Here is a 144,179-nt window from a genome sequence, read left to right as displayed (position 1 = left end):
TATTAAAATCACAAGAATGAGTAAACCGTGTCTGCTTAAACTAATACCACCCAAACAATTACATGCCTAGTTATTGCTGCCAAAGGAGGGTCAACCAGCTATTGAATCTAAGGGTGTACTCACTTATTCCTTCCACTGTATTGTGCATCACAGCATGCGTTTTACAATTACACATTTATTTCTTATAGTATGTGTACAAATACAAAACACCTTTATCATTTCAACTTTCTCGCTACTTATTGCAAATGCATTATACTGTCGATTGTTGGTTTCAGTTAGTTTTTTTTTTCATCTACACATTAATCACAGTCATAAAGTTGCCCTGCCCGGATTTGAAACAACATTGAAGCAGACGTTTTGCAGAATTACCAGTGAGTCTTTCTGTGTCATGTCTGGGCTGACATTGGACCACTCGATATCCAGATCCCCTGTGTCCCCCGAGCCGGGCGTGTAGGTGCATCCCAGGGTGACGGTCTCCCCCATTCCTTTCTGAATTGTTTGAGGTCCAGTCGAAGTCACCTGCATGGCATCTGTGACACCTGCACAAAATAACAAAGTCAGATCATTACTCATCATACTATATTGTTTTTTGTACTCTTAAGCAAATTTGGCCAAAACAAGTCCTAAAACGATTGAATCAGAACCAAAATGAGGCTGCAATTGAACTAAATTAGGATAAATATGGCTAAAAAAAAATACCACATAAAAGCAGTTAGACTGAACACTTTTCCAATAAATTGTGGCTTTAGTGATATAGATATTGCACCACCTAGTAGGTGTATCACACATGCGTATTATCAATATTACAGCCTCTTGCACAAAGTTTTTTGACTACTTTCTCCCAGAGCCAACATAATCCTTTTCAACAATTTGAACTACAGACAATGACTGACCACCACACCACAATTCCAAAAGCTGCTTTTTTGGAGATGCGCTTTGTCTGTCGTCAAGGCATCACAATCCGCCCCTTTTCAAACTCGCACTATTCTTTACACTTGCACAGTTTCACAGCTTCTACGTGATCATTAGGTGATGTATTTGTGATTGTATAGCTCCCGTAAACAGTTGCACTAGGGCTACTAATTCGTATGGTTGAAAATAGTGCTGTTGCTAGAGTGTGGAGAGGCATTGGTTTAGATTTTTCAGTTCTCATATGAAGATACTTTTATGGAACCTAACCTAGGTACATAATGTTGTTGTTTTGCTGTATTTTGTAATAACATGGCATCATGTAATAACTAATGTAATCAAATTTTAAATTCATTGTGTAATAAAAGCGCTAATAATGCGTAATAATGTGCCACATTTTGTAGTACACTCTCCCAACACATTTTGCTTAAAAATCGGTCACTACACACTATCAAGCAGTTAGCAACTTCATTAATAATTTATAGGACATGTAAGCATAAGGCCCATTTCGACAGCACTAGACCAGTTCGGTTCACTTGAGACCGGTTCATTTATAGAGGGGCATTTATAGAGAAAGAAACTTTGAATATGCAAGCTGACTATTGGCCTGACCAATCACAGTGGTGACAAGCCCCCCTCACCTCTCCCCCCAAACTGGTCTACTTTGCAAACCGCTCCAGACCCCATGGCTGAAGTGATCTGGGACTGGAGCAGTTTGGACTCTTCTTTGGGAGCGGAGCACTTCTGGCTGTGGAAACACCTTTAAACTGCTCCGGTCTGTTCCGGTCTGGTCCTGTCTAGTCCTGTTGAAATGGGGCTATAGTGACAATGTGCACCAATGTGTCTGGTTAAGATTCGGAACAAGTCAGAAATGGTTACGTTTAGTGTCATTTGGGCATGTTGTATAATTATAATTCATTGTTCATTAGCTGAACTATAAAGGTAATCACTGTTTAGTTGCTTATAAATAACAAATGCTAAGCAAAGCCTAGTAAATGTTGTAGAAATGATTCAGTATTTATGCTTTGATAGTGTGCAGTCGTCATGAAGTGTTACCGCACATTTTATCGTATTATTTAAGTTATTACAAAATGCGGCACATTATCATGAAATGTGGTTTTATTACACAAAGAAGTGAAAGTGCCGCTCTACCACAGACTGTAAAAAAAAATTGCTGAAGTCTAATAGGAAATGGGGGCAGGCTCCAGAGGTTCCTGGCTTCTATGGACTTTACATTTTTAAGTCATTATTGAACACACTCGTCATTCTAACCTCCAGGGGTTTTCTTAAATACATTGTTCATTTCATTCTGCAGTCTATGGGCTCTACATACCTCCGAGCCCAACTCCCAAGCCTAACCCTATTATTAACCCTAGGGATGATTGCTGACCACAACAAATAGGAGAAGAAATAACGAGCAGCATTGTGTAAACTAAAGTCCACACATTATAAGGCATTCAGTATCAACTGTGGCCAATGAACACTCTTTAATACATCTAACTCAATATCCTAAACCACTGCCAAATACTATGCGTTTCCAATGAAATCACGCATAGTTCCGGCCACCATTTTGAATACCGAAGTAGAATTATGCAGTACCACAACTTGTAACAATATCTCTACGAAGGATGAAAATGAAACTGATTGACAGTGGCATTTTTATGTACTCGTAATCTTAGCTCAAGAAAATAACAGTAAAAACACAACACCAGAGAGTGCATGTTAATGTGATATAACACAACAGAGTCAACAGAGTCTCAGTCTGAGTCAGTGTTTAAGCTGCTCAAGACGTTAGCATGCTACTTGTTAGCAACTGCCAACCAACTGTCAATGGCTTCAAGACGATAAACACATGTGTGGCTCACATCTATGAACACTGAGGACCTCTGTCACATGTTGTATCCAAGGCTAGATGTTTGTGGTTCAGGGCTTTCTCTTGGAGAGGTCGGAGTTGAGCTGTTGAAGCTAAATGCTAACCGGTAGCATGCTAACGTTTTGCGCAGCTTAAACACTGACGTACTGGTCTCTTCACATAAACGTATGCTCTCTGGGATCATATTTTTACTGTTATCTTCTTGAGCAAAGATTACGAATAAATAAAAATATTACTGTCAATCAGTTGTCTTTAATTTATATCCTGAGTAGAGATATTGTTACATGTTGTAGTACTGCATAATTCTACTTCGGTATTCAAAATGGCCACCATAACAACATAAGTCACATGACTGAAAGGCATGTATACTTTGTAAGTGTTGAATCCTTCAGTGAGTGAAAGCAGTTAGTTCTGAACTGGTGTGGCAAATATTCCCTATATATTATTGTTGATTTAAGCATTTGATAAGCCCTTAAAGCTGAAATCCCAACGTCAACAACTGTTTTGGAGAGCTCACTGATGGTTTCTTTATATGCAGCAGCAGGTGAAAGGGCTATACTGCTTAATGGTGCTGAGAGGAGTTGCTTTGTGCTGTTATAAAAGATGGAGGATTCACAGAAGTCAGTGTGATGATGCAAAAGTCTACGCATTAGCCAAATGAAAACATAGAACTGAATTAATTTCTCTTTTTCTGTAATGTCATTCAGGCTCTGGGCCCTGCGCACTCGGGTGCCGAGTTGGAGCGGTGATCTGAGACTAATTAGCCTCTTAACTCAATCTGAGGATTTAAGGGTTTGCATTTGGAACTGCAGTAAAAGTGGTGATTGGGAAAAAAAAAAAAAAAGAGATACATATTAATCTAAAACTCACAAGGCTCATTAATTGTTTGAAATATTGGTAAATGATCAAAGCTAAGGATGTGTGTGTTGGAGCGGAAAATATGCCCCAGACAGTTTGTGGCAGTAACTAAATGTATGTTGCGACACGCCCATCATGAGTTTCGGTCTAATTCGGTGTTTGATGTCTTCAGCAGTAATTTGGGTTTTGATAAGTGCCGTATCGCAGCTCACGGACTGCAAGGACGGCCATCGAAACTGGAGAAAGAACTCAAGCCTCACAAAAACATTCAAGGGCTGATGTGCTAAATTTATTCAAGTTGAACAAATGTAAATACCACCACTGTTAGTAGAATCAATCATCATCAGCCTTCGAAATTCCTGCCGTCCATCAATTATATTTTTAAATCAAATCAATCGTAATTATATTCATTATTAAAAAACTAGGTCAACATTAAACACTCTAATGTGAAGCATTTGCTCACATGATATTAACAAACTAATAACTATTTCATTAATCTGTGTGATAACCCCACATGCTTACAATTTGTCATTTGTAATGCAAGTGTCTTTGAGGTAACGTGCGCCTGAGAAACAGGAGTGTGTACGGTCAAAACATAATTAGTTTATCCACTTTTGATTAATCATGAGTTAATGCATTAACTGACTGCCTTCATCTGAAAACCACGACCCTGATGCGCATTTGAAAGTCTCTGGTGACTTTCTCAAGGTAAAAGTGTGTTTTATTGATAAAGAACCTTCAACACTTTCAGATTTCAGAAGGATTTCACCTGCAAAAGATTCTTAATTACGTATCTTAGGTAAGAAAGTTTGCTCGGTGGGAGGACAACTTTTTTTGTGAAATGTCAAATGAACCGGAGCTGGTCATTGGGAACATGTTTTGTACTGATGATAACAGTATAGTCCAAAGTGGTAGGTGGCCTTTAAACATATGATATACATAGCTTGTGCCTCCCTCTATTGGTTGTTGTACACTATGTAATTCTGTTGTCATGTTGTGTGATCGCCTGTTTATTTTTGAATCACAGAACCACATTTATACGAATTTTTCAGAACAATATGTTCTCTTTACTCAACCATTGTGACACAGAACTTCCCTCATCCATTGTACCACATGTTCCTCTTCTGTTAAAGCAGAAATGTTGCTGCACCACTTTTCATGTAAACCTCTTTGTTCCTCTGTGTCAAAGTTTAAAAATGTATGCGTGAGGCACACAAATATTTACTCAGAGGAGTCCCCACTGGGCAAAAATAATCTAAACACTCATTTTGCCCAGGAGCTAACTGGCCAGTCGGGTCAGTTTTAAACGGGTATTCAAATCATACTTGGTACACATTGTTTGCGCCTTCTGCTATAAATATTTTAATCAACTGAATTAATGAAGCCTGTGCCACAGATTTACCACATCAGACTGCTCATGCTTAAACCCACACTTCTCTTAGTGATAAACAACTGTCAGTACTCCACAATTTGTAACTCTGTAGCTCAGGGGATGTCACGAAACAAACGTCAAGCTTTGTCGATGCCAGAATGCAGTTAAATTGCAAGGCTGCGAATGAAAAAAATCTGTAATTAGCAAAATAAAATACTGTAGGATTCATCTTTTAATGACTGGCTTCTGTGATTGTTCCCTTTCAAAGTGCATATGATTATTAGACACAATTTTTGCTAAAACATAGTTAACACGATTATATTTTAGATTTTGCTAAAGATTGTATCCAGTTTTCTTTAGTTTTGTTTATAGTTGCATTTCCTTATAGCACACCGACAGGAAGTGACATAGATGAAGGCAAACAATTTTAAACTGTTGCCGTGCCGACCATGTTAAGTCAATGGGAAATGAGTGAGTCAAACTTCTGTGGAATGTTGCCTTCTTCCATGTCACTTCCTGTCAGCAGCTTAAAAATTTAAATCTAAATAACTTTTCTGCCCAATATTTCTTCATTGAAAACGCTGCTTCACTGAAATAAAATTATACTTATGCAACTGATGAACTTGCAACTGATGTTATGCATTAAAACCTGTCATATGCACTTTAAAGCAGAACTAAGTTACTCATGTCCCTACAGGCCATAGAGGCGTTTTTTTATTCATTAATTGTCCGTGAGAGTAAATACTACGCTGACAGAAAAGACAAAGGGAGAGAGGGATATTATACATTTTTGCCACAATGACACAATGGAGAGACATTTTTTCACTCAAACTTGGCTGTAAATACTGTTTAAGTGGCGCTAGCCCACAGTTAGCTTTGGCCGTTAGCCTGTAAGCTTCTTGATTCCATTAGTGTGTATTGCGCTTCCGGGTTGGAGCAGGGTAAGTTGCAAGGGTGGTTTTCGGGACCCCCCAATCATCCCATTAACACTTGTATTACCCCCAGATGGACAACGAAAAGGATGTATTAAGGTAAACAAGTTACTTAGTTCTTCATTAAATGTCTCTTGCTAAATAAGGATTTCACAAGCCATAATGAAGTTTTGGAAATGTAGCCTACCCAACTGACCATCTTCCTCACTGTATTATTAATGCTGATTCTGACCAAAACGCTGGTGCACTTTTTAAAGATCTACATTTGCGAGGAGATTGAAATACGAACTGCTTTGCTAAAATGCAAAAAAATTGTGTATTTCAAAACATGTCTGTTTATAGAGTAGGCTATAATATTTCATAGAGGCAGAGGTGGTTTGTTGTTTACACAGGATATTGCACTGCCCTGAATGATTGCAGCATTACTGATTTTTGTTACCGTTTCATTGCAATTTCAAATTCTCATTCTCTGGTCATGATGAATAACTACTGGCCAACAAAGTCTATGGCTAGTGAGAGAAATCTTTCGGCCTGTGCATATGTCAAGCCCTGCTAACTGGGTTTGCAGCTGTAGCAGATGGAGTATTACTCATCCTGACACACAGTAGTACTAGATGTAGTTGTATGGAAGTATTAATAATAGTCACAACAGCCAGAGAAGGATGCAGTGACAGTGAGAAGAATGACATTACTTTCACTCAATGTTCAACAGTTGCACTTTTTAAACTACCAAAAGGATAAAGATAAAACTTAGTGGCTACAGATGATAAGCGTGTCTTCAGACAACAAAGATAATCTCCCACAGCACCTAATCAGTCTTTAAAGCTCCGTGCCTGTCCCCACTGCGGACATTTGATTTAATTTTCAGAGCGTTTTATGTTTTTCTTATATAAACTCGAGCTGCTTTGGCGGGAAGCCCGAGACTAATTCCTCTACTGGGGACAATAAAGTCTCTCAGGGTCTTTTGCTTTTGAAACGCTCCAAGCATTTGACCCTCAGCCGTAGCCATAGATGCAGAAAAATAAGTTAAAAAAAGAAAAGAAAATGGATGTATAATGCAGTGAACTAGTCAGGTACATTAAGTACATGGTTGGATGACCCCGAGCGATGTAATTTAGAGAGCTTTAGAGGCAGGTCTTCAGAGAGGAGCGAGTCCGACTGGCTCCATTTCATCAGGCGGAGAGAATGCAATGTGGGGAAGACGGTGAAATCACTGTAAAACCTGACGCGTTCATTCAGATCAAATCAGCTGGGGGTGACCCTGTTTACATTGTAGAAGTCAAGTTTACTTTCTTTCTAAAGTCTAAACACTCCATCCGAAATGTTTCAATGATATAACAGTAATTTGGTTTTATACACTATAGTTTGTTGGACTTTTGAGAGTTGAAAGATAAGATACTTTTGCTTTAAATCCCTAATTGCTTTGGTGACAGGTGTGGATAGTGAATGCATAGAGGAAGGTCCAATCAAAATGTTATAGCACAGTGGTTCTCCATCTTTCCACGCCAAGTACCACATCAGACTTGACCTTAAAATTCTCCCCATATGATAGTTTATCAAATACCACAAGTCTGGATTTCGGAGTAACCTGGTTCTCAAAAGGGTCGAAAAAAAGATGAGTATAAATCATGTCTAACAAAAAAAAAGAATCTAATAGTACCTAAAATTGCACCTGACTGGAATATACACCACAGTTTAAGAGCAAGAGCACATTCTTCGTTGAGTTAACGGCTTAGTCCAGATGGATTATTTGCCTGTCAGATGATGAAGTTATAACAAACCAAAACTCACCTGTGTGTAGTAGAAGCAAAAACGTCACAGCAACTTCTAGCTTCACATTTGAATACGCCATTGAGAATCTAAACAAAACAAGAGGTGACCGTTTAGACTGAGAAATTAAAAATACTTTCCATGATTTCATGCATGAAGTGGGTTGCCATAAAATTAATGTCAGAAGATCAAGGGCAGCAGAATCTTGTCATTCGTGACAATGTTTTCTCTTATCTTCTCTCTTAACCAATATTCTTTTCAACACTATGGAAACGCTGCACTTTCAGGGAATAAAAGAAGCACTTTTGGTAATAACACTTTAAATGTGCTCTTAACAAAATAAAGGATCCTAATGCGAGGAACTGCTGCTCGTATGAAACAAGTTGCGTGAACAAAACCTACCTTAGAGTTAATAAATAATCCCACGACTGAGAAATAGTCCCGGCTGTCAGTGTGTCAGTGCTGGTTATGTATGAGACTCAGGTGAAACTCTTGAGAGGCGACTTGGGCCCCACCCTTTCTGTCAGTACATAGTTCATCAAGAGGCCACTCCCAGTCTCTCACACTCCAATGAAACTTAGGCGCTCCTCCTCATAGTTATATATCTGCTAGAGTTGTTATGCTGTTTACTCTATTGTGCTTGTTACCGTACTGCACAGACAAAGGGGCAAGAATGTTTGGTTACTTTTTGAATAAATCGTACTTCTGGACTTATAGTTTCATTACATTACATGCTATTTACTCATAAAAAACTTACCCAGTTTCACCAAATACTTTTGCTTGAATGATAATACAAAGCATCACATGATTTGAAATAAAGACCTTTACTGTTTTGCTCAGTTATGTCCCAGCAGTTGTGTGCGTTTCTCATAAATCAATACAGTGTTATTTCCCCCTCACACTCACAGCTCACTTTACCGGAGCTGTCAGGTCACTCTGTCACATAAACAACCTTGTAATTAAGTCCTGCGACGTCCCTCCCCATTCACTGCACATCAGGTAACCGCAGTTCAAATTCAAACCTGGGAAACCTTCGGCCCACACCTTTTCTCACACGACTCGCTCAGCACGGCGTCACACCTCCTTCGACACACCTTAGAAAGCACCTTCATTGTGGCCGTGCACGCACAAAGAGCAGATATGTGCTTTTGCTGCTCCTGCCAAGTCTTTGACGGCGGCTGGAGACTGCAGTGTGCGCCGTCTGCCGCAATGCACGCAGTAAATAATGCTTTTATTAGATGATTAAACGTATTGAGAGGGCTGAACTCGGCAACAAGTTTTATCAGCTATGAATGATTTGCAGCGGGAGTCAACAGTCAGGCTTCCTTCTCTTTGTCAGCACTAGCAGATTCAGGCGGGTTCTGGTTTCTTTTTGCAGGACTGAAAGTTTAAATTTCTTCATGCAATAATGGACGAACATGATTCTAAACATTGTACACAGTCAGTCTAAATCAGACATAAACTGGGACAACATGTCTATGAGTGTATAGTATTAATGTGGTGGAGTAATTCCCAACCTTTTTTGTTTTTCGTGTGCCCCTTGAGCCGTTCATTTGCACTCCGGGTACCCCCTTAAATCGAGGATCTTTCCAATATTATAACAAAGTGACCAACTAAACTAAGATTATTCAGTATTTAATAGTGTGTTTTGTTCAAACTGAAGAAATAGTCTCAAAATGAAACCGTTTACTGAAAAACCTAATTAAAACTAGCTCTCCTTTGAAGTCACTGTTGAAATTCTTCTCAGTTTCACTTTCTTCTTTAATCTAAAATAATTCCAAGTACCCCCTGCCAAGTGGCACTGCTAAGGTCCCCGTACCCCTGGTTTAGCAACACTGTAGTAATTGACCAATATATGTCTAGAAGTACTAGTAGTCATAGCTGGAATAAAAGCTAAAAATTACTTATATGTCATATATGTGTAGCCTTTATTCATCCAGGAAAGGTTAAAGAAACCGCTTTTATAAGAATGTGACCAATTTCAAATTATATTTATTATAAATACAATGTATCAACAGCAGCAGCAGAAATTCTATTGAATAATATTGACAAGATTGAGACAGAGCTGACAAAGAGCTATGTGAGCTTTTGCCTTAAAGGGACTATAGGGAGTTTAAAAATGTTAAAATTATGTATTTTCCTCCCCCTACATGTTCCAGCCATGTCCTAATGTGTAGAATGAGCTCAGACCTGTTCACCACAGCTGCCTCTAAAATCCTGTACGGTCACTCAAAAATGTGTCACTTCGGCCCGAATTGCCGTCATGCACAAGCTTAATATAGAAGGTGCAGTTACACATATGGCCTGAGGTGGCAGTAGTGAGAATAAAATGGCGAACTTGCATCCAGCCCCTTTAAGCAATATGAACTGTTTGAGTCTGTCTGTTTGAGTCTACATTTACTATTTGAAGGCTGTTTAAACTGGATCAAGTGCGTGGCACAGTTGGTAGAGTGGGTCGTCTCATGATCGGAAGGTCGGGGGTTAGAATCCCAGCTTCTGAAGGTGCACACTGTCGTTGTGCACCTGGGGCAAGTCACTTCACCCACCTTGCCTCAAGTGTCTGCATACATTGATGTATGAATGAGTGTGTGAATGGGTGACAGGTTGTTTATTAATTTTAGTTTTAGGTGTGATGTCACTCATTTGTGATGTCACTTCCTCTAATCACCAAGTGTCCCCCAGGATGCGAAAGCCTACATTTGCATATCGACTTCCTGATTGGTCCGATTCCTGAAGACATCTTTTGTAAACACCAGGCTAAGGTAAGTTTAGGGTTAGTTTGGAAAACTTTACTATCCTTAAGGTTGGGATTAGGGTCAGGCATATATGGTAGTTCAGATTAGTTTAAGATAACGTTGTGTTGTGGATGTGACGCCATGGTTGGAGGTCTACCTATCAGTGACTGCTAATGTTGGAGACTGACCAATCAGGGAGCGGCTGGCCTTTCCTATCCAGGGAAAAAACATATCATAAAAAGTGGAAAGCAAGAGCTGGAGATCACTTCCTGAATAAGGCCCGTTAGTTGGCCGGTACATGTTGGATGAATTAAAGCAAGTTGGATTGAATTTACAAATTATTCAGTATTGATTGTTGGAGAGAGTGCAGTACAGGTTATAAGCACCCACGGGTGTTCGCCATGGAGATGCTAAGTGCTGGGCTAATGCTATACGCTGCCAATATTGTTCATTAAGCAGATGAACAAGTGCGGTAGGAAAGCTAAATGAATTTACAAGCACTTCGATGTTTTCTCTCCTGTCTGTGCATTTGCTTCACACCACTAAATCCATGTACTCTGAATGGTCTTGCAAATGTCAGTGAACATGAACGAGGAGCGGCGGCAGCTTGGCCAGCAGGTGGTAAATTGCCCCTCCTATGGTGTACAAGAGTTACTGTGGTTGAGAGAACACCATGTGGCCCATATAGATGGACAGTTGGACAAACCAAATGTTAACCAAACAACACAACTTGCACTCATTGACCCAGGAGGCGGGGTAGGGAATGTTGTCGTTTAGATGGAAAATGACCTTAATCAAAAGGCTACTATTGGCCTGGGTATAAACCATTCTGATGGTCTCATAGACTGCAAGTTTTGAATATGATTGTAAGAGATAAGCAGGCTTTTTGAAGGGCCCACCCTGCCCTGGGCTCTGGATAAACAGTACCTCCAGTATCACTAGTAATAGTAGTGGGGAAATTCAAACGTCTAAAGGCCCTGTACCTGACTTTTTTGGTAGTGTTGGTGTGGTCTCTGGTTTTGATGCCAGTCGCAATCATGACAGTAAAAGAAGCAGAAGTTTTGAAGTTCTAAATTAAAGTTTTTTTTTTTACTCAAAGTGGTTTAGAAAGCCGACTGAGATGGCTGCCAATTTATGCCTAATGCTTTTCAAGGAGCAACAGTGTAGGTTAGAAGTAGAAAGTACAAAGTTATATTCCACGTACAAGACTTTGGAGGACTTTAAGAACACTGTTTTGCATTAAAAGTACAAACAGCCAAGAGGTCTGTACCCACTGACCTGCATGTGCTCTCTCTTTTACCTCGTCTAATTGAGCCATAATTATCCTCCTGAACTGTGCTGTTGAAGACAAGCACCTTGCTTTTTTGCATTTACAGCCAAGCCTTGTCATAACCTCATTTGTCTTCAGCACATTTGGCAAAGGTGGCCTAATCACACCACGGGGGGAACAAAACAAACATCCTTGACAGATGTCCAAATTACAAGTAAACAGGCGAGCAGAGGAGGCAAACAAATGACCAAAAAGAGCAGGGCGGGAGGGGGAGGGTTTGCCAGCAGCCAAACTGAAATAGCTCCTGACTCACCGTGTGTCAATGTCAGCGAGCCAGTTAGGCACATATATTCATCTTTTTAAGGTGGTGCCACTGGGCTGAGGATGGCACTTTTAGCAAAGTGAGGAGCTCTTTCAGGCCTCCATTTGTCACAAGGTCAAAAGTTCGATACAGCAGTTGTAGTTCTTAAAGTAGTCATAATTATGTATATTTAGTAGGATAAATAGTAAGTAAGAGTAAATAGTAATTTGCAGATTTATAATGAAACACTGGATAGATGACAGTGAATGACAGTGTTTGATCATACAAATGTGAAAATATGTTTTAAATATATATTTTTCCCCCCTCATACAAGTCAGGATTAAATGTAGTGTGTTATCTTAAGTTCAGGAGCAGGACCACACCTCACCTACGCCCTTTCTGCTCTCTGTCCTATAAATACCTTCTGGTGCCTCTCCTCTACGTTCCCGTTTACGTGCCCCTCCCTCCTTTCTTTCACTTTTTATTCACTCATCCTTTTAGGTCAGTGGGGATGAAAGCCCAAGAGCTTGCCGTTGTCTCCTACGAAGCCCCCCCCCCCCCCAAAAGGGTGAGTATCTGTGCTTCCATAAACAATTCAACAACATTTTTGACACATATATTAATAATTTCCAATTGCAGGTGGCACAAGCTAAATTAAATGTCGACTTTTTTGGATGGGGGGCATAATTCTTTTCTGAAAATTACACACTATATATAAATTATAATATAGAAAAGAAGTAAGACATTTTTAAAGTTTTGTCATCTCTATTTTTACACTACATATGATTTGGCCTATTCTATATATTGAATAAAGTCATGCAGCACATGAAACGATAAATATACCCTGCAAAACATGTGCAGTAGCACCTTCTAAACGTCCTGTTCAATGATCACACACTTGATATGTTATTTGTTGGATCCAGTGCTTTAAGTGGTACGCTCATTTGCGCATCTGTTTTAATCCTTTGGCTGCCCCGCCGCTTTTCAGAGTGTCCTTCACAATGCACGCTTCCTATTTCATCCCACTGTGAGCAGAGACTACGTTGCCCATACACCCTTGAGTTGTATGAGTGAAAAGTGCAATGCGTGTGTCCCATTTGGCCTCGTAGATGCGATAAAAACACAACAAAGGGGTAAATATGGATTGAAACAAACTTCTGCGGACTGACATGAGGCGGACGGCAGACAGAATGGAGCCTGACAAGCTGCAATGAAAGCACAAGCTCCAGAACATGGACGTGTTTGTTAGACACTTTGAAAAGCACAGACATTAGCCTGTAAGAATCATATCTGTAACAGAGCTTCAGACACATCCATCTGAAAGAGTTCAGCTAAAACACTCTTTCTTCTAAAGGTAAGACTGGGCTTTCATCACTGCTATTTATTATGCAGATGGACGTTCACAAAGCTTGTTTATCTGAGCAGATCTGTGTCATTATTGTGAATACACGATATAAATGATGCAGTCCAGCGTTATTACAATATCATTTATACTGTAATAACACTGTTAAAAAAAAAAAGAAAAGAAGGGAAAATAAAACAGAATGTATAAAGGCCTTTATTTATTTATTTTTTGGGGGGGGGCACTTCGTACAACGCTCTGAAGTAAACATTTCCCTCACTGATCGCAGTGACTGATTTTTGTAATCCGATTCCGACAGAATCAGAATTGGTTTTATTGCCATTGTCAGGGAATAGGTTCACAAACTAGGAATTTTCTTCGGAGGGCATGCATGAAGTAGATTAAGAATGAAATATATAAACAACGACAACAACAAGCCGTCTCCCCAAGTCCCTGTCGTGGACGTGATGCAATATTCACCGATATTTACCGATATTCACCGATATTCACCGATGGCACAAGCACATCGTAGGTAACTCCATCTATCTCACCAAGGCATTTTACTGAAGTCATTTCAAGGGATCTGCAAGAGTTTCTCCATCTTGTGTCTGCCACCAACAAGTCCTCTTTGTTTCTGCTCAGGGGTTGCCTGCGTTTCCTCAAAAATAACTTCAAATTAATAATTGTCCATCATCTAAAAGCAGCGAGACCCATCGCTGCATCCTCCACCTGAGCCTCTCACTCAGTTTAGTAAGTTTAGAATATCATACAAACATATAACAAATCATTTCTCATTTCTCTGCACTCTTTTCTTCTTCACTGTCAAAGCACACCAACTGAGATTGCAATTACGCTTATATGCCATTAAAGTAAGTGGTTTTATCTGTGAAAAGTGCTTTCAAAAGAAACTTCATTACAAAAAAAGTATATACATAATCCATCCATCCATTTTTCTTTCCGCGGTATATACATAATGTAAAATTAAAGTGACAGTAGAGTCGGCCAGATGCAGAAACAGGGGCAGGGCGTTCCACAGTCTGGGGGCAACAGACTGAAAAGACAGGTCCCCTCAGGTCTACAGTACAATGTAGTGCAATGCAATGCAATCCTGAAGTAATGGCAAATTAATGGCATCATATTGTTTGGCCCAACACACTCCCTTATCTCCAGCGCATGATACCTGAAAGGCAGAGCAGGTCACTGCCGCCCAGTTCAATTGGTCTAAGGAAGTGGTTCCCAAAGTGGGGGAAACGGGACACTGAAGTAGAATTCGCAAGATGATTTTGAAACGCTATTTTTTCACATTTCTGACATTAAATTTGATGTACTTTTGATTGATAACAGCATATTTTAGTGAAATTAAGCCAAATATCAAAATACAATATCCAATCTGATATCATTAAACCTAAATGTTTTGCACCTTCAATGATTGTGAATGCTAATTCTACAGAAGTTGTTTGTTGAGTGATTTTGGGGTCGCGGTCTCAAAAAGTTTAGGAACCCCTGGTCTAAGGAGCCACACTAATATCACGGCATCAACTTTGAGCAAAAAATCCTCCAGTCCTCTCATGGGTAATGGACACTGAGCGAGCGGAAACAGCGAATCAAGGATGTAGTGTTTTTGTCCTCACTGCTTAAACGTGCGAAACATTAGGGCCAGTTACAATCACAATCAACACACTCTAAAAGGCCATGCTCCAAACAAAGTGGTGTTTGGTCATGTTCATTTACCTGAGGCATTTGTAATCACGGATTTCGAATATATACTACTTTTATATTTCTTTTCACTAAAGAGGCAAAAAGATTGAAGGGAGCAGTAGAACGTTCTCATTGGCAGAAAGTAGTCAGTTTAGGGTTGAGTTCCACGTTAAAATAGTTGTAAGTCCTGGTGGTATTGTACCGGCGTCCTCCCAGCAGCATTTGGTCTGTGCCCGCAGTTTGATGTAAGCGCTCCAGGTAGACACATATATCGGTCTTTACGGCGGACTGCCACTGGGCGAGGATGGTGCAATTGGCAGCAGAAGGCAGTCAGTCAGACCCTCGTCGAGTCGACAGGAGAGGGATAGATCCAGTTAATTCATGACCCCTGCTGCTGCAATTAAACGTCCGCCCTGACACAACATTGATTTCTTCTCTACCGAAGGCAACACATCAAAAACATACCGGTGCGAGTGGCTCAAAAACAAACACTTTGTTCTACCGCTGGCCTCAAACAAATACTAGAAAATCATTTCATACGACTATCGAGACTCTGGATGATGTGGGCTTGAGACTAACTGAAAAGCATCTGCACCTCAAGTCTTTTTTTCGCTGCATATTTCATAAAAAAGCCAATTAAGCTGATGGTGGGACATCTCTGAAATGTTGGGGACAGGGGTGATAAATTCTCAAGGGGAAAAAAAAGAAGTTGACAATATTTCAATGTGATTACTTTAAAAATGATTTGAAAGCACACTTAGTCGGCATTTCCACTTTTTTTTCTCATTGTCAAACAATTTTCTATTATACGTCTGTTTATTTTTAATTAGCACTTATTTGTGCTGCACTGCTTGTCCAAATCTTTCTTTTCTCGTTGAGGAAGCGCTCTAACTCCCCCCCCCATCAGATTTCTAAATGAGTGCGCCTCCTTAATTTTGGGCTGCATTGTCTCTGAGCACAGACAGGAGAGATTACGCCGCTCTCTCCCGGGCTCTGAGCACTGTGTTACTGCCTCTTCGCTGCATGCCTTCCTCGCGCTGGCTGCACATAAATAATAAAAAGCCAAATGCAAAGATTCGTCCCCCAGCATCTGCGATTCTTTATCTCAGTACGGGATCCACTAAGGAAAGGGCACACCGACAATCAAAGCATGCTTGAATGACGCTGGACGCAGCAGGACAAAATCTCATTGCTTAGAGAGCTTGTTCCTCACTAGTTTTTCATTGAAATGGAGGAAGCTGCAGATACACAACGGTGAATGTTTTGTTTTCGCGTTTCAAAGATTGGGAATTGTTGCTTGGTGCCTTGAGATAGTTTTTCATTTTGCCTGGGAAAATGCAAATAATTGCCAGTAGCAATGCTTACACATTTTGCAGGTGAATTGAAAACATCGCAGCAGAAAATGAAAATGACGCTTCAGCTGACACTAAAGCTTCAGGAAAAATTAGGAGGTAGGGTTATTTGGAGCTACAGCAGAATTGGCCTATTGTGCACTTTTTGGGTTGAACCGGGGCACGTAGAGGAAACCTATCAAGACATGAAAGCTAGACAAAGTTTGGATCTTCTCGTTGGGCGCTAACAACCTAGATGAGTATTTTGACATTGGCCATAGAGCTGTTGGGTTGTCGGTGTCGCGGTCTGCAATAGGGATGTGAACTGATGACTGTTTGACCGGTGGTTGACCGATCAAAGCTGTTGGTGTAAAAAAAGAGTGATCTCTAAATTACGCTTACAACAGTAAGATCTTTTTGTGTGAAGTGAACAAATTATCCAGAGGAACTGAAGCTCCAACAAGGACTGGACATTCTGCGATCTTGTCCGTCTGCTGAGGACTCCCATCGGCCCTGGGTCTCTATAGCCAGTCCGTCCATGGGAGTGGATCTCTCCTTCTCCCGAGGTTTCTCTTTTCTCCCCCTGGGTTTTTCCTTGCTGTGCTGGAGAGTCTAAGAACAAGGGACACCCGCGCCGATTGTCGCCATCTGCTGCCGACGCTTGTTTGGACATTATGTTTGCCTGGATACTTAATTCGCCCGAACTTTACATTGTTTTATTTACTACTCTGTTTTGCGGCCTTATTACTTGGTGCAGCCCTGTGAGGCAACTCCTGTTCTGATATTGGCTTTACAAAACCATTGATTGTTTGATTGATTGATTGATTGATTGATTGATTGATTGATTGATTGATTGATTGATTGATTGATTGATTGATTGATTGATTGATTGATTGATTGATTGATTGATTGATTTGATTGATTGATCCCTCAGACCCTCCATCACAATACATTTTTCATAACTCGCCTGTTTGTGGTTTGAGGTTTACGAACAGTAAAGAGGCTACAGGCTAGACACTCAAGGTTAGAGAGCCAGGGCACATGACAGGAGGATGAAGCTTGCAAAGAAAAGTAGTGTGTGGGACCATTTCACCAAAAACAGTGACACGGATGTAATTTGCAACTTGTGTGATACAGTGCTTACAGGCACGGCTTGAAATGGCTATTATTTCAAATAGCGTAGCATATTTTAAACTATGCGGTTAACCGGTATTGAGGCTAGGTGGTCGGTCAAGAACGATTTTAGGTTTCGCCATCCCAGGTCTTCAACTCTGTCCACGGAGGAACGGAGGAATCCCCGCATAACAGGAACTGGACTGAAGCTCCAACAAAGACTGGAAATTCTTCCGCAGTCTTGGCCCGTCTGTTGAGGGACTCCCATTGGCCCTGGGTCTCTATAGCCTGTCCGTACATGGGAGTGGAGGCTACTAGGTTTTGGAGGTTTTCCACGCCGCGTCGGAGAGTCTAAGGATTGGAGACTCCCACACGGCTCGTCACCACCTGCTGCCAACGCTTATTTGGACATTATGTTGGTAATTGATTGACTGATTCAGCATCGTACCCCGCACCTTCAGTAGATCCACCAACATTGCACTGTTACATTTACTCCTCTTCCCGTCAGGACTTACAGTAAGTGCCAAAGTTTATCCATTCAAGATATAATCCATTGCACCTTACTCGTTTTTTAAGTCCTTTCGGGTTAAATATGACTTCAAAAGAACATCCTGTGTGATTCTTCTTCCCTCTGTCAGTAAATCATTCAACAATTGAAGTGTGAAAAAAAAGGCCCTTGGGTGCAATCAACTGTCTGAAGTGCTCTCCAAATCATGCTGGGAAATATCAACACGGGGACTGGCTGTGTACTTGGCTGTTCCAGGTAAAATCCACAGGAAACAAACCTTCGCGGCCAGGCTGTTTTTTTTTTTTCTTCCCCCACCGCGCTCACCAGGCCTGCGTAAACTCATCGCCCGTGAACATGAAAAGAAGCGCCACTGTGAGCACATTTTGCATATGAAATGGGGAAAGTAAATGGGAATTTACTGTGTATTTACTGCCTCCATCCCTCCCTCTGCTCACCCACCCACACGCACCCTCCCTCTTCCGTGCAAACACGCTCACACGCCTGGAGTTATATGAGCATAGACGGAGGACCCCCTAATCCAATAAGTTGTGCCTCTTGTGCTAAAACCCAGTGAAGTCTGGCACACACACACGCGGTCCCCTAAGCCTGGCTGCAGGAGTGGGATGGAAAGCATATTCACAGATAAAAAAAAGAAAAAAAAAAGAAAAACGTCAGATCTCACCCCCCTCCACGAGCTTATTACTGCGCCGGGAATATTTACCACTGACGACCGAGAATTACCACTTAATGATGTAATACGTATTTTATTTATGTTTGCTCAAATAACATATTTACTTTTTCCCCAGCGAAGAGGTTTCAAAAGTATGTAAAAAGTAAAATTACAATATTGAGCAGGGGATACTTCGACAAAATCAAAACGATGGAGAGCTTATAGCTTTGAGGATAGATACAGACAAATGCAAATGCAGAAGTAGATTGAAATAGTTTTCTACCCAATAAAGATATAAAGCCATGGAGAGGAGCAAAGCCCATAATCACATAAATAACGGAGAATAGTAACATGATGCTTTATGTTAGCATCATACTACATGCTAATGCTAGCTAGCACTAACTACAACTGCCGTTTTTCAATCTGCTGTGAACAAATATCCATATGGACTTGATTCAGACTTTATGTGTGATAAATAAGTTCATGTTCCACCAGAAAATGGCTTAAAAGAGTGGAAAATTGTGTTTCCCAAAAGATTCTGTTTTCCCCCTCGGCTAAGCCACGCCCCCTTCTATGACGAGATGCCGTCTGTATCTATACTTGAGTGTCTGCATGGGACTTACACCCTGAACGGTTGGTAGTTCAGGGTGTAATATTATCCAACACAAAAACATAAAACATATTTAGTTTCCTCTTGATACAATTATATCTACCCAGATTGCGTTCATCATGTTTATGACCTCATCATTTCATGCACAAAGAGAAAATGCATCCATAAATGTAACACATTAGGCTTGCGCAGCAATTATAGTAAGAAAGCCTTTGAGGAGGTAGTAGTGGTGGCATAATATTAGTACACTGTGGACTCCAACAAACGGATGTCTCTTGCTGCCCCCTCCCATCGGTCTGCTCCTCAGCTGTGACCTTAAAGCCACATTGCGTAACGATTATGATTAAATACAAGCATTTATTTTTGTTGCAGATACTTGAAAAATGCCGTCTTTGCTGTGAGCGGCACCTCTCCTATGACCTGACCTGTAACTTTACGGGGAGTGGCACGTCTTCAGCTCGTCTCCATGGAGATGTTGACTATTGTTTATTGTTTTACCATTAGCTGCCCATTTAATGACAGCTAGTCTTCTTTTAAGCTCTTAACCCACACCTGAACCGAGCACATTTTCTCCTGTTTGGCTTTACCCAAATTTTAAAGCTTTTTGAAAAAAGTGTCAAAATGAGGCGAAAACTAGGAGGAAAATACAACAAAAGAGCGACGAAAAAGTGACAAAAAAACAATAAAAAAGTGACAACACGGCAACAATGCGAGGAAAAAGGTCTTAGCTTTCAAATGACACTGGCCTAGAGGCTGCAACATTTTAGATTTGGGTAACACTGGTGACTGGTGAAAATGCATTTGGTTAATTTAAAGTGTCTACAGAAATAAAGTGGAAAACAGTGTCAGTCTGCAAATAACATGGCAGGAAATGTCTACTTTTCACACAAACTGAGAGTTGATTCCAGGTAAATAGTTCTCTGTAAAGCACTGTGGACTAAAGAGAATTTGATGACTAAAAGCAGCCAAAAAAGGAATAGATTTGGTCCTCATCCACAGGTCGTTAGGAGCATGTTTTGTATTGGCAACAGTAAAGTGAAACGCAGTGCGCCTTCAAAACATCACATCAAATAATCAAGGAATTACTGGACTTTTAATCAAAACGCTATTTGCTTTTCTGAAGCATTTAGGTATCCCCCAGTGTAATGTTTCTCAAATTGTGGTGTTTAGATTGTTTCTTAGAAGGTTTTTGTAATGCATTTACAGTAAGTGGGTGTTTTTGTGGGTTGGACATGGTTTACACCTCCTGATCCGAGGCCTGGTGGTACTTTGAAGTTCAAATATTTTCCAAGGTGAGGGGTTTGAGAACCCCTGCTCCAGTCCACATTAGCACTAGCAGTGGTGGAAGTAGTAGTAATAGCCTTGTGAAAAATGAATATCCATAAAGCCATTGCCTGGCTTTATCCCCTGTGAAAGAAAACACACAGTAATTTGGAGAAACCCTATCTGTGCAGAACAACAGCTCAGTGAAATGGATTGGCATGCAAGTCCGAGCATGGCTTTATGGAAAATTATAATAATTCTTATGGCAATTTTCATCAAAACAAAAACAATGGCTTGTGTAGCAGAATTTGCATCCTTTTGATGCTGTGTGTCCTTTTTCTTGGTTCACGCTCCATATAATGGTGAAGTTGACTTTGTTGTCAGATAGCTGCCCCTGTACTGGATATTAAAAGCTTCAAGAAAAAGCTTTCCCCTCACCCCCCCACCCCCCTTATTCACTGTTTGTTTGGGCATTTGAGAATGTGCTCATTTCTTCGTAAAAGCTCAGATAAGATGTGGGTTCAAAATTCCCACCCGAGGCTATGGTGTACACTCAAGATCTGCCTTACATGACGGTGTTTATTCATTATTTTCTCGTTGTAGCATTTGTTGTGGGACCTAGTGCTGGCTACAGTGTTAAAAATGCTAACGGGATGACACAGCATAACATTGCAAAGTGAAGATATATTGTTTATGTCCACGGGGTAAACTTACTCTCAGCCCAGAGATGTTTTGAACCTAAGTCTGAACTTTATGAGCAGGCATTTGTGCTAAACTAAGTCTTAATATTTGGACAAAAAACACTCAACACATTCTGGTTCGTCTTTCCTCCCAGAGAGTATTAAAAATTGCAGTTGCAAAATGGTGCGTTTAATTGAATCAAACTGTCTTTTGTTCAAACCTTGAGCCAGTTTGTGACAGATGGATGATAAAAAAAAAGGGAGATGGATTAGCGCAGATGGGTGCAATTGCGTCTGAATTTTACAGTGTCTAATATACTGCCTGAGTCATGGAGTCAGACACCAACCCATTATTAAAACTTTGATGGGCACTTCCCTTGTGCCATCTTCTGTAACTGCTCACATAATTCTGTTTTACAACTGATTAGTAGAGCCTTTTTAGTAATATACACAAATGCTGTACTATAATCAGACCACACAACATTTAAATGCTCTGGCCTCAAAAGAAGACATTCTCCTGGACCTGGTGGGGTCACTGGTTGAAGGATGGGTTGACAAATTTCCCTACGGGGACATTCAGGTCTTACAAATACCAAACACAAAACGGATTCAAAATATATTCCAACAGCAACCACTGATTTTGCCACTCCGACACATCCAAAACGCCACACTCGCTAATTGTGTGCACTTCTTGCGTCACTTTGTAGCAGACAACTTAAGTGATTAAATATTTTCTCACCATGGGCACTTTAGTTTCTGCACTGCTTTCGTGAATTGCAGCTTACAAGGCGCACGAACAAAGATTACATCATAATTCTGTTCTTACACTCTGGCTCCCATGTTGCTGCACAGATGCGGACATAATACAGCATATCCGCTTCGATGACTGGAGTAGGTGGAAGAGAATTGAGCCATGTGTCTCCTCCATTGGAGAAAGCTATGTCACACAAGTCGAGTTATGAAAACAAAATAAGTAAATAATAATAGTTGCATAGTTTTGCTGTCATAGTGAAAGTAGAGGAAGTATCATGGCATTAATAGTGCGTAACAATAGTGTGTCGTATGTAATAGAGTATAGTTGTGTGCTACTTGTTTACTGAACTTTGAGGTCAACATGGTTTTAGAGAACAGCGCCGTCCAATCTGCTGTTTTTGTTTTTTATTGACAGTGTAGGTATGTGAATAATATTGATTCTAGACATTTGAAAAAGTTCTCTGAATGTTTTCTATCTTTGCACAGCATTTATTAGTGCACTTTGCTTTTGCTGCAACCTTCATTTCTAAACCTTGGCTACTGGTTGATGTGAGCGCACTGCCGGGAGAAATGTGCTTCTGTGAGAGCAGTAACAAAACGAACTTTGTGAAAAACATCTCTGTCATAATAAACGCTGGGTTAATTGTCACACAGCATTGTGTTTCTTGTTGATTGTTGACATTCTTGTGCGGTTGAATAAAGAGCATTCATTCCTGTGCAATGCATTGTGCATTGAAAGCTGTATGTATGTGTCTGTATGCATTTTGGAGGGCACTGTGGCACAGCGGTTATGGCTCGTGCCTCAGAAGGTCCCGGGTCCGGCCCATGTCTATGTAGACTTCCTCCTCCAGTTTCCACTAAAAATATGTGCATTAGGATCAGCTCTGAGGCCAAACCTCCCCTGAAAGAGAGATTCTTAACCTCAGTGTCTTTCAGTTAAAGGTCAAATCAAAATAAACTCTTTCATGAATAGATCTTTACAGCATCCTTCTTACTTATCATTGTTTTTTTTATATCATTTTATCATTATCCTGAATAAGCACAAGATGAATATGCAAACTCCAAATCTAATATGACTACACAATGAAATATTCCTTTCTCTGTGGCATGAACACACATTTAGTGAAATGCTCCTTTGCTCCATGTGCTACTGGCTTTTTGTTGCCTCTAAATATTCTCCCTATTTTAATGAATGAGTCAAACAATTAAAGTCTGTCAGTATTCAATTTGTCTGGCCTGTGGCCATCGTAGCTCTTTGGCCAATAGTGATGAGACAAACAATCCCTAATTGGAATTAGGTTGAGAATAATACCGTCCATAATTTACAGAACACCTAATACAATAACTGAGCTCAGAAAGAAATAACTTTTAATGAAATGTAAAAATGTCCGCCCTGACATTATAGTGCTTAATGTATGAATCCTGCTGCTGCAGATGAGCTGAGACACTAATGCACTCTCAAGTGTTTTATGTATTTGTGACCAGCCTTTTGTCAGATAAATACATGGCCCAGACAGAAATGTACAACATGTTCTAGTAAAAGAAGAGAGAGCGCTTGTGAGAGCACTTGTAATACGTGACTTCACTTTATTATGCTAGCGGTTGAATCTAAAGGTAAGTGTTTCTGCTGTTTCTACAAATACCAAACGGATGAGAAAAGAAACGTTAGTCTGTTCAAAATAACTACTTCTACTTCTGGCGCAACCTAAATTACACAGTGGCATTTTTGCTTTCAGGTATTATTGAAGGGGAGGTGTTATGCTTTTCTCAGATATTTGGTACATTTTTAAGCATTTTGTTATAAAATGCTATGTGATCAAAGTTTCCATTATCTACCTGTAATCCACACTTTGCAAATGTCCTCCCTCCCCCTCCCCACAGAAAAAGCCCCGGTGGCCTCTGCGGCTCTGTGGATGTAGCTGCTGTTGCCGCACATTGGCGGAATCAGAAGAGTCTGCAGCATGTGGTTTTGTTGGAGCAAACCTCTGGTGGATATGTTTTGCCTTTTGCTCATGCTTCTGCTGAGAGATGAGAGCTGTGATTGGTAACGTAGGACTGTGGGAGGAGCACTTGACAAAATGAGGAGGATATGTGTTAATAAACCTAGACAGGAGCCACGGCACTTCAAGTAGCTGCCACGAGAAATTCAAAGATTACTCAAATTACTTTAAACAACGCTGCAGGAATGCTTTGATGAGGGAATGTATTATTGATTATGTTGTAGTTAAAAATAGCAGTTTTCTTTTTTACTAAATTGGGCGCTCAAAGTCACTGTAAGCTCAGGCAGCCAAACCCATGACATGCAGAAATCATGCTGTGCTACAGACAGCCTCCTCCAAACTGAATGGTCAACCACTTTCTTCCTAAATGTCATGCGCTATTAGTTTGTGAGCGCCGTATTGAACTTCAAATAAAATATCAGAGAATGGAAGTAGGGAGAGAAGGATATTTTATTGATATCACAAGAGGCACAGGCAGACGTCGATGTTTGGAAACATGCAGAGAGCGAAGCAGGCAAAAAAAAATGAAATTACTGTTATCAAACTTCAAACCAGTGCTCCACAGGTCTCCCCATGATTCAAGTATGTTGTTTCTCCCTTGACAAACTGCACAAGCCCAACAGCATTTACTGATTGTTTTGAAATAGGTGAATAATAGCTTCTTCACATATTCTCATATTTAAGCCACTGCAATGTTTTGGGGGTTTCGTTTTAAGGCAGAAGAAAAATATCAAAACAAGTCATTCCTGTAGAGCCGCAAATAATCCCAAATGTGCTCCAATAAGAGTAGGAAGAAGCATATTTGATTTTTCAAGCTGTTGAACCAAAATGAGCTCTTATTGTCTGTTCAAACTGTTATTTTGACGTTTGTTTTTATTGATTAGATAGAGGGATTTATTCAATTTTGTAGTGTCAGTGCTTTTTAAAACACTTTACACCAGCAAATTATGGACAAAAGTTGTTTGTTACAGTTGCTTCAAAGGTTACTATTATTGAGTTTTATTTTCATAATTGAATCAAACTGTAAGAAACATGTGTGAAACATCTGTGCTAAAAAGGGTAAGCAACTCTGCCTTAGATTGTGCCTTCACCTATGCAGCACTTAATCCTGTATATACCGTATGTAGGGGAGACCGGGGTCAGTTGCAACACTTTTTGCATTTACTTCAGTTTCTCAGGGACTGTGTGTGGTACAAACATAAAATGTTAACACTACACACCCATATCTGTCACCTACACACGTGCATTGTTGAAATATGTGTGGAGATTGTGAAATTTTAAAAAATTATATTTGAACACACATTGGCACATGTTACAACTGCCCCCATGTCTGGGGACAGTTGTAACAATCATATGGGACAGTTGCAACACATTTATTTGTCATAAAATGCATTGTAAAATACCATAAGCAGACAAGAGAGTGAGTGAGTGAGTGAGTGAGTGAGTGAGTGAGTGAGTGAGTGAGTGAGTGAGTGAGTGAGTGAGTGAGTGAGTGAGTGAGTGGCACGTATGTGGCGCACAACACATACAAAGTCCACAAGTACGACACACGGAAAAAGTATGAAAGACATACGCTGGCCGTACAGACGACATAAGACGACGTACAGTGTTCTTGCAACGTGACAAAACGCAAGTGTCTGCGGCCGGTCTGCGGCCGGTCTGCGGCCGGTCTGCGGCCGGTCTACGGCTCGAAAATAGCGACGTCACACATGCAATCTGTGCATTTCTTGCGTTTTTTGCATGTAGACTGGCCGTAGGAGCCTGTACGGCCGGTTGTGACCTAGGCTTAAAGGAGATAAACTAAATATGCAGGTATTTTCAAACAGGCACGAATTAAACAAAACACCACTTGAAGTAGTTTCCCATAAAGTCAATGTTGCGTAGTATAGGCCAGGTTTTGATGTAAAATAAACAAAGTATGATGTGCTTTGATGCAAAGAAAGGTTCCCTGCTGATTTCTTACAGGGTTTGAAGCTAGTTTATTACAGTCACTAATGTTGTTGCTGGTCACATGTCAAATTACAGAAGAGTTTCTACAAATTTGAACACTACCTGCTGAAGGAGTGATTTCTGATCTATTATCTATAGTGTTATTGGATGATTGGACGACAGTGGCCAGACCCTTGTCATCAGTGCCACACAGCTCCTAAATGACAGCATTATTATCCACAGAACATTGTTCATCAGTGGTAGATATCGGCCACAGGGGCCTTTTATCTGCTCTATAGCCACTGCTTCCATCACTGTGTAATTTCATCTCTTCAACAAGCGCCTGGAGAGATGGACCAAAGCCTTTTCTCTCTTGAGCCAGAAAAGTGTCCAGCCACAAAGGGAGGACTAGCATGGCACTTTGTCCCTTTGTGATATACACACTGTCCTGCCAATAGATCCTTGTTCTAATTAGAAAAAGAGCTTCACTCATATTAGACCTCAAAACATGTACAGTAAAGGAGAGGAGAAAATCATCGACCATGTATCAAAAAATACTGAAGTTGTAACAAAACAAATTAGTCCGGTTCACTATGTTTAGATTTCCACAGTTCGGGAAATTTCATGTTGTATGAAACTATATATTTTTGTAAACCTTATGGTATAAGCAATGAGAAAAGCAATGTTTCCATTTGCCCTTGTCATTTGGTAAAATTGTGCAATTACCATTTTTCCATAAGTGTAAATGGGGAGTTCTGGTCATCGCTATGGTAACCTTGAAGCATATGACAAGGGTTTCGCAACCATTAAAAATGACGCTTTACAAATATGATCCGTATGAACAGTACCGGCGTGTCAGCCCCTCGCGCTCTCTCTCTCTCTCTCTCTCTCTCTCTCTCTCTCTCTCTCTCTCCCTCCGAAGAGTGCTGGGCAAGAGGGAGAGAGTAAGAGAGCACAGGTAGGCCTAACGCAAAGTCACACACAGTCGCACATACGGTGGAAAATAGGAGACATGAGGTCCACAAGAGAGTTCTCTGGATCACAAGCTGCAAAATGCTGCTTGTTTTATGAAAATCCGACGTATATTTACACCAAAAACCTGCTGGAAAGATGATGGAATAAGTTGTGACTGAATTCAATGAATTCGCGTACGGAGGCATAGTGTGACCGCGACCGGCATTTTTTGACCCGCGTTCAAAGGAGAATTTCACGACCCGACCTGTCCCGAACCGCGGCAGACTGCGGGGTCCGCGGTGGAACCCGCAACCCGCGCATCACTAGTGCACACACGTCGGATTGGGTCCGTTCCCATTCGACAAAGTCTGTGAAAGATATGAGGCTTTGAAATTTGCTGAAAATGACCTCCGAGTTGCGGGCTTGTCATGATCACGCCCAATAATATGTCAAAAATGTAAATGATGATTTTGAAAGCCACATGGGTTTGGGACATGTTGGCCAAAATTAGAGGCTTTCCATTAAAGCCTTTAATTCAGTTCAAGAGGTATGATTTTGAAGGTTTGAGGTTCGGGCCAAGATGGACGACTTCCTGTAGTGTTTAGGGCGGGGCCATAGTATAGTTTTTTACATGGTCTATGTCCCTGGCCAGTCTCACCTTTGTACAATGACATTTTTTTGCGACAGTGCTCTCATTGACTCAATGTAAACTGCCTGTTTGAGGCAGCGCCACTGAGCCATATCTTAATATTTTCTCTCGCGGACCCCACCCAAAATTAGAGCTTGCAGAGCACTATTTCCTGATCCCTTACTTGCGCTTCAGTTCACGTTTGCTACGTGAATTCTTGTGTTTTCGTCCCCCGTTATCAATATTAATTAGTCCCTCGCAGGACACTGCGTGTCCATTGCTTGGGCCTAATAATAATAATAATAATAATAATAATAATAATAATAATAATAATAATAATAGTAATAATGCATCGGATTTATACAGCGCTTTTCTGGACACTCAAAGATGCTTTACATTGCATTATTCATTCACTCCATACTTGGTGGTGGTAAGCTACTATTGTAGCCACAGCTGCCCTGGGGTAGACTGACGTAAGCGAGACAACCAGTCTGCACCATCGGCTCCTCCAACCACCACCAACAACTCACTCACTCACTACATTCGCCAGGCTTCCTGGTGTTCCCAAACATTCTCTCATCCAAGTAGCGACCAGGCCCTTCCTGTTTAGCTTAAGTCTTATATTAAAATATATATATATAATTTACATGTCAGAGCAAATGGAAACATTGTTTTTCTTTTTGCTCATTTGATAAAGTTTTCAAAAATGTATACTTTTGATACTCTCCACAAAAATCCGGCGAAATTACATAGTGAGCCGGACTAAATGTTCAATTTGTAATAAATAAATAATAGGCTCCAACTGGTTCACTGACTCTTTATGATAATAATTTGGCCTAAATCACTTAACATCTTCAGAAACCAGCCTTTTTCTTTTTTAAATCTTACTTTTTACATATATTTTGAGACAATATACTTGCAGCACTACGGATGTAATTAACATAAATTATGCACAATGCATTTTTTCAGTCATACATTTCAACTTCACCAGATGATAGTCAGGAACATTGACATTTGTACTGTATTGAGTGATCAATCACGCTTTGCTCATTTCATTAACATTTATAGCAGGTGAGGTAATTTCAAAGTAATGGAGCTTCTAATGAGACTGTTTCCCCTACAGATTTACATTTTAAACTCATTTTATGTGTAGCTCTTTAGAAGGTTGTCTGATTACAAACTCGCCTATGGCAAAAATAAAAATCACCAAAAGACACTTACCACATTGAACACCTTTTGTCCATTGTCTGACAAACATCCAAGGAAAAGAAAACTGTTCTACTGTATATTTTTAGCAGGACCTGCCACTTCCCCATGACATCAGGGACTGCAGGTCACCGCTCCCATTCCACCAAGGCTGCTTTTTCTCAAAGATGGCCTCCATACTCACTCCCAAATTGTTTAATTAAGTTTAAAGATATCCGAGTTTAATTTAATAGAATCAAGTGAAGTGGTCTTTGACTTTTCCCCAGAGCAAAGTGAAAATAGAAAATGTCCTGGCTTTGTGTAGTTGGGGCGCACACATCAGCATAATGGGAAACTTTGATTAGCTACAACAGCAGTGGTGCATTTAGACATAAGGAGGAGGTGGGAAATCTGTAAATCCTTTTCAAACTGGGCTGTGCAAACTATAATGAACTGGCCATTTGTAGTGTGAATCATCATCAAAATATACTTTGTTGAGCCTCGAACCAGGCTTTAATTGTGTTTTCTAAAGTGATGTTTTGTTTTGTTTCATTTACATCTCAGAACAATAGGCCTCATTCACGACACGTTCTTCTGCACAAATTTGTTCTGAAGGCCTTCTTAGGAAGGTTTTTGGCATTCACAAAAGACGATCCTGCTCCTGATGGAACACAACATTGTGAGTCATATATATTTGGACATTGAATTATGTATTAATTGATTCCAAAATGTATATATAATTATCATAAATTACAGATGCCTATATACAGACCCATGGGAAGAGAAGGAAAACCATTTTGTGATGTACAGGTTATATGTATTTGGGGCGACAGTGGCGCAGATGATAGAGCGGGTCGTCTCATGGGTCGTCTCATGGGTCGTCTCATGATCGGAAGGTCAGGGGTTCGAATCCCACCTCCTGGAAGTGTACACTGTCGTTGTGTCCTTGGGCAAGACACTTCACCCACATTGCCCCCAGTGTCTGCGTACATTGGTGTATGAATGGGTGAGTGGATCCTTGCTGTAAAGCGCTTTGAGTGCCTAATGTAGGTGGAAAAGCGCTATATAAGTTGAGACCATTTACCATTTAAAGTTTATAGTTTATTGGTTTATTTGGTAGGGACAGTGCAAGTTAATGAACAAGCCATACCGGATTGTAGCCTTGGGCTAATTTCCATCCATCGTCCCCCATGCGCACTCTAAACACACTCATTCATCCTGGCCTATTGTACATGTTTTTAGTGGTAGGGGAAACCGAATGTCTATCATATGTGTCTGCATGTAGCCATAGCTAATCGTATCAATTCTACCCGATGACGTCTGACTTACCTGCTGTAAACTCTAAAGCTTGATCGAAAGATGGAGTGGCTGCTGCCATGTTGGATCTGTAAATAAACTTAAAAAAAAAAAAAACCTAAACAAACTGCAAGCTCCGTTTGTCGAATAGCGAGTCATCTTCTTGCCATCCCTCCTCGTTCTGTGATTGGTTCCCTTATCCATGCGAAGATTTCGGCCATGGTCCCCAGACGGCTGTGAAGTTCGAAATGACTCGAGCGCACACAGCAGCATGGGTATTCCCAGGCTAGCTATCTGTTGTGCATGGCACACTTTTTTGTCTTGTATGGTGAATGATAGGCGGTGACATGCTAATTAGTCCTCACAAGCACACGCTTCCAAGTTGGCATTCACCAAACTCAGAACACACGTGCAGAATATTTTCCTACTTCAGAGTGTGTCGTGAATCTGCCCCAGTTTCCTGACACTGCCTTCGTAAATACAGATTTTAAGAAGTTTCTTAAAGGGGGGGTATTATGCAAAATCAACCTTTTCAAGCTTTACATCATGTTATTATGTCATTCCCTCATTAAAAGCATGCCTGAAGTGTTGCCATGGCACATTCACGTATTTTTGAGTAATCTGTAAAAACTCTGATGGCAGCCATCTTAGGGATAGGTTGGCCTGAGTCCTCCTAGGAACGCCCCCACCTCCTGGAGACGCCTCCGAGCTTTCGTCACCAGCCGACTAACCAACCACTGCTCCTCAGCAGAACCCCCTCCCCACTGATGCCACAGACAGTGTGTGGAGGGGGGCGTGTCGGAAAGGGTCAGAGGTTCTTAAAGAGACAGAGGCCTATTTCAAGCCATTCGCTACAGCCATTTTGAGAGAGCAATTTTATACAAGGCAGTTATTCTAATTTACTGCATTTACAGACCAACAGAAGGTTTCGTCATCATTGTAGTGTGCTATAGACTGGTGCTATGTGATTTAAAAAAGCATAATACCCCCTCTTTAAGAAGATGCTCATGATTGAGGCACACTGTTTTCCATGAAGCCTGTCTATTTTAAGTCTTAAGACCTTCACCTAACTTATTCTGATCATGTCCCGCAAACGTCTTCTCAGTTTGGCCTGTTTGATGGTAGCGATCATCCTTTTTAGCTTAATTTGTTTCTTTTTCACACTTTACAGCAGATTCCAGTCTTGCACCCTCTGCTGGCAAAAATCCATGCAAACTTAGTCCTGCCGGTAGGTGCACGCATTATTATATTATTTATTTACACTACAGAAAACACTAAGGCGGAAATTTGACATCGATGGCATAGCAAGTATCAATCATAATTTAATTTCAACTTGAAAATACAATGGGGGAATCCTCTAGCCTCCAGCTGTGGCTTTACTTGCCCTACTGCATTCCCTTTTCGCTCAACCAGTTTCTTACCCTGCCCTTAACAAGCTCCAGCGCTGTCTCTGAAGTAATAAAACAAGGCTTGGCACTTTTTTTAAATCTTTATTAGGATGTTTCTGAGTGCGCCGTCTGCCTCCTCTGCCGCTAATGCTGCCATCATTCACGGAGCAGCAGAAAAGCCCATAGCAAAGTGCCTGCGGGACCTCTGTCAAGCGCAGTGTCCCAAAGTAGGAAAAAAGATGTAATAGAAGAGATATTTTACTGTCATTTGTAATGGCCATGTTTCCCGACGCTTGTTGTTGTAAATGGCACCCAGGCATCAAAACCGATCAGAGATTTGACTAAAGCTGAAAGTTCATGTTGTATGTAAAATGAAACTTCACAACTGCTGCTGAAATAAGAATGGTGAGAGTGTATTATTCATAAAAACATAGTCTTATTTAATTATTTTTTGGATTCCCTTTAGGTTACAATAGCCTAGCAAGCGACATGGAAATGATTCATTTATGGCTGTCATTCTCAGTTTGTTTCTGACATAAAGCTGTCAAATACCTACAACTCAACTTTTTCTTCTTTTTAAATTTAAGGGCACCCCCAGAGGACATGTGTGGCTTTTGTTATGGGAACCACAGTGACACAGTGCGCAGAGAGCGGCTTGTAAATCTTATACATTTATAATTGTGGTTGCCCTTTGCTTGATTTCCCTGGTGCGGGAGGAGCGGAGCTGCTACAGAAACAGGAGGAATAAATCATATAAACAATGAAACGATGATTGCAAATGGAAAAGAGCTGTGTAACGCTTAATTTCTGAATGTGAGCGGCAGTGACAGGAGATACAGAGTCATTCAAGAGGATGTAACAGCATTAATCTATTTTCTGTAAGTGGTTGTGGGCGGCTGGAGCTGGGTGAGGGAGGGGGGCTGTTCGTATCATTTAATTTCATGTAATTTCCTAGTTTACCCCTTCATTCCTCACTGAGATCCTGGCCCAAGACCTGGATGTGGGTCCCCGGCCCGGCAGCAGCCGGTCAGGGCAGTAGGTGCTCCGTGCAGGTTGCTTTGAGGCGCTGACACGAACAGTTAAGTCTGCAAACTGTGAACTCTTGATTGTGATTGCTCAAATCTACCTGTCACTCAGTGACAGAGGCAAACTAATTGGAGAAGTGAATGTGTAAAAGCAGATGGTGGCAATGCTGCATTAAACAAAAAATGACAATATGATGATTTCTCCAAACTAGGAAAGTGATTTGATTCTATACCGTGATGTTTCTCAGCCCCAGCTGGAGCCCATCCAAGCAACAATGGCTCACTGAGAAAAAAGCACTCTCTGCATACACACCGTGGATCCTGTGGCAGGTGTTTACTGTTTATTGTCAGCGTTAGGATTAAGTGGAGTCCAGGAGTCCAACATTTGGGGGGGGAAAAAGAACAGAGATCATCGTCTGAATTTGGAAAAACATAACCACCTCTATTACTTCATAAAGACACAAGTGAAACGAGGAAAAACTTCATGACGACGCAGCAGCTGTGGTTTGAAATGCCTTTCCCGAGCCCAGGCATTTGGATGAGAGGAACTATACGCTTCAATAAAACACGGACATAAACAAAGAATGCGCTGGATTACAAACATGTTGTAAACTGGATTTTATCATGACATGAGGCTGGAGAGACAGGTACTGCACACTCCAAACCCACACATACTGAAATAATATCCCTGAGAGGCAGGAGAGAGGGATGCGGCGAGGTTTGTGTTAAGTGTCAGTAAGTACTAAAATTATTACACTGTCACCAAAGCACAAGCAAAGAATCGGGAAAAATTTTCATTCACAACTTTAGATCTTAAATGGCTCCTCCTAAAGAGCGACTGACTACAACTGTTTCTCACAATCACATAGAAGCGATAACACGATTCGTCCGGTTAGGTGTCTACGTACCTTAAGTTTCATTCATTTTGCATGCTTGTCTCTGGCCAGTGGGTGCTCAGGCTGGACTCATGATTCCAAGGTGCCACTTAAACCACTGCTGTTCTGCCCTGAACCACCTTCCACCAAAAATATAACATTTTAGCTAAAGAGACCCTGCAAAAACAACATTCAACATTTTATCGACTCCTGCTGGCAGCATCCTGGACAGATGGTTTTCTCTTCATGTTTGATGCTCTTAAGGAAAAAATAATTCTGCATCTTTGAAGTTGACTCTACATCTATACTCTCTGGGGCTCCTCTGTGGGCACTGGGCAGGACCAGGGCATGAGGCAGGGACATAGAGAATGCAGATGACAGCTTTTCATGACTGTGGAGCTTAAAAACAGATGCTAACTTTGCAACATAAAGGTCATCCATTTGAACCCTCTAAAGCTGATTGTGTTTTTAAGGTTGGTAGTTCAATTATTATGGCACCAGCAAAAAACAAAAAGACAACATAGAAACAAATAACAAAAATGGTTAACTTTTAGTACTGAAAACCGAAGGAAAAAAAGGTCTTGTGGGTGAAGAGACCCTTCAAGTTTCTTCATTGTCACAGCTGAAATAAAAGAAGAAGCTGCTGGTTTTCCCTGACTCAATGAATTTCTCTATATAGAGTTCATGAACTGTGCTGTTATATTTTATTATTCTCTAGATCAGGGGTCACCAACGTGGTGCCCGCGGGCACCCAGGGGCCCTTTGGGGCATGTCCAGTAGCCCTTGTGACTTTTTCCAAAGTGTAAAACACTTCATTTTCTTGAATCTAATTCTTAAAATTACAGTTATTTCGGTTCTTGTGACTCGGTATGAGTTTAAAATAAAGCTATTTTAATATAGTATGGGGTCAATATCCTATAAGTGAACAGTGTACGTTTAAGTCTTTAGGATTTGTTTTTAACTGGTAGCCCTCGAACAACTTAATGCTCTTAAAGTAGCCCTCAGCTGAAATAAGGTTGGTGACCCCTGCTCTAGATAGTGGATAATGTAGCATATTGAGAGAAAAACCTTTGTGCAAGTATTGAGAAACCATTTATGTAAAAATATATATATCTGAAGATGAGCAATACCCTGTCCATTGCCTGCTATTGTGAGTAATTGTTTGTGAAAAGGTAAAGAGGTCTTTGATGTAATGCTGCTTGGAGTGCCTGTGGTAGATGATTGCAGTAACAGCTGCCATTTTGAGGGATAAATTGTGCACACCAGCAATGAATGTATGTTATTTCTAACCTCTACCAACATAGGTGTTTGTGGCAGCATTTGTCTTCTTTATTCCCTCATGGTTTGCACATTCCCAAAAGTCATCGTGCCGCTTTAAATTTTAATGGCGACATTCTGACACAGGGAGCTAAAAATGCTGCTGTAAAGGTCAAGCTGTTCATGCTACAAATAGTTTCCTAATTACTGAGGTTGTTTGGGGATGTTCTCTGAATTGTAAGCTTGCTTTGTTACAATATCTCGCAAGTGTTTGCATTTTTATTATAAATTTATTGTTAATTGTATAATAAAAAAAACAGCAATGAGCAGATACTGTTTTCAAGGACAAAAAACACGTCATTTACCGTCTACTTCCTACATAGGAAAAATAGGAATGATTTCTGGCGTCATAAATTTCCATTTGTGATCAGCAAATGGTTTCATTCTGTTGTGTGGTTTGAGCCGATGGTTAATTAATGCAAGCCTATTACAGACAAATGTAAAACATGACCAGTCTCTATAGGTTTAATGTCCGCATCTACAGGTCATAAACAGGATTAATACGTGTTCATTTCAGAGCATGATTATTGACTTTGGACAATTTTACCTACAAACTATCTTAGTGAATGCGTCAGGCTTTGCAGATTTAATAGAGAGTGCTAATGGACATAAAGTGTATTTATGTGTATCTATTTTCACTAAATTGCAAGACATTTGTTCTGAGCTGTGCACCCCTCTGAGAGTTAGACAAGGAACTGTCAGTAGACATTTTTTAGTACAATATAATAATAGATGACTACAATTTTATCTGTATAATATTTGCTTGAGAACAGTGTTTTTTGCAGTCGCTTCAATTCCAACACGGTGTTAGGCCTTCCTGTGTGGTGTTTTCTTTTGTTCAAGTGAGCTTTATCAATCTCACCACAATAGGCTACATGCAGTAGATTGAAATAACTTCATTCTTGACGTAAAAAGTATTAAGGTACAAAAGCTAATATTCAAAGATGCGTACACATTATATACACTTTTTTTTTTGCAGATTGAGGCATAGTTTTATGTCCTTGAGAGGGTGGAATGATGGAGGGCGGGCAGGAAAAGGAGAAAGTTCAGCTTTCTGCCTGCCTGATGGATGAAGCTGTCATCTGAGTTGGCTGGACCAGGTCCATACGCAAAGACTCCACAGTCCTCGCTGCACGGTGCATGGGCAAGAAAGGGGCACTGATGATCTTCTCAGCTTCTCTCATTGAAGCTACGACAGGATGCAGTGCAGGCACCACACCACACAGCGGTGCAGCTTGTCAGGGAGTCCGGCTCTTCTCAGTTTGTACAGAGAGAAGTGAAGTTGCTTTGTTGATAGTCAGAGAAGCAGGATGTGCACTCTATGAAAGTCCACAGCAATCTCTTTACTGCACATTTAGTGAGGGATGTGCAGGTCCAGGCTGCTCACCTCACTAGCTGGGGTTCTCCTCTCTGTTCCTGATGAGATCCACCACAGTTACATGCACATTAGGCAACATCTTCAGCTAGGATGATGAACCCCATTTCCACTAGCACTTGTTGCCCAGCGCGGTGCCAGGTTTACCCGTGTCTTGTCGTTTCGGTCATTGCCCAGATCTCATGACCATAGGTGAGGGTAGGAACGTAAATCGACCAGTAAACTGAGCAGGACACCCTCTGGCCCCTGGCTGCACCTAGAAATTCTGTCCATAAAGGTAATGAACTGAACCGGTGACAAAGCGCAGCCCTGGCGGAGACCAGCACTCACAGTCTTACAGGGAACGGACAGCCCTCAGCAGATGGCCCTGTACCCCATACTCCCAGAGCCGCCCCCATAGGGCACCGTTACGGACACCAGATCCACAAAACCCATGGAGGGTTTAGAGTGTATAGAGCTGGACCAGTGTGCTGCGACCAGGACGAACCGCATTGTTCTTCCTGAATCCAAGGTTCGACCCTGGAGCAGTACCTCACTGGGGAGGCTGAGGAATGTGATCCCTCTGCAGTTGGAACACACCCTATAGAATATCCTCCAAAACCTTTTTTTCTTCAGTAAAATTTACAACAAACACCTCAAGATCTGTATGCTTCTGCCAGTCTACTCTTCTCTCTCTCTTTTTTTACTCTTCTTACTTACAGCAAACACTTGAGAATGCACTCTGTTCAGTACTTGAAACTTATGGAGGCCTGCTCTTAGAGACTTCATTTGGCTCAGTTGCTGGAAGGTCTGTAGTAGCATTTATTGCAAACCGATTTTGTTAAAGGCTCTAGCAAACCTATTGGGCTCCTTCTGCTCTCTGATTGTATAATTGTCTTAAGAAACAAAACAAAGTAAATGTGATTGTGGAATTAATCAACATCATTATCAGTAAACACATCTTCTCTGGGGACACAGATTGTCCTATGAAATATTTAGATGAAAAAGAATCCTACCCCACAATGTATTGATTTGTGAACATCAATTTGCAGGATTCTTATTACCCTATGCTTCAGTGGATATTCATTTAAAATTTCAATTATTAACCGCAATGAAATGGAAAATCTCAAGGGTGCAGGTAAAGGGAAAAGCTTTTTGTTTTAGGAATCTACAGAGGCGAGCAATGCGATGGAAACACAATTCAAGGGGAAAAAAAGCTGTAAAAGAGGATGGATGCGCCATAAACAAAAAAGGCTAAAATACAGCTACAAGATGTTATTCTGCCATAGAGATCTGGCCCTCTGACTGGAGATGGGTATAAGTGGACAGATTTTCTGTTTGTAAGTGGCACAGCAGGGAGCGGACAGGAGAATGACAGATGTGTATTTTCTGAGACCACAGATCATTTTTATTTGTCAAACAGTCAAAGGTACCCGAGCGAAAGTGGCCATTTCCCACTAAAGATTTGCTTTGATGACAGTGAGAGGTCTTCATTGCCTGCGCTTTGAAATGAACACAAAGAAGGTGAGGCCAATTGTCCCGTGTCCTCTGGGATCTCTGACAAAGGCTGTACAGCATTAATATTCAAATGGGTTTTTTACAGGTGACATGCGGCGCACAAAAGATGGACTCAGGAAGTTATCCTCCTGGAAAACTTTTTGTCGCCACACAGCCGCTTACTGTCATACCTCACTGAGCCGCTTCTGTGGCCTGGAGCAATTTATTTGAATTTATTGACTTGGTACAGAGTTTTGACCAGGCTGTAGAAAAGTAAGGTGCATTGTAAATATTATATCAGTAAAAGCTGAACATGTACTGAGCCTTTTATTGTAGAGTTTGGGTTTTTTGAGGGAAAAAGTTAACTTTTTGCGTTCAATTGTATTAGATTGAAAGGCTGAAGTTTAAAGTGAAATCCATGAACCATAATAGTCAAAGCAATATTTTGAAATCAATAGTAAAAATCCATCAAAAAACAGGATATTTCAATATAGGGGTAACATTTTTGATTTGTCTACTGTCTTTTAATGCATCTTTATAAGAAAAGGGATTTTATAGAACACTTTTTTTTTTTTCTATTTTCGACTGGCTTTTTAATTAGCTATTTTCTGTTTAAGAAGGGGGACCGGAGGCATCACACTCCTCAGCCTCCCCAGTAAGGTCTACTCCAGGGTGCTGGAGTGGAAGATCCAGCCGATAGTCAAACCTTGGATTCAGGAGAAAGTGCCGTTGGATGTTGTTCTGTTGGCTTCATCAAATCAGGACCTTCAACGTGCACTGGGGCAGTTTGCAACCGAGTGTGAAGCGGCTGGGATGAGGTTTAGTTTAGTTTAGTTTAGTTTAGTTTAGTTTAGTTTAGTTTAGTTTAGTTTAGTTTAGTTTAGTTTAGTTTAGTTTAGTTTAGTTTAGTTTAGTTTAGTTTAGTTTAGGATCCCCATTAGCTGTGCTTCACAGCCAGCTAGTCTTCCTGGGGTCCTTGTTAAAAGCATACATGTACAAAATATAGTCAATATGACAGATAACAGACAAATAAGTACATTAGAAATACAGTTCAGTTATTTGAACAAAGGAAAATACAACAAATACAACAAGTACAATGTAAAGTTGACATCACTATGCTTCCTCAAAGATAATCAACACCGCCTCACCAATTGTTCTTTAAAAACAGATTTGAACCAGGTTTAGTGGCATGGTGTTCCATTCCCTCATAGCTCTCAGGGCAAAAGTGCTTTTGAGCAAATTTGCATTTGCTTTGGGAATTAAAGACCGTTCTGATGCATGTCTAGTGTTGTAGCCATGTGACTCTGTTGTTATTAAACTGACTTAATAAAAACATGGGGTATTGAGTTTTAATATTTTCCAAGTAGAGAATCACAGTGAAGCTAAAGCTTGATCTTTCACCTTAAGCCAGCCCAGATCGGAGTGCATAGTTTTTACACTGGTTCTGTAAGAGCAGTTCAGTACCATACTGGCAGCTTTATTCTGCATCAGTTGCAGTCTTTCTAGATCTTTACTTTTAGCGTTGGCCTATATAAGCTTGCAATAGTTGAGAGATGATTAAAGTTCTTACAACAATCTTGGCCATATGCACTGGCAGAAACTGACAGCATCTTCTTCTGCAGCTAAAGATGTTCCCATATTTTTGTCATAAATTCAACATCTTGACCAAGACAACTTATTGTCCGGACAGATACCTAAGCTTTGCCTCTGTATCCTGCTCTATAGACGTGTTTTTTATTGACAAATTTAGCTTAGTTGAGCCAAGCAGTATACTTTTTGTTTTTGAAATGTTTATGTATTTGAAGCTGCTGGTGCCTCTGGAGTCTCTCGAACATCAAGGTGTAGGAGTGGCTTGCAGTTGTCCATAAACCTTGTCTATCTGGTGTCCCCTAAACTGATGAATGCTTATGAACAGAAACGGCTGCAGTGGGCCCAGAAATACATGAAGACTACATTTCAAACAGTCTTGTTCGCTGCCCTGACCTCAACCCAATTGAGACCCTTTGGAGCCTCCTTAAATAAAACATCTATGAGGATGGGAGGCACTTCACATCCAAACAGCAGCTCTGGGAGGCTATTCTGACATCCTGCAAAGAAATCCAAGCAGAAACTGATATTATATTCATTTGTTGAAAAAAAAAAAAAAAGTTATCATCGGGAGGTTTTTTCAATCATATTCAAATGATCCCCGAAACAGTTAAAGACTTGAAAATGATGCTGACTGTCATTTGAGATGACAATTTAGAAAATCTGAGAAAAATATCATTTGCCTAATAATTTGGAACACAGTGTGAGAACGGGGGACGCTCACCACCTGCTGCCGATGCTTTTTTGGACATTATGTTTGCCTGGATACTCAATTCACCTGAACTTTACATTGTCTTATTGACTGTTCTGTTTTATTGCCTTAATGTTTAGTGCAGCCCTATGAGGCAACTCCTGTTGTGATATTGGGCTGTACAAAACCATTGATTGATTGATTGATTGATTGATTGATTGATTGATTGATTGATTGATTGATTGATTGATTGATTGATTGATTGATTGATTGATTGATTGATTGATTGATTGAATGCAGTACAAGTAGAGTATCCTTTTCTATAAGCATGTTGGAAGCTTGATTATACTGTAAGTCATGTTTTGAAAAGTAGGACTGTATTTGATCAAATATGACTTTAAAAAAAATCTTGCTGAAAACAGGTAACAAACAAATAGGCCGACTATTAGTGCCAGAAAAAAGGTTTCTCTTATCTTTAGTCAAGGCCTGCTTCCACGCTTTTGGAGTCTGTTTTCAGACTATAATTAAGTATGTGACAAATTGGATGAGTGATACAGTCAGCTGCAAGGTAAACTAGAAATGGTTTGCATAAACGGTTTAAAATGTATAAAGTGGTTAATTTGCATAAATTGTTAATATTGCATAAACTTTTATATTCCATAAACTGGTCAAACTGTTGAAATGGCCTCAGTGCTTGATTGGCAGAAGCTGCACAAATGGCTGAAAGGCTTGGAGTCTCCCGATTGGCTGGATTCCCCCATACACACCAATGCAAAAATGTCAAACTCTCATATAAAAAACTGGAAATCTGCAGAAGGCCAATTTTTTCTCAAAACCCACAAGTTGCAGAAGCTGAACATGCACAAAGTGCAGAAATTGCATAAAATGCAGAAAAAAGTGCAGAAAAGCATGGATTTGCGGCAGCCCCATTATAAGTCAATGGGAAAAATCTCCGACATTTTGGCCGATTGCGGAAAAAACGTAAGTTGCAGAAGTCCCAAAAGTAATAGCACCCTTCTCCTCAACATGCGGAACATTTTGATGCAAAACTTGCATAAATTGCACAAAGCATGAAGGTGCTGAAAGCTGGAGAAAATCGGGAAAAAGATGGAAGAGGAATAATAATAAAGAACATGAAAACCAATAATTGACTGCGGAAGAATTCCGCAGTCAATCAATAAAGAACATGAAAACCAATAATTGACTGCGGAAGAATTCCATGCAACTGCATGCAGTTTAAAGTTTTCTAACAGTTGTTCTCAAGTAGGTTCTCCAGCATGAAAAGGTGGCATCCCCTCTCTAGGTCAGTGGGGGGTCCTTGCCTCAAGTGGAGTTTAAGTATCAAGTATCTCAAGTCTTGTTCACATGGGAGGGACGGATGGAGCGTGCGATTGATAGACAGATCGGTGCAGCGTCGGCAGTGATGTGTTTGCTTTATCAGACTGTTATGGTGAAGAGATCGATTTACCGATCGATTTACGTTCCTACCCTCACCTATAGTCATGAGATCTGGGTAATGACCGAAAGGACAAGATCATAGATACAGGCGGCTCAAATGGCTTTCCTTCACTGGGTGAGTGGGCGCACCCTTCGAGATAGGGTGAGGAGCTCGGAAACTCTAAATGGCTTAATTTTCAAATGCTTAATCTGATGCTTAAATTGAAATACACATTTTGAAAGCACAGGCTCAGGGCGTGATTATATAATCAATTATGATTTATTCGTTTGCAACAGTTGGAGATTCTCTCTCTTTCTGCCTCATGGAGAATTACAAGCGCTGCTTTAGTAATAACCCTAGGGTTGTGTCACTGGTACATTGGTCACCGGTCTAACGCCAATAACATGATAAATGTTTTATTAAGTTTAATATAAATGGTCAAACGAATGTCTGGTTGAGCGTACGCACGGGCCTACTTTGGTGCAGTAAATCAGTGTGCACACCCATAAAACGAAAACAGCTACTTAACTGTTTTCTATAAACAAACCACACATGCCTTCAAGTGCCACAACACCAAACCTAATCTGCGTGTTATGGTGACATGCACCAGGGAGCTCACCCATGTGCCAGATGTTGTCAGATCATATGATTCCACTTTGACGAAGTTCTGAAGAAAAATCCCATTTTCCACGTGTTTCCTGGTAAAGTCCAGAGGAAACGCTGGCGATCCTCGTTTCCCAAAGTCCATCTAGTTCTAATCGTATCCAAAACTGGTACCTACACCGCGCCACACATTAGCCACTGCTCCAAAACGCAAATGCGTCAAACGACACGGCACGATGCCGTATCTACAAACTTGTGAAGACTCAACAACGTGACGTAAATCAGACCTTGGCAAACCCTGGCCCGGGGTTGGTGCCGTGACCACCAGCACTGACAGGCTCAACATGGCTCTGTCTTTGTCAAACGGAGTATAAGGCTAAACTAAGAAAACAGGAGGCGCATCGTTAAATGAATGATGGCTGTCCACAAAAGGACCATGTGCATCCTTTTTTAACGTCTATGTGGTGGATTCGCTCTCGCTGGTGGGCCACGGTGGTGGGCAGTGGGTCTCACGTCAAAGTTGATGCCATTCTGCACTTAGCCATAATTGCGTTAACGCGACCCAGACAAAAGCACGTGTTCACCCCCACCACCCTTCCCTTGCCCTCGGAGTCTGGTTGGAGGATAAGGATTGTTTTACACAACATCGCCATTGGCCATGGGTGTCTGTCCTGCACACTTATTGCACTAGGACTGGCTCTGCAAGATCTGAAAGTCTGCCCCTAAGAGCAAAAAGTTACGTTAAAGTCTGCTTTTAGAAACACAAGATGGGGCCCTCTGAGCTGGCCTGGTGCCGCCTCGGGATCCCTCTAGAACAGCTGGAGGAAATGTTCCTGGATAGGGAAGTCTGGACATATCTGTTGAGACTGCTGCTGCCGCAACCCGACCACGAAATAAATGGATGGATGGGCATAGCTATTTTGTAAAAAAAATAAAATTGGGTGATTCATCAGACATACACAGAAAAAATGTGTCCTTAAAGGAATAGGCCACCGTTTTTATATACTAAGATATGTTCTTACCTAACCTTAGCCAAGTTAATATATCCCCGTCTGGTCTTTGTCCGTGCGCTCTGTCACGCAAACGGAGCACATACGCAGCCTCTCCCACATGTCATATAGCTCCAAAAAAGCTCACGATAGAAGCTACCAAGCTCCTCCACGAGTTCCCTATTTAAATAAAGTTACGTGAAGTGTTTTCATGCAAAGTATATTTACACAGAAATGTAACATGTCGATTTTATAAGCAGATAAAAAGGGGTACTATATTGTGAGGCGTAATGATACGAGGAGCAAAACGTCCGCGCAGTAACTCCTAAAGACTTCCCCCGCTCACTTCCATCAATAGAAGCTGCGTGACTTGTAGAGAGCTAGCAGAGAACAGTTGAAGAAGCGTCAAGTTTTAGCACGATAACTTGTGAACAATGCCTTTTACGTGCATCGTGCCGGGCTGTGATAACAAGCAGAAAGTACTGTATAGTGTAGTAATGTTTCACAGATTTCCAACTCACCCCGGACGACACAGGACTCAGGACCTCGACCATGAGGTAGGAATGCGCAAGCACTTTCCGAAAATATATTTTCTGCTTGTTTTAAAAGGCTCTCTACAAGTCATGCAGCTTCTATTGACGGAAGTGAGCGGGGAAGTCTTTAGGAGTTACTGCGCGGACGTTGTGCTCCTGTATCATTACGCCTCACAATATAGTGCCCCTTTTTATCTGCTTATAAAATCGACATGCTACATTTCTGTGTAAATATACTTCGCATGGAAACACATCACGTAACTTTATTTAAATAGGGAACACGTGGAAGAGCTTGGTAGCTTCTATCGTGAGCTTTTTTGGAGCTATATGACATGTGGGAGAGGCTGCGTATGTGCTCCGTTTGCGTGACAGAGCGCACGGACAAAAACTAGACGGGTATATATTAACTTGGCTAAGGTTAGGTAAGAACATATCTCAGTATGTAAAAACGGTGGCCTATTCCTTTAAAAGAGTGAAGTGCTGAAAAGGTATATATTTTTCTTTTCATAGAGCTCAATCTCTCACATTCAAACCTCCACAGGCTCAATCACCCTTGAAAAATCTCATCCAGTCAGTGGTTAATGGCTGAGTGAGACCGCGGGCAGAACAATAATGAAGTGGACAAACCCCCATGCATTAGCATTAACTGTATAGTATTATGCATTTAAGCTGGAGAGATTTATAGTCTCTATATAGTAAGAAATGGAAGCACCCCTTGGAATTTGCAGTGTTTTCAGGTTGAACTGTACATAGTGTGTTCTCATGGGACTGTGCTTATCTGCTCCAGGAAACTTATGGCACCATACAATAGACCTCGATTAACTGGAGGCATTTTTCATCTCTGAGTCGCACGCAACGTTTTCTCAGCCTCCAACACGGCATTGTGTGTAGTATTATTTTCTTTTGTAGAGTCAATAGCGTATGCTTAACTTATATCTCCAATAATGCTGACCCCAGCTGTTCTTTCTGCCATTAGCCCTTTACACTGCACAAGCCTGAACTGTGGCTGCTGTTATTTTCAGTACTATTCTATTAGCCTATAGTGTCAAAAAGTCTGCAATACTTCAATATTGGGCCTATGAGCAAATGAGGAGAGAACAAATGCTCTTGCTGCAGGGAGAGTGAGAGGAGTGGGGGATGACAACTTACAACTCAAAGCTGACTAGAGAAATTAGCAAAAGGGCTTGTGTACAAATAAGCATCTCTTCTCACTTGAGCCGCCTGGAATCTGTCTGAATGAGAATGTTTGAAAAAAGGCTATTCATTTGAAACTTCTGCATGATATAGCCAACTGTTATTTCTAATATAATCAACCTTTTGCAAATGACCTGTTTTCTAAATTACTTATTCCTAACTAACTGTGTACCAACAGCTCACAACACTCACTTCATTTTGGATGTGGTCACTCGGGTTATTCATGTATGGGTGCACCTAATCAAAGTGCATTACTTTAGAAATGCTCCAACGTGAAGTATTTTACTATTACCTAACAATATACAGCTCTGTACACATGCAACACATGCACTACTGATATATTTATTCAAAGATAAAGTTAAAGTTATGTAACAGCTGCCAGAAAGTACTGTTTAAAAAATAATAAACATAATAAACATTTCAATAAACACACATCACTCATCTTTTTGATTATGTTTTAAACATATTTAAAAAATCCCCACAAATCAGAGATCAGCAACATTGACCACAGCTCTCTATCAGCATCAATTTCTGACCAGTGCACAGAAAATCTGAAGAATTGCTTTTGCTCACTCACAATATGACGAATCAAACACTAATTACACCATATGCCAGAACTTGAAACAACAAATCATTCGTCCTCTCTGTGTTCGTTTTCTCTATGCCCTTGTTAATATTCCCTTTGGCTTGTGGGGAGGAATTAATCACATACTATGCATGCAGGCAGGGAGGTATAAATATATGGATATGAATTCATTGGCTGCGTGCCGTACTCATGCCCTGAGGGTGTGAGAAAAAACTTGAAGCATGTTTGGACGATGAATGACTGAGATCATGCATATCCACATGACCTTTGACCTATCTTTATGCACTGCAGACTGGAGAGATGAAAATGCGCTCATAGCACCAGGCCGGGACATCGCACCACGGGCCAAACACAGTAATGAACACGCATGACATCACACACACATTGCAACGGCTATTTTGACGAGGCCGAAGGGTTATGTTGAAGCGCTCAGGCCCTGAAGCACATTGTACAATTTGCTGACATTTTCCTGCTGCCTCTTTCACAATAATCTGTCCTGTGGAAATCCTTAGCTTACATTCATACACCAGTATAGTGCCTTGCCCAAGGACACCACGACTTACACTGGAGCTTCTGGATAGGCCTTTGGATAGATGGGTGAAGCTTTGCCACTAAGCTGCTCACTATGTGCACTGCCACAAAGTGCATTCGAGTGCCAAGTGGTGATGGAAAATCACGTGAATTGTGTTGAGCATTTATGCTGCTGATCAGTTTCATTATGGCTCAAAGCTAAACAAAGCAGAGAGCATTCTGTATCTCCAGCATATCAATGTAGGTATCTGCGTCTGGACTATGGAGGTGCACCCTGAGTTAGGGCTGAACGATTTGGACACAATTTCATATCTCGATATTTAAGCCAGATCTCGATATTAATACCATACGATATAAATATGGGTTCACTGAAAACCAAGCATTTTTCAGAAAAACAAAAACATCATAATACAATTGAGCGCAGTTTTGTTGATAAAAAAAATAAAATATCTTGAATATCTCGATATACATATATACATATATGTTTCAGCCCTACTCCTGAGTTATAGTCATGTAATTGTGCTCCCGTACAGTGAACATTGTATTTCAATCAAGTCGTCCTATAATAATCTCCTTTTCCTTTCCACTTTTTATATCTATAGGGTTACCACTAAGGCTGCATGATATTGAAGTAACTTCGATATGTGACACCACTGTGCAATATCGTGAAAACTAGATTATTGCGATATTTCACTAAACCATTTCAACACAATATGGTCCATTCTAATTAAACACAAATTGTAAGTAACTTGTTTTTCAGCAAATTGTGTCAAAACAAGACTTATTTCAAATTGAAATAAAACAGGAATTATTTAACTAAAACTAGAACTTTTAGTGATGCTGCATATATTGTGTCTTACCCCCAATACGGATATTGCATCACCTAATATCACGATATGATACGCAATATATTGTGCAGCCCTAGTAACCACAGTCAGTCGTCTTGCCTTTTCAGAACTACTTAATACAGGCTTTGGACTGGCATCAAGTTTATTGATTTGGCAACATCAAAACCTGCACGCATCGGCCCCTCTGACCAACAACCACTCATTCACACATCACTTTCACAGTGGGTGAAGTGTCCTGCCCAAGGACACATTAAAAGTCTGCACTGGCAGGAGCTGCAATTTTAATGTCAGAAGCGAGTGACACTCTCATTTTGCTTTTCAGATTAATAAACTTTCCATTATGGAGTCCCAAAGTGCACAAATTGACTTTGTACTCTTGAGTACCTCTTCATAATATATGAGAAGCACAAGAGCCTTGTAAAACGTGTTGAAAGCAGCACGGTGCAGAGTAAATGTAATTAGAAAATCCCAGACTGCCTTTGAATTGGAACAAAAACGTTCTCTTTTTTTCTTGTCCAGAAAAAGACGCTGTCGTGGTCTGCCTGGCTTAGCACGGGCACGTATGTCCCCTGGCGCAATTTCATTTACTCTCATAGCAGTCAACAAGCCGTGAGAATGAAAAAGGAAAGAAAGAATGAAAAAAGGGAGAAAGAATATGGAAAACTGCTTGCTGTAGGAAGAGCGGTGAAAGGGAGAGAGGAGCGAATGGGACAGACCAAGGTAGTGAAGTATTCCTAATAGAACATCTGCCTTGACCCGTAACACCCACAGCTCCTCTCAGTAGCTGCTCCCGTTTCCTCTGTGGCTAAAATGAATTATTTCCAAGCTTGTGATTGTATAAAAAGCAAACTCGCCTAATCTGCCCTTTGTTTCAGTGAACAGCAAAGAACATGCCTTGGCTCCATTTTCGATTCAAAGCTAGTTTACAACCAGCGTGGCAAGATAGTACGAAGCCGCTCATTTATTAAAATGTTTTTGTACAAAAGAAGACGGTTTGTCAGTGGCTAAGCCAGGGCTGCTAAATTCTGAGCTGAAGGAGCCTAGATGGAATAAATAATGTCCATACTTCGCCAACAGAGGATAGAGAGAGGAAGCCAGGAAACACTACATAAACAGCACGTGACGAGAAATCTGTCTACTATAGCCCAAAACAGCAGCGCATCCAATAAAACATTTGAGCACAGCTTGAGTATATGGGTTGTCTCTGTATTCAACATATTCTGACCAGCACACAGGTTCACCAAAGTTTTGTTCTTTAATCATACAGTCATTACATTGAATGCCTCACATTATCTTTTCACAAATGATACATATCTAAAATAATACAAAATCCTTTATGGATAATCGACATCGTTATTGAGCTCATTTGGACTCTTCAAAAAACTGGCTATTAAAAATGTACAGCGTCAAGAAAGCCACTAGGAAAAAATATGTAAAGCAAAAATGGGAGTGCAGACATGGATCTCTGCAAGATGTGAGTTTTTATCCTCACTATAATTCTTTTTTTTTTCAAACTAAATATTGAATTGCTTTATCCTTGAACAGTTCTGTTTTTTTGGCTACGTTCTGAGACTGTGATTGACCAAACTAGGTGCGCTTGATCCAGTCAGCTGCAAAACTGTTATTTGAATGAAATTATAAATTGAGCCATTCTAGATTGATATTACTGTGCTAATGTTATTTGTTCCGGCTCAATCTGGCGTTTGCTGAGTTATTTTAGATATGGTACCGGTGTCACAATGGTAAAAATGAACTGGTCCTTGCCCTTTAATGAGACTTCTATTTAAGAGGTAATAGCTTTTTTCCACTAAGCCACAAAACGGTTTCATCTCATAATGGAGGGGGGCCCATGACCGAGCTTCACAATACTGACAACAAACAGACATCATGTACTTTCCCACCAAGCCAGAAGTCTTTGCACATGATTGATTGATTTGCATTTAAAAAATAAATTAAAAAATCCTAAGGTCCTTTAAATAACATTCCATAGCGCTTGTCTGTAATGACTTTTGCATTTTTTTGTCATGCACAACTGTAGGATATCAGGAACAGATGCTCCAAGGCTTTATTCCACAGACTTTTCAATAGAAATGAAATGTCTGTGTTCTGGCACCACTTTGAATAGAGCAGTCCGTTCAAAACACAGTCAACCTTGTTCAATATTGGAGATGTAGCCTGATGCCCTTTAATTTATAGCAGTGGTTTTCAGCTGGTGGGTTGGGACCGAGCGGTTTTCAGTGGGTCACACACCTGTCACTCTGAACATTTCTTTCAATATTTATCTACTAGAAAGGTATGAAGACACAACCTCAGTCAGTTGAACTGTTTCAGAGTCACTTTGATCAGGATTTCAGCTTCATAGGCTTTGTTAATGTTTGCTCCACAGTAATGTTTGGGTGATTCTGGTATTTTACATAAATTACATAATTGGATTCTTGTTTGGGCCGGGACTTGTCCTTGGGTGATGGCTTTTTCCCAATGCCATGCTAGTTGAGAACTACTGCTTCACAGGGTTTGGCAGTTTACTTTAGAGTCCTTTTAAAACAGAAATGTGTTTGTTAAAACCTTAAGTCAAAGGCTTTGTTCCTAATGTACAGCAAAAATGTGTATAAGCTCTGACACATTTTTCTTTTCTAAAAGTGTTTCAAAGGGTGCTTTATGGTTTGGCTTTGGGTATTTGCATGCTGTTCCTTTTATCTAATCCTCCACATAAAACAATTGGTTGCCTGTTGCAGTGTATCAACAATGTAGCAATGTGACACATAACAAACTGAGAGAAGAGTTTCAATTGCCATTCTGAAAAAGTAAGTTCATTGTTCATGTTCTACAAAGTAAAACAATGTAGCACATGACATACCCATTCAATGTAATGTCATAATAATCCTTGAAAACAATTAATTTATACAACAGTAATAAAAATGTGCCACTACTCTAAAGTGCACATCACAGTCGCTCAAAGATTTCTTAATGGAAAATAATCGTATTATGGTTTAGCGATATTGAAGCAAACTCCACATCTTTTTCATTTTTATAATTTTTTTCACCTTCATTTAACCGGGAAATTCTCACTGAAAATCAGATTATCTTTTTTCAGGGGCGGTCTAGCCCTAGAGGGGAAACTACTGTACATGTTTTAGTGGTACAGAGATTGGAACACCCAGGGGAAACCTGCGCAGGTTGTGTTACATTGTGGATACACTTGATTGAAAGGAAACAGTGGTATAACCAAAGAATAGTTCAAGCTTCAACGTGAAAATGAACACAACCAGCACAGACCTAATGCCACAGACAGATGCACACATGTACCCCAAAATGCGCCCATACTGCCCCAAAGCGTTACAATAGAAATCAAATTCAGTCGGTATAAATTGGCTTTCCTGGATCCAAAAGTCTATGGCAATATCAGGTGACAATGTTAGGGTCAGTCCCGCTGCTACTGAGTGGTTTCCACAGTCGCACGTACAGGTCCAGTCATTACCTCTCCTCTTCCACGGCCAACCTGCATGACCCCATCGCTGCACTGTGTCAATCCGCTCAGCAATTAGCCTTGCTCCAAATATATCCCCCAGTTTCTCTCTCCGCGCCCCTTTTCTTTTCCTTGCACATAATTATATCACACGATGCCCCTGAAGTACTTCCTTCAATGCTGTAAAAATCCATCACCGTGTATTAAGAGATAAAAAGTATTCCATCTCTGCCGGGCAACTTCTCTTTAAGGCTGACTGAACTGGCTCTCAGACCTCACACTCAATGGATCCCGATATGGTGCAAGTGCAAGGCCGCCCCTCATTCCCCACGGAGTCCATTGTCTCAGAATTGGAATGGTAGCTTAGATAATATTCCTGTAGTTGGGAGTTTAGGTCCTGCTCCTGCTTGAGGGACTTTTTCCTCCGCTTGTGGTTGACGGAGTGCTGCTGCAGCTGCCTCATGGTGTTGGGATAGCGCCTCCACGAGACATAAATAACCAAGAGAATCAATGACAGGGACAGGAACAGGGCAACGCTCCCCGCAATGATTTTGTGGAAAGACATGTGTTCGAACTGTAACTCGGGGATGAATGTAGTGGGGGTTAGGGTGTTGAAAGGGAAAATGGTCCTTGTGAAAGCGGTGGGCTCTTTAGTGGTCTTTCGATCCGTGCTGATGTGATAGACAGGGGGAGGGGTCAGAATCTGCACCGTAGCTTCAGGGGCACCCAACTCTGGGGGCTCCGTGGGGAAAAACAGCCCTGTGGTGTTGGTAGCCGCTGTTGACGTGAGAAGCAAAAGTAGAGCAGTGGTGGAGAGCACATTGTCAGGGCACATTGAGTGGTTCCTTATGGCGTCCACCACTCGTTCGCCCTGCGCTCTCTTGGGACCGCTGCAGATCATGCTGATGTCTTTGGCGTCCCGGATTGTTAGCAGCCAGCCCATTAGCGGACAGATGCTCGGGCTACAGTCCCAAGAGTTTCCCGCCAAACTGATAGTGGTGAGAGAGGTCCAAGCTGCCACTGCCTCCACGGGGACACTGCTGAGTTTGTTGGACTCGAGATTCAGGAACTGCAAGTTCGGCATGCACTGAAATACCACCGGGTCCAGCGTTTGGATATCATTCCCCGAAAGGTCTAGCTTTAGCAGCTTTTGCCAAATCCAGCGCTCGCCCTGGCTGATCGATCGGATGCGGTTCCACTGGAGGTAAAGGGCCTGCAAGTTGGTGAGGCGCGGGAAAAGAAAGAAATTAATCCGGGAAAATTGATTGTGCTCCAAATGAAGCTCTTTCAGTTTAAACAATCCCAAGAAAGTCGTTCGCGTAAGACTCCGCAAGCGATTGTAACCCAAATCCAGAAACTCCAAGCTCCGGCACTCCAAAAATGTACGGACAAAGATTTGCTTGAGACCATTTGAGCGAAGGTGAAGGTTCTGCAGTTTCCTGAGGCCATAGAAGTGCCCTGGGTGGATGAACTGGAGCTGATTGTAGGATAGGTCCAGATTCCGAAGATTGGGTATCGCACTGAACGTATTGTTATGAAGATGGCTTATTTTATTGGAACTTAGTATGAGTTCCTTCAGCCTACGCACGCCATGAAAAGCCAAAGCATCCACAGTGTTGATGGAGTTGTGGTCCAGGTAGAGCCAGATGAGTTGGTTAAGGTGGGCGAACTGGTACGGCAGCAGTCCGAGGAGGTTGTTGTAGCGCAGAGACAGTCCCTGGCAGCTCACCGTGATGTTCTCCGGCACGTCCAGGAAGATGCCCGACTCGCAGTAGACTATCTTGCCTTCGCAGCGGCAACTGGCTGGGCACATCTTCTCCCCCTCGCTGAGCAGGAGCAAAACGGCTGCCTGCACCAGGAGACAAGAGAACCTCCAGTCCGGCATCACAGAACCTATAGGGAAGAGGGGATGGTGGTGGTGGGGCACAGAGACGAAAATCAAAACTCCAACGACCATTTAAAAGGAAGCAACCACCCAGACATCTTACAGTCTTTCAAGCATCGTGTGCAAAGCAGAAAGCTGGAAGTCCGTGTCTCACACATAAAAAAAAAAAACTGCTCATGAAGAATTAATGAAAGACATGAAATCACTTTTTTAGGTTGCATTCTAAAAGATTTATATCCGGACAGGCGAAAATAATGGTTAAAGACGTGTTTACAAATGCAGTCTGACATTATGGCATGACTAACAGCGTCTTTATCCTGAATTAGCCTGAAGAGGTTGAAACTGTGTCACAATATTTCTAAAGGAGCCGATGACTTACCCATGCCTCACACACACAAGAAGTAATCCTCTGAAATAGCCGGATAAGGAGCGCATTAAACTGCTGTCACCGGAGGAGCTCGCCAGTTCACACGCACATCGCCTCCCAAAGCGTGCGGATCTAGCATCACTTTTCCTCTCTTTTCAATTAGAGCGAGAGAATTATACACAAGTTCTCCCGTAGATGGTCCATAAGGGTCCTCGCCATGGTTACGCGCAGAAATGGGATGCGCTTCATAGTTGGAGCTGACTACAGTGTGTGTATGTGTGTGCGCAATAGCAGCTTCTGTGGAGTCTGAGCGCGAGCGGACCCCCCCTTCCTCCCCGCTGCACTCCTCTCGACGTGCAGTCTGCCTCTCTCCTCCTCTCTCTCTCTCTCTCTCTCTCCCTCTCTCTCTCTTTCTCGCTCCCTCGTTCGCATCCCTTCCTCTCTCCGCCTGTCCCCTTCCTCCCCTCACGTGTGGGCGCTTTTAAGGGCACACATTTGTTTGGCAATCAAGCTCATTTGCGCTGCGTAATAATCGCCAATTATTTGATCAAGTAGCTGATGATGATGATGCTGTCAACGTGTCGTCGTTTTGCTAATTATCCTGTTGCTTGTGTTTGCCTCTGGGAGATGCAGCAAAAAAAAATTAACATGCAAAGCTATGGTCGTTAGGCGAAAACATAGGCTACTGAATTTTCTACGGGGAAGAAAATGAGGCTTGTTGTTGCCTTGAGGGACATATTGCAAATCTTTATTCAGCAAATTCTTACACAAGTTTTCCCAATTCATTTGTGGCACTTTATTGATTGAAGACCCGGCTTCCCATTGATAATTTGTAGTCCAAGAAAATGTATGCGCAGTTCAAGTTAAGCAAAGACACCACGGGGAGTTTTCCACCCTAATTGCCTTTTGATTCCCGATTTTAATTTTGCAATTCGTGCTGCTTTTCATCAGATAGAAATTTCCCTGCCCATGGAGCGAGTCCTCTCAGATGAGTTTCAGCGTGAGTTAACAGCAACCCCTTGTGTTCACCAAGGGGAAAGCACAATATATCTTGAGCCTTTGACATTGATGTAGCCTGCTCACCTTAAAATGATAAGAAAGCCGTGTGTAAAATTACCCTTTTACTCACAATGGCTCGCTGCCAATATTAAGTGGGTTCGGAGATAATTCCCGGCATCGAGGCGAGAGGTGCGATTGTTAATACCGCAGCGGGATATCAGATAATACCGTATGCGCATTCGCTGGCACGCTTTTTTTTTGCTTATTGAATGTCAAACCAAATCTGCTCCTCAAAGGACTTTTCCTCCTCGTGCACATGTCTCCTGAGATCATGTCATTCAAGGAAAAGTGAGGTAAAAATGTGCCGCGGCGTGCAGAAAATAGCAACCTGACGCACGAAATTTAGGCCAAAGAACACTATTTCAAGGGAAAGATTGGTTGTTCTTTCTATCTATCTGACACCTGCTATCAAAAGCATCTTATCTGCTGCGGGGGGATCAAGGTTCAGGTAATGCCAAAATCAGATCATCTACAGAGCAAAGTGACATGACACAATGGAGGTGTTCAAGGCGGCGATGGGAGTTGATAGCAACTCATAATTTATCAAAAAAACTGCACTTTTTGAAAAGCTTTTTTTACGCCAGCTGTGATAATAGGCCTATAAACTCAAATGCAGTGAGTTGCAAGTGCACATTAGTAGTACTTGCCTTGATCATTTACTGCTGCACATAATGTGGTAAATCCATTTGTAGATCTTGAGTTATGTTCGGTCAGGACTGCTGCGGGAAATCTGCCCTTTTGAGCATGTTTTGAGTTGGACAGAAAGGTCCACACAGTCCGTAAATCAAACCCGGGATCCTGTTGTTGTGAGGCAAGAGCTCCGACCACTGTAGCACCTGTAACTGAATTTCCACCTCTGCCTCCTTCGCCATGTGCCGGAGCAGCTGCAGTTTCCTGCCCGCTGTGTAAAGGTGAATTTAAAATGAGCATGAACTCTAATCTGAGGCTTTACTGTCACTAATGCAGACATGATGGATGGGCCGGAGACGTGTACGCAGCTTCTCGGGGATCTCGCCCTGACCTTTAGCTTTCCTCTGTGAGCAATCCTGGGTTTTATCGAGTTAAAAAATACTTCTGTTGCAGGAAATGTAATCCTATAAACAGGGATTAGTCATTTTTTATTTTGTCTTAAAGTGACATGTGACTGCTCGGCTCAAATCGATGCTGCACCATCACTGCGTTATCACATTTTGTGGGTGTATAGAGTCTTATATGAGGGTTAACCCCAGGCCTTCATAAAAGAGAGGTGTTCATCTTAAAATTCAATTCAGAAGTCAAGTCAAAAGTCAAATATCTGCATGCAGTGTGGCTGTCAGAGGTCAGAGAATGAAATTAAATCGCTATTTATCATACTGGGTAAAGTCGTACTATCCCTGTGGGTCAGGCTGTACAGTCGTACTATCTCTGTCGTAGCCTTGGCTGTGGTGCTCAGGTGCCCACTCTCAGCCACTGAATGTTTTGCTTGTGTATCAGTATGACGCTAGATAAGGGTATTTATCCCTTCTGTGGAAGCATAGAGAGACTTGAATGGTAGGACTAGCACCGTGTCTCGAGTTCATGTCTCCGGGTCCCAGACCGATGGTAAATAAACATCTCCTGTATAAGACATTCAGACTCCTGCCTATTTTTCATGTATTCTCTCGAACACCATTGTCTAGCCTCTAACAGTGGCTTCGGTTTACTTTCATTTACAGCCCAGTATGTGTTAGGGTAATAGGAAGGAAATAGTATGGTAGCTAAACATGCAATAACAGACAACTAATAATAACACAGAAAGAGGACACACGCCTTTATGTAATCACAACCCAAACCCTTACTCTATGTGTGTGTAAAATTGCTGCAAAATGCATTGCCCTCTTATTGTCCTTATGGTTATCATGCTATTCCCACCCCATTCCCTTGCTGTTTCTCTGCTGTAAAGTAAAATGCGACCAAAGGATGCAATTAACCCTGAAAGCGCTTTAGGTACGCTGCCTCTTTGCCCCACCAGTAATTGCTCTCACTCTTATAATTCACATCCGTAGAGTCATTTTGAGGAATCTTGGCGAAAATCACTGAGTGAAAGAAAACAGTGTCCAGTGCTTTATTGATCATTCCCCGCAAAAACACACACAATTTACAACATTTTCCAGATGTTTTAGCAATCTGCACATCCTACACAACTATACTCGCAGGTCACTCTACCGTTTGATAACACTTTGATGCCATGGTTTCTTAGAAATGATGGATTTAATTAGTTTGTCGAACAATGCAACAAGATTAAAGTGGACGTGTTATGCATTATTGCGGCTTATCCTGTGTTCGGCGTTGATTCACATGGTTAGTTGTGCATGCTTGGAGCGACCTTGACTGACTGCAGAAGAAATTATGCTTAAAGCAGACACAAGCCACCATGTTCAGCTATTGATGGCACCATGATCAATGCAGTTTGGTTTTGTGGGATTTACAAATGTGGAGGGCACTTTGTATTACAACGACAAAATACAGATTGGGGCGCTTCAGCGGTGCAAGAGGAATTTGTTTTTAAAAAAATCAAAACTACAAGAATAAACTAAAATACTTCTCCAGGTAAGTTTTTGATAAGGATGCAACGGTACAACATGGTTAAAAGTTCAAAGTAAATTTTGCATGATATGGCATGGATGACATGCTTTGATAAATTCACTACGTTTTCATTAACCACACACATTAGATCCACTTTTGTCTCTGTATCAGATCATAATCCCTGCTGGCCTGTGACCGCAAATGCCTTTTCCCCCCGGTCTCCTTTTTTAAAAATTGAAAACCATTTTGGGACGAGCCTCTATCTTCCAAATGAATTCTGATGCAAAACGGTGAGGCGCCCGCACAATGGCTTGTTATCACCTGCAGCTGGACCGGTGCTGAGGCTGAGACTGATGTAAGACACACTGCGCTCTACAGTAATACGTCTCTGGAGCCATGTTACATTAGGGTCACATCCAGTCTGCCGTAACAATCCTGTCTGTCCCCATCAATATCAACTTCTCATTGTGCTAAGTCCCATGCACAATTTCAGATTCCCCCAGAAGACAAAAAGCAGCGAGCAATCTTATGAATGTCGCTAAAATCACTGTCAGACAAACACATGTGTTCCTGTTTAGCCTCTGCTCCTGCGACGCTGAGTGTACTCGTCTGGGATGCGGTATGAATAAAAAAGTCGCTCAAAAATCTCAACATTGTTACAACTGGAAGAAAGTGCTCATTTGGCAAGAATGAAACAGTGCGATTTAGATGCGGTGTGCCATAATCATCTCCATAATGCATTACCAAGCAGGTTCTCTCAGGCAACATTGTCTCCTCAAGCACGAGGATGCTTCAGAAGGCAACATTGTAATGTGGTTTGCATTTTATCGCTGCTTCACCTGCGCTACAACTGAGGCCGGGGAAGCTACAAAGCTCATTTATTTAGCCTTGATATTTCTCTCGTGCACCTTGAAATAATGTATGTGTATAGAAAATACCCATAGTTGTACACATGTAATTATATGTAGTTACACATAACGGCAGCAGAGGGCGCACTTTGTTTTTGTTCGCTACTGGCAAACATACTAATCTACGAAGTGGTGCAGATAGTAGAGAAAGAAGGTCGGGGGTTCAAAGCCCAGCTCCTGCCGGTGCCCACTGTTGTTGTGTCCTTGAGCAAGACACTTCACCCAAGTTGCCTCCAGTGTCTGCCTACATTGGTGCTATAAAGCGCTTTGAGAGCCTAATGCAGGTGGAATAGCACTATGCAAGTTGAGTCCATTTACCAAAGGAAGAGTTTGATCACTAATACTATTTTTTTTAGCCTAGCCCAGAGTATCCCTCCAAGAGAGAAAAAAGCTGTGCCTCGTGGTTGACTCAAGCAAGTTGTTGTTCAAGCAGATGGGTCAGAAGGAGGGCAATAAAGGGGAAATAATGTGCTGCAGGTCTTAGCCTAAAGGTGTTAGAGTGGCCTTACTTGCTAAAAAAAAAACTCTTTGTAGGCATGTGTAGGCTTTCTGAAGTACTACAGAAGTCGTCAGCTCCTATACAAAGAAAAAAGTACTCAGAAATACAATTACCCAAATGTTTTACAGTCAAGATGTTTATCGCGATTTTAATGTATCTGCTTGCTGGATATTAGAAGGAAATGAGTTCCACAGAAGCATACGGTGTAAAGACAACCATGGATCGATTTGACCCGCCTTTGTGTAATTTCATGCACTTTAAATTGTCTTGGGTGTGTGTGAATTGTGAGCTACAAATGGACTTGCCTTGCCATGTTCGATCCATCTTTAACTGAAGTCTACAAGAACTTCACAGACATGGCCACTATCAAAGTGTCCCCCTAACAAAATCAAATCAAATGTTTGAATGAATAATTGCAACGATTCCAATGAGAGCGGCTCTCGGTGCTCGCTGTTTTTTTCAGGAAAAAGTAGGTAAAAGTTCGGCACATTGACACAGCCGATAGTCCGCAGGAAAGACAGGCCCAATTTCAAGGTCAGCTGCATAATCCAAACAAAAAAACGCACTGGGGTTTGATTTCGGTTTGATTTATTGAAGCGGTGAGTGAAGTGACAGTGTTCTGAAGTGTAGGCCTTTTTTAACAATGTTTACCTGTGGCTCTGTAATTACAGCTACGGGGAACTGTGCCGAGATAAAGTGGACTTACATCAACTCTTTTAAAACGTCCTAATTATTGGGGCTGTTGCACACCTCTACAGCGGGTTGCGCCGGGATTCATTATGTTGCAAAAGCAGGCTCCTCTCGTCCTGTATTATTCAGGGCTTAGTCACTCACAGACAGTCATTAAAGTTTCATAGGAAGCAATTTGGTGGCTGAGGTATTTGCAAAGTGAGGGGAATGCATATGGTGCTACGATACCTTTGTTTTTTTGATATGACAAGTGTTTGTCTCTTTTAAAGTCGCAACATAACACTCGTCTCAATGTGAACCCATCTGCAGCTGTTTTCTTCGCATCATGTCTGGACTTGTTTGGTTGAACAATAACGCGAGGCTGAAGAAAACCATTGGAAAAAGGTACATTTCAGATTTGTTTTCATTCATCCTCCGATCTTTTTTATTATCGGGTAAAAAGAGAAAAATGCCAAAGATCAGAACAGACCAACCGTACCCAAACATACAACGGCTAAATGTAGATTCTTAAAGATTGTTTTCTCTAATGGGTATTGCTTTGGGTAGGATTTGTTTGCAGTGACAGCAGTTTGAATGGCAAGTGGTTCCTTGATGATAAAGTGCATTGAGGGCCCTGCGGGGGTGCAATTGCTACTATTTTTATGGCATCTTGTGACATGATCATTGCATCACCTAATTATGCCATAACGTTAAAGAAGAACTAACTAACTTGTTTTCCTTTTTGTTGTTCCTCTGGGGGTAATTCAAGTGTTAATGGGATGATTGGGGGCGGTCTTTCTTCTCCCCCTGGTGTCTCTGGCCGGAAAAAACACAATTGCAACTTTCCCCTCACCGGGTCGGAGGCAAAATACACACTAATGGCATCACAAAGAAGAAGCTAGCAGGCTAATGGGCAAAGCTAACTGCGAGCTATTACCACTTAAACAGTATTTACAGCCAAGTTTGAGTGAAAAAAAACGCAACATGCTACGACACCGCAGTGGCGCTTATGGCCTCTAGGGGCATGAGTTACTTAGTTCTGCTTTAACTTCGTGACATCTTATGCCTCTCTAAACAACAGTAATACACATTTAATTCGATGTTGCAAAATGTATATTCTTGTTTACACAGTCAGGATAATATAAGATTGACAAACACTACAGGGCGCACAAACAAACTGTATTCAAAGATTGTGTTTTCAGCATACCTGCTATGAGCCACAGCGCTTCTTCAAACTAAATCACTAAATTATTAAAGCACATATTTTGCTCTGTATTACCTGTCAGTTTAAGTGGGGAGCAGATATACTGTATAAAGTAGGCCATGACATATAACACATTTCCACAGGGAATTCACAAGAACCAATGTGGGAACCAGTGCAACAGAAGTGTTACAGAAAGGAATCACGCTCGTCCCCAGATATCCATCTGTGTTATACATAAAATATACAGAAAAAAACTGCAGTTCAAAGTGACTGGCAACACAAAACCATATGTTTGTTCCCCGGGTGTCTGAAAGTAGGAAGAGCTGTGGGAAATACCAAAATATGCTCCATTTATTCTCTAGGTCGTTGAAGATAATTTACTTGAAGTCACACTGTCATAATAGCAACTAAACTGTTGTAAACCATTAAAAAATAAACATGCCATTGTTGCCAAACGTGTCCCTAATGCTTAAACACCAACAAGGCTTTTTGGCTGTCATATTTAAAGCTAATATTTGGCTACCTATTGTGAAGGCAAGGCTGCAACATCTCCATGGAGACGAGCCCACTCACAGTTTAGAGAAACAGCTACAATGAAATGAATGCTTGTTTTATCCTATTTATTAATAAAAGTGCTTGGCGGTGTGGCGTTGAGTGGCCTAGCTGGAACAAGGACTCAAAGGATCAAAAGATTGACAGATACACTTTATTTTCACTAAAAATAACATGAACAAACATGAAATCAGAACAGTCTGAATATCCTTGGCAATTATTCAGGGGCGTCAGTGGTGCAGAGAGTAGAGCGAGCCGTCTTGTGATCGGCGGTTCGAATCCCGCAGGTGCACCCTGTCGTTGTGTCCTTGGGCAAGACATTTCACTCACCTTGCATCCAGCGTCTGCATACACTGTTGTTTGAATCAGAGTCTGAATGGGTGAGTGGGTTCCTTGATGTGAAGTGATTTGAGTGCCTAAAGCAGGTAGAAAGGTGCTATATAAACGTGACCATTTATTTATTTGGAATTACTGGGCATGACTAGCACACATTCATGTTATTTTCTCACAGTAGTTTCTCAAAAAGAAGCATTGTTCATTCACAAACCCGCATTTGTGAGTTGAAAGGACATTGAGTCATCAGATTGATATGACTGGTTTGTGTTCTTAATTCCTAAAACAAAAATGTTGTCATGGATTTTCTTTTCAGAAATTTCCTTCACAAAAATTTGAATACCCATAAAGCCCTGCCCTTTATCTAAAATCTTACCATCACCAAATTCCCAAATGTGAACCCAACCGATTAGCAAAATCCATAATACAGCGGCTTCCACTTTCATCTGGATAAAAACAACCTTGCAGCTGACTTTGATATAGGAAATGCACTCAAGTGTGAAAACAAGTATCTGTGTATACCCTCTGCAGCAGTTGCGCCTTTGCACTCTTAAGGTCCAAAGTTATTATGGAGTACATTGTTTCCCTCCTCTCCCCGCTCAGTGTTTGTGTCCTGATCCGTCCTTCACCTGCCGTTAGCCCATTGATCAAACAGCGGCAGCATCAGAGTGTGCCGCTGAGGCGCATTGGCGTTTTATCTCTCATTTTTGTCACAAACTGCATGTGATTCGGGCTGAAATGTCCATTAATGTCTATTACTGGTAATTATGATGCTCGTTTAGAGGCAGGGCAGAGGGAGCCATTACGAGTGATGACTTTGACCTAGACTTAAAGCCCCATTATGTGCTGTTAAGACCACCCTATGTTTGTGCATAATGCATTTTATTGACAGTGCGCACCCCTGTGTTTTAAAACCCCACTGTTTTATAGAGTTAATTAAAACGACTTCCAACAGTAAATAACATAAAAGCAGTCACATGCAGCCCAATCCATTTGGTGTCTTGCTTTAGGAATCATAGCCAGTCATGAGTTTCTCCTGATGCATTACAGTTTTCTTGTGTAATCGGTGATTTGCTCTATCCTTTTCTCATTTATAAACATCTTCTGTGACTGCACCAGATGCACAGTGATGTCTGCAGAGTGACAAAAACAAGAAGAAAGCATCTAACACGGTCCAGTGCTCCTTTGACAATACATGATTCACATTCGGCACTGCTCAGTTACATTTGCTCAAGTACATGTGGAACTTTTGAAGTAACCCATGACTCAGTACTACTCGTCGTGTCCCCCCTCCTCGTGTACTTTAAAGGTCACAGAAAACTATGGGCTAACACAGGACTAAGAAAACTGAAAACTAGATATAGACCAAATCATCAAACAAAGTCCTCTGTAACCATGACCAGGAAGTAGGTCAATGGTAAGACATAAAAAAAGAAAGACTTGGCAAGTAGAGCGAGACTATGCTGCAATGGGGCAGGCTGTAATGATCTGATTAATCAATTAAATTAAAATGAATATTTAAGCTCACTAACTAACACGAGCCTGCACCACTTTTATAAGCTACTGACATGAAAGAGATTTCCTAAAAAAAAATATTTGGTGCAAATGAAGCCTATGAAGTTAAACATAACTGGATATTTTTGGTATCATGTGTGCACACTTCTATTTGTCTATTTGTCACTCAAACTCAGATTTAGTTTCTTCAGTGTTTTTTTTCTTTTCTTTCTTTTTTAAAAATAAATAATAGCCTATCGAATTAGATTAACAGGTTCAACGCGTCTCCCGACCTTGTCCTTTCTTGGCGGACACGCTCCCTGCTCGTGAAGCTCGCGTGGGCTCAAGTTGCAGTGCACCATAGCGTCCAACAGAGGGCATCCCTGCTTTGTAAACGAGCGCCAGCGCTCTCGCCATAATCCCACACTGGGCAGCGTCGTTCCTGTTGCTATACAACTGATTTATTCTTGATGCCGCGGTCAACCGGCGTAATCCACCGAAGACTGCGCCTTTTCCCTCAGCCCCTCTCTGCTCTTATCCAGACTTGGACTCAAGCAACTTCAACTCGGGACCACAGTTTGTGGACTATTTCTCCACTTGAATTAATTTCCCCCCTCTCAGTCTGCGCAGATTCAACAATTGGCATCTCGTGGACTTAAATGTTTCCACTGTTTTTTTACAATCTGTTCTTGAAGAGAAAAAGCGCCTGTGCTTCACCGGTGACAGAGTGACAGGCTAAAATATGCAGCGAGCCGTTGTTGAGCAGCGCCCGAGGAAACTAAAGGCATAAAGGTTGAATGCACACCTTGTGGAGCTACTTACATCTCCGACAGGTGTGCGTCTGTGTGGGCAAAGCGGGGGACTCGAGCTGCAGCCACGCGCTAAAGGAGTCTCTCTTTACTGCGCGCACACTCATCCTTCTGGGGTCCATGTCCAACTATTTGGACGAAACGGCCAGTGCATCTAACATGTGGAGCCGGGACGCATGCAACAGCCAGCCGTGAAGCAGCGGAGGGGGAGACGACACTCTGGCAATATGGGTAAGTGCGAGTTTGGGGTGACTGCTTTGTAGCGGGAATGGTTTCTTGATTAGATTTACTTAAAAAAATTAATTTAAAAAAAGCGGATCTTTTGTATTTGCCCCCTGCGGATAATGAGTGATGACTGCAGGCCCTTCAGCTCTGACAGCATGATGCTCCCGGTTATCACTTAGGCTAGTCGCTGCCATGTCTCAAGAACACGACTTTGTGATAACATGCAAGTGTTTATTTGTCACGGGCAGCATACAGATGGCGCCTCACAGCTATGGAGACGCTCTGATTATGATAGGCTATTTGATTTCCTGCTTCATTGCATACTCTATTCCACTTGTTTCTATGAATGCTGAGTTCACGTCTATTCTCTAAATTAGTTTTCTCTCTCTCTGTGTGTGTGTTTGTATAGTGATGCCAGTGCTGTTCAGATGGCTTGTGTGCGTCTTGGCTTTGCCTGCTTGGCTGTTTGCTGCCCCCAGTGGCCCCCGGGAGCGCCCCTGCCCCCTGAGCTGCAGATGCGACGGGAAAATCATCTACTGCGAGTCCAGCGCCTTTCGGGACGTGCCCAGGAACGTGTCGGTCACCACTCAAGGGCTGTCCCTGCGCTACAACAGCCTCATGAACCTCAGGTCGCACCAGTTCGCGGGCCTGGGCCAACTGGTGTGGCTCTATCTCGACCACAACTATATCACCACTGTGGACGGACAGGCGTTCCACGGCATCCGGAGACTCAAAGAACTCATCCTGAGCTCCAATAAGATCACGGTTCTGAAAAACAACACTTTCCATGATGTCCCCAATTTGCGCAACCTTGACCTTTCGTATAACAAGCTCCAAGTTCTTCAGCCCAGTCAATTTGTGGGCTTAAGGAAACTTCTGAGTTTGCACTTGAGGTCCAATTCCTTAAAGACTGTCCCTATGAAAGTATTCCTTGACTGTCGCAATTTGGAATTTCTCGACATTGGCTACAACAGACTACGCAGCTTGACGAGGAACGCTTTCGCCGGACTCCTGAAGTTAGTTGAGCTGCACTTAGAGCACAATCAGTTCTCCAAGATAAATTTGGCACATTTCCCGAGGCTGACCAACTTGCGGGCGCTGTATCTTCAGTGGAATCGGATAAGACTGCTGACCCAGGGCCCGCCGTGGATGTGGACCTCGCTGCAAAAGCTGGACCTCTCAGGGAACGAACTGGAAGAGCTGGACCCGAGCACTTTCCAATGCCTCCCCAATCTCCAAACCCTCAACCTGGATTCGAACAAGCTCACTAACATTTCACAGCAAGCCGTGGACGCTTGGATCTCCCTCACCACGATAAGTCTCGCCGGTAATCTTTGGTATTGTAACCCTAACATTTGCCCTCTTGCAGCTTGGTTAAAGGCGTTTAAGGGGAACAAGGAGACCACTTTGATCTGCGCCAGCCCGAAGGAATCTCAAGGCGAGAAAGTAAACGACATTGTGGAGACTTACAACATTTGCAGACCCACTCCTAGCCCTGTCCCATCCACAACTACAACCCGGCTCACGACTACATTTAAACCTCAATTTGTCCCTCTTCCCACTCAGCCCGCCGTGGATAAGACGCCTATCTCCAACAGGACAGCCACCTTCCCTACCCCCACCACCGCGGCCCCTATCCCCTCTGTGGCCTCCCCAACTATCCCATTACCAGACAGCGAATTCGTGTCCTTCCACAAGATCATCGCAGGTAGCGTGGCCCTGCTGCTATCGGTGGCCATAATTCTCCTTGTTATCTACGTCTCTTGGAAGCGTTATCCCAGTAGTATCAAACAACTCCAGCAGCGCTCAGCGGCCGTTAACAAGCGGCAGAAAAAGGCGAGGGAGACAGAGCGCTCCCTCAGCTCCCAGCTGCAAGAGTACTATGTGGACTACAAGCCGTCCCACTCAGAGACTATGGACGTATTGGTTAACGGGACAGGACCGTACACGTACACCATCTCAGGCTCCAGGGAATGCGAGGTATGACCGTTGCCCCCCTACTCCAAAATCCATTTCCACTGCGCGGCATGAGAGGTAAATTTTCTAACAATCTGTGGTAGAGGGAAAAAGATATTGACTTTCTTTTCTCCTCTGTCTGTGTTTGTGTGTACAAAGCAGTGGTTCTCAAACTGTGATTTGGTCCCTTCTATATTTTTACCAGCAGTAAACCATGAATACACATCAGACTGATACTGTTTATTTTAGCTTGATTTGGCTGCTCTAGTTGGTCACTTAGCCTGGATATAGGCCGAAAATGATCTTGTTTCATTACAAGGCTGGGGTAGCCCTGGATTTTCCCTGTTTTTGTCCTAGTTTAGCCCAGATTTAGAGTTTAGACTCATTTTAACGTCCAACATTACTAGTAGTCTTTCTCTGGTCAACTATCATCCTGGATATATTGCTGTTAATTTATATTCATTTTCAATGTGGTTTACGTCCTGTTAATTCTTCAGATTACCCTCGATTAGACTAAATTAAAGGGTAAAGTTAGGTGTACATTTTCGTCCCCGTAGGGAAATTTGTCCTTTGCATTTGACCCATCCTTTGATGCTGCCGGGGCAACCCGTAAGGAGCAGGGAGGGGCGAGCGCAGTGCAGCGCCTGGGGACCCATCTCCAGATGTGGAGCCAGGCTGATGGTCAGAATCACCTGGGTGGAGGATTGACCTATTGCGCATGTTTGTCGCTGCCCTACTGTTTAACATTTCTCCACATGAATAGAATAAAATACATTATGGGTCTTTACTGTGAGTTGTCTTCTCTCCGCAATTCTGACTCACCAGGACATCTCGTTTTCAAAGAGATGTTGCTGCTTATAGTACAGTAGACCCTCTTCCAAAAGCTTTCATAACACACAATATAGTATAGCATAGCAGCTGAGCAGGAGCCTGTTTGGTTTGGTAGCCCTGTTTGTTTACAGTTTAGACAGTCAAGTTGTGACGCAGCAACACATAAACTGGAACATTTCACTGTGGCTTCAATCTCTGGTATAGTAGTTCTTGTGTCGTCCTGGTTTTGGTCTAGGTTCGGCCCTTTTTTTGAAAGTTTGAGAACCGCTGTTGAGGAGCTTCCATGCACAGTGACTATATTTGCAGTATGCCTCGTCTATTCCATATGATTACCCAGCTGCTGTTGTGAATCATACTTTACAGCTAAGATACACACACCATCAGCTTGGAGTGCGGCAACAGCTTTTCTACCCACAAAATTAAGTGGCTTTCAAACAACTATAAGATTTTACCTTTCCTTTCTGGCATGAAACAGCGCTGCATTTTATTAGCCAGTTGGTAAATTGCTCTCAAATGACCATCTGTCCTGAAAATGATATATGAGATCCAGTCGCTGTGCAGGTGGCCCACTCTTGTGCGTTTGTCTTGTGCCTTGTGAGAATTACCGTATATTCTGTGTAGTTGTGCATATGTAAATATTGACAGTCATCTTAACTAACTTTGTATTTATTCATCCGGTTTCCCACCTCCAGGGGAAAGTGTGTTTAAGATTTTACTCGCTAGTTAGCTCGAATTGACTTCATGCAGTCACAGCAGGCGGAAAGCAGCACAATAAAAGCCCTCGGCCAAATAAAAGATAAATTATGCACTCATCCCAGTTTGGCAATGCAGCGCTACTGCAGGGATCGCTTTCAGGCTGCATTATGCTGTTCTGATATTTGGGGGGGAAAGTTGTATTGGCCAGAATGAGATTTGCTTAACAGAGAAAATTAAATCCAGAATATGAGACGCATCCTTGTGCGCATGGAAAACCTCAAAGCACAAAAGTTCACGACCCCTTTTGATTCGTCCATTTGTTTGGGGATGTTTGCCTGGTCTGTTTGGTCCATGCACACAAAGAAAAAAACATTTATATTCAGCACAAGTTTGAAGACTAAAAGCTTTCTAAATATAGACAAAATAAGAAAGTAACTAAAATCCGCCTAGCTCGGACTATAGATGTTACGTCACTGGGGCTAAACCTGAGCTAAACCAGGACTTATGGTCACATATTAATGGTGCCTGTCCACCTCCGCTGTGCACTAAAAGCACTTTATCTAAAGGATCCCTTCACACACAGCATACATACACCAGTGTGCGCAGACACAGGGGGAAAGGTGGGTTAAGTGTTTTGCTCCACAATGGCTGTGTGCACTTGATGGAATCAGCTACTGCCCTCCCACTGAGCTGCTATAACACTGCTATAACACCAGAGCAGAAACAAGGAAACCATCGTAGGAAACCATACTAATCTACTGTAGTGTCTTTGTCTATTTAGTTTGGGAGGCACAGGGGGTAGTTCTCTTGTCTCACAACAAGAGGGTCCTTGCTCGATATGGAGACGGGTGGGGTGCGCGATCTCCTCGTGTCTGTGTAGGTTTCTATTAGGTTTCTATGAACAACAGGGTCCCCTCTGTGGCCAGGACTCCCCTGAAGAAGGGATTCCGAAATCTCAGTGGGAATTTTCTAGTTAACCCCTTAACCCCCCGCCTTAACCGAGCACATTTTCTCCAGTTTGACGCTTCTTGAAAAAAGTGTCAAAACCGCAACCGGCGTAAATGAGGATGAAAATGGAACATGAAAAGTTGAAAAAAGTTGCAAAACAAAAAAGGCGGCAAAATGTGACAAAAAAGTGCTAAAAAAAACAATAAAAATGCTGCACAAAAGTTACAAAAACACAACAAAAAACATGTTTAAAAAAGCAACAAAAGATTCATAAAAATGCAAAAAAAAAAAAAAAAAAGCATTAAAGACGACAATGCAAGGAAAAATCTTAGCTTTCAAATGAGGCATTACACTGGCCTAGAGGCTGTAAAGGAAGCTTGATTTTTGTATGACTGAACTGGAGTAAATATGCTCAGTTAAGGCGGGGCTTACGAGGTTAAATAAAGGTCACATAGGTAGAAATCAAAACAATGTCTAATACATATGTTGCCACCAAGTCTGGTATAGAAACTAAACCACACTGTTAAGATTGAAACCAGGTTAAAATGAGTGTAAACCGCCTCATGAAGTGAAACCAAGACTAATCAAGAACTCTACCCTGTTAATGCTGTTTGTGTGATGACAGAATCATGTCGGCCTACGGTCCACTGACTCAAACACGTCTGCTGTTTTATTCCAATCATTTCTGTATAAAAAGTGTCCGTTTTCTAACTGAAGTCATCTCGAAGCACTTAACAAGAAACAACAAATCACTGCTGCGGCGAACACTTGGCGACAGCAAATTATGCTCTCGGTGTGAGTTTAAATGCCATCAACATGAACTTACTCCGTGCGCTGACCTAAATTAACCCACGTCAAAGGGAACAGAGCTAAACGCCGGCCAAAGCCATCAGACCGATTCATGTGATTATATTCTGTGGATGTGTGAAGTGTTGTCTTAAATACTGAAGTCATGCAAAACAACTTCATGTCCCTGTGGTGAACCCAGCTGCTGCCTGAGCTGTCTCATGTTGGGATATGTTAGCCAAGATGCGATAGCTCCTTCTCTGTTAGCGAGAAAGTGAGTGGTGCAAGCTGCCTGTGACTTGATTAGTAATGATTTTGGAAGGCAATTTAAAACAGGGAGGATAATTGTTTTAAAGATTTTTTTGATTTGGGTTTACCTCACGGATTAGTTTGGTAAATGAACAGACTATGCATCAGTGTAGGAAGCAATGACTTCTCTGTTCAATGAGCATAAGATTTAAGTACTTGTATTTCAGGCATTTTGTTAAAGATGCACTATGTAACTTTTTATGTGAAAAAAAAAACCTTGATATGCGTGCGTATTTGACCTTCTAGTGACTCAGTGGCTTTATGGGTGCAGAACAGCACCTTTGCTTTCCCTCACAGTGGAACAATTGATGCTCCAGAATCAATTGTTTTGGGGTTTCTGGCAAGTTACTGGTATGAACCCCGAAAAACAGTTGATCCTTGAGTGTCATAAAGTTCACTGTGAGGGAAAGCAAAGGTGCCAAGCTGCAGCCATGCCATTGAGTCACTAAAAGGTCAAATATGTACAAATATTAGAAAGTCGCATGGTGCACCTTTAAAGTGTGGTGACCTTGGGGGTGAAGTTGGTTACTGTACTATAGTGGTAAGTAGCAGCAAAGTAGTTGTAGTCATTGTGGCCGTATGAGGTTGTTTGTGTGTTTTTTCTTTAAAGTAAGTAACTTATCCTTACTCTTCCTACAGTCAGCACATTATGTAGTAACCACTTTGTTTACTAGAGTTCGGCTTTGTACTCCGCCCTCCTCTGGTCGGAGCAGCACAGCTTTAGCCTTGAGCTCGGCTGTGCCCACAGTGTCAGCCCTCTCGATTAATTGCCCATTGTCCCGGTGCCCCCCACCTCCGCGCTCCCCTCACACACTCAGTCAGCTGGGACAGGTGCCAGCCGCCTGACCCTGAATAAGGATAAGCTGTAGAAAATGAATGAATGAATCAAGCTCAGGGCAACAGGACGTCAGCGAGTCACCGCAAAACAGGACTGCTTTGAGACACGGGCCACGGAGGCGCATCCATCCACTCGTGCTTAATTAGACTTTTACGGTTGTGTATTTCCTTTTTCCATCCTCGAAAAAACAACAAATCCGCCTTCCTTTACCGCAGGCTTGTACAATATGAGAGGAAACACACAGTAAGCAGCAATAATAAAGCTGTACAATTGATTGCAATCAAATGAGATGCACAGTTTTAATGGTCGCAATTAGCAAATCGCAAAGGTTGCCGTCATTTCGGTATTATAATGACATTTAGAAAACCATCCAAACTATACATCATTTAGAAAAACCTGCTAACCCTGTAGTGTGACCTTTACGATCATGTTAGTTTAGTCTTCTCTCAAGTGTTGATGTTTCCTCTGAAAGTTGTTTCCAATATGCACTGAGGACTGTGCTTGATTTGAAAACCTAAATCACAAATCTCAATGCAAAAAGATAAGCACTGGGTTGCACATGTACACACTAGCTTGCAATCATTGTCTGAAAAATCATAATTAGACATTTCCCCCCAGAACAATGCAAAAATAAATCAGCAAACAATGGATGCTTAAGTTTTATCCCTTGTTTAGTTGCAGTGGAATAGAATAGATCTGCTCATTCCAGTGTCTCGCTCATTTGTCCGTGTGGTTGAGTGCGATGAACAGGACACGTTCAGTGGGGACGGTTGTGTTACAGGACTTTTCGCTGCTGTACCTCGAGGAGACATTTTGTGCAGCGGCGACATCTTTCTCCCACTCTTTGTCGGTTCGGCTCTGTAAGGCGAGTTTTATCTGGCACTGCCACACCACTCATTTCCTATATTCTACCCGTACTATAAATCACTATATTACATGTCTTAAATCAGAAACAGGCCGTGTACCCAGCGTTACAGCAGTGCCACTTTCTCTGCTCTGCCCCCGCCTCTCTCCCTCGCTCTGTGTCCTCTACTGAAGCCTGGATCCAGAGTTTGACATGTTTCATTGTGCTGAGTCTGTCATTCCACCCCCAAAAAAAAGAGACAGAGCAGGTGATATGTTACAGTGTGTTGTGTCATAGCTTCACTAAGCAACATCCGTTTGGTGTCACAGGCAAGTTGCCTTCATCGGTGATTGAAATAGTAATAATCAAGCTGTGAGATTAATCACAGTGAAATTACTATTTGAATGGTTGCAATCAGCAGTAACTATTCTCCAAGAGAAGAGATTGTGGTCTCAGCAGAGAGGCTGTGTGTCTTCGTCTCCATGGGATCTCATGATTAATCAAATCTGCCATCCGTGTAGTTTCGACCTCAACAAACATGTTCAGAAATGCATGAAATCCTTGTATTGGTTTAGCAATTACTATTACTTTTACTACTTTCAAACATTGAAGCTCCTTGGCATGTTTAAAATGTGCACTGTGAACTGAAATCAGCATTTTCTTACAACAATACAACCATTGTCAGTAAAGTGTAATTACATCCATAAAGCTAATTGCCATACGCTTTACTAATACTGCAAAGTAGCACTTAGTATTAGCAGTTTTGTTACTGATAGCTGGTAAAAGTGTTCAAAGAATGCTGTGGCCCCACTGTGTCCTTGTCCTATAGATGGTATCTCGACACTGCAGTTGTTTTGTTGCGTTCAGCCGTGTCATACAGATTCTATGCGCCGCACAGGTGAATCAGCTCTTTGTCAGATCGCGTGTGGCAGGGCATTTCTCACACGGAAAGAAAAACTGGAGGTGAGGTGGTCGGCGTATCAATCTTGTGCTTTGGTGTAAGAATGCGGTTGGGGAACTTTAAATGCCAGAGCTAATGGGGCTCCTGTTAGCTGGAATAACTAATAGCCCATCAGGAGGTATAGAGCTGAGACTGTCCTGGGCTTTGTCCCCTCCACGGTACAACTCGATACTGCAAACGTTTTTGTATGTTTGTTTTGTGCCAGATATTGCTGTTGTGAAGGGTAAAGAGTCGCTAGGGGCACTTTGTTGTGAAGATCTGCGCTGCCATTTAAAGTACAGTAATCGCAGTTCATCAGAATCAATGACAATGAGGAGTTTTGAAGGTCAGTTCTGGATTGAGATTGATCCATTGCACAGTTCTACACAAAGGTATGAATAATTTACTACTATATGAGAATGAAATAAAAATTTGATCACTGACAGGTGAGGGCAATGGGAGAAGAGTGAAGAAGCCTGGGTTTGACATGGCTAGAAGGCTGGATAAAATAATCTCCAGTATCTTTGTTCCTCACGTTATATGGATCAGATGGAATCATAAAAACTGTGAAAACATCGGAACCTTCACATTTTTACAACCAGTGTGTATCTACAGAGTCGTTTCTGTATTGGCCCAAAAAGGACACTTGGGGCCAGACTTAATACAAATTCCACCTCAAACCATAAAACGTAGCAACAATAGCAAGTTTACGACAGCTGAGCGTGTGAATTAAAGATTAATAATAGGCCTTGGTGCCCTGGATGTAATCCAGTGCAAGTTAGATTGTTGATGTTGTCGAACTCAGGACCTTCTTGCTGTAAATAACCCTAACTAGGGTTGCAAAGGGGCGGGAAATTGCTAAGAAATTTCCCAGAAAATTTCAAAGGCAGCATTAGCATGGCAAAGATTATTTCTTTCTGCCTTTTCATCTCTGATGTGGTTGATATAACTATCATATTGGATTCTTATGCTCATATTTGTCTGTAAAGAAGCAACCTTCAGTTATGTTTATGTTATGTTCCCATAGATTCCTGTTTATTCCCATAGAAAATTTCCAACATTGAAAAGTCCCAAAATTTGACATCTGACCTAGGGCTGCTCGATTATTGAAAAAATAATAATCACGATTATTTTTTGTCATAATTGAAATCATGATTATTCAAACGATTATTTGTTCCCTATAAAAAGTCTTTATTTAATTTATATATTTATTAATTAAAAAAAAACGATGCTGAATATTTTCTGTTTTCTGAACAGTCATAAAAGTACAAATGATTTCAAGTTTGCCTCGATTAAGGAGAGGTCTCAGGTTTCACACCTGCCCCCTGCTGGCCAGCCCTCACACCTGCGCAAGTAAACTGAGCAGCACTGTTTGTTTTTATGTCAGGCAAAAGCATGAGCCATGGCATGTGAAATGCGAAGGGGAAATAATCCCAGCGCCATGAAATATGCAAGTCTGCTTTGCAAAAATTTAAAAAAATAAATAAAAAAATAAAAAAATGTGATAGGAAAAAGAAAAATCTTTTTTTCCGATTATGCTAATTTTGTAATCGTTTAGTGGAATAATCGAAATTGTAATTGAAATTGTAATCGAATTTCGATTAATTGCACAGCCCTAATCTGACCCTCTCTTACGGTGTTTACTCTTTGCCGTAGTCCATGTAAGATGTGATCAAGTGTTTTGGATGTTTTTGTGTGTGTACAGCTAGAGTATTGGGCTAAGCTGCTTTCCATGTTTTCACTTAAAAAATCCTTTGCTATGTTGTCGGCTGTAGAGCTGGGCAGCATGACAATACAATTTGAATTTGATTCGATCCCTGGGATGATCTGAAGGGATTGTCATAATATGTTTTTTTTTGGTGCTGCTTTGTCCTCAAATATAGACGTTTTTTGCCTCTCACTCCACGTATTTGTCAGTCCCATCATGCTCTGAGTGATTTCACCAATCATTGCGAAAGTGTGAATTTTCAGAAGCAGCAGATGGCTTTAGTTTCTCCTTAAGAAAAGATACTTCGTGGCATATGCACAGGAATCGAAATATGATCGGAATTAAAATCTATAGGTTCTGACATAATTGTAGCCACTCGAAGCTACTGCACGAACTAGGCTTGTTCTTCCTGACAAACTCTTGCGCCTCCACCTGCTCAAGAAGTCATTGCTGATGCTTGTGCTAAGAGCATAGCACTCTAGTTTGTTGCGTGATGTGGTGCTTTTAGGTGGTTCGAAACCCATCACATTATGACTTACCATTACAGCGCTGGTGGCAATAAAGTTATACCTGAATAGTATTGAATGTCATTATTATCGCGCAATATAACACTGTGCTGAGTCTTCATTGTATCAGAGACATAAGAGGGAATGAATTTGAGGCTGTGTTACACGGAGCAGTGATGTGAAGTGATAGTGTCGGCCGCTATTTGCATCACAATACCCCGAATGTAGCGCAATCTTCTTGTCTGATTGATGAAGAAGCCTTTCACTTTTATTGAATGGATCACAGAGGAGACGGAGTCAGGGAGGATGAAAGGGAGTGAGGTGCCACATCTGAAGTATGCTTTTAGCCTGAAACCCAGAGCTACTGTATGAATATGGCTTTGCATGGACCAACGCAGCCTTCTCGAACTTTTGCGGCAAGTGAAACCTGAGGAAATAATGAACCTCAACTTGCTTTAGACTCCACCAGTTCTCACTTACAGCTAAACTATTCTACATGTTAGAAAATGCTGTTCAGAACATGGCACAATTCAGAGTATTGGGCTGTCGCTGCTTTCCATGTCACAACTCATTAATTGTCCGTGAAAGTAAATACTACGCTGACAGAAAAGACATAGGGAGAGAGGGATATTGTACATTGTGCCACAGAACCCTGTTACACAATGGAGATATTTTTTTCAGCTTAAATTTGGCTGTAAACACTGCTAAAGTGGCGCTAGCCCACAGTTAGCTTTGCCCGTTAGCCTGTTCTTGTTAGCTTTCTTCGTGATAAACCAAATAGTAAACGTTTTACAAAATGTTTATCAACAAAACAAAAAAAAGCTGTAGACAGAATACAGTCAGGAATTACCCATACCATGTCATATATTTTGTAGACAACTGAGAGTGGTGAGGGAGATGTTTTTCATTAGTGTGTATTGGGGCTGCCGGGTCGGAGGCCGGGAAAGCTGCAAGTGTGGTTTTCTGGCCAGAGACACCAGAGAGAGTTGAATGACACTCCAATCATTTCATTAACACTTGTTTTACCCAGAGGGATATGAAAATGATTTGTTAAGGTAAAAAACATTACTTAGTTCTGCTTTAAAATCAGTTCTGTTTAGAGCTACCAAAGACCATGTGCCACCAGTGGAGCCCGCACCCCATTTTGGGAATCGCAGGTCAAAGTCAATGAGCCCTCTGCCCTATTATTTAACCCGCCCCACACACGGGCAGGCACTTAGGCTATTAGCTGTGTTTTTCAATTAGGAGAGAGGGGCTTGTAATAGCTGCCTGTTATCTTCTGCACATGCACTCATCAGACTTGGAGTTAATTTGTTGCTATAGATTTCCTCCAGCACAGCTCAGCAGGTCGGCATTGACGCCGCAAACTACACTGGTGCGAATGCAGATGAACACTTTTGAACACGCTTTCCCTGGTCTGTTTGTGGCATGAGACGGTATGTGGGGAAAACAGCAGCTGGTATGTTGCTAATGACAAAATCGGGACCAAGATATGGATTGATTAAAGCAAAGTCCAAGTCCAAAAACAAAGCAAGAAGTGAACCAATTATAGAACCATGACAAGAGACTTGGGACGCGATTTTGTGCCTAAATTGGGCCAAACATGTACAGCAAACAAGCAACTACTTTTTATGGAATCAAAATTTGAAAAAAATAAAAAAGACTTTGAACCGAGCTTTTCCCCATGGCGCTTTCCTGTGGCACACTATTTGAAAGCCCGTGTGCCATCCACTCGAGCGCTCCCACGGCAGCTGCGAGTCGCGGCTGTCCACCCACCCGATCAGGAAGCTCAGAAAATATTACGATGAAAATCCCGCCGTCTCAGCCCCAAAGGCAATTCTTGTACTTTGGCAGAATTTGTGGCATTAATAAGGTGAGGAGATCCTGCCTTGAGATAATTAAAATGGGCTCTGGGAAGGGTAGTCTCACTGAGAGGAAAGCCAGTGACTGCAGTAAAGACTAGACTTGGTAAGTAGCACGGTTGGCAACGCAGTGCAAGAGCTTGATTAAACTTGGGAGACGGCGTAAAAGTAATTGCTGAATGTCAGTATATAACGAGACATGAACATTTTCACTGCTGCTCACAATACATGGGTTTCACTCACATGGATCTCCTGTCATGGACGCCAGTTTTGAGGGGTTTTCCAAAAAAGTTAAGACATAGCAACAAAAGGTACTGAGACACACTGCAGCAGAAAGTGCTGCCACGTGTTTCATCACTTCAAGGACAGATAAGAGATTTATAGTTGCTCATTTCAAACCTGAAACTCAAAAACAGTATCACCCTCAACACTAGTTTTGAATTAGATGACAGCAACAGACAGCCATAGCAAATTAGAAACACTGAAAACGACTTCATGAATCAGGAGCAGACTGGAATCACTCTCTTTGTAGCATGTCTGTCGTAGCATGTTGCGTTTTTTTTTTGCACAGTAATTGTCCGTGAGAGTAAATACTACGCCGACAGAAAAGACAAAGGGAGAGTGGGATATTGTACCACAGACTCACTCAAACTTGGCTTTGAATACTGCTAAAGTGGCGCTAGCCCACAGTTAGCTTTGCCCGTTAGCTTCTTCTTCGTGATTCTATTAGTGTGTATTGCGCCTCCGGGTCGAGCAGGGAAAGTTGCAAGCATGGTTTTCTGACCAGAGACATCAGGGAGAGTTGAAAGACACTCCAATCATTTCATCAACACTTGTATTACCCCCGGAGGGACGATGAAAAGGATTTATTAAGGTAAACAAGTTACTTAGTACTGCTTTAAACTAAAATGCTAGAGAAATTCTGAATAATAGCATGTCCCTGAAGCAATGCCTAATGCTCTGGACCAAAACTTTAAAGACCGAAGAAAATAGAACCCTATTTTTTACTCCAATGCACCATGATTAAAAAGTACATGGCCAGTTGGTGCGAAGAAGTGCCCAACACAGTATTTTTCATATCAAATTTGTTCTTAAAATGAATAGGAAATGTTTCTGTTGCATTTCATTATCACAGAAGTTGTTGCGCACATCTCAACATGTGTATACTTTGCATCAATCTATCTCCCAACGCAGACTGGATTGTAAGTTTGGATATAGGTCAGAATTGGCCTTAATCATTCATGAATTTGTTTTTCCCACTTTCCAACTTCCCCAATCCGGCTCCTCCTTGTGGCTTTATTAAAAAATAATGTTTTGTGAGAGAGGAACTCTGCACTTCTTATTCCCACTCAGATCATATATCTTGAGACTTTTCTTTAAAATGTCAAGGAAGAGGAAATGATGATGAGTAGAGATGGTGAAGATATTGGGTGTTACGTGCCAGCGTGGCAGCTTGCTCTTCGTCTGTGCCATCTAAAAAGCACAGATTGCACCCTTCCATCACGCGAGTGCAATGAGACGTGTTACAGGCATGTGCATCCTTGTCTAAATCAATGTTAGCACTATAATCAGTAAAACCTCGCTTCGCACTGGAGAACAAATGGATATAAGAAACATATAATCACTTTGAATCAAGTGCATTTTTGCCAATTACAAATAGAAGTAAATCAGTGCTGTATTTTCTTGGGTGGTCTGCCTATAGCTCACTTCTCAACAATCACTCTGAGCTTCAGCGGGAACTCGCATCCAGTGCTTGATTTGAAGTTTTTCAGGGTAAAGGATCCGGGAAAATATTTAGGAGGATCCGGCAAAGATTTGATCTGATATAATGGTGTTTAATGAGAGTGTTCCGGCAAAAGTTTTGGCTAATTTACATATTTAGCACTGCTTGCATCCAAGTAATTCATGGGATGTGCTGGGGGTCTGTGCTGCAGGGACGTTTGGGCTGCGATTTCTGAAAGTTGGAGGTAGTCGAGTAAAATCTCAACTACCTCTTTCTTTAATAGCTATAATACAAAGGGGGCGAGTGAATTAACCTGGTAAAATCAACCTTGTATTTAATAATCAGCCCACAGTTATATTGAACAATATGTTCTATTACAGCTTAATAATTATTATGATCTATTCTAAGAATAGACCTAATGGTAGTCATTAGTGAGTCTGCATGTGCCTGAGACGTTTTGTATAAAATGTTCTGAACATGCTGCTTGGCTTCAAAGGCATTATGAAGCTGAACAAGTGACCAAATTGCATAATGTTAGACTTAAAATCAGAGAAACTTTACATCATTCCATAAGAAAAATGAGACAGTAGTTTTCCAGGTTGTCCTCTGCCTAATGTGCTCATTGTGTTGCTGGAATACTCTTCATTTGATAGTGTTTAACCTAAGCCTAAAAATATGGATGGTTAATACTACAACAACTTGATACTCATTCCCTATTTTTATCCCAAATGGAGCTTTCCAATGAATCACACTGTTGTTCATTCTGTTTTGTCTCAGGCAGAAGTTACGGCCAGAAATTCACTGGCAATGAAGTGTAGCCACAGGAGTATATAGCACTCTTTCGCTGTACTCTGACTATATGTGAGAAATGGGCTCTGACCAAGTAGACTTCTCCTCTGCTGCTGGAAAACAGGTTTAAAAGTGGAATTGCTGGAGCTTGCATTTCCTCTGCCGGGGCTCTTTGTAATGGCAAAACATTTCATTTACTATGGACAAATCTGCCTTTTTAAAATAAGGATACCATTATCAATTCTATTACGATCTGAGAGTTGCTGGAACATAACCAAGAAACATTCAGGCAAGTCTTAGTCTGGGAAGTTTACGACTGACACGAAGTCAGCCGTGAATCCTTCGTGAACACTGCCTTCAAACTTATATCCTCGTCTTTCCCTGTACGAGTGTTCATTATAAATTTGTTTAATTGAGACATGTGCAATTAACAAGTTACATGACAAACCCGGCATTAAAGGCGTGGTCTGGTGTAGACACCCTTTTTAGACATGATTTAAGTTAGATTTTTTAATTATTTTTTATTATTATTATCTATTTTGGACTTTTGTAGAACAATTTGGGCTGAATTAAACTTGACCAAGCGGCTTCCTTAAAAGTGGCTGCTGTGAGTAAAAAAGCTAATCTCCATTGTGAGATAAATAAAGTATTTTCTTATCTTTTGTATGCTACAGATCAATCATTAATTACATCTATGATTCAACTAATGGGAAACATTTAACAAGGATAACTGGATTTTCAACACTATCCTAGGCCGCCATTGCTCCGCCATTGCTGAAGTACCTCCATATCGCTGCTGGGCCCCCATTGAAAAGCATTGGACTTTAGACACGTTAAAAACAACTTTAAAGCCCGGTCCCAATTTTTTTGGAACTATCTAGCGCTAGATGTTCCTCCTGTGATAACGCTGGGTTAGTTACAATTAAGGGGACCTGGCTGGTTTTCGTAAGAAGAATTTTTGAAATCTCTTACTTAATGAGGGTCGAACTGTTAGCATTGGAGCTGCGCGAGCTACACGTCACGCAAAGGCGGAGTCTACAGTGAAAATCCCGCCCTTATGTCCTTTTTAGGAACATGCTTCGTCAGAGCTGGGGAGGGGGAGTCTGTAAATCCGTCATGAATTCCCCCACGAGTGTGGTCATTATGGTAAACGGGGCGGAGTGAGCAGAAGCTGTCCATTTATATATACAGTCTATGGTGAAAGTTGTATTTTTAAAGAAGAACTAAGTAACTTGTTTACCTTAAATCCTATCCGTAGTCTCTCTGGGGGTAATACAACCAACCTTGCAACTTCTATGCAATACACACTGCGCCACTTGAGCAGTATTCACAGCTAAGTTTGAGTGAAGTTGATTTGTGGCATAATGTACAATATCCCTCTCTCCCTTTGTCTTTTCTGTCAGCGTAGTATTTACTCTAACAGACAATTAATGAGTAGAAAAAAACTCAACATGCTACGACACCTGCTGTGGCCTCTAGGGGCATGAGTGACTTCTGCTTTAAAGCGGTGAGAGACAAAACTGGCATCGGTTCAGTAGCTATCAGATATTTGTAGACGATACCCGATATCGTTTTTTTTTTTTTTTATCGTATCAGCTCCAACATCCAATACCAGTATCAGATCGGTGCATCCCTACTCGTTTCAATACATTTTGTCTTCATTTGAGGTTACCGGTATTTTCTTTGCCAATGGGGTGAGAAAATGTTTCCTATCCCATTGGCAGTTTATAAGTTCTTATTTCAAGCAAGAATTTCCTTCAAACCAGTCTGAAATGTCATCAAATCCGATCAGGATTAAAGTGAGATCAAACCGCTCAAAACAAGATAATGCAAGTCATTTAAACCCATACTTGATATTTACTTTATGTAGTGTACTTTTTGAGGTTGTACTTGCTGTGAAAAGTTAATGACCGCCGGTATATTTTGCACCATCTTGCAGCCTCACCTTTTTGTGCTAGACTTTTTTATGAGAGTGAAGAGTATATATGTCAGATTGAAGCAGTGGGATTTATTAGTGCAAACAATAACTGTATGGCATCCCAGCCGGGCCTTGGCCCTCTCTCTACAGCTGCGTGTGAGTCTTGCTCTGCCTCCGTACTGTCTGGTCCCAGGTCTGATCGGTGATTCAGACTTTGACAGATGTTGGCGTTGGAGGTGTGATTTTGTTTTTTTTTGTTTTTTTTGCTTGTGAGGAGAGAGGTGGAATACATTAAATAACCCGCCGCCATGAGAGGCCGGTGATGTTCCTGCACTGCACGCAGTAATGAGCCGTAATCTAAACACAGCTTGTAAATTTGAAGACGGCGACAATGTTGTTTTAATAATTCATGGTAGCATTTTCCACCGTGATCCAATTAATGTTTTTGATGCTTCTCATTATGTTGCACTAATAGCAAGCGGCCCGACCTGCTCACAGCTTAAAATGGCAGAGGCGGAATATATGATGCTCTTTCTCCACGCTCCACCACGGAGATTATTGAATTTCACTCTGCGTTAGACGCCCTTATTTACCGAACCTACACAACGCGCTCGAGTTAGTGGCTCTGAAAGTCTGGCCAGAGCTAAACGCTAGACTTAGGTGGATGTGAAACAGAAAAGCAGCTATACTTTTTGTTTTAATAATTATTTACTGAAAGTTGCTCTATAAACCGGGTACGTTTATGTGCCAAGGTGCCCTCCCTGATACAACCACTGGCCATATTGAGGGGAGTATCTTAAGTACACAATGAGGTGAGATTTGAACTGGCCAATTGGTGGATAATCACTTAAAGACTTGCCTTTTTTCCTTGTAGTCCTGTAAAATTAATACCAGTCTCACAACGCACATTATAAAAGCAGTAATTTATGAAAAAGAACTCTGCCTCCTGTCTGTTATAAACAGTTGATTATATAATAAACTGCTGAAAATGGTATTCTGTGACAAATATGCAAATGGCATAGCTGTCTCTCGTTTTGGCCGGGAAACGACTGTATTTTATAGCGATGCACTGATCCAGCTTTTTTGATACCGATGTCGATACTGGGGTTCGAGTATCTTACCGATACTAAGAGACTTTCTTAAAAGTGGCTTTCTCTGAGTGAAGCATTTTATTTATTTACTTTATTGTAAGATCAATAAAGTCATATTTTATTGTCATGTTACAGATCAATTATCAATTATATATATTTATTTAACAAGGACAACTTTCCTGCACTCAATATCCTTGGGTATATGACAATCTTTAGGTTATACTAATATAAACAACTCACATGAAGTGATCTGATCATTACAAATATGTTAGATCAGTTATTTCTTAAACTGAAATACAAACTTGGCTACAAAAGTGTTTTTTGGTATTTTTTTAGGCTTTAGATATTTCTATCATAGTTTCTTACCCTGTCTTGATTAGTTTTCATTAGCATTAGCCTGCTCCCACTAGCTTTAGCATGCTATTGCTAACCGCAGGATTTTGCACGGCGGTCAAAAATACATTTGCAGAGGTTGAAACTGACTTGGTTCTTCGCTTTACATGACATGCAGCATGCCAATTATCTTAGATTCAGGTGGTAAAAGTTGTGTTTTTAAAGGGACTAGATGCAAGTTGGCCATTTTATACTCACTACTGCCACCTCATGTCATACGTGTAACTGCACCTTCTATATTAAGCTCGTGCATGACGGCAATTCGGACCCGAAGTAACAGTGACAGTGCAGGACTTTAGAGGCAGTTGAGGTGAGCAGGTCTGGGCTCATTCTACACATTAGGACATGGCTGGAACATGTAGGGGGAGGAAAATACATCATTTTAACATTTATAAACTCTGTATAGTCCCTTGAGAGCCAAAACTGGTATCGGTTCAGTATTAGATATTTGTAGCCGATGGCCGATATTGTAATTTTTCCAATATTGGTTCCGATATCTGATACCAGTATTGGATCGGTGCATCCCTAGTATTTTACCCTGCTTTCCCGCCGTCCTCCCGTTCTATAACAGCAGTTAAAAAAAATGTTCCCTCTGCCTCTCCAGACTGAACTTTGTCACTAGCATTGCGAGAACTGCGCCCTGCAATAGCCCAGGTGGCAGTTATTGTGAGGTTAGCATAGCTGTGAAGCCAGAAATTGTCCCTTATTTTCAAATAACAGTAGAGGCTGGCACTTTAGTCAAAACATGTAATTTAGATTTTTTTACTCAGTATGGACAATTACGATTTTAATTGATTTTATTGGAAATAAAAGGGTCTGCTGATCTTTCATGTGAAGAAAACGGCCCAGCCCATTTTTATTTGGATTAATCATTTCTGTTTTAAATATGCCTTAAAAGTAAAGCTTCATTATAAGCCATGTGCTTTATCGTCCTCATGCCTCGAGCTGGGCTGTGATTGACAGCTGTCTCTATGGAGACTCAGAGAAAAGGGCGGAGTTAAGCGTGCTGCGTCTCCGCTCCAGAGTGAGAGCAGAGCAGAAGCAGATCAGACCGGGGGAAAAAAATAAACTGTTTTAGCGGAAGAAAACTCCATCGTGCACTCTTAAAACTCTTCAAATCGCTGGGTTCTCGTCTGGTGTTCTTTCCGTAAACAATCGCTACGGAACGGTCTGAAAATGCTTCTAAATTGGTCGCATGTGAGGAGGACATGGAGTGACAGATGCGATTTAGCCATTTTCCACATGGCCTGTTATCAAAAGCATGAATTAATCAAATTAATTGGATTCATCACCCAGTCCTATGGTATATGGTTTCCTGTACCACTAAAGACATACTGCAACATCAGGACGGATCAACCCGGTCCAGTCGGCAATATTTAAACCTAATGCTCACTGTGTCTAGAATAATATTTTGGAGTACATTCTTCCATCTGCAGTCACAAGTGCATCTTTGGAATCATTGAGAAGAAATAGAAGTGTAGGCTTTGTTAACCCTCAAAGCTCTGTTTTAGATTGAGGGCAGCTCTGACTGACAACATCATTAACCCCTGCAGGCACTTCTTCATATCAGAAAATCGCACCTTCACTTTTCAGACAAGACAGGTGAAAAAGGGCCAACTTTTATCAAATGTAAATGAGGTACCATATTAGAGTGAACTTTGTAGATATCAGAATGAACTATGTTGTTTATTGACAGTGACAGTGGGGATCCTCTAAACTTCTGAGAAAAGAGGTCCATTTCGAAACATGATGCTTTTTGTCTCATTAAAAATAAGTAACTCTCTGGAAAGTTTCCTTTTTGATCGAAATTATAAGTCTGGGAGATTTTGTGGCTTTTAGTGCTATTGAAGTGGTGATTTCTGGCTCAGTGAAAAACTCATAAACCATCCTTTGTGTGTAATGTTACAGGTAAAAATCAATACGCTAAAGATGAGAAAAAGTAACAAAATAAACACTTTCATGCTGTTTTGACTCTTCTTCCCATCAGAAACAGGCAGGAAAACTTAATTTCATTTTCTATTGAACCTTTTTTGAATGAAAGGCGTTAACTTCTGCCCTTATATCTGCATTGGCCTGCACCTGCAGCTACAAAAACCCCATGAATATTTAATGAAATATTACACTTCTCCTCCAGTTTGTGTTCAGGGCTCTCATTATTCTCGGGAAATGGCAAATCAGCTAAAACAAATTTAGTATTTTATTAAAGACGTGTTTTAATAAAGCCCCTCTGTGCTGTTAGTATTCTGCTGGGCCGTGGCACCAAATGTTCCAGCGAGTGAGATCTCTAGTCAAAGGTGTTCCTCTGCTGTTTAAAAGGCGGTGGATTTGATTAAAAAAAGATGAAATTTGGAGATTCAGGCATTAATCTTCTCGTGAGTTGTGGAAATATGTTAAACGTAGCACTTAAATGGTTTATAAGGATATATAACATGTCCTCTGCTTTTTATGGCTTTTATTAGTTCGACCCATCCTTCAACCAATGTCAGGAGCAAAGGCGACCGCAGTGCAGTGCCAGAGACCCATCTTTAGAGCTGAAAGGTGAGGGATTAGCAGACTGGTCCTGCTTTGCATTTATGATGGAAACTTGACATGTGGAGAGCAAACTACGCACAAGAGTGGTGCCTGACCTTTTTCGTTTTAGTACCCCCCATGCATTGTGCAATATCCGAAACATCGCTATACTGTTGAGACGTCTTGAATTGATACATCGAATCAAAGCTTAAAGTCCAGTTGAAATAGTTGAAGGCTAAATTATACTGTATTAATCCTCGTCCTCTGCATTTGACCCATCCTCAATGCCACGGGGGCGACTTGTAGGAGCAGTGAACGGCCAGCGTGTAGGCCGGCGCTCGGGGACCCATCTCCAGATGTGGAGCCAGGCTAATGGTCAGAAACACCTGGAGGATTAACCTATTACCTGCCACTTTAGGGTTAGGATTAGGGTTAGCAGTTATTTGTATCCACATCTCAAAGCCTGTTGACTGGAGTGCTTACAGCCTATATGCCAGTGTGACACCTCATTTGAAAGCCAAGACCTTCTAGTTTCTAAAAATATGCGTATGATCTGTGGAAACTGGGGTACCCGGAGGATAACCTACGCATACACGGGGAGAACATGCAAACTCCACACAGAAAAGCCCTGTCCTGGGATCGAACCTGGAACCCTCCCACTGCGCCACCATGCCGCCCAAAAAAGTCTCTTCAATTATGATTTTTATATATATATTGTAGGTTAAAAATCCTGTAAACGCAGACTTAGTCACAAAACCTCCAGCTAAAGAAGGATTAGTATGCAAATGTTATTTTCCCAAGTCCCCGTACTCCTGGTTGGGAAACACTGACACTGAGAATCAAACCCAGAACCTTCTTGCTGTGAGGCAAAAGCGCTCGTCACTCAGTCACCAAGAAAGAGTAGAATTTTGAAATAATTGTTGAGTAATACATCACTTCTGGCCTTAAAAAAGAATAACAAAACCAACACAAAAAGAATGCATCTGATGATCAATGGTGAAATGAAAAGTTCAAAAGGATTATCAAAGCGCCCATGCCTTTATCATTAGACTCGATCTAAAATGAAGTGAGCTTAGTTAAAGAATTGAATAGTTCCACTTTTTTAACCACAGGACTGACGCACTTCCATAAAGTCCCTCACAGCATAAAGGATTTCCAAGGCCAGAACTGATGCGCTGTTATTCGAAATGGCAGTGAGTTCGTACAGTATATTGCGTTGGTGTGACTAGGGGCTGCAGAACCACTTGTTATATGCGTCTCTTCACTCTCTCAGCGTTATCTCTGCCAGCGCCTACAGCTGCGGTGACAGTCTCGTCCCGGGCCGTCCAACGCTATTTGGCACGACTCCGGCCATCAGCAACTAAAGGAGAACTGGCTAAAGTTTTCTCACCTAAAATTATTTGATGTCACCTTGCTGCTAAATCAGTCTTGGCACTCACAGAGCATGATGGGGGGATGTGTCTGTCTCGGCCTGATGGTAAAGGATTTATTTTCCGTTTTCTCCATTTTGGCTCTTCGTGCGATTGTTCTCTATATGTTCAAATCCAGAGAGCGAAGTTTATCGCTCCAGTACATTCAAAATATAGACAATTTGAGAGCTACACTATGAAAAATAATAGTGTAGTTTGAATATATCATTTTGAATAGAGTTCTTTGGATCCATCATGGTGCTCTGGCTGCTATACTACACTGCCATCTCCCAACAGGCCCAAATGTTCTCATCGCATCTCAGTATCTTTCTGTGCAGTGTAGCGTGTAAAGAAATTTCTGCAATGTCTTATCTGATGTTTCTTTTTTTGTGATGTTTCTTTTGTTTGTGAAATTCAAATTGAACAGTGAGATCCACGGGGAAATGATGTCTGTATGATGACCCATTTACTGATGCTGATAACCAGTAATGGGGGTAACGTGTTAGTCGGTAGTGCGTTAGAGTAGTCAGATTACTTTTGTGCAGCAATGAGTTATGTAAAGCCTAAATAATCTGGCACTAGTTACTTTTTAAACACATTTACGTGACATCACCTCATATTGCACAGTCTAGTTCATGCGTTTCTTCATAGAAGCATATGCTACTCCCCAGGTGTGTTGACAAACTCACTGCGAAGACCAATTCGTTCATCTTTAGCTAACCGTCAGCTGTTTCGTTGCCTTTCAAGGAGGCTGCAGCATCCTGATGTCTCTTGTTGTAGTTTGTCAGTTAATACATAAATAAAGCACAGAGAACAAGATTTATTGCCCTATTATTTATGCATTTACTGATATCAAGCTGTTGTTTGCGTGGTTTAGTTGCTATGGCTCAGCTTGTGAATGTTGGAGAACATAATCAGCAGATAAACGCTGTTATATGGGTGTTTATCATTGGTATTGCATAAGTAGAGCTACTCTAATTTGTTGCTTTCATCAAGTAGAGCAGTAAATAGCGCAGGAATGTCGTGGTAACGTGTTACTTTTAAAAGTAACGCTACCCAACAGTGTTGATACTTGCCATTATATGGTGCGTGTGACAAGATAAGTGCTTTTAGACGCTTAAGCCTGAGGAGAAGAGGCAGAGCAGACAGGCACATTGAGTGATGTGTTTCTCATGTACACACCAATAATAGCCGGGCGAGCGACCACACAAGAGGAGCATCTGAAATGTTGGTTGGCAACGGACACTTTTAGGACGGCCCAGTGGTGAATCATATGCAGAAGATGACATTTTCCACTCAAATAATCCCATATCCTTCAGGGGCAACTTTAGTCCTCCTTTGACAACAGCGTCAGTGCTTCACCAGCTGATTGGCAGAAGATGGCGCTGTTCTTTCTCTCCAGTAGAATTGTATCCATTCTTTTTTTACTCACATAAGACTCCATGTATGTTTTGGTACGGACGCACTATGCATTTTTCTGCTGGGTTAATCCTTCTGTCAATTACACTCATTTGAACTCAGGTGGATCAGGTGCGAGAGAGAGGGATCCCAGACTCTGGATGTCCAGGCTGCGTGCCCAGAACAGGGTTCGAGCTGCCAACTCTTTAAGTTTGGAGGTCATCACACATCTCTGCGGATCTGCTACATTACATAATGCTGACTGGCAGATTTTTGAATCTGCTTTCTGATTTAAATGTTCTCAAATAGCTAAACAAATAGTTTTGCAGCTCTCGGAATGTTTTACTTATTTCTCATGAATGAGAATCTCCAATTGAGTGTCCCATTCTTGTGGCCCATCTCCACATCAGTAATCACATGCCCCGATTTCTGCCTCTTTAAGCCTCTGTACTCAATGAGTGATACTCTTCTATAATGGGATTCGACAGCTTATCTGGCGCTTTATGAAAAGTCGGGCACCACTGACAGAATGAATAATACACCAAGAGAATATTAGCGTTTGATGCTGTTTTATGGTTACAGAAGTCATGTTCGTTTCTCAGCTGCGTTTTAAGCAATTGCTGCCTATTTAGGTCCTCACTCGGAGATGATTCATTTAATTAGAGTTATTACGTTCGTTTGAGATGCCGTACTGCAGGCGACTGTCAGTCTTTATTCAGTGCAAAGAACTTGGAGCTGAATGCACTGTTGACTTAGAACATGAGCTAAAATGTTTCCCAAAAGTACCAGCACTATTCAGGAAAAAAATGGCGCCGAAATTAACACATCATTATTTTTTGTGGCTTTTTTCAGTTTGAGAAGATACGTTTGGATCTGACCTTTAAATCTAAACGCCTGCAAGACCAGCGCGACTGAGACAAGGTTTAGAAAAGTGCAAAGGTGCAGATGTTGGTCAAAATAACATGGGCTCAGGTGGTGAGACGGGTGTCTTGCAATTGAAAGATTGACGTTTGATCCTGGCCAGGTTCAAACTGCGATTGTGTCCTGAGGTCAGACACAACACCCACTTGTCTGAATGATGTGGAGTGCGAATGAGCGATGGGTGATGGTCAGAGACGCCTTTGATGTAGCCATGTCTTTGTCAGCCAGGCCCAGGGCATCTGTGGCTAGAGTATAGCAGCTTATCACCACCACGGGAATGAATGACACAAAGTAAACCTCGTCTAAGTGTCCAAAAACAGGTCAATATAAATCCAATGCATTGTTTTTACTCGGGGAATACACAAACATTGTTTCTAGCTTTTGGCCACATCATAACAATGTGCTCTCATGAAAAACATACATCAGGTTGCATGTTGAAAATATTTCCTGGATTGTGTTGATTTGTTTGGTTGGAGCTCTTTTCTGCTGTCTGTAAAGTGCACGTATCATGGTGCTATCAGATTGTGTGCATGCCATTAGCTGCAAATGACTGCTTGTGTATGTGAAAAATCAATGCTGAAGTGCCCTAAAGCAGTTTTGTCTCTGCTCTACAATTATATATTAAACCTTAAATGTATTCACCTCTTAACCCCCACCTTAACCGACTGTGTAATGCCTCATTTGAAAGCGAAGACCGACAAAACAAAGCTTCTTCCTCGTTATGATTGTCACGTTTTCATCCTTTTGTGGTGGATGAAAACGACAACAGCATTGAAAACACGACAAAAATGTGACAAAAGAGCGATGAAAACGTGATAAAAAAAATTGCAACAAAAACGACTAAAATGTGATGATAAAAACAAGGATGGTCTTAGCTTTCATATGAGGCGTTACCCTGGCCTAGACGGGGTCTCTGGAATCGCCCATATATGGTCATGTTTGAAAACAAAAATGGAGAAAACAATTTAAAAAATCTAAACTTTCTCTAGTTATTCCAAAACAAAAACGCTAAATTATGAATATAGTTTTCTACTAAATAAATATACATAATGGGCTGTTGAACCATTATGTATTTATGGTTCAACAGCCCATAAATACATTTAAAAAAAATGTATTTATGGGCTGTTGAAAAAAATGGAGAATGCTAACATGATGCGACATGTTAGCATCGTTCTAATGCTAACATTGGCTTGCGCTTGCTATGCCTGCCGTTTTTTCACTTTTACAGAACAATCTGCTGTAAGAAAACATCCATATGGACCCGATTTACACTTGAGATTATTTGTATGTGATAAATAAGTTCCCAAAGTTTCCCAAAAGATTATATTTTCCCCCTCGGCGAAGCCACGCCGCCTTCTATGACAAGATGCCGTTTGTATCTATAGGCCTTTAAGCTCCAGTCGAGAAGCTTTTAGATTTGGGTAAAATTGGAGAAAATGTGCTTGGTTAAGGCAAGGGTTAAGGGGTTGATTTATTAAAACCTTTAAAAGCCACTTCAGTCTGGTACCAGTCATAAGATGCCATGGTTTTTGAGCACGTCTTACTCAGTGCACAGTATTTAGCACTAAATGAAGTTTGGACGTGGCACATCGGCCCTCAGGAAGCTTGTTGATGGCAAATAGTGTTTTCTGCCTTGTCTCAAAACAAGACAATTTTTCCCTGCCACCGGGGACGTTGTTTGTAAGGCTGTAGTCGAGCTCCAGAATACGATTGTGATTTCCCCAGGAACTCTCAGCTCTTCATCATGTTGCTACGGCGATGGGACAAAATGGACTCAGTCAGTCAGTCGGTCGCTGCCAGCTCCTGTACGTCATTACGACAACCCTGTCACGAATTTTCCCTGAAATAAGCACCACCTGAACAGTTTTTTGCACAGGTTTTTTTCTTTTTTGAATAGGAAGCACTAATGTGAAACAGTTAGGGCTGAAATTAGCATAATCGTGTAACACTTACAGGTTGTCAGGCTTGTTTTGGTATTTTAAATGATTCTCGAAAGCAGAGCCGCGAGATGTACTCCGTGCCTGAGCTTGTAATCTCCTCAATCTCTTCACAACGCGGAAATAGATGTCATAAACAGTTTAAGCCTTTAAAATTAATCCCTTTGTCTCCACTATATTGAGTTTCGCTGTTGCTTGGTTATCCTTCAATGCACGCCAAAAGTGCGATGGAAGCATATGTAATGTAAGTCAATCATGTTGTGCCTCGCTGTCCTCCTTGCTATTGTTTTGTGTTTTAGTCATGGTCTAAAAACATGCAAAACACAGAAGAAAGTACGGCTTTTGTATTGAAATAATGCAGCATGTGAGACTGAAACTCCTTATGGATTTAGTGACATTTGCAAAGATACGGTGACATTATGTATGCTCTATACTTAAATTGATTGCAGGTGGCAATTACTGGCATTTTAGTTAGAAGCAAAGGCTCTGCTTTCCAGCAATTGAAAACACCTCGTTTTAAAGTTTCACAAAAGTGTGTGCACTAAAAAAAAAGGTTTTCTGTACTTACATGCTTTTGCACCATAGAAACATATGGTTCTGTATTTGTCCTCTGGATTAAAGCCATTTTTTAAGCAGTGAGGGCAACTTATCAGGAGCAGCGGGTGACCACAGTGGCGCCCGGGGACCCATCTCTTGAGCCAGGATGTTGGTCAGGATTTCTGCTCTGGACGATTATCCAACTACAATTAATGATAGGTGTGTTTTAGGCCAAGGACAAAACAGTTCACTGTTTGAAGTGATTATGCACCATTTTGAGTCATGGACCTCACTCACAAACTAAACGGAACACGCATTATTCCTCTCTGTCTGCTGTCTGTTTCCATTCTCAGCTCTCTCTTAAAGCTGGTTTAATCAATTTGTTTCACCACCATAGCTCTACAATGTAAACCCAGCATTTGTGAAAGAAACACAGACGCATGTGATTTTAGAATCTTCACTAGGGCTGGACGAGATGGCAAACAAATCAATCATGATTTTTGATTCTATTCTATTTACTCAAAACTAACAAAACCAGGAGCTGTTTCTGCCAAAGAAATGGCTGTAAACCTGTCAAGATTGACCAAAGTAGGGATTGCGATATAGATTGTTTTCTTGGGCAGTCCGTCCAATTGACTCAACAACTTCAAATCACAACAAAACCGCCCAAGAAGTGACTTCCTGTTTTGATTCAGCATGCCAAAATAAAAGCACACAGCTCGTTTCATTGATCAGTTCAGCTGGTACTTGCAACATTACAAGAATATAATTAAATCCACACATTTGTACAAGTGTTTTGTCTGTTAATAGTTAGGCAGAAAGAAAGTTGAACTAATGAACTGCTGAACTAATGAATAAGATGGTGCTTTTATTTTGGCGTGCTGGATCGAAACAGGAAGTCACTTCTTGGGCAGGGTTGTTATGATTTGAAGTTATGCACGGAGTCAGTTAACTTCTCAACACAATCTCACTTTGAGCACTGGCATCGGATTTACACACGTAAACTATTGTAATGCCTGAGATGGTCTGTAAGAGTTTGAAATTCGAGCAGCAGCTTGGAGATTTTACTCAACAACCTTAATATGATAAAAGATAAGACAGGGCTTTATTGATCTCACAATGGAGGAATTCACTACTACCACTGAAGGTTAGGTTCAAATGTATTTTCTGGGACAATGAGGTAAACCTTGCACGTTATTCAGAGGACATGCTGTTACATCGGAGTATAAAGCGGCGCATGAGAACTAAAGACATTAGAAGTGCGCGCTCAGTCTGAGCCCAGTGCTGTGAATCTGTAATGGCCTTTTCTGTGGGTCCTCTGAGTCCGGGCCCCATCACAACACAGATCCGCCTTTTACATTGCAGCACACAGGAGCCTTCGGGAACGCCGCCGTCTTATCCGGATGTGGGGACTGGGATGTGAGAGGAATCCCGTCAGGATCCACTAACTAAAGCAGAGCGGCGGCAGTGTGTGTGTATGAGTGACGGAAACTCACATTATCCCAAATGACTGCAAACATCCCATATCAAAGCCCTGTCATCTTCTGGGAGATTCTGACTCCGTAATAGAAATGTGAACCAGAACATCAGCACTTTTCTTCTTTTTTTTTTTTTTCCTACTGTGCCACAGACAAAGAGAGGTGAAGGATAGGCTGGTGGTTAGCATGCCAAAAGCTACGCCTGGAATTGATTGAAATGTCATACAGCTGCACATACTCAGCTAAAAATTATAAATCAGATTAAAGTTTCACGCCCTGTTAAATTTTTAAGGCAAATAAATATGCAAGTGATCCAAGAGGGAAAAGAGAATTTCGAGCAGCTTTGACTAAACTTTTGAGCCAAGATTATTATGATGGACCTCCATAAAATCATCATGCGGTGCTGGCGGGACAGCAGTTTGGTATGATCTCATCTGGCATCTAGAAGGTCTCGAGTTCGATTCTGGGGCCTCTCTGTGTTGAGTTTGCATGATCTCCCCGGATCTGCGTAAGTTTTCTCCTGGTTTCCCCTAAAATATGTAAGGAAAGCTGGAATCTGGTTAACCCCCCCCCGCCTTAACCGAAAACACTTTCTCCAGTTTGGCTTTACCCAAATCTTAAAGCTTCTCGACTGGAGCTTGCGGTCTATAGGCCAGTGTAACGCCTCATTTGAAAGCTAAGATCTACAAAGCTGATTGCAACTTTATTGTTGCGCTGCCAACGTTTTTGTCGGGTTTCTGCAGGTTTTTTTTGTCGTGATTTTGTAGTTTATTGTTGGTTTACGTTTTTGTCACTCTTTTGTCGCATTGTTGTTGCTCTTTAATCACTCTTTAGTCTTATATTTTGTCTTTTTTCCATTGTGTTACTGTTGCTTTCATGGCTCGTTTTCGTTGCAATTTTTTTCAAGAAGCTTTTAGATTTGAGTAATCCCGAACTGAGGTTAAATAAAGATCAATAAAGGTATAATGGTACAGCATTGATACTTGGCAGACACAGTAAACTAAAGAAACACTATTGTGGCAACAGACAGACAGAATTGAGAATTGCTTTGTAGTTATTGTAGTTGCACAATGGACTGAAACATAATGCAAAAACAAAAGGTACAGTATTAAAGTTCACAGAAAGCTGAATTTGAACCACATTTATGCTGGATGCTCTTTAAAGTTGTGGTACATGTGTTTAAATTGCAGAGTAAATTGCTGTTGCTATAGGCCTATATTGTAAATTTGGGAAACAGAGACACACACACTGTCTTTCTCTAAATAAAGTGCATTGTAATTCAGCGCTAACATGGAAAGCCAGAGTCTAGATCCGTCTGCCATGACTGTAACAATTTACATGTGCAATCGAGGTGTGCGAGGGGTTTCGTGTTCGCCAGAAAAGAGTTGAGAACAGTTATTCTTAACAACAGAAACAATCAGGCACCTCCACTTTAACTTTTCTAACCTTCATGAGCAAAGCATGTTTCCAGCCTGCACCATGTTTATCTTTGCCATGGAAATGGACTGACACTATATACAACTTTAATTTGATACTGCTGTATATTTGCATAGGTTCTCAGATTTTCATATATCGTCAACTACAGAGGAGATTTCTTTTTTAACTTCAGAAGCTGTAGTATGTTTTGTTATCAGAGGTTTTACTATCATATTTTTGTCACTCACTCGCGCTATTTTTAGTAGAGTACATAAAGTAACACAAATGATAATATTTCATGAAAGGCACCACCCACATTCTGTGCTTCACGTTTGGCCCAAACTCTATTAATAGAACTGCCCCAAAGCTATCCTTGCAATCAGAGCTACGAGTGTGCAAGGAGGAAGAAACGCTGCCACAACATTTGGATGTGAAAATGAGTGTGGAAAGGGCCCAATATTTGCAGCCGTGTCATGTGCACTGACAGGCATTGTGTTCAGGTGGAGGAGATAGCGCCATTTGCCCGCCCCGCTTCACTCCCGCTACTGTGTATCCAAACAAATGGGTCGGGCCCTTTGTCACTGTGCAATATTTTTACATGGCTCTATCTGAAAAGCATGTAATTCATTGGGATTGTTGGGCACGTCTCCAGCCCCCGGGGTGGTGTCAAATCACTGACAGGGTCGGAGCCGGTTGGTATCGAGCAAATATTAGCCTAATTTTTCACTTTTTGGGCACAGCGTTCAAACGTGACGAACTGTGGAGAAGAAAAACCGAGCGTGATTATTTGGGCAGTCGGTCTTGGCACAAAGGATGCACTGGCTTGTGACTTCATGTGGCTGCATAATTCTTTCTTTTTTTTGTTGCTTTTTTCCTGGATGGTTGTGAATGGAGACTACTATTCCTGTCTCTGTGCACCTTAGGCATTTTATGGTCTATTTTACGCATATGAAGTGATGTAACACAAAAAATACCGCCACAAAATATCTTGAGTTTAAGTGTTGTTTTTTTTGTCTTTGCTAAAATCATTTCTAAAACCAAAATCTTGTTGTAACTTAAAGGGACTATAGGGAGTTTAAAAATGTTAAAATTATGTATTTTCCTCCCCCTACATGTTCCAGCCATGTCCTAATGTGTAGAATGAGCTCAGACCTGTTCACCACAACTGCCTCTAAAATCCTGTACGGTCACTCAAAAATGTGTCACTTCGCCCGAATTGCCGTCATGCACGAGCTTAATATAGAAGGTGCAGTTACACATATGGCCTGAGGTGGCAGTAGTGAGTATAAAATGACGAACTTGCATCCAGCCCCTTTAAAATCCACAAAAGTTCTGTATTAGTCATGATTTTTCCTATTTTGATGCATTTCTGCTTTGTTTAAAGGGGCTAGATGCAAGTTAGCCATTTTATACTCACTACTGCCACCTCAGGTCATACGTGTAACTGCATGTTCTATATTAAGCTCGCATGACGGCACTTCAGACCTGAATTAACACCTTTTTGAGTGACAGTGCAGGATTTTAGAGGCAGTTGTGGTGAATATGTCTGGGCTCATTCTACACATTAGGACATTGTTGAAACATGCAGGGGGAGGAAAATACTTAATTTTAACATTTTTAAACTCTGTATAGTCCCTTTAATGTTAGGGTTTCTGCGGGTCATTAAAAAACATTAAAAGTCAATGTATTTATTGTGCCAAAATTAAGACCTTAAAGCAGTACTAAGTAACTTGTTTACCTTAATAAATCCTTTTCGTAGTCCCTCTGGGAGTAATGCAAGTGTTGATGGTTGGGGGCCTTTCATCTCACCCTGGTGCAGTGCTTCATTTGTAAATTAGTATTTTCAAGAACACTTTTGGTCTTATGTGATGGATTTGGGGAACAGGCCAAAACATTTGCTTGTACACTCTCATTAAACACCATTATATCAGATCAAATCTTTTCTGGATCCTCCCAAATATTTCCCAGATCCTTTACCCTGAAAAAACGGAAAATTGGGGGAGTGTGTTTTCCCAAACGGGGGATCAAATTAAGCACCGCATTGGTGTCTCTGGCCAGAAAACTGGGTCGGAGTCACCAATACACACTAGAAGCTAACAGGCTAACGGGCAAAGCTAATTGAGCTAGCGCCACTGAAACAGTATTTACAGCCAGGTTTGAGTGAAAAAAATGTTCTCCATTGTGTAATTGGATGTACAATATCCCTCTCTCCCTTTGTCTTTTCTGTCAGCGTAGTATTTACTCTCATGGACAACTGACTCTGTACTTCAAATCATCGCCCAAGAAGTGACTTCCTGTTTCTATTCAGCACGCCAAAATAAAAGCACACAGCTCGTCTCATTGATTAGTTCAGCAGGTACTTGCAACATTACAAGATTATAATTAAATACACACATAGTTAGGCAGTTGTTATAATTTGAAGTTATGCACAGAGTAAAAAAAGCAACATGCTACGACACCTGCAGTGGCGCTTATGGCCTACAGGGGCATGAGTTTCTTAGTCCTGCTTTAAACGTCATTAAAAAACTTACTGCATAATGATACAAAAATGATGGTCCAAAAATACATTCAGCTGCAGGTTTGGCTGAAATTGGACACAATGTTTTCTGTTGCATCAAATTTGCTTTTGAATATCAACATCGGAATCAGATTTATACACATTGAAAATATCGTATTCGGGCATTAAAATTTCATTCAAGGGGTCAAATTGCTGAGTAAAATGTTTTGAAATATCACATTTTTTCTCATACGCTGCAGCCCTACTTTGAACATCACCGGGTTTGTATTAAAACGCAAATGCCAGCAAATGAAACGTTCCTATTTTTTCCCCTTTTTTTCTAAATCCATCCAGCTTCACCAAACGTGTCATTATCATGTCCGTGGTCATAATTCCGCTCCCCGAACAGCTTTGCTTTTGTGATGGAAGCTTTAAATGCTTTTAGCCATAGTGTTTGAACGTTTTCTCCTCTCACTAGCATATCCCAGTCTCACATAATCATTTTTACATCTTAAATTCATGAAAACGTAATGCTGTTGAACCTTATGTTGCAATGAATACACCCTCGATATTGGACTTTGTAGCATTTTATTGGCCCTTGAATGTACTGTATCTGAACCAACACACAATTGTTTCTCACACAATTCACATGATGAACATTAATAGCCTTCATTTTTTCTCATTTTGCGGGACCTGATGATTTATTGCCACCCTTTCTCCATAAACAGGGGCCAGGTGAAGATGGTGGTGAGCTGATACTAAATCATGGGCCGTTTTGTGCCTTTCTCCAGCGTGAGCCGATATCGCAGTAATAGCTACTTTCCCCCAATTCAGAGAGTATATGCATCATTTAGGATTTAAATGGCCCTTTTTTTTCTGCTTTGTCATGAAAAAATCTGCCACAGACCTAGAAATGTTTTGTTTGTGTCGGCTTTTGATATACATGAATGGTGCCATTTATTTGTTTATTTTTGCTGTTGTGTTTTGTAGTCTAAATCAAAGCGTAGTTAGCATACAAGTCAATACAACAAAGGTGAGTTACGACAATTGTATCTCAGGGGTAATCAACAAAAGCTAAGAATGAATAGAGACATTTCCTCATTTGTCAAAAAATGCTGCCACTGCTTACTATACAACACTTTTAGAAGTGATTGTAGTTGTAGATTGTTAAAGTAGATTGCTATGAACAATTTAAAGTAACTTGGATGAAAAAAAATCCTTTGTTTGGGTTATGTGTTGCATTGTTTCAGTAAAAAGGTCCCGGGTTTGTTTCCTGGCTGAAGTGGGGCTCTTTGTGTGGACTTCTGGCTTCCCCTACCGCTAAAAACATGGTGGCACAGTAGTTAGTGCTCGTGCTTCGCAGCTAGGAGGTCCCGGATTCGATCCCCAGCCGGATGAGGCCTTTATGTGGAGTTTGCATGTTCTCCCTGTGTCTGCGTAGGTTTCCTCCGGGTACTTCGGTTTTCATGTACAATAGGCCAGGATGAATGTAGTGGTTGGTGGTGGTCGGAGGGGCCGATGGCACAGACTGGTAGCCTCGCTTTTTGTCAGTCTATCGGGCAGCTGTGGCTACAATAGTAGCTTACCACCACTATGGTATGAATGAATAATGACGACAGTTTGGCGCTTTGAGAATCTTGGCAACACAGGCTTGTAAAGCGCAATGCATGTGCAGGCAATATTATTATTGTTTTGATGCTCTCCCAGAAAATGAGGTAAACTAGACGGAAAGTTTTCTTTTCTTTTAGCAATCCTCTTTCATATGTTAAAGCTTATTTATATATCGCACTGGTAACCAGCTCTTAATTTGAATACACATATCAAACACACATATCTCTAATGAGAAGACCTGTCCGAAAATTCACAAAATAGAATACTTTTGCCAAACCTTCCGCCCAAACTATCAAACCATCCTTCAAACTTTGTCTCTTTCCACTGAACATCGCTCTCCTTTGTGAGGCCACAGATGTGTCGCTCGCAGATGAAGCAGTGTTGTCATCAGTTTAAATGAAAGGTGGACGGGATGAGCGGCGGAGACAGAGGGCGCGTGTTGGACACAGCCTCCAGGTCTCGATAAATCACTGACTGGGATAATCCCTGGAGCTACAGCACTCCGCGTTTCATCAATGTGAGATCAGGACTTGTATTGATCCGCTGCACATGCATGTCTGACAATACTGAGATTGGCCGCTTCTGGTGATTCCTTGATATTGGTCAGGTGTCACTACTCAGAGGAGATGTGCTATATCGCTGTTACTATTTTCAACATGTCATTGTCAAAGCATTTTGTTTTTTAACCTTAATGGTAAAAGTAATAGCCTATACTTTCCCCTTGTAGTTTTCTACTGTGATGCCGGCTTGCTTATTGATTTGGATTTTGCTCATTCTGTGCCAAAACTATATTTGAACACACGTCTATGTCTGAAACCTTTTAAGACAGTAGTATTTGTAGTGGCGGTTGTTTACTGAAGGTGACTAAAAGGCCTCTGGGCAGGTGAGTTCTGCAGTAAACCAGCCAGAAAATGTCCTTGCTGCTCTGGAAACACCCCGTAGGTATGTCTTTGGGCCCATTCTATTCTAACCTAATGACTGTCTTTTTACACAGAGATTCCCAAACTTTTTTCCGTTGAAGCACCCCCTACCTCTACAGAAAACAGGCTGGGTCCCAAAGTCCAAAAAACTTGACCCCACAAATGTGTCAAAACATTAAAACAATGGTAACCAAGGATTTAAGACACATACACAAATAGAACTTATTTCACATGTAGTCCTTTTGTATTTGTAGAGAGTTTTTATGGTGATTTTTTACCATTTATCAAAAAATATCTGACCCTCTGACCAGACAATGCTTGAATTTGATCACTCCTCTACTACTGCCTTAAAAGCTGTGTGTCCATCATCTGGCCCAGGCAACCGAGGCGGCATTAGCAAACAACAGCCGGAGTCTACTGCAAGGCACCGCTTTTTTCCTCATTGGAACGCTCTAGGCCTGAATCCTAATAGAAGATTCTGAAGTAGGAGGATATAGTTTCAGTAGCATTGAGTAATGCTAGCACTGCTCAATGGAAGTACATTTTTCATTGTTCTCTCTGCTGTTCCTTTTTTAAGCCTAAATTTCATTTTGGCTCTGTTGTCAAAACCAATCAAACCAAATCATCTACTTAAAAGCAGCAAATGCAGTGTGGTGTATTGAAGCAGCCTCATCTAGTCGGTAATGTCTGGCTAAACATATCAGAAAGTCAATGATCAAGTCAGTGTTTTCTTTTGCATTTTAGTGCCAACATTGCTTTTTGTTCCAATGTTTCTGCGACGTAATGCCATAATGCATTCTTGCTTTTAACTCGCTGTTTTAGTGCTGCAGTCTCGGCACAAAAAGGAAAATTGCTATCACATTTGGTTCAATCTACAACTTGTCAAGTCGGAGGGACGCTGGACTGTGTGGGGCTTACTCATGCATCACCACCCCCGCCAACACATTACATACTGTAACATCATTACAGCCTGCGTGAACCGAAGACACCGGTTACGTCAGATAGCGCTGAACAGAGACAAGCTTCTCTTTGTATGTGTTACATGGGAGAAATCCTGCAAACAACCATTAAAATTGCAGCCTACAAAGCCAGCTCTGATTTAGTTGCTGCTGAAGTGTCGCCCTCAGCACAGCAAGCACTGTTCTGTCCTCAGTGTTGTGGGTTCGAGTCCCTGCTCCTCAAAACATGATGTTTTATAGCCAGAAAAAAGATCAAGGAATTGAGTGGGATTGTCAAAGACGAAAAACAAAATTGCTCTGGATGTGGGTGGGAGCTGCAGTGGTCAGTAAAGTGATTCAAGAAAGGCAGTGATAAAAGATGTTGCACATGGGGGAGTGAGTGTTAACCTGCACCGTCAGAGCCAGCAGAAAATAGAAGGTTCTTCGAGATTAATACTCCGCAGTTAGTTGCATACACTCCCTGCTGGTTGTTAATTCTGGGTTTTTATGCTTTTACTGATATTTAGTGTTGTTCACTATCTTATATTTTCATTTGAACAAATGCTATATTGACCAAAAACAGCTTCTTCAAAGTTTCCCTTCTTCTTGTATGACACGCCTTTGCAAATCACCTTTTTCCCTTCAACATCCTGCTCCTCCTCCCGGTCCCCATCAAAACAAACCTCCTCCACCTCTCCCGGGGCTTTGGATGTGGCTACATTGGCTGCAACATGTTGCTCGTGAGTAATCTAGTAGTCGTTACTTTTTCAACACAGTAACTCAGGTCATCTCCTCTGTCCGCCTCACCATTTCTCTGCTCACAGGGCAGCCGCGTTGGCCCCAGAGCTCTTGTGCCTGGGCAGCAAAGCAGTTGTTCAACTTTACAAGCATTGGAGGTTTATAAGCTTGTTTAGGTTGTAAAGTAGGCTATTTACCTTCTTTTGCTTGAAATATGTGTGCCCTTAAAGTTTACAACGCCTATTGGCCAATTTGTTCATCTTTAGTGAACTAATGTGTGTGTCTAAATCCTGAGCCCTATTTGCCTTTTGACCCTCCTGCAGAACCTGAAGTCAGTTTTGTGCACATTTCTCCATTATTCGTTTTTCATTAGACCCTCTCAGTAAAATCTCGCTTTACTGCAATGTGGAAGCAAAAGGCAGCAATAACATTGGGATTTATCAGATCACAAAAAGTCTGTGTATTACTTCAGATTTATGTAAGAATCCGATGCTAAGTGTCCATAAACCCTAATGCCAAGAAACAAAGGCAGTGGGGTCATGACAAAGCATCACAGCATTGATCTGAAAAGCTCTTACTTGGAGGTAGCGTGGCCAAGATGGACACTGACCTGTGACCATTGAGTTTTGACCCTTTAGACAGAACAGAATCATGACTTCTCCTTTCAGTGACCAAACAAATAACAAGTCATGTGAACTGTTTGGCTTATATTTTTTGGCCTCTTTCGGGACTTGTTTCTTGAATATTGTGAAGATTGGATGAATGTATTCGACTTCCTTCAACTTTCCAACACACTCTGCTCCCGGGATATCTATCATTAACTGCAGCGCACTGGCCAAACTGGTTCCACGCCACTGATTTCAAGTGTTTCTGGACACATTGCTGCTTCTGCTTTCCTCAGCCAGAGTTAATCGGTAAGACACACGACTACCGTTTAAAACTTTGGGGTCACTTAAAATGTCCTTATTCTTGAAAAGAAAAAGAAGCTATTTTTTCAATGAGAATAACATAGAATTAATCAGAAATACAGTCTAGACATTGTGGTAAATGACTGTTCTAAAAACTGGAGATTTTTAATGGAATACCTACATACAGTAGCTGTACAGGGCGCATTTCCAGCAACCACCACCCCTCCAGTGTTCTTATGGTGTATTGTGTTAGATAATAATCACGTTAAAGGATAACTGATGATTAGAAAACCCTCAAAATGTGCCTGAAAAAAGGGAACTTTCATCTGAAACTCAACATGTTATTCCTGTCCTGAGAAATAAAGGCTTTTCATTTGAGATTTTATGGAAATGGTAAATGGTCTCAACTTGTGCAGCACTTTTCCACCTACATTAGGCTCTCAAACCGCTTTGCAGCAGGGAACCACTCACACATTCACACTCATTCATACTTCCACCAGTGTACGCCGGCACTGGAGAGAAGGAGGGTGTAGTGTCTTGCCCAATGACACAACAACAGTGTGCACCTGCAGGAGCTGGGATTCGACCCCCATGAAGCTCTACCAATGGGCGAGGTCCTTATGGTGGAGAGCTGACATTGCTGTAATACCACCCCCTTGTGCCCCGGGGGCGACTCCAAGACACACTTTGGAGACAGGATTCTAATAGGACTTCAGACATCCCAAGAACAGCTTAAAAGCCTGGCTCCAAAAAGTATTTATTTTTCTAAAAATTGCTATGACCCAGGTGACAACGCTTGGGTAGGTGAAATATTTTTAACCACGCTGTTTTTTGTGTGGAGATTGAGCGGCCATTAAGTTTCACACAGGACTCGGGACCTTTACTATGAATGGGGCTGAATGGGACCCACTCATCTCTAATTATTATATCTATGGGCTCTACCATCTGCGCCGTTGTAAAATTGTCTGGGTGACTCCAAACCTTTGAACGGTAGTGTCAATAAACAGATCAATTCACATATCTGTTTTTTGACCCATGGCTAATATGAACACAAAATCAAGTATTTTACATTTCTCAATCCCCATTGGTTTATTATTTTGTAAGGCTAAAGGAATCCCAGAAATCTTCGGTTTTGACAACACAATGCTCTATAGAAAATCACAATGTAACGTATTGCAACAACAGTAAAATCCCTTCTTCCCGCTATGGAAGGCGAATAACTCTTAGAGGCGGCCATTTAACATTTTAACTGTCAACTGTCAATCACTGTAATGACTTAATTAGTGTGAAAGAGTGGTGATTGGCTGAAACAATGGAAGCACTTGTTGTTTGTGTGTCCGCTTGTCCGCGCTCTGTCTCTGCCTCCTGCCCAGTGCTTTCTGGGCCCGGCTCCAGCCATTGGACATGGATGTGACTTAACAATAGAGTACAATGAAAACAGATGTTTACTGTCTCCCAGGAAGGGTCCAACACTTCCTATTTTCACAGCACTTTGTCTCAGGCCGTAGCTGTAAAAGTGTAAAAGGGGATGGAGAGGCCTGGAGTGGCGCTGTCCAGAAGGGAGAACAGAAAACTCATTTGGCAGAGTGCGATAGTGCGAGATCGATTCGCGGTACCCTCGGCAGGCTGGCCATGCTAAATCTTAAATCAAGTAATTGCATATTTAAAATAATAGCTGGATGTATGAAGGTGAGACAAAACCATAAACTGCATTAAAGTGGGGGTTTAATGCTTTTTGTTGCCCCCAGAAATGAAGTAAACATTAAAACTACATGAACGTGGGTGCTTCAAAAGGCTCCAGATTTTAACACACAGATACAGGCATGAATGGATGAGCAGAGAGACTTTCTGAACACAGAGTAGAGTTTCATTGTGAAGAGTTTTTACGGTTTTAATCCCATCTTCTGCCAATTGTCCAATCAGAAATCCCTTTTGAGTTGCCAGATCCTATGGCGCACCCATCTGGCAATAAACCTCAATATAAGATTAAGGTAGATTAAGATTAAGGTTAATGCAGGCTTTGTTGTGCCATTTTAAAACGGCAAAAGCTCATTCTGCCTACATACCCTGCCTTTAACAAGCTCATTATTTGCTCATCAGGGACGGTCAGTTAGCTTCCCGGGGCGGACTAAGTTGTGGATTTGGCAATAATATCCTGCGCATACTGTATATGTGACTAACACAAAAACTCTATGGTCCAAGGGCACAACAGCGCACTGTAATGTGTGCATGATTTGTGCCACTAATGAGCATGATACTAATTACCAATACTAATCATGTTTAAAGTAAGAATTTGGCTCTTGGCTCTGTAACATTGTTCTTGCACATTAATAATTAACTCTGATGACCAATGATCTAAAAGGAAAAAAATGTTACTGCTTAAATTGGTGTAAAACAACATATTTTATATTTTATATTTGAACCTGCCATGGCACTGTGCAGCGCAGTAACGAGCCAAGACTAATTAGTGCCTGATAATGACTTTGTTGTGACATGCCAAATGAGTTATGTCTGAGCCAAAAGAATCATGTTTAGACAATTGATTTTCTATTACACATATTAGCGATGATGGCAGATGAGGGAGGCACTCCGATAGCTGGGCTTTTCACCATCAGATTTATTATATTTTGATCTGTCTAAAGAATTGAAACTTTCCCCTTAAGCTTCACAATAAACTATGCAATTGGGATTAGATTTGCAATGTATTTTTTAACTACAAGGATTTAGTTTACAGTTCAAACTTGAGAGAAAACTGTAAAATAACTATTTAAAGCAGAGCTAAGTAACTTGTTTGCTTTAATATATCCTTTTCGTAGTCCCTCTGGGGGTAATACAAGTGCTAATGATGATTGGGGGGTCTTTCATCTCAACCTGGTGTCTCTGACCAGAAAACCACAATTGCAACTTTCCTGCCTCCGGGTCGAAGCCACCAATACACACTAATGGAATCACGAAGAAGAAGGATCTAACAGGCTAGCGGCCGAAGCTAACTGCAGGCTAACGCCACTTAAACAGTATTTACAGCCAAGTTTGAGTGAAAAAAAAAAAAAATCTCCATTGTGTAATTGGATGTACAATATCCCTCCCACCCTTTGTCTTTTCTGTCAGTGTAGAATGTACTCTCACGGACAATTAATGAGTAAAAAACGCAACATGCTATGACACCTGCAGTGGCGCTTGTGGCCTCTCGGGGTGTGAGTTACTTAGTTCTGCTGTAAAGGATGGTGTTATGCAAAATCCACTTTGTAGAGATTTGACCATGTTACAATGTTATTCATTCAACTCATACCTGGGGGTTTGAGCTATGGTGCAGCTTTGAGTACTCTCTCCTGTGGCTATTCATACTGTAGCATCGCCGTGACAGTTCACAATAAGCTCCTCCTCCTGTATCAAGGAAATAATTTCCTCACCTCTCGATCGCTTGCTAAGATGAATCCTCTTATCATGAAGTGAAAACACTCGTCATAGCTTCACTACAGTCACACAAGCCTATTTTCTTTCTTTTAGCTCTTCATTGAAACAGCTGCACAGCAGAGGGGAGCAGGAGGAGGGGGGTTGGAGGAGCTTATGGGGATTTCTTATGATAATCAGTAAGTGAAACTACTAGATATTTTGTAAGTACAAGACAACAATAAAGAATCATAGTCTTTATATCAGTCTAAATATCAGTCAGTGTGATTTCTATTCATTTGAGATTAACGGTGCCGTTTAGTTTTCAAATATGTTTTTAAGTAAAATAAGGATTATTTTGTTTTGTTTAATTTCATTCACTGAATTGGATCTAAGTGGTTCTTGTTGTAGTGCTGTTGTTGTGTTTCTCGTTGGTAATTAGCAAAACCGCACTTTATCACAACAAAACTCCATAACAATGGTTTCCCTCCGGTGCGATTATAGCCAAATGTTTTTGTGTTATTGTTATTGTTGCTGGGATAATTGGGCGGCGTGTAAAATTGAAAGGTCTCACTCTGTGTACAAATCCATGGATAATTAGCACCGGAGTGGTAGTACTGGTAATTAGGGGGGTATGGTTACAGGCAAATGTTTCACTTATTTTTTTTTTGCATTAGTTCCAAGGCTTCAAGCACAGAGCATGTTCTTAAAAGTGAAGTTGTACTCTACAACTCTACAATACAAAATGGTACATCTGCAGGACATTGTTTCTTTTTCACAGATCGCCCTCGTCGTAAAATATGTTTATTCTGTAGATATTCCACACAACTCTACAGGCAATACTTCTCTTCTGCTTTGGTTTAAAAAAAAAAAAAAACACTGCACAGTAATTGGACAGAAACGGTGTGGTGCGTAATGCATTTCATATGATTCATCTTAACGGAAACCCAGTAGAAAGACTGCAATTTCCAGGAAACATGATTGATGTTTAGTTGGTATTACCATAGGGCGGTGCTGCAGTGGTTGCTTCAGTTCTGGTCAGGGGCAGTTTCCCTTCGCAGAATTTGCATATTCTCCCCTGCTCTGGATTGTTTTCCTCCGGGTGCTCCACTTTTGCCTACAACTAAAACCGTGTGGGGCCAGGTCTGAGGTGGAATTTCCTGATTAAATACAGGTCAAATATAATTAAAATGAAATATAGTAACACTTTATAATTAAGTAGTTATTAAGTGTTAGTCACACTTTACTAATGAGCTCATTGTTAATTCATCATTCATTAAAGGCCACCGTTTTTCCATACTAAGCCTAGACGAGTTGAGGTGTACCTGTCTTTGTGCGTGCGCTCTGTCACGCAAAAAGACCAAAGATGTTGTTAGCATTTAGCCTCTCCCAACATATTCCTATGGACCCAAACTAGGGTGATGTTAGAGGCGACCAAGCTTCTAACAACATTAAACATGTCACGCAGTAATATCTTCACTTTACTGCACGGATGTCGAAGTGCCTTACAATATCGTACCCCTTTTTATCCACTTAGAAAATTGTCATTTTTTTAAGAGCTTGGTCGCTTCACCCCCGTTTGGCCCCATAGAGGAGAGGAGGAGAGGCTAAACGCTAACAACATCTTTGTTTTTTAGCATGACTGAGCGCACACAAAGCTGCAAAGTGCATTATGACAAGTTATGGTCATCCTTCCTTTTTATTTCCATGTTTTTACTGTGCATCATAAAGAAACAGAACACCTTGTTTCCTCTTTTGCATATAGATATTCCACTGCTAAATAGATTTCTGCACATACTTCGAACCTGGGGCTGTAACCGTGGTGCAGCTTACAACATCTTTACTTTTTGTTGCATATAAAAGGAAATATGATGTATTATGTATTTCCTTTTCCCTCTGAGGAGTGAGCCGCCGCCAATATCGTCAAAACAAATGCCCCTAAAGGGCGTCAGACTTCTTCAAGACAAATGCTCCAAAGGTTCAAGCTGTGTTTCAGGCCTTCGTGCACATTTTGATCTCGTAGTCTTGAGCTCTGCTTTGATCTTGTGATGATGTTTAATGTAGGCTTAAATTATGCTATGGTCCATATGTTCATTTTGTTTTGGCAACAGTGGATAAAAGGTCAAACAGTTTAGTCGTACGGGTCATGTGGCTGGAACTGTTTTTGATTTGATTTTCTAGCTGAGAAGAGCCTCACGGGAGCATTCATGTGGCACTAGACTTTTATTATAGTGAGAGAAACTGGCACAAAAGAGCACTTAGCCACTGCTCTTCATTTTCAGTGCATATTAATTACACAGCACGCATGCGCGAGTCTGACTGAGCCAGGATTGAGCAAGATGCATAAAGTGAGTGAAATTTTTGTGATGAATTAAACTTAACTCTTTAGTTTAATGGCCGATGTCCTATCCCACACTCCTTTCCTTTTATCCCTGCCTGGTATAGACTCATGATGATAGTCTTTAAAATGATCAGAAAAAGGCAAATTGACTGATGTTCCTATACCTCTGTTCCCGTTAGAGTTTAGAATTGATTCTCTGCCAGAGTGTGACCTAAACCTTATCGGCCCTTGATATTCCTGCTGTGTCCTTGTTCACGCTGGGTCAGGTTCGGGTCTTTTTTTTAATCTCCGTACAGGATATTTAACTAACTAAAAAAGTAGCTTAATGCGTGGTGCGAGCATAGAAGGCACGGAATGAAAGTTATGGATCAAAAAGTACACAGGGTTGAGTTGTAATAATTACAGCAATGTTTCGAGTTCAGGCAGGACTTAAGCCTGTTAACTGTCACTTTAGGATTAGGGTTAAAGAATATTTATATCCAAATCTCAAAGTGTATTGACTGGAGAGCTTGCAACCTATGTGCCAGTGTGAAACCTAATTTGAAAGCCAAGACCTTCTAGTTTCTAAAAATATGTGTGAGATCTGTGTGAGTGAAACACAACTTACATTACATTTGCTGTCCTTAACCTAATCGTATCCTGATTAGGGTTAACTAATCCTAGCCCCAACTGGTTAAGGTTAATCTAAACCCTTTCTCTGTTAGGGGTTGTGACTAGCAGTAGCCAAATTATTTACTCAAGTATGAGTAAAAAAGCACTTGGAGGAAATGTTACTTGAGTATTATGAGTGCAGAGTAACTGTTTGAGCGTTAAAGTCAGATTGATGTTTCAGTAGTGACATAAATGATTAGAGACAAAACAGAAAATAATGTGAAAATGGTAATATTTTCAAAGAAAATACTATACGAAACATGTAAGGTGATAAGCTAAAAGCGCTTTATATAGGCTACCTTTTGTCTTTCTGAAAGAACTAGTAAAAGATAATTCACAATTCCCTGTGAATTAACAACAATAATCTCTATCTTTATCTTGATAAACAGCACGGTGGCGCAGCAGTCCGTGCTTGTGCTTTGCAGCAAGAGGGTCCCAGGTTTGATTCCCGCCTGGTCGGGGCATTTCTGTGTGGAGTTTGCAAGTTCTCCCCGTGTCAGCGTAGGTTTCCTCCGTGTTCCCCCACCACTAAAACACTAAAACATTTTCTGCACGAAAGAAGGTGGGTCTGGACATACACGGTAAACAAGTGGCTGATCGGCGGCTGAGGCCTGAGCAAACCAATCACAGCGTTAGTTCAATCAACAGTGACACGTGCTGAAGTTATTAGTAATCGTGGATGAAGAGGATTTTGCCTCCGCGTTCTCGTCAGTTTACATTCAGTTCATATTTTGTGAATTGGACTACAGCTGTCGTCACATCGGCTAATTGCTAATTGGTTTATTTCACTGACAATCTGTGTGTGTTAGGCCCGCCCCTTCAAACCGCTCCAATTGCTCCGTGACCAGACTAACTTCCCTGCGTGGAATGGACAGGGAAGAGTATGGCAGAGCCGGGCAAACAATAAAGTACACCTTATCTTAACCTTAACCTTAATTAGGATGGCACAGGTCGTAGATAAATCCACTAGTTTTAACAAGGACAAACATGGATGTGACCTTGATATAAGAGAGCAGGGAATGGATCATATTAAAACCATCTTTAAAGTGGTCAGGTGTCTAAATCCCGTATTAAGATCAGTGATGCCTGTATTAAGATCAGTGCTTAACGGCTGAAACAGAAGACAGGACAAAACGACTCCCCTTCACATTCATCCATTGAACATTCACCAATTCACATTTGCAAATAAGACGGCCCAATTTTAAAATCATACCCCTAATAACCAGAGGGTCTGCTAATCCTGAATTGAGGTCAAGCTTTAGTGCTAAAAGCAAATTTGTCCGTTTTTTTTTCCCCCTCAGTGAACTTGGACGTGCCCGCGTGTCCCTGGCAGCTATCACCCACAGCTGACATTAGTATTCTGATGCTGCCGCCTCTCTCTCCAGTGTACAGAGCCAGACACTTAATTTGTCATTTACTGCTCCATGGAAACTGCGGTAATTGAACCTCGGGCCTGTGGACGAGAGCCGCCGTCCTCGTGGCCTCCTTGCGTCGCCGCGGGAGACGGGGCACTGTACACGACCGCGGAGCAAATAAGGGCGCCACTCTCATCTCACGGGCCAACAGGGCGCCTCTGTATCTGTATGTAAGAGCTGTTTACCGCGCGCCTCCAGTAAAGGATAACGGGATTGCAGATAAAAGGAGGAAATGGCTTTGGGTATGAATAGCAATAAAAAAGTGATGGAAGAGGCATAAATGTGATTGGGAAATGTTTTATCGCCAAATGTTCGGAGGAAATGAGTGATTTTGCCGAAAATTAAAATTGCGTATTTACAGACAGAGCATAATTAGGGGTTTATCAGTAATATTGAGCAGCAGGAAATGAAAGGGATTACGACACATTAGAAGCCCGTGTATTAGAGATGTGACAGTGATAAGATGACTGACTGCTTTATCAGGATATTACTCACTCAGGGTTTGCCTCATAAACAAGTGGCTTCACTAGTTTCATTTGGGGCAGTGTCAACACGTGAAGATGTATCTCGGAAAATGTAGAGTAAGTTGTACCTTATAAATACTGTACATAGAAAACTATAGATATAACACTGTTTATTTTTTAAGTGTGTATTGGTTTTCTTTCTCTAAAGCTTTATTAAACAAGACAGTTCAGCATGAAATAATAACGTAACGAGAACAACCACATTATGTTATTATTAAGTGTCAACCACTATATACGCTATCATGCAGCGCTGCGATGCTGTGCTTTTATTGAATTTAAAGTGCAACTAAAGACCAAACCAACTAGGGATGCACCGATACCGATACCAGTATCGGGTATCGGGCCGATACCACAGGCTTGTACTCATACTCGTACTCATTCATGAGGTCCCGATACCAGAAACCAATACCATTTGACGTGCGGCCAGCGCACCTACGAGGCGCACCTCTCAGCCGAGGAGAGAAGAAGCAACAAACTGGAGAATTCTTATGTGGAAATACAATAATCCACATAGAGCTGACTTTATTACAGACTGCGCTCTCTAAACCAGAGTCTGAGCTGGATTTAAGCAGAGCTAAATGTTGTTAGTGCTGCAGCGTCTGCAGTGTTTACAAGATACAGGCTAACGTTGCTAACTCGCGGCTAGCGCAGTTTTGGCCATTCTGACGCCGTTTAAAGCCCAGGGGTTTATTCTTCTGAAAAACTAACCCAGCGACTAAAAAGTCCTCAGAAAATCCAAATAAAAGAGATACAGCATGTCCATTTTGAGCGAAAATGAGTTGAAGTAAAGACGAAAAGAGACCATTTAAGTAACATCACAATACTATTGTTAAATAAAAATATATGAATAAAGCACAGGAATTGGGGAGCTGTTGGACATGGGCTTTTCTGTCTATGATGGACAGTGCAATAACAATTAAAAATTATATTGAATGAAAATAAAAATAAATAAACAAACGGCATCAGCACAATTCTAATAACTGCTCTTAAATGTGTAGCCTACTTAAGGAAATGTAAATGAGTAAATTTGCTAATTACAAACCAATCCGCTGTGGAAAAAAGTAAGAATGTTGAAGAAAATGCCTTGTACTCGTATCGGTATTCGGTATCGGCGAATACTTAAATCCAAGTACTCGTACTCGTATCGGTTTTAGAAAAAGTGGTATCGGTGCATCCCTAAAACCAACTTTATTCTGCTGATAAACTGTGTATGATGTTTTGAGAGTATTATCGGCTGTTCCCACTTAAGTCATTTTAGTGCAAGCTAGTGTATTTTGCACTTACATAGTCCAAAACCGTCTTACACCGTGTGTGTGCTGCCCCACTATGACTAAAAAGTAAAGGGAGATTGAATTTTCTTTTGGTGGAAGTTTTTGTAAAAGTAGAACTCCACGTCATGGGCACAGGCCGATCTGATCAGCTGATCATGTCCCGATCACGCCCAGCAAGAGAGGAAGTAGATATGTAGTAGATATGTCAGCTACACAGCCTCGCGGTGTGAGATCCTCTATCTTGCAAAATCGACTTTATTGAACTTTTAACTATGTTGTATCCACATAAAAAAAAAAAAAACATTACTGGAGTGGCTGTTGCATTCGAGCATGGTTATGTGATAGTTGTTGTTTATTATGTACAAGCATCTTTGTTGACCTTGGGAAAGAAACGTCATTAGCAAAGATGACATTCAAATGAGTTTATTCTCATTGTGAATGAATGAATTGGCTTAAACACTAAAATCTGGTGTTTGTCTTTGGCGAGTGATTGTCCAATTCAAAAGTTCATAAGGGTTTTTGGTGGCTCTTACAGTTCAAGCCGGGGTTTGGTACTTTACTTTTACACAGTCACTTTTTCTTTACAAAAGAATGCAGTAACCAGGGTGATGATGGTAGCATAGGCATATTTAGTCTGTCACCCTCATCTCCACTCAAAGCGCCTGCTCACACTCTGCTGTACGTCGCATTGAGATTTACATTGAGTTTCTCTGTCTTTAAAAGTCCAGATAAAGTCCAGATACCTTCAGTAAACTTGTTCCAATCCTGTCCTTGATCAAACCCTCTTCCCCAATTTACATTACCATCAATTTGAACAGCCTGCTTTTTCACTGATTGAAACATTTGTATATTGTATAACATTAATAACATCTAAAGATCTATGGATAACTTCTCCAAACATATCTGAGTACTTTGCCTAAACAAAGCAAAAATATATTAAATTTGAATTGTGTCTTTTCATCTTATGTCCTAATAGTGGTTCTGTAATGAAGTTTTGTTATGATTAAAATGGTGTTTGTAGTTGAAGTGGCAGACTTAAATGGATTTTATCCATTGGTTCAAGTAACATTGTATTGCTTGACTTCTCAAGAGTATCAGTGCATTTACCTGAATGCAGTTTGGATTCACATTTTCTTCCCCAAAGCGTGATTCTTTCCAGCGTTGCAAAATGTCAGAAGAGCATGTTACATGGCATGTCTTTCACTGTGCCTTTTTGAGTCATTCATACTCCTACACTACATTTCTGAGCAGAGGGAATTGATAAATGAGAGAATAAGGAAAACAAAGTTTGAAAAGTTTCTGCAAACAGGAAATGAGTCAGAGACAACCTTTAATCTTGTGTCCACACTATAATCAAAAAGTTACTCATAATGAAAATGCATTTGCTTTTGCCCGATCCGCATGATGCAGCCTCGGAAACACAGCCCCTAGACACTCCCTCCCTGGCATCTTTTACGGCCCGCTGTTTATCATCATAGCGCTGAATTCAAATGTGGCGGAGGAAGCATTGGGGTTGGTGACCTCCACTCCTCCCCTGTTCCCTCCTGTTCCCCAGATGTGATTTATTACAGCGCGCGGCAGAGACAGACAGTGTGAAAGACTCGTGCGGCTCCAGTTTTGTCACGGCATCAAAACGTTTGCACTGGGGTTGTGAACTTTTCCTGTCCCCCAAGGTGACCCCCGGGGAGATCCTGTCAGGCTGGCCAAGGTGACAGCTCAGTCCTATATGCCCACGCGCGTCCAAGGGGGAGGAGCAGTCCGTGGCGGAAAGAAGGCAGGGATCGTACGCAGCGTGTTCATTTGTCTTAATAAAGTGCACCATCAAGCCGGGGGGTAGTTAGATGCACAGAGGAGAGAGGAGCGGGACAAAGGAGAACACTAGCTGAGGTCGGTACAGTTGGTACAATGTGTACTCAAGCAGCGTTACTTCAAAACTACTCGGTCAATCAGAAGTAAAGGGATCTATCTAATTTATTAATTAATAACTCATGTAAGACGTGGAAATAGTACTAATAGTTCTGAGTAACTGTATAATCTGACAATGAGAAAATGTATAGCTTTTACTCACAAGTGTCACCACATTTTTATGAAGATTTATTGATGCATTCACGATCAATAAATGTTAGTAAAAGTGTCGAGCTTCTCCACAATTTCTTCAGAAACTTACCCAAGTAAATCTGACTGAGTAAATGTAACACATCACTGCCCACCTCCGAAATCAAGGAGGAGGAAGCCGACCACAGAGAGGACACTTGAAGAGCCTGCGCTAACACCTTGTTCTCCTCCAGCATTAGCTCTCCCGTCTCACTGTCACCTGCTGGCAGAAGAAAATGTCAGGAACTGGTTCAAAGCATATAATTATAATTTTACTTCAAAAACCACTTGCCATTATACTTTCCAGAAAACTGTCACGCCTCCATGGTATGTGACGAGAAGGGATGTGCGTGACTGGCTTTCATCATTCCATAGGGACATCCTTTTAGATGTTTAATGTGCAAAAAAAGCTTTCATTTGGAGGGTTTAACACTATTGCAATATTTGATGTATTACAGGGTTTTATTTGTTTTTTCTAAACTCAAGCGGTCTTTGTACAAATATTAGTATAATAAAGCATCAGCATGTACTTGATCTTTTGTGAATTCAGTTCGCTTTATTGTCAATCCTATCACATGGAGTGCACAGAGAATCAATTGCATTACTCACAAAAGCAGTAGTTTACACTATAGAGCAGGGGTCTCCTTTTTTACCCGCCAAACTATTTTACGCAACAAAAACATCGAAGAGCTTCAAAGACCCTCGAGTAAAATGTGACGTTGTGGGATCTTATCTTATCAGTAGCCAAGATAAGATGAGATATGATAAGACAGGACTTCACTGATCTCACAATGGAGAAATTCGCTTGTCAGCTCTCAAGATGACATTTAAAAGAAAATCACCTGAGTTTTGTACTTATACTTTACTATATTGACACAAATGTTCAGAACTAATGCATCCAAAATGTCAGTCATCTTGCGTATGTAGAAATGTGGAAAGTCTTTGACGAGCTACCTCGAAAGGACTGGAGAGCTACTGTTTCCTACTGTAGGGCACTATAGGGGACAACAGGGGGATGGAAGGGGAGAGTTCAGCTTTCTGGCAGCCTGGAGGATGATGCTTCCCTTCAGCCAGTTGGACCTGGCACACATTGAAGGGCATATCTTAGCAACCTGGAGATTAGAGTCACCGGTCGTCATGGGGATGTCTCCGACACGTCCCGTGGCAATAAGGCGAGTCTCCAGGTAGTCTCGCTGAAAACTCAAAAAGACTCCGTACATCTCTTTGAGATCTCCTTGGTATCCGACAGGTCTCAGAGACATTGCAGGTACGTCACAGAAACGTCTCACAGGTTGAGGACTACAAATAGTGCCCGCAACATTGCCACAGCTGTTTGATAACTCTCGGAGACCATGTGGAGACTCTGCTGAAATCGAACCTGCTCATTTTCACCGAGACTACCTGGAGACTCGCCTTATTTCCAGGGGACGTATCTGAGACATCTCCGTGACCAACGGCAACACTAGTCTCCAACTAGTCTCCAGGCTGGAGGGTTAGGCCCTTTGTACGCACACAATCAAGCCGAGATGCAGACTCTCTCCAGTTAGATAGGCTCTGATGACTTCTCCGTGATGGCATGACTCAAGAGGCTAAAGGATGGTGTGTGGAATATATTTAAATGTATATTATTAAAGAAGAGTAACTTGTTTATCCTTTTTGTAGTCTATCCGGGGGTAATACAAGTGTTAATGGAATGATTGGGGGGTCTTTCATCTGCCCCTGGTGTCTCTGGTCAGAAAACCACAATTGCAATACACACTAGAATCACGAAGAAAAAGCTAACAGCGGGCTAGCGCCACTTTAGCAGTATTTAGCCAAGTCTGATTGAAAAATAAAAATAACTCCATTGTGTAATTGGATGTATAATATCCCTCTCTACCTTTTCTGTCAGCGTAGTAAATAAAAACACAACATGCTACGACACCTGCAGTTGCGCGTATGGCCTCTAGGGGCCTGAGTTATTTAGTACTGCATAAAAACAGTTGGCTCTTGTCACAGATTTTTTGTTTCAATTGGGCTTTCATTTACTCACGTGTGACTCACCATTTTCTGAGGCCTTCTTGAATAAACACACTTTACTGTATAGGCTAATGCTAATTCCCCTCATAGAACATGCTTTGTTGACACACACTATACGGGGATCCATAGCACAACGCTGATTCTAACCAGGCTGACTTACACGCTCCGTCCTCTGGCAAACAGGAGATTATGCATTTTATGAAGCTGGCAGTCAAGTCCCTCATAAATACCGCCTGGTTATCTCTCAAGCACTAAACAAATAGGAAATAGCTTGCACTAGAGCAGCTCATATTGCATTAGCTCTAACAGGGAGCCCAAGGAGAACGGAGTCAGCGCTTGACTGACAAGTGATGTATTGGACGTGCCATGCCAAAGCACACGGCGCAGGTAGACATATCAAGTGCTATTCCCCAACAATAGTCATAAAAACAGGCTGCCTGCTTCATTCTGCTCCTTGTGCTACCACCAGTCTATGCCGGTGCAAAAGGTCAGTGATGCACTCTCTGCGCGTATGTGACTGTACTGGGAACTAACCATTATTTTCACAGTTCTGCAGTGAAACCAGCCAAGCCTATCTCTTGGAGGATGGGATGGGAGGATAGTTTGGCCACAACACCTTTCTTGTTGTGATATTAATTACACTTTTTATACTCTTTGGTATATTTTAGTAATACTATTGTTTTACAGAGCTATTCTGCAGTTCTAGATGCGCTCTTTTAAGTAGATTAAAGGCCCTATACCTGATTTTCTTTTGTTTACAAACAGTGGAAGAGGGACCGGGTACATTTTATAGTGTGGCTGTCTTTCCAAATGCTGTTCTAATATCCCAGTTCTTCACAGAGATGAGTTTTCACAACCTTCAGGGAGCAATACTGTCACGGTGATGTACACAACATCAACAAGCCGGGGCGTTCTAAATCGATAAAAAGGCTTGATAATTATAGAGCGCAATGGTCTTTTTCACTAATGTTTGCTTTTACTTTAGGACAAATCAATTGTAGGACCTGTAGATTTTTAGCTAGATTTCTACCTTAACATCTTTGTTTTAATGTCAGAGTATAAAAAAGACTAAACTTACCCAGTATGATACTTATTTTATGACGTTTTGTCCGCTAGCGAGGCAGGGATCGAGTAAGTACCATTGCGCTGCAAAGCCAGCCTTCCCTCATGTATTCATTCACAAATATTGACATATTTTATATCCACCTGTCCTGCGAAGGGTCCCTGAGAGGACGCTATAATCCAAATATGGTCATTTCTTTTCTGAGAAAACCTCTTCGGCAGAAATGTACTCACGCATGTGCACAAGTCACAAAACATCAGGGCAAGTGTTCTCAAAATGAGGTCTTTGTTCCACTCATGCAACAACCTCACCACTTTAGCAGCTCCTACAGAGTCCTAACTTTCTGGTCGTGGACTCAAAAAATATTTTGTAATTTAAATGTTTTAAAGCAGAACTAAGTAACCTAGAGGCCATAAGCACCACTGCAGGTGACATAGCATGTTGCTGTTTGTTTACTCATATATTGGCCATGAGAGTAAATACTACGCTGACAGAAAAGACAAAGGGAGAGAGGGATTTTGTACATCCAATTGCACAATGGAGATAATTTTATTCACTCAAGCTTGGCTGTAAATACTGTTTAAGTGGCGCGAGCCCGCAGTTTGCTTTGCCCGTTATCCTGTTAGCTTCTTCTTAGTGATTCCATTAGTGTGTATTGGTGACTCCGACCCGTAAGCAGTGAAAGTTGCAATTGTGGTTTTCTGGCCAGAGACTCCAGGGGGAGATGAAAGAACCCCCAATCATCACATTAACACTTGTACTACCCCCACAGGGACCATGAAAAGGATTTATTAAGGTAAACAAGTTACATAGTACTGCTTTAATATCTAAATCTCAGCATGATTTACTGAGCTTTGAAAAAAATATTTTTTCACTTGTGGATAGCTTATTCAAAATCTAAACAAGATATCCCAAATCCCCTGTGAAATAATCTTAATATATAAACAAAACAATAACCATACATTTAAACCTCGGTCTATCCATTGTTTAGATTTGTATTAACATATTTGTTTTTATATGACAACATAAAATCACAGAAAACTTGCAACCATTTTTCTCATATTTATGTCAGTAATCTACAACAGAAGTTTCAAATTGATATCACAAAATTATTTGTTTTTCCCTATTCACCTGCTGTGTCTCGCCTTAAGGATCTAAGTGATTGACGGAAACTAATCGGCTGTAAACACCTAACTAAATGTTGCACAATAATCACCAACTTGATCAAGGGCGCGATATCGCTTTCTGACCAAACTATGAGCTTAGATGCTGATCAGCCTCACTTCGTTTATACTAATTGGATATACTTTGTGTCCTGGAAAAGCCAATGGGGGAAATAAATGGTAAACTGACAACTGGGAACTGGAGATCCTTGGACTTTGTGTTTGAGTCCGTCCATTCTGCATTTCATTGAAGCGAACAGAAAATCAACCCCGAATGCATCCGACTAATTATTGGCGAGGGAGAGGTATAAAAGTTAAGACATTGGGTTCCGTTTTATTTGTATTTTCAATCTATTAGGTCTTGTGAGCAGTCGGCTGTCAGTGCTGTAGAAAGAGCGCCACAGGCACTGCTGGAGTCAATAGCAATAAAATGGCTAACTAGCAGAGACGTACAAACAGCCCTTAAATGCACAGTAAATGATTGCAGTCCAGTAATGCATTGTAAAAGCTCCGTTCAAAAGACTCATACTTCAAAAACGTAATTACATTTAACTCGCCCACTTTGTTCACTTTTATCAACTCGTGTCTATATGTAGGCAGTTTTAGCCTTTATTTCCAGTTCTTTGGCAATGAACATTTCTCTCGACTGCTTAATTTTGAAAAGTGAACTGCCCATAAGGGACGTTAAAGCCTATACTCTGCAGAAAGAGATGTGCAGTTATAAATCACCCTGAGTCAAAGATAATAAAATAAAGTGGCATGAACGTCCAAAGTTTTCTGTGGTTTGGGGAGAAAAAGGACCTGCTCACTTTCAGTAATTATCGGTTCATTGGTTTTGGCGGGAACAAGCGCATTGATTTCTGCAGCGGCCAAAACTTTATCACTGCATAACATAACGTGACAAAAGCTTGTGTAAACCAGTTCAGAAAATATTCCAAAAGAAGGTTTTGCTCACACTTTTCTTCCATCCATTCAGCGATTCCACTCGTCTCTTTGCCGTTGGAGGTTGCAGATGGCTGAAGGCCGTGCCATAAAAAGAGCCTTTCTAGATACTGACTGTAAACACATGGAGAGTTTGTTTGAGAGTTTTATTTTCTAAGCTTATACAACATGTACATCACACACACATTCATTAGCTGTCTCTGTGTTAGCTTTTTTTTTTATCATTACATAGTCTACTGAAACAGAATATTGTGGTTACATCAATATCACCACCACTTTCTTCTTCTTATGTTCTTAATTTAATTCATGCAGATGTGATTTGAATCATGGGTTCATGGGAGATTGTACATAAATAGTGCAATGGCAAGATACTTTAACACTGCAACCATCCAGTGAACATATAAGCCTGCCAATTTTCAATTAGTAAAAACTCACTAAGACTGTAGGCTGAACAATATTCTATGCCAGTAACAAAATAGCATCATATAGAAAAGCTGAAAATCCACTTGTTTTGACCTTCAGAACCGTGTTCTGAAATGCATGTGATTCTTTTATTAGTTAAACAGTTTCGGTCTTGTCTCGAGTGTTAATGCTCCTGGGTGCATTTAAAATAGGCAGCCCTAATGGCGAATCTGTCTGGACAAAGAAATAGGCTTGAAGGAAAAATAAAGACTTTGCGCAGCAGGATGGCCAAGGGGCTTGGCTGCAGCACACTACAAGCCCCTGTGTCTAGAGATTGATCCATGCCTTTGGCGATTCATTGTCTCTTCCATGTCTTCACCTCCTTTTTATGCTGCTTATTCTGGCAAAAAACAAAACAAAAAAACCCTATACCGGCCTGTCTTATAAAAAAAAGTTGTGTATCCCAATGTCAACTGTACCATCACTGCTTGTCTAGGCTCTTATATCCTCCGCCTCTCAGTGCTGATGGCTCCTGAGTGGAGAAGTCTCGCGAGGCTCAACAGCTGGTGCTGCGGCTCCTGCCTGTCTCCTCACAGGACTGTTCAAGTTCAAGCACAGTTTCACATCCGTCGCTCTTAACCAGATGGCCCTCCTCGAGAAGCAGGCACAAGAAGTAAACAAATCTTTCAGATGTATCTTCCACTGCTCCATGTTGGAATATTTCGGGCAGACGATTGCTTCCTCGTAGATTTGACGGTCCATCAGTCAACAGTGGAGCGGAGAAAGGAAGGAGAGTGGGCGGAAAGATGCTTGGAATGTGCCCTTGAATTTGTAAAGCAGCTAAGATAAAGAAAGCTGGGACGCTTCGTAAACTGTAAAGTGAGATCAAACTTGATTGTTTTCAGATCTTACATTAACAAACAGTGCACACAAGATAATCTATATTCAGTTTGTGTTTTACGAAGTTCGTTTAGTTTTACTTTTCTACCACAGCTTTAAACCATCAGCACATTTAGAAAACCAAAATGGCTTTACTCCCAAACCCTGAGGAAAAAAACATGAATTGTACACAATGGGGAATGAAGGTGAGAGTTCAGCTTCCTGACTGCCTTGTGGATGAAGCTGCCCTTCAGTCAGTAGGACCTGGCCCAGATTGTGATGCTGCAATCTTCTGAGATAACCCTGCCGCCCTGACGCAGGAAAGTCGGTCAGATCATTGTTGTTCAGCCGTGCACGATAAAAACGATAGATATCTTATCTACTGTATCATGAAAAGCAACCTTATCTGAAGCCACAAAATCCATGCAAGATTCCCCCACTTTTTACAATAAAACAAACTAACTAAGCATGTATTAGCTGAAAAGTGCAATTCAAAATACATCATTTATGCGTTTACTTGTATTATCAAAAATGATTTGCAGGATGAAAGTGATGAAAGTGCGTCAGGTGGAGGTGGCACATGAATGCAGGGCTCCTCTCTTTTGACAGTTCAGCCCTTTCTCTTTAGAGTTGTCACCATGGAAACTGGACAGGGATGAGAAGCTCCGAGCATCAAACCTCAACATCCTGGTCCCGCTCTGTGACATTTCTGCAGCTGGTTTACTTCATCACCTCTCCTCAGATGCAAAACATGCTCGCTTCGCTGCCAAAACGTCGTCAAGTCAGGAGTTCTCAATTAAACATTAAAAAGGGAAATTATTTTTGCAGTTTCAAGTTTGCCTTTTTTGATTTTTCACCGGAAGCTCTTCATGATGTAACCAAACTTTAGAGTTCAATGGCTTGTTTAAAATTCCTTTTTCTCCCTTTTCTAATCTAGCATTTATTTAACCAGGAAAGTCTAATTGAGATGAATATTCAAGGATTTTCTGGCCAAGAGGCGGCAAAAGTTACACTCAGTTATTACATACATAATGTTTTATATTGAAAATAACAAAAACAGTGATGACTAAAAGAGGACATGTCAAGTGCTCAGTCATGAAGGCAGAGGTTTCCCAACTTCTTTGTGTCGCGTACCACTTGATTTTGCCAATATTGTTACAAAGTTGCCAATTAAACTAAGATAATTCTGTATTTAATAGTGTGTCGTGTTCAAGATCTAACCTTTTGCTAAAAAAACATAATCAAAACTAATTTTCCTTTCAAATTAATCAGTTTAACTTTCTTGTAATCTGAAATGATTCAAGTACCCCCTGCTCAGTGCTCAATTACCTGTACCCCTGGTTGGGAATCACTGCACTAAGGCATCCCCCCTCCCTCCCCCCCAAAAAACCCTCACGACCAAAAAAGGTTACACACACAAGTACTTTGTTGCACCGCACACATTCCCTGTGGCATTGTATCAAAACGCTTCTGCAATGTCAAAAGATCCAAGTGTTCATTTTACACCAAGATCTTATATTGATGATGGGAGAGTGTGACCACTGTGCAAAGCCTTCGAAAGATTCTGAATGGGGTTAAGATCTGGCCTCTGTGGCGGCCGATCCTTGTGTGGAAATGACGTCTCACGCTCCTGCTCTGAGCCCGATGAATGCTGGCTTTGTCATCTTGGAATATCAGGGAAGAAGGAATCTATTGATGGAATAACCCAGTCGTTCAGGATGTTCAGGTCGTCAACTGTTCTCATTCTTTCAGCACTTGGTGTTGCCGAACCGAGGCTTGACCAACTGCAGCAACCCCGGATCATTACAGTTAGTACCAGACCATACGCCATTTCCAAGCCCCGATAAATGCGCAATAACAACACTTTGGACACTTTGCTTAAGCTTGCTGTGGTCGATCAAGCTGCAACTTTACAGGCTGAACTTGACGATATTCTTCTGACTTATCACACACTTGTATCTCACCGGCAGAAAAGTGGTCAACATAATTAGAGGATACAAGAACCTCAGCGTGACTCTAAATGCATTTAGTTCCACCCCATTAACATACATGGACGCATTATTTCCAGTGAGAGCTCTCAGGTGCAGGGATTAAAGGTATTAGCCAAATTGCTGTATGCTCCAGAAAACCTACAGCGGAATGACACCCAGGACAAGAAAGAAGGGCTAATTAGTAATAACTATGTGGAAGGCAGCATGCATATTTACTAACTATATGTGTGCATAGAGTGCTTTGACAGCTCTTCATATTTACATAGGCTATTGGCTTCAAATATGACCAAACCTAATTATAATCCATGAGCATTATTCAGGTAAGTATCTGTCAGGAAAAATCTTAATTAGCACGTAGCAGACTACATTCTCGGTGTTGCTAGCTAAGACAGAAGGGGAAAAACTACAAACAAAGTAATATTGAGAAAAGCCCAAAGGTGGATTATCGCAGCCTTCTCTCTTTATGCAGAGCCTAAAGCTGAGTTGATCCCGGTGCCATTTTAATCCCAAAATTCACCTCTCCGTGATTTATAATGTAAATCCTGTCCTCATATCAACCCAACTTTATAATCTCTGTTTGCTAAAACTTATAAGTGGCAGGGCTTCAAGTTGAATTGCAATAAAAATCAAAATCGCTATCAACAAATGCATTTAAGTAGCTGTCGTAATGGTCACAATTAGCCAGTTACAAAAACTATGATTGTTTTGCTCACATTGCGTGCGGTCTAGTGGTTAATGCTGCTGCACATCTGTCCCAAGTGTCGTGGGATCAAGTCCTGGCTCTGGCAATTAGCAGGATATCTCTTCCTGCTCTTTCACCTTTAGCTGTTCAGTCAAATAAAGCCTATGTGGGCCAAACAATTGTAGAAATTTTAATTCTCTCATGACCTGAATCTTGTTTTTTACCTGGAGGGTGTCGCTTATATCATTTTCATTCTAAACATAACTCTCCCAAGTGTCAAAACAAATACTTAATGTCATAACTCAACTTGACAGTAATTTAGCTTCTGTTGTTATGCCCTGAGATAATCTGCATACCCTGTATAAATGACAGTGCTTGAGAAAATCACAGTTTTACATTTCACGTTGTCACGCAGTACCGTTCATCAGTCGCTATGTAGATTAAAGCCAACAGGACGCATCTTTTACGATTCTTTGCTAGAAACTGGTCACATCTGAGTTCAGAGTGAGATGAAACATGCAGAGACAAACACAAACATGGTGAAAAGACAGTAAATAAATAACAGATCAACTGATGAAGAAATAAACCTGTTTATCAGAGAAGTTCAAACGTTCACCCTTGATAATACTATGAGCTTATTTGAAGAGGAGATGTCGTTTTCTGCTTTTGAGTGACACACTATGAATCAACTTTTGCAATTGGACTGCCCTATAATCGGACAGTTCTGCATAAAAATCAAAAATCAAATCAAAAAGTAGGCGTGGCTAGTGTGCCATAAAGACCTTTTTCTGGCTTTTAAAAGTGACTGTCTTAAAGTTGGAAACCGCTCAAAAGGTAAATATGTTTTACGAATATAGGTGGGCTGGGACAAAATATCGGATCGCATTACATTTTGCTGCAATATCGATACTTTATCAAGTATTACAATGCTTTCAATACTTGTCCTTTGTTTTTCAGTAACACAGAACTTCAACAAATGGCATTTGATTTATAAACGTTGGACACATGACAGTTTTCTTTTTACACATTTCAAGGTAAACACATTACTTATCATAATTACTTGTATGGCAATACGTATCGCATCGGCCCCTGCGTATCGTGATACGTATCGGATCATGACAAAAGTGTATCGTCCCAGCCCTAAGAGGTAGACTCACCATTGGAACATGCGTTTCAACACTGCAGAGAATTATCTTGTGATTCACTGTGTTTAAACCGATACAAAAGTCAAAAACAATCCCATTTAAATGTTTGTAATTCAAACTATTTCAAAACAAACTCTTTGCACAACGTTACAACCATTAAAGATATTTACTTTATCAAACTCACATCTTTCTGATCCAAGGTGACTTGTATTATCTACATACCTATAATAGTCTTGAGTCTTTTGAATGTTTCTCAATCTGTGATTTGAAGCATCATTTCAGTGTTGCATCTGGACAAAGCAAACGCTGATAAAATGGAGTCCATTAGAGACTGAAATAGTTTGCCCTTGGTACGCCCAACACTTTCAGTTAGTCCGCCTGTCTCCTCTCTCGACCGTTAAGCCGCTAACACAAGGCTGGAAAACACAGGAACATTGATTGTAAACAACATCTGATATTCTCCAGTATATTCAAATGTGTTTGTCCTAAATCAGAGTAACACACATCAGCACAGAGAGCAACTTCATGTAGCCAGAAATCCCTCAACGCTTCAGAAGGAAAGCTTGTCAGACAAACCAAACTTTAGTCTCTTTTTTGGGGTAATAACAGATTTCAAATTCTCAAGTTCATATTCAGCTCTGCTCAGTCAGCTTTGAAGCCATTTCTACCACATGTCAAGCACATTTGGAGGGGTGAAATGGCATTACTCTCAATTCTTTGGTGTAAACAAAACTAAACAGTAATAAGTCATTAACAAATTGATATATAGGCTACATGATAAAAAAAAAAATGGTTCAGTGATGATTGAAGATTTTAGGAAAAGTCTCAATGCGCATTTGTTTGCTTTTTGTCTTATACTTCATACCTGTCTGTCATATCCATATCCATGTCGACCTGACAGTTAGCACAGGCTTCATATATCTACCCTTTTTTCCGGACTATTCGTCACTCCAGAGTATAAGCCAAAAATTGCCTAATGAAGAAAAAAACAACAGGCTGAATAGGCGTACAGTATGCCAACGTAACACATTGATGGTTAGCTACATGAAGCATGAACAACAAACTAAATAGGTGTCTGGTATGTTAGATAACTATACCATAAAGAAACTACCAAATCGCCTTGGCAACTACCTGGGCACAGAGGCGTAACTGCACTGTTGACAAGCCTCTCCCGGCAGCATGTTTTTCAAGCTCTCATTTGTGAGCTCGTTCCTCTAGTTGTTGCCATCTAGCTTTTAGCCCGTGATTAGCTTTTTTTGTTTCCTTCATTGCACTTCTCACTCACTCCAAACATTGTTTCTGCTGCTCGATTAGCCTGCAGTGCCCTCTAGCGGCATGTGAAATTATATATTTGAATTTTGAAAAAGAATTAATATTGTAAGCACATTTTAGTTGCTCCGGAGTATAAGACGGTGCACCCCCAGCCAAACTATGAAAATATAATATGCCTCTGGTCACCGCAAACCTCCTTTTTAGCGAGTGGAATAGTTTGGCCTTGATGCACTCAACCAATGCTTTCTGTTAGTTTGTCTCTCTCATCTGTCTGGGCAAGCCTCAAACACAAGGCCGAAAAGCACCACTCGGTTGGTTTAAAAATACCGTATAAACTTCACATTTAAACACATTGTAGTGAACCGTCTGTTCAAATGGGCTGAAGACTTTTTATCTCAGGAAATCAGATTCAGCCAGACAATATACAGTATATACATGTAAAGTCCTTCAGGTCCCTGCATGTGCACAATAGGGACAGCAGCATAACATCTGGCGCTGGTTCAAATTGGATTTAGTCGTTTTAAGTCACTACAAATGCCTGTGAGTTTATTCCTTGTCGTATGATTGGAAACGCGAAGAGGATTGCAGGTGAGACAATGCACATGTATTGCCATCATTGCAGGTTAATCTTCAAAGCGAGTGGAAATGCCTCTGCAGTGTCTAGATATAAAAACAGTACTCCTAGTTACAGGTTTAAAATGCACTGATTAAAACAATGCAAATTTGCAGATCTCTCTTAGTAAATGATTTATCTTTGCACTATAAAAAGCAGTAACCTTAGTGTTACTCGTTATTTTTATTTTTTCCCGAGGAGTGATGCGTTTAATGGCTGTTTTGACAAGCGGCAGCGGCACACACCATGTTACTGCGCGTGTGGGAGTGCAAAGACAGAGGGAAAAAACAGGCAGAGAGTAGACGGCACTGTATCTCGCATCCATCCAAACAGTAAAAAAAAAAACCCACACAGGCGATAATGAGGACCAGGGGACGCGACCTCAAATCAATACAGCAATTACTCGCATATGCAACTCCAATTACAGTTTAGGGGTTAACGTCGCAATGACTTTGCAGTTCATGAGAAACAACGGGCACTATTAAAGCAAAGACTGCATAGTTTGGCTTGATGATAGATGAAAAATCCACATAAATGAACTGCGTCACATTTAATGAAGGACAAAGTACTTAGTAATATTTGTTTTAAAGAATTGTGTTTTGATGGTTTTTGTTTTATTGGCCTTGAGCAAACGGTTGTCAACGGCAACACTGCACCCACTCAAGGTAACGGTTGATTTTTCTTTCTTACCTTGTGAAAGAAATTGCATTAAAATGTGTTCAAATTTGTAGTCTTATTGTATTTCTGTATTTTTATTCGCCTAAAAGCAGCTTTTGAACTGTAGCAGAAATTGTAGCAAGTTACATATTGATTAATCTATTAATCAGTGGCGTATGTTCGTTCATCGTCCCCTTTTCCAGATCTTGTGCTCTGGTCAGGACTAAACCCTCAGCATATTGCAAAAACTTTACATACAAATGGCCACAGGCACCTCTTTTCGTGTGATTGGTGCACTCTCGCCAAACGGACAATTCACAATCGACTTAAGTGACATGTGTGGAGGACGAGATATCCGTACTGTTGTGACCTAGGCTTTAGGTGATGTCAATGCCTATTGTTTGAAATCATTAATGAATGTACAGACCTATTGAGAGTTTCTGTTTTTGTGGAGTCGGATACATATCCGGTGGCTGCTAAACATAATTTCATAATATGTTAACAATAAAGAAACCACAGAAATTATGTAAATGCCAAGGACAAAACATACCTCCCCATACATTAGCATTCTGCCTGTCTTCCCTATTCTTTTGTATGAGGATAGAATTTAAATCGGGCCCAGGATTGAACGGCTTTGAGGGAACAGGCTCAGACCTAAAGGCATTTTAATGACTGAACTTACCCCTACACAGGAAAGCCCACATAGTCCGGGAATCAAACCCGGGACCTCCTTGCAGTGAAACAAGAGCACTAAGTAACCAGGGCTTTTATGTACATTAGCTGCTTTTAGGTTTCTGGGGAAAAGGGAAGGTTGGACATCTCTGTAAAGAACGGACACTGGACAATGCAGAAAAACCTTGGGAAATTTAAAATGTATCCAGGTTACCCATATTCTGCTGTTTGGGTCAAAGTCATTCTATAAATAGTATGACTCAAAAACATGCATATTAGGCTGATTCTCCAGGTTGGTATTCTTTGACTAAGATCCGTGCTCAACATCTGGAGATGAGTCTACGGGCGCTGCACTGTGACCGCCCACTGCTCTTGGCAAACAGCCCATGCGTGGGTTCTGGTCCAAGGATGGGTCAAAATCATGTAGAGGACAAATTTCCCCAGTTAATCAAGTCTACATATATCAGTGAAAAAGACAAGTCTACCTGCAGTGAAAATCATTAGTAGTAAACAACTTAATAAGTGAATAATATTCAGCCACTCCTCTGATCTTGGAAATCAATATGTAGACACTGTATTCAAAGCATTTTTCCCAAAGCATTAGCATTCCAAAAAAACATTGCAAATTATGAGCAGGGTTATGTTTTCGAATTTTGTGGTGTAATATAGTGGCCACTAAACTTCCACTTGTAATACCTTAATGGAGATGGATGATGGAGAAAACGCATTATTTTAAATGACTGCCATGAAATCAACCGGCCACACTTGCATAGAATTTGACTTCGCCGTTCATTTGTGTGTGGAGATAATCCGCGAAGACCCACTGGTGTAGAGTATCTGATGACGCACACAAGTAACAACTCTGGGAATCTAAATGTCCGCATTTGTAGCAATAGCAGGTTGCCCAGACTGGTTCTATATGATTCCTGTGCTTCTGGACACAACTGTGGATGCCTCTAGAAGGATGGGTCTATGCATGGGTCGATGTTGGCATTGATATCCAGGTTACTTTTATCTTCATAGATCACAAAGGCCTGTGTGGTGACTCATAAATTGTCTGCCCGGTAAATAACAGTAAATCTGAGGAGGCTCTGCCAACACTGATGGGCTGAAAATGGGATGAGCGGCATTAGGAGGAGATAAATCCTGCATCTGAAGGATTATGGCTATTTTGACAAATGTGAAATGCTTATCGAATAGAAGCGTAATTACACAGTGAGGAGTGAAAGGAGCAGACAATGGCCTTTGTGGAAGAAAAGTAGATTTGGAGTTGCATTGTGAAACTTTGAGATGTCTTTAAGTTGATTGTCACAAAGGATTAAATTGGGATGAGACTAACGGGCAGCCGGATGCGGCACTTTTTCAATAAATCCAGCATTTCATGTGCTGTTTTTGGACTCTTACCGTGACAGTAATGAACACAAACTGACGGACTCTTTCGAAGTTTAATGTTGTATCTCTTTCGTCAATTCGGCTGGATTTGGTGCTCCAGGCTGGTCTTGGATGAAGTAAAGAAAACTTTAATGATGCCATTACTTATTTACCTTTCTTGCGTAATATCAGCTTATTTTTACTATCTTGCAAGATCTGCCAATGACTTGTGCAAAACCAAGTAGCAAAAGTGGACGGGGCTGTTTACAATCCTTGCGCAATCCTGGCATGGTCCTGACCCAGCGCTTGGGAACCACCACTTTAGAGACAGGAGGCAGATGATTTGAGATTCTCTTTGAAGATGGCAACAATGGTGTGGCACAATGGCCTGTTAGTGGATAAGAATACCAGCTGTGACAATTTTCTGAAAGACTCTGCTCGATCTTTACCCATTTTCGGTCTAATACCGTGTCCATTAAAGCCGAACGGCCGAAGGAAAAAGACAAGAATGGACAGGATTATGAATGATCTCATCAGAGAGACAGCTCACGTATATGTTTTGAACATAAAGTCAGAAAGGCCACACGCAGATGGAAGGAGCGGTAATGACAATATTGATAAAAGGATGCTGAGGAGATTTGCTGATGGTATTTTTGGACATTAATTCTGTTTGCATTGGAGAATATAAAGCAAGGAGGTCAGGGCAAAATAGAGCCTGGGGATTTATCAAGAAAATCCTTCATAGAAAAATACTCCAAATGAAAAAGAATGGAAGAAGCTACAAAGGAAAGACTGTGGGCTACATGCACAGAAGTGATTCGAGACTTCTAACTGGCTGAATAGGCGTACGGTATGCTAACATAACACATTGATGGTTGGCTACATGAAGCTTAAAGAACAAACTAGTTAAATGTCTGGTTTGTTAACGTCACATAAACAGTTCAGATTAACAAGCCTCTCCCGGCAGCACGTTATTCAAGCTCTCATTTGCGAACGGGTTCCTCTAGCTGTGGCAATCTAGCTTTTAGCCCGTGATAGGCTTTTTTGTTGTCCCTCGCAAGTTTCTAGCTCACTCCAAGCTTTCTTTCTGCTGCTCGATTAGCCTGCAGTGCCCTCTAGCAGCATGTGAAATTATATATTTGAATTTGAAAAACACACAGTTTTTAGTCGCTCCGGAGTAGAAGACGCAAAACGCCAAACTATTAAAAAAAGTGTGACTTATAGTCCAGAAAAGCTGTTTTCAGGTGCACTGATGTCTGTCCTGATCCCTCCCCGAGTGGGCACAATAAGCCTCTGGTTTGTGTGTTGCCAGTCTTACATCAGACCCAGCACAAGGAAAAGCTTCTGAAGATAGAAACATCTTCAATCAACCCAGTCCAAATACAATATTTGACCATCTCTGCTGCAATGGAAAATTGTGTGCCCACACAAACACCCAGCCTGTCTTTTAGTGTAAATTTAAATCAGCTGTCAAATTGAGTTCATTTTTATTTCACATTTGCCGTTATAAAAACTCATACCAGACTTTCTCCGGTGAAGTATTTTCCAACATAATGTTTTCAACAAAATCTTGAAATGTTTATTAATTTGTGTGGGACACTGCAAATCCCTCACGTGCCGCTTCTGCGCATATGCCCATTGGAACACTTCGTGCTTTCTAATAAACAAACAGAGCTGGATAAGTATTCCAGAGTCCATTTAAGCCTTATAAAATGAAGGCATCGACAAGTAATCAACCTAATCAACCGGACATAATTAGTGGAAATCAATTGCACGTTGTCAGACTCCGTTGCCGTTCGCATCCATACCTCACATTGATTTCACTGAACTGATTTTAATGAACACATAGCAGAACAATACGCTGAATGCCTTCCCCCAGCGGATATGGGCTATTTAATTAACATTACCGACCACCTGTTTGCACCCCCACGTCTGCCTCATTTGTTCAGGCCAAGCAGCGATCATGGGAGAGCATTTCCCTGTGATTAGCATGCCGCGCCGCACCCAAGGGTGACAGCGATGATAAGAGAGGGCTGTCTGTGCTGACCGCTGAGTGAGTTATCCAGCTGACGGGGAGCAGCGAAACCTCCTCGGACCACGGTCCTGTTGATATGCCAATGAGGGGCCACTCACTCCGTCACTGGCCGAGATATGACCTTGCTCACACCGAGGAAAAGGAAGTTAACGTAGGGGTTTATTTCTGAATGTGTGAATAGCCCAAGAATGACCTCTTTTCATTGTTATTGTTATAACCAGTCAGTCAGTGCTGAGTATAATGTGTAGACTTAAAGTGACACATTAGACACATTTTTTGCTAACACATAGTTAAGACGATTATATTGAAGACTTTGCTAAAGATTGTTCCAGGCTTTCTTTAGTTTGATCATTTTTGTGATGTTTTGTTTCACTTCCTTTTTGGACACCGACAGGAAGTGACATAGAAGAAAGTAAACAATTTTAAACTGTTGCCATGCAACCATGTTTAGTCAATGGGAAATGAGTCAAACCTGTTATGGAATGTTTCCTTCTTCTATGTCACTTCCTGTCAGCAGCTTAAAATCTAAATAAGTTATGTTTTCAAAAGCATTAAAACCTGTCATATTATATGTACTTTAAGTAGTTATTTTGTGTAGCTTGCCTTGAACACATTTCCGTTCTGTAAATCGGTTTGAATTATACTTTGTGTGTGCAACAAATAAACTTGTCTAGAGCGCAAGTCAAAGTAATTCAAAGTGCTTACAGAAACGGAGCAACATAGAATCACAAGAAAGCAAATGATATCCATAGAAATGATTGAATTTGTATTTATTTATTTGACAGGGACATTGCACAACAAATGTGTTGCACAGACCAGAGATAGCCACAAGCTAATTTTCATCTGTAGTCCCTGGGCAGAGGCAAAGTGACAGCAGGTTTATACAGTGACCAATGAGCATCTGACTTTAGAGTCCATTCACAATATAAAACACATATAAGGCACCGGCAAAAGGATCACCTCAACAAACATTCAGATCCAATATTTGCAGTATTTACAATGATAAAAGGTAAAGAGTGCAGATATATGCCCAACAAAATGGAATGGTCTGCTTGGATTTGAACATTGTTACGGTAGCGTTTCATCTTAAGAAACATTGTTCCAGATTTTGAGCTGCATAGAATAGAAAAAATATAGCTTCAGCATGTTTAGTCCTGACTCTGGGACCAGCAGGAGAACCACTTCCTGATGTTTTCAGATTATGGTTTCTATGGCTCTAACATGTCTCTTCTTGAGCTGAACTTTGTCCTGTAAGAAAATGATTCTCTTTTCAATCCCACACGCTTGTTTGGTGTGTGAAAAACACCTATGTAATAATGTCTATCCATACAGGACTAATGCAAGCTCTCTGGTTGGAGACTGTCTACACACTGTGGATTCCTTCAGGATCTATATATAACTGTACTAACCAACAAAGTACAATAGTTATCAAGATGTGTTTGAAATTATTATCAAATACAGTATCTGCAAAAAGCACAACACCCCTGATGTCAGGCCCCTAGGTGGTCTTCACATTGTTAAATCAAAAAGAAAGCCGTTTCAATATTGTATTATAGTGTCCCTGCACAGTGTTAATGATGTACTTCGGATGTGCTCAGACTCAAACTTGCTGTGAGTTTGTCACTCTGCCCGCGGTGAGGATTTTGCTGATATTTTTGCTGAGGGCAGAGTCCAGGCTCAGTGTAAACCTCGTTACACCTGTCTCATGTGGCTCCCTTGCTCCGTGTCAGGCCAATATAAGTGCTCTCTACCATCCTGTCATTTTTGGCTGGGTTGCGTGTTGGATGGTTCTTGAGCTGCAGCACTGTTTTCATCACTTATTCATGTGCAAAAATGTCTCAGATGAAATAAATCAATGTCTGTTTTTGTTTGTTTTCATAAGCCCTGCCACTCGAAGCCCTCCATAATTCTTAGAGAGAATTATTAATAATTGGTTAACACTCCAGAGATGTTTGAGAGACAGCAGAAGTGCTGCAACCATAATTTCTGTAATCTTTGTCATATTTGATGAGGGGATGTACTCTTTTCCTGTCTGGCTTTTTCAGAACAATCCTGACCTGAAGTGAACCTGATGGCACAAGGGAGCAAACGGGCAAACAGCGGTCCACACAACTTTAGCTGCAAATAATTTCTCAGCAAACATATAAAATAACCAGGTAGTAATATAGCAATAAAAAAGCAAAGGGTATAATATAAAATAACGACACACATATTTGCCTGGTGAATGCTTTATCATCTATAAAATATTCACAAATCTTTCGAATTAATTTCTTAATCATTTACAATCCCCTACGAAGTGTTGCCGTGGTAACACTTTCACGATTTCCCGAGTCAGGTTGCTCTGCAGCTTTTCAGGCTAAATTTGACAAAAAGTTAGATCGCACGACAGGTTTTTTTTTAAAGCTTTGCCGTGTGCTTATGTTGCGCTGTGTGCAGGGGTTGGGCTGTGCAGTTAATCACATTTTAATCATTGCAATCTCAGCTATGGTCCGTCTCAATTATCGTCACGGGGCTTTTGATCGTCAGGTCTACAGCCAAAGTAAAATGGAGACTTTTTAGCGCCTAATGATACCAGAGGGATAGCAGTCTTTTAGTCTTTTTTGCTCTATTATAGGTTTTCTACAAAAGACTATCTCGTCTACGCATATGCAATTTAGTAAAACCTATATTTAGATCTATCAATCTGCAGGAAAAAAACTTTATTTTTTGCCAATTATGCATAGCCAAATATCAAAGCTTAGAACTTACAGCCTATACGTGGGCTTGTCACGAAAACAAATTTTGAATTTGATATATTGAGGCAGGAAAGTATCGCGATAAACGATATTATTGACTCTAACAATACTCTCAACTCTAAGGCATAGGAATGACAGTAAACTTGTCATCATATCCTAAAATACCACACAAGCTGCAATAAACATGAAATATAATGTAATTCAATTTGCTTCAGTTATAAATCAAAGTTTTACAAAGAAAAAATTGGAGTGGAATGCTAATAAATGTACAAACGATAAACATCGAGCCCAAAAATAAATTGTTTATCTGCTTTTTATTGAGCGATAAGCTGATATAGTAATTATCGTGACAGCCCTATCTAGACATGCCTTTCAGTAATGTGACTTTTGTTGTTATGGTGGCCATTTTGAATACAGAAGTAGAATTATGCAGTACTACAACATGTAACATCTCTACTCAGAATGAACATGAAAGACAACTGTTTGACAGTGGCATTTTTATGCACTTGTAATCATTGCTCAAGAAGATAGGAGTAAAAATGTTTATGTGAAGAAACCAATGAGTCAGTGTTTAAGCTGCTCAAGAGTTAGCATGCCACTGGTTAGGATTTAGTTTCAACATCTCAGCACTCACCTCTCCAAGAGAAAGTCCTGAACCACAAACATCTAGCCTTGGATACAACATGTGAAAGAGGTCAGAGCTGAGCTGTTTCTCTAGTATTTCCTCAGTGTTCATAGATGTGAGCCACACATGTGTTTATCGGGCTGAAGCCATTGACGGTTGGTTGACAGTTGCTAATCGGTAGCATGCTAACATCTTGAGCAGCATAAACACTGACTCAGACTGAGACTTTGTTGACATGGCAAACTGTAAAATTCACAGAGAAAGGTGTTCTGTTCCCTCTTTGATGTTAACTTAGTCTGAGGAGTGAAGCAAATCTCTAGTAAATCCTGCTGTAGCTGCTACGTCACGGTATGTGCCACATTTGCTGGTTATATCATATAAACTTTACGAGTACATAAAAATGCCACTGTCAATCAGTTGTCTTTCATTTTCATCCTGAGTAGAGATGTTACATGTTTTAATACTGCATAATTCTACTTCAGAATTCAAAAACGGCGGCCAGAACTATGCAAGATATCATTGGAAATGCATGTCTACCTACTATGCCAGTGTGATGACTCATTTAGAAACCAAGACTTTCTAGTTTCTAAAAAAAATGTGTAAGATCTGTGTAAATGAAAGACAATTTACATCACTGTTGCCGTTCCTAACCCTAGTCATAACCAAAACCGAAAATGGAAAAAATGGAAATTTCTTCTTCACTCAAGTGACCCAAAGGCAGTGGGGTGTGAAAGATGCAATCCCATTATTGATGTATACTGTCCTGTGGAAAAGTCAGGGAACTACAGTGAGCAGATTGTTTGCGGTACGGGCTGGATGGGATGTTTAATTACGGCTCTTTGTGCAGCAGCTGTGCGGATCCAAACTGACTGCAGCAGCTCAGTTTAATGACGAGATTAACTCAGGCACAAAACGGACGCAAATGTCAGCGTGCAGCGGGGGGCTTCATTAGGTAGAATAAGGAGAAAGTTTAAGAGCCATAATAACCGGTGTCAGGTATCATCACGCAGCGAAAAGTCAAGACGGTGCTCATTTGTCTTTCGATAGATACAATCAAGTCATTCCAGTGGTTTATTTAGCACAAACTTCACATTTAGGCAATAATAAACTTTTCTGGTATCGCTTTATGTTAAGGTTTGCTTGTTAAGTATTGATAAGGTATTACCATTAGTAATCTGCTTAAGGTTAGGGTGGGTCATGAACAAGCATATCATTGTATAAAAAACGGCTCATTAACCCCTTAACCCCTTAGTTCGTTAACACAGTGCATTTTCTACAGTTCGGCTTTACCCAAATCTAAAAGCTTGGACTCGACTGGAAAGATTACATCCTGCTGGCCAGGGTAGCGCCTTATTTGCAATCAAAGACAAACAAAACTGATCTCAAATTTTCCTTGTCAGTGTCACGTCTTTGTCCTTTTTTGTGTTTTCATCATGCTTTTGTTGATTTTTTTTTTTACATGTTTTGCTTGATCACAGTTACATTACACAAAAAACGAAATGCACCCAAAATGCGGCAAAAAAAGCAATAAAAACATGACAAAAACCTGATAAAAACATGACAAAAATGGGGCAAAAATGTGACAAAAACAACTAAAACGTGATAACACATGAGTTTTGTAGCTCTTAGTTTTCAAATGAGGTGTGATACAGGCTGTAAGCTTTCCAGTTGTTCTCAACTGGCTTTTAGATTTGGGTAAAACTGGAGAAAACGTGCCTAGTTAAGGTGGGGGTTAAGGGGTTAATATCTATACAAGCTATTATTCAGGGCCTATGACTTACTAATGCTGATTAATACCTTATTATTAATACACCTTAATATAAAGCGTACCTTTTCTTAGAGCACATCTTTACCCAATCGTTATTTTTAGGGTGAGCTTGGCAGAATAGTGGTTCGGGTCCTGGGTTTGATTCCCAGACTGGAGTTTGAATGTCCCTGTGAATGCTCTGAAGTAAACCCTAAACCTTAAGGTAGTGGAAGTAGTACTATAGGGCTTTTAGTAATTCTAAAGTACTCATGAGACAGCTCTGTGAGTAGAAGTGTTCACACACTCTAAATCAAAAGCAGTCGGTTTGATACCCGTCACTGGCATTTCACAGACACTTTACTGATTGTGAGCTTGATGGCGTCCAACACTGTAATAGCAGTCCCTTCTCTGTCCGTCCTGTCAACAACTAGTGTCTGTTTTGAAAAATATAATAGGTTTGTTGTTTGTTAAAGTTTAATTCCTGCTGTCACTTTGTCAGATGAAATAAAGAAAAATTGTAAAAAGTTGCAATGCTGTGTTTTTGGTTATGCCTCCACAGCGCACAGACAGAATCCAAAATGAGATTTGGGGCGTTGTCCTGCAGGTCCCCTAATGCAGAGGAGAGATAAGTTGAGCTTATTCCAGATGTCCGCTTCATTACCTTGGCCCATCTCCAGTCATTCCCTGAATAATGACTTACAGCCTATTCTTAGATAGCTATTGTATCTAGAGATTTGAATCCATTCCTTATTTCTGCGGAGGTACGGGGCAGAAAGCCGGATTGAACACGACTTTCTCGGACATTAAATCCGAGTGAAGATGATGATCACGCCCACGGCCCTGTGTCCAGCGTCCAGCCTCAAGCGCCTCTCCTGGCCCTGGTCCAGCTTGGAGCCGGTGACTCACCTCCATTAAAGCTCCAATCATAACAGCCAGCATTTCTCCTATTTCCCTGATTAAACGTGAACGCTGGCACCGCTCCTTTGGCCAGAAAGCTTTTTATTCTTCCCAGCGTTTCATTTCACATTCATTCATCCTGATGCGGCCGAGTTCAAGTGGCTCCGATCTGCAGATTCCTCCACTCACTGCCATTAGCGATGATGTACTGGCTTCATGTGTCCATTTACTGTCACTGAAGTACATTTGAGATTCAATAAAGTCTCCTGTTGACCTGCACTACGAATGTGCTGTCAAAATATAATTATACCAATACATGGGGCTCCGGTATCAGTTCTGAAACAGAGGAGACCAAGTTAATTAACTTTGTTGTGACATGAGTGGATGCACCAAAAGAGGAGAGAATGCGTATTTTAAAAATGAATTTGCGTCATGTCAGGCTGAACTAAGAGCTGTAAGATTAACAGAAACAAATCAGGAAATGTTATTTTACTCTTTGTCCAATTATTTTTTCAATAATTATAGTAATACCAAGTAGTATACAAAGTTTACAGCATCACCAGGTTAGTATAAAGCTATTTTATAGCAAATTATCTGTATCAGAGACAAAAAAGAAATCTTTGTTTTCAAATGGGAAATAGTGGCGTGTATCTTTATCACTGTAGCAAAGCTTAAAGGAACAAAATTGTGTATTTCCCTCCCCCTACACGCTCCAGCAATGTCCTTATGTGTAGAATGAGCCCAGACCTGTTCACCACAACTGCCTCTAAAATCCGGCACTGTCACTCAAAAAGGTGTTAATTCAGGTCTGAAGTGCCGTCATGCATGAGCTTAATAAATTAAGTTAAATTATACTTTCTTAATCTCTGTAGAGAAATTAGTTCTCTGCATTTGTCCCATCCTCAATGTCGCTGGGAGACCTGTAGGAGCAGTGAGCTGCCAGCATGGGCTGGCGCGCGGGGACCCATCTCCATGATGTGGAGCCGGTTGGTGGTCAGAAACACCTGGCTGGAGGATTAACCTATTGCACATATTTTTACTGCTAACCTACGCAAAGAACATGCAAACTCCACACAGAAAGGAGTTTGCATGTAATATAGAGACTGCAGTTACGCTTAAGACCTGAGGTGACAGTAGCGAGTATTCAAATGACAACTTCCATCTCGTCCCTTTAATCTCTTAACCCCCACCTGAGCCGAGCACATTTTCTGCAGTTTGGCTTTACTCAAATCTAAAAGCATCTTGAAAAAAATGTCAAAATAGTGACAAAAAACAGGGATGAAAACGCAATAAAAATTTGACAAAAAAAGCAACAAAAACATGTCGGAAGAGTAACAATGACAAAATAGCAAAGTGATTTACAAAAGGGTGACCAAAAAAACAACAAAGCAGACAAAAAAGTGGCAAAAACACGACAAAAGAAGCAACCAGTAAAACCCGACGAAAAAGCAACATTGGGTAAAGCCGAACTCGAGACAATGCGCTCGGTTAAGGCGGGGGGTTAGAAATTAAATCTCTTTGACTTCCATCCACGCATAACTCTGGAACTTCTACACCCTGCTCCTTTGCTTGTCTTACATCACGCAAGGTAAACTGATTTGGCTGACCCTCCGACTCGCCGTTCTGAAAGGTTTGAGAATAAAACTTGCACCATTTATGTTTTCACCATAGTACCGTCGAGGTCTCCTGAAAGTTTGACCTCAGAAACACTGTACGAGTTCAAGTTTGTTTGTTGGAAAACGAAGAGCGACTCCATAGTGAACTGTAGCTGGGAGCACACTCCGTGAAAGCTGAAGAGGTGCTAGTTCAGGCAAAGCGCTGTAACAGGCGGCATCAACCAAAGTGTTTGAGGAGGAGGAGGGAAACAGAAGTCACATGCGGTGTTTCATAAAGAGATGTGAGCTTTTGAACTTCCATCAGTAGCATAAAGACCTGTGCCAACCTCATGCCTTTTATATGAATTTACATCATGGGGGAAACAAATACAAGGCGGTTAAGGCGGGGCTTGAGCGGTTAAACATTGCCAGAATTAAATAATACAGTGATAAAATTGGTCTCATGTAGTCCTTGGCCGACCAGAAGGAGGAGCGGGTGGGACCACAGTAGACCACATGCTCCTGGGTTTGAGCGTCGAGCTGCAGTAAACAGACAAGCACACAATCACAGTGCAATGATCTCATCAAATTGGGAGATCATTAGATTTTATATTATTTCCTCGGCTACTCATATCAAGCCTATTCACTGGCAAGACGGGTGAATTATCTTGCCATACAACAGCAGTTTTTAGATCAAACAATAGAGAGACAAAACATCCTGTGAGATCAAAATTTGAATTGCGTAAAGGGTAAATATTGAGTTACCGCTAGTATTCATGAATAGTATAGTGACCTCGATTCTAAGACGGTCATGATTTTGGGATATTGCGCTCCTAGCACTTGAAAGGGTATAACCGCCAGTAATTAGTTCAATTCTTGTACATGTTGTCTTTGCTAAAATAAATACAAATAACTAAAAGTACTGAATTCCAGAAGACATAATGAATGTTATAAATGTAAGAAAAGCGCTGGATCATGATTCAATGATCTCAGGGAATTTTGGAAACTGCGATTTCACTTAAAACTCTTAACCCCCGCCTGCACCGAGCACAAATAGCGACAGAAAATGAGGATGAAAGGGAACAATAACACAATAAACAAGTGTAAAACATGACTAAAAAAAGTGATGAAAAAGCCACGAAGAAGTGACAAAAAACCTATGAAAACATGACAAAAACGCTTCAAAAAATGATTGATAGGATCCTCAGCACCGGCCCTAGCCAATATGGCGCCCCAGGCGGGATTGAATTTGTGTCGGAAATAGGCGATGTTGTAGATAGGGTTCAGAAATTAAAGCGCAACCCCTCCAGCAGATGGCGTTTATTGTTATTATACAATTGTATCAGATGTTGGATTAGTCAGAACAGAAAGGCCCCAGATCGAACCTGGGACCTACTAGCTGTAAAGCAATTTTTTAATTTTTTAAATAGCTTCTAACGTAAGCATAAAAAGGGTGTAATTCATTCTCACCACGTCCTCTGCGACATACAGATCCAGACTTGCAGCGCAGCCTGGCACAATGTGTTCGTTTCACTGAGTTACCCGTCTATACAGCACATGTGTTGCGTCACACAGCACCTCGCGGCGAGCCAGAAAAATGACTTTGACATTGCTGCAATTTGGGCCCTCTGCTGTGTCATTGCTAAATGATAGGCTAAAGTGTTTTTAAATGTGTGTGAGCGGGCCGCAAGTCTCACGTTTGGAGAAATAGATGGCGGATGCGGGCGGAAGCAGCGAGGCATTTGCCTTGAACATAATGATAATAAATGGGCTGGTGTCAGACTGGTGTGTAAAGGTTTGAATCAATGTACCGTGATTGTAAGTGGGGCATGGTGTAAGACTCCGGCGGGGAGGAGAAATATATGGTCATTTTATCAGCTTTACATTTTCCTCAGCACAGACAGATCTTGAAATTGTGCATCAACAAACACCCCTCAGAAATATGCTTTCAGAGGAAAATATGTGTTTCTTCAGGTTAATGTATGTATTCCTGTCCCAATGTCAGTGATTGTGGTAAAGATAAATCGACAGCACCTGATACTAGCTACAAAGTCAGTGCACTCTATCAGCAATATTGATTGATTTGTATATTAGATTCAAAGAAAAGAATGTAAATGACTTTTAGCTTAAAAGGAAATTTGTTTTTACAATTATTTGAACACATTGAGATAAAAAAAAAAAAGAAAGATGGAAAGATTTGGGAACTAGTGCGATAAAGAATGATAGAGCTTCATCTCACACTGGAGAAATTATCTTGTGTAAGTAAGTAAGTGCTTTATTTGTCATTGTACAAGCGTACAAAGAAATAGTGTTCAGGTGTTAGTCCTGAGCTGCTGCGACTGAGCCACGCTGCCACTGTGGGTCACCCTGACCAGCATGTTTTTGGAGGCAGAGGAAACCGTAGCTGCCTTCCATCTCCTCTGATCCCCTGAAATGGTGCAGCACCTCCTGTTTCAGAGCGTGGTGTCCTGCACTGGTCAGCTCCACTTCCTCCTTCCTCTTCCTCCTGCGCAGCTCCCTCCGCTCCACAACAGTCTTTCACCATCTTCTGGGAAGAGCTTAGCAGTTCATCTGTTTTATTCTCCAGTGAACGTCCATTAGCCGGAACAATAGAAGGCAAGTGTGGCTTAGCTGTGAGTCTCGCCCGGATACCTCCTAGTTTGTCCCTCTGTGGCTCCTCTTGTGACGCTGCCACTGTGCTGCCGGTGTGGGGGGCTCTTGGTGACTCTTCAGTGTCTTAGAAGAAGAAATATGTAGGCCTCAAATGGTTTTAGCTGATAAGCTAACTTTTTAAAAAGCTGCTTCTTCAGGACCATTATGGCCTCTCTGCAGTAAAACAAAATCCACCTATTTCCACAAAAACACGGAAGGACGTACAAAAGTATAAATAGCAGAACAAAAAGTTAAGAGTTCAATCAACAGCTCCATTGCCATTATTTATTTTTGGTCCAGCTCTTAATCGTTCACACCTTTTCCGTTTTCCACATGACGCAAACATCTTCAAAATGCCAGTGCCAATCAACAAAGGCCTTTTTTCAACGTAAGCGGCCATGCATTGTTTATGTAGGCTTTCCATATACAGTAGCATCAGAGGAATTTCAAAGGACTTCTCTATTTGCACTTCTGTCGTGGTCCCTTGAGCCCGGCACCGACGGTAAGGACACGTTTGATTGGCTGAGAGTGTCCTGGGTTTGTTTAAAGGCGGCCTCAGATTCAGGTACAGATAAATTGTGGACATTAAACGGCGATGGTTATTATTAGTGCCTCGGTAAACACACTTCTGCTTTCACCTTGACAGAGGCTAAGAGGCTAGCGTCACCTGTTCAAATGACATAGCTCCGTTCATTTAACCTTTATTTATCCGGAAAGGTGAACTGAGAACCTTTTTTTTAAGTTACTTACAAACGATTATCCAAGAGACAGTGCAAGAGTGACAAAAATGTAGAAGCAGATGTAGAAATAGCAGCAGTAGTTGGCGATTGGGCAATTTGTAGTGGTAGCAGACATCAGTTTTATTTTCCCTTTTATTAGGAGAAGCAGCTCTAAGAACTTACTGTTTTGTCAACTACTGCAAAGCGTTTAAATGTGCTTAATATTGCACAGGCCAGAGTTCATTCTCAAGGTTTCCTCAAACAAAATGCTGTGATTCACTGGAAGAGAATGGAGTCAAAAGGTTATCAGTGCTCCGATAAACACACCTCACCTACCGCTTTTAGTCTTTCCATTGGGGCAATTGGATCAATCAGGTCCTTTGACTGTAATTCCAGGGGAGACAGAGCATCCCCGGTCCCGGTCTAGACCCGCACGTTTTGCCCACTTTGCATTCACGGCGTTGTTGTTCATGAATATTTGATGAAGCCCACGGTGAAGTGGTGTGCAAAGTTCAGCAGTTGAATTGGACAATGGAGTGTTTTCGACTAATCTTTCCACTTTTAAAAAGCCTTGAACAAATGCATCAATTTCCACAAAGAACAACATAACCTTTTGAGAGGTTTGAAAGTCCACATAGGAAGGTTGCAGCGAGTTGACCTAAGCAAATAGAAAAGGAGAAATCGTATCAAAGAGCCATTCGGTGCCAAATCATGTTGGAGAAAATCCGCCTCTGATCCAATCTCAGAATACAAGAAAACACATTTAACAGTACAAGACGTGAAGCTTCATATATTGGCCTTTTATAAACATCTTACTCTGACAGTTGCAGAGTGATCCTTTGCACGACTGACCTTTGTTGAATTATGCAAGTTATAGCAGCAGTTCATGTTAAAAGCATTGAGATGGCATTTACCATCAATCATTCTCTCACTCATTCCTCGGCAGGTTGAGAGAAGTGTCTTGCACAACCGTACAACAGCATGAATAAGTCATTTAGGCACCAACCTTCTGGGTGGATCCGATTTCACCAAGTAATTAAGAGTCCAGAGCCAATGTCAAAGTTGTTTGCCCAGGACTGATGTAGGGTTAGGGTTAGGGTTAGGCTGTAACATTTGTCCTGAGCAAACAACTTTACATTGGCCCTGGACTCTTAATTACTTGGTGAAATCGGAGTCATGTACCTGTTCAATAATGACAATATTATATTTAATCCGATCAGTGGCAACGGTGTGGACATGGTACTTTGTGCAAACCCGAAGTTGCTGGGGTAGACTTGAGATTATTTTGGGTATCACTTTATTTTACAGTACCGTCATACATTGTTCTTAACTAAATTTAGTACAATTTAATGTGCTCTGTAACAATGTGTAATAACTTGTACCTTTTGGTCACATGCACAATGGAATAACTTGTATTAGTACTTTGTAGGTGCATAATGTAATAGGACACGAGACCGTTAGGGTTAGGGCTTATATGTCAATATTCTAGCAGAAGTTTAATGAATTAATGAATACACTGGACTGAAATATTAATTGTAGTCATTCTTAGTTATGGTCATTGTCAGTTCTACGGCCTTCAGTGGCAGTAGCTGCTGCTGCTTTGGAGTCTGGAAGAGTACAAAGGAAGATTTTTGTATGCTAATAATGATACTGGAGTGGAAAGCATTCCACTCTTTCAGCCCATGCCCTGACTGGCCCCTGGACCACCCCATCCACATGTCTGCTCTCTACTAATGCAGTGTGTAATCGAACTAGTGTTTAATACTGACACAGACTCGAGGGTTTCATCAGAGGAGCGTAATAAACAACCATAGCGAAAACTAATATTATTATAAATCAGCCAAACAATGGGAATGATGCGGCTTTATAGCTGTTAATTGACATGATTCAGACCGCACCGGCATGGAAAATTAAGAGAGGCCTTTGAATCAGCAAAGTGCTTGTAATGTAATAAGCACTCTCCTCTAAATGGAGTCCTGACTTCATTTAAGAAAAGGACACGAAATATGTGCGCACTCTCACTCAGGGCTTTCATCTTGCACATATAAATCACTGCTGCTGCGAGTGGGTTTGAGATTCCAGGTCTCCGGGCTGCCACTAATGATGAGGCTGCACCATGACTGCGTGAAACACATCAAAATAGTTTCCGTGCAAATCCAAATGTTAAAATATGCAGGACACCGTAAAATGCAAATATAGACAGAAGAGATTTTCAACATGTTTTTTTTTTTTTATAGAAACATACTGCATCTGAAAAAGTTGGACAGACAAAAACAGCTTGGGAACCCTCTGAAAATACTGATGGACTGAGTTTTTGGCTTGAATGTTTTCAAGGCTGCACGGTGACTGCATGAAGTATTAAGTTTCTGCGCGAACTGACTTCAGACTTCATTTATTATTAACATAATTAGTGATACAGTGTTACCAGCTTTGTTTATTAACTTTCACACATTTTGTTGTGTTGTCCAAACTTGTCTGGGATGTTTTATTGGAGCAAAACATCTCACACACAAACAACTCACTAATGCTTCATTAAGTGTTAAAACCACTCAAGCTTTTTTTTTTTTTTTTCAGGCTGGTGAATGAAATGTATTTTTTGGAGAAAAGACCTTTGAGCACTGTGAAGTCTGACTAGCAATCATGAACCAGCAGATATCTATAAATTGGGATGCTACAAATGTATTAGGAAAAGTTTGCAGTGAGTTTTGACCACAGTCAGCTATTTAACCTCTTAACCCCCACCTGAACCAAGCACATTTTCTCCAGTTTGGCTTTACTCGAATCTAAAAGCTTCTTGAAAAATCTAGCAACATAATAGCGATGAAAATGAGATGAATACGCAGCAAAAAAGCAGCCAAAAAGTGATGAAAATGCGGCAGAAATGTGACAAAAATGAGACAAAAAATGTGACCAAAAAGTGATAAAAACACAGCAAAGGAGTAACAGAAAAGTGGCAACAAAGTAATGAAAAAATCATTTAAAAAGTGACCACGGCGTGACAAAAACACAAGGAAAAAGATCAGTTTAGTGAAATGAGGCGTTACACTGGGGTAGAGGCTGTAGGATTAAGATTATAGATTAAGGTAAAACTGAACTGGAGAAAATGCACTTGGTTAAAGCGCTAGGCAAGAGGTTACGATGAATGTTTATTGTTTGTAAATGAAAGATAAAAAGGTATAGGGCCTTTATATGTATTTATTCTCATTGAATTGTATTATACAGAAGTAAATTGAACTGTCGCACTGCACCAGGTGGAATGTGATCAGAACTGTCCACATGTAAAAGCACATACATGCAAATGAAATATATAGAGCATTATAAAAAATATGTGCACAATAGGAAAGGGGAGAGTTCAGCGTCTTGATGGTGGATTAAGCGATTCAGTCAGGTAGACCTGGCACATATAGGACCAGATTTTTTTAAATCAATGACCACAAAACAATGGGATGAGTTTTGAAACAGCGTCTCCTCAGACATGTCACTTTGAGGATGGATTTGTTTTGTTGTTGATGAAATATTTGCCGTGAACTTCTCAGTCAGACCATGTTTGTGTTTCTCTCCTGTGCAGGTGAGCCAGCCGGTGTACAGGTACGAGCAGTCCGTCCTGGATTACTGCCACGCCCACCTGTCTCTGCTCCCCGAAGCGGGCGGGGCCTCGGCTGCTCCAGGACCGGCCCAGTATCTCCCACCGACACATCTGCCCTATTACCCCTATGAGCCCCCCCTTCCCCCCAGCTCTGCTCCGGGACCCGCTCTCGGCGCCCCCCTGGAGCTCAAATCAACTCGGACCGCACGCAGTTATACGGAGCGGACCTAAAACAAAGTGAAGAAGTCCATTTATCAACAGCGAAAAACCTTGGCTGAACTGAAAACTCTTCTCCGTGGAAATAACAGGGTGATGCTTTGTATCGATTGGTGCGCGCTTCTGCCCAACTCCCAGTCCTGCAATTAGTAACACCGCCCCAGACGGACAGTGCGCCATGGCTCAACCCCCTCGGCCTTTATTTCCAGCAGGATCGCGGGAACACAATAAAATAATGATTTGTTAATCTTATAAAACATACCATATTTCCTCGACTTTTTTACCCCTTCGAGCGGCGGGGCACCTCGGCAGAGCCAAGTACATCAATCACATGCTATAAACAGCGCGGGAACGAGAACGGCACGATAAGCAAAATGGGTAGCAGAACAAATGAAAGATTAGCCGAGCCTCGGAGAGACGGCTTCTGCTGCTTTTTATGATCGAACTCCACTTCTTCGGTCGAGAAAATGCTCCCGAAACTAAGAGGAAACGAGACGCAAAATTTGACATTTATCTGTGGTATAAGATGTACAGCCCACACATGCAAACGATCTGATTTCAACATGGTGATTATTATTTTTTTATTCCCATCATACTTTTGTGCTTTGCATTCAGTAACCAAGCCGGGAAGTAAACAAGGCAGGCGGATGGTGTACAGGGACTTTTTCAATCCAACATTTAAAGTGACTTCTGTTGTTCTGTTTTATGATTGTGTGCGATACCGTCAGAGCCACATGCGTGTACAAATATATATTATATGGTAAATAAACTGTGTGAAAACATCAGTGCGCTGGCCCCCTGTAACAAGTGTCTGTTTTTAGACTGCGTGTGGGAGTTGGAGACTGAAGGCATAGCAATGAATCCACCGTTGCCTAATAACAATCTCTCCCGTGCTGCGGGTAACCATTATCTGAAGTAACACCGACTCTGTTTCCGCTCGAGGCTTATGGACTTGTTGCTTGTTTACAGCAGAAAGACAAACCCGAACATGATATTAATGGATAGCAG

At 41.2% G+C, this 144,179-nt stretch overlaps 3 protein-coding genes across 4 annotated transcripts in view; 1 reads left to right on the top strand and 2 right to left on the bottom strand.

Annotated features, from left to right (window-relative positions):
• The window catches only part of vsig8b (V-set and immunoglobulin domain containing 8b), a 14,944-nt gene extending 6,780 nt beyond the window's left edge, over positions 1-8,164 (bottom strand). The window contains exons 1-3 of the mRNA XM_079556533.1: positions 8,117-8,164; positions 7,736-7,803; positions 370-539 (exon numbers count right to left, since the gene is read on the bottom strand). Coding sequence (XP_079412659.1) covers positions 370-539; positions 7,736-7,796 — 231 coding nt within the window. The 5' untranslated portion in view covers positions 7,797-7,803; positions 8,117-8,164. The remainder of the gene's footprint in view (positions 1-369; positions 540-7,735; positions 7,804-8,116) is intronic.
• A 40,309-nt stretch (positions 8,165-48,473) lies between these two features.
• Positions 48,474-52,512, bottom strand: lrrtm4l2 (leucine rich repeat transmembrane neuronal 4 like 2). The gene is made up of 2 exons (XM_079555356.1): positions 52,167-52,512; positions 48,474-51,795 (listed from the first exon to the last, which is right to left on the bottom strand). Exons 1-2 carry the CDS (start codon positions 52,168-52,170, stop codon positions 50,171-50,173), a joined length of 1,629 nt encoding a protein of 542 aa, XP_079411482.1. The 5' UTR covers positions 52,171-52,512; the 3' UTR covers positions 48,474-50,170.
• Positions 52,513-61,832: 9,320 nt separating this feature from the next.
• Positions 61,833-143,956, top strand: LOC306963053 (leucine-rich repeat transmembrane neuronal protein 4). Of its 2 annotated transcripts, none has more exons than XM_079556492.1 (3): positions 61,833-62,456; positions 62,860-64,430; positions 142,938-143,956. In XM_079556492.1, the coding sequence occupies exons 1-3, from the start codon at positions 62,402-62,404 to the stop codon at positions 143,184-143,186; spliced, it is 1,875 nt and encodes a 624-aa protein (XP_079412618.1). In that variant the 5' UTR covers positions 61,833-62,401; the 3' UTR covers positions 143,187-143,956. The 2 variants fall into 2 exon arrangements, with proteins under 2 accessions (XP_079412618.1, XP_079412619.1); XM_079556493.1 differs by having other exon boundaries at positions 62,860-64,484; positions 142,938-143,077.
• The last annotated feature ends 223 nt before the right edge of the window (positions 143,957-144,179 follow it).

Source organism: Gobius niger (assembly GCF_951799975.1).
Source record: "Gobius niger genome assembly, chromosome: 1".
NCBI lineage: Eukaryota > Metazoa > Chordata > Actinopteri > Gobiiformes > Gobiidae > Gobius > Gobius niger.
This window is presented reverse-complemented; position numbering and strand designations above follow the sequence as displayed.

Bases quoted from the DNA above. Each gene is read 5' to 3' on its own strand.
- LOC306963053 (XM_079556492.1), top strand. From the start codon at position 62,402: ATGCAACAGCCAGCCGTGAAGCAGCGGAGGGGGAGACGACACTCTGGC. The intron at 62,457-62,859 runs GTAAGTGCGAGT...GTGTTTGTATAG, and splicing joins ACGACACTCTGGCAATATGG to TGATGCCAGTGCTGTTCAGA. The intron at 64,431-142,937 runs GTATGACCGTTG...TCTCCTGTGCAG, and splicing joins CAGGCTCCAGGGAATGCGAG to GTGAGCCAGCCGGTGTACAG.